The following is a 144,179-nucleotide window of genomic DNA, read 5'->3' as shown; positions in this document are numbered from 1 at the left end:
AATTAAGGGAATTTAAACACTGGCATATATAGCTGGCAGAAGCAGATTATTTGTTTGGAAGATGCATTCACAAAATCAATATGAATCCATTTGGGAAAGTGCAGTAATTTAGAGAAATGTTCACTTCACCCATTTGGTTCTGTCTACTGAAAGCATAGTGTGGAAAAAAACTGAAAAGGCAATGTACAGATAAACATATACAATTAAGAGCCTGTCAGACAAAAGGCTGTGTAGTTATTGTCAAGTAAATGTCTGCCTAGGTTCAACACTTTCCTTCCTTTTTAGCAGTAAATAATGCCAAGCAATCTAAGCAAGAACACCTTGGGTGGAATAATGTCATTAACTCTGTCATGAGCTAAAGATTATTCTTTAAATTTCTATTCTTCTAACTTTAACCTTTTATTTGTGGGACACCTGAAATCAAGTCTGATACCTAGTTCATTCCAGTTTTCAGAATACTGACATACATGAAAAAAATCTTTGCAAGTACCACGTCTACAAATTAGAACTGAGTAAAGCTTCAGTGAACATAAGGGCACATATTTGCAATCATAAACAACAGATCTGTGATTTGAGAAGCCTGTCACTAGGACAAACTCGAAAACATGAGGCATGAACACCCAGTTGAACTGTGAAATGAGCCTTATCCCACAATTCACAGAGTTGTCCTGCTCTGGCTGCAGGAAAACTGGCACTTAGTCTACTATAACAAAGCCTGCTAACTTATCAGTTAACTTATTAGATTTTTTTATTTTTTTATTTTTCTATTTTTTTGTTGAAGAGAATTAAATCAGCAGAATTACCTCAAATTAAACCAAGTGCTTTTCTGCATATGATCACTGTGTTTTGATGCTAGCTGGAAGTCCTCAGACGTACATGTAAAATAATGCCTTTATATAATGACCTGTCTTTGATAGCTCTGCCCTTTGCCTATTAGCTATCTTCCTTCCCTGATTGTCCTCCTTTGTAACTACATAGAGCAGCCGTCTTAAAATTGCAGGTAATGAGCTGATCTGATTTCTGAGCTAAAGCTAACCCATCCTGCTCAACTATTTTCAGTGACATCTCTGAGCCAGTTGACTTTGTGTACTTTAATAGCTATAGTGAGGTAACTTGGACCACAGAAGGACAGTTGGGGCAAATAAAGAACACATTTCTGACTTTGCCCAGATAAATCATTTAATCTTTTGACAGTCGCTCCCTATTTTTCTAGCACAATACAGCAATTAAGATCCACAATAATACTGCAGATTTCTGAAACTGTAGAAGGCTACTTTTCTTCATAGTTTTGGAAGTCGGCCATCTAACTGCACTTCTGTCAAATTTTTGCCATTGCAACCTGTTACTTGTTTGACTTTGTGGAGGGATCACACTACTGAGGTTCAGTCAGGAGAACAGGAATCTACTCAGGATAATGTAAAGGCCTAAGAACTCTCCAGTGCACAAGAAGACATCTTACCTTCTTCCGTTTAGTGGTATACTCCTCTCAATCTGCTTTTTTAGTACATACCTCATGTAGTATTGACTCAACCAAGTAGATGCTGAAGATACAGCTTCATTTTAGGTGTTTCCCACCACCCTTGTGTCGGAGGGTATCACCTAGTACAGAATTGTCTGGAGGGTTCATGATAGGGATCTTCAGCTGCTTTCTCAGCAGTTTAAACTAAACAATTGGAGCATGTTGTGAAAGAGCATAGGATTTAATGTTCACTTAGTTGTTTTGTATGAGCCCACATAAATATCTACAGCAGGCATGGAAACAGCAGTTTTTTTTTCTTTCAGGCTCAAAAATTGTTATTCAAAAGTTTTAGTCTACTTTGATGTGCACTGCTTCTGCTCTGGAAAGCATGAAGGCTCAGAGATAAGGATATATGAGGAAGATCCCCTTGGATCTCTCTTCCAACTACATAATGTTCTTTCAATTTTCATTGCTATAGTAAAGGAGATTATCATCTGCATTGAGTTTTCAAATAGAAACGTGGAAATAAACGTATCTGAACAGTAAAGAAATTGTCTTGGAGGGATTCAAATATATAGTCTGATTAACTAATGAATTAAATATCAAAATACGTACTTAGTTTGTAAGAAAAAATAATGTATCAAAATAGCTAAGACCTGATAATTAAAAATAAAAAATTGATTGGAAAGAGTTGATTCTAGTATCTATATGGATCTGCCATGTTTAATACAGCATTGACGATGTGTATCCTGAATCATTGTAATAAGCATAGTTTTGATCTAAAAAGTAAGGCTTGGCAATGGTTAATTATTTCACCTTGTAACTCTATAATTGATGCTTGTGGCTTACCTATGCATACCGAAAAATGCACACTGAGACTGCAAATTTAGTCCTTAGTTTCCAAACTCAGGTATCTATCACCAAACACAGAGCTAAGTGATCTTGAGAGTACTACTAGGTTTCTAAAGATGGATTGATATATGTAATTACAGTTGAACTTTTCCAAGCTGAATACCAGAAATTTTTAATGGAGAAAAGAAAGACAATGGACTTTATGATTCCAAAAGTAATAGAGGTTTCTTACTGAGCAAGGAAGATTTCACAGAACCCATTAAGTGCTATCAAATGGGAATGAGTGATTCATATTGCATAAGCTGATGCTATTCAGAGCTAATGTTTCCTTAAGCATACTGCTGCATTGCTATAGTCTTGAACTAACTTAGCAACTGTGGCTCAGAGGTATACAGACCCAAGTACACTCTTTCTGGCTCTGCTGCAGGATGGAAATGATCACACACCTCCTGACATTTTAATTTCTTGCAAATTGCTAGCCCCTTATTTAGTCTTTGAAATTGTTATCCTCTTCTTTGTCAAAAGATAATGAAAGTAGGGCTTGTGGGAATTAGTAGTATCATTTATAAAAAGCAGGATGCAGACGTTATTGTAGCTGAAACATGAGAAGATTCCCTGAAAACACAAGTAAATAATATAAAGGTATGGACCTATCTGTATTTGCCATACTTATGATGTATATAATTTATTCACCTGGGGATTCGGGATTATTATTTTTAAAATTCTGCTTTAAACATTAGTATTGCATAGAACATGCTATTCTAATCAGCTTTAGTAGAATGCAAATAAAATATGCAGTTTCCTATATTCTTTCTCATGTTCCACCAATGCCAATTTGCTAATTCACTCTAGTGGAATACCAGGTGTCCCATTGTGAAAAAATGCTTTTAGTCACAAGGTGAAAGAAAAGTTCGATTTCCCATTACTATTTTTCCCCATCTTTTTTTATAGTATCATATTTTCCTTTATGCTGTTCTTTCCCATAAATCGCTTATGCAACAGCCCATCTGCAATGCATAAGTACTGACATGGAAGGTGTTTCATTAGATTGTGTCTTAGTTATGATATCCTTACTTTTTTAAATAGAAAAGCTCTATATTCTCACCTGCCTTACTGATATGGATTGCTTCCTGACTAATTGCAAATTATAAATAGAAATAATATCATAGTATGTTTTGTGTTGGAACAAACCTCAAAAATCATTCAGTATGGGGGGCTGCCCCCACCAGCTCAGGCTGCCCATGGTCCCATCCAACCTGGTCTTGAGTGCCTCCAGGGATGGGCATTCACACCTTCTTTGGGCAACCTTTGCCAGAACCTCACCACTCCCTCCATGAAAAACTTCCCCCTGGCATCTAATCTAAATCCTCCTTTAGTTTAAAACTATTCTCCCTTGTTCTATCACGATCTATACATGTAAAAAATTGATTTCTCTCCTGTTTATAATCTCAGTTTAAATACTGGAAGCCATAATAGGTCTCACATGAGCCTTCTCTTCTTCAGGCTGAGCAAGTCTAGCTCCTTCATTCTGTCTCCATAGGAGAAGTGCTCCAGCCCTTTGATCCCCCTTGTGGCCCTTCTCTGAACCATCTCCAAAAGCTCCACATCTTTTCTTTCTCCCATTTCCTTTTTCCAGTGAATCACAGCACTAAAAGTTTACTAGATACAGTACAGTGAAAGTGATTATACTCCATTCCAAACTATTAAATAGAATTTATTTTTTTTTTCACAGTCTCACATAGTCTGTGGTTCTGAGTCTTGAAGCACCTCTGTATGAATCTTCTGTTCTTCTCCCATCTCCTCTCAAAACAGTTCCACAATTGTAGATAGCACTGTTACCAGCTGAAGAGATTTTTGTTCCTGCAGAGATTGGATGAAGAACATCAACAATTTTGTTTGACCTAGAGATGCCCAGGAGTTTAGTTAATATTTTTATTAATAGTTTTCCAGCCTGAATATTATGTAATGGAACCTCAAGTTGAACTCGACACATCTGCAGAAAGCAAACAAAGGATGTTAACCGCACAAAATTCACAAGAGTACCATTTAGCATTCTCTTTCCTATACTCTCTTCCCCTTCTACTGATATCCTAGGTATAGAAAATAGTCCAAAATCTCATTACAGTCTCAAATCTGACATAAAAAGTATGATTATCTAAGATATCTGCCACAGTCAATGGTTATATGCATAAAAAAACATAAAATTATTCAGTATCCCTAGGAAGTGAATCCTGATCTTTCATATCATGTGGGACAACAAAGCCTCAGATAACTTCTTTCCACTCTAACATTTGTGAAAACATCTCTTACAGTGAGTTCATGAATGAAGAACAGTGGAGAAAGAGTTGCTGAAGAAACTGACTGTGTCTATAGGACTGGCAAAATATTTGCATAGCTACAAGGAAATTCTATGGGGAGGAATCTGAGAAGACAGATTTCCATTAGAAGTGAATGCTGTGTGTCTAAGCAAGCTAACTGCAAACACAGGTTTCCTGAGATGCATGATTAGGGAAATAGGATGTCTGGCTGTTTTACGTACCTGTCCTAACATAAAAAAATTAGTCAACAATGTTCTGAATGTCTTCCAATGTACAATTTGGCCCTTCTTTTTCTCATCCCTCATAGGAGGAAAGAGTAAAAAAACTAGAAGAACTGTACTATCACTACTCTGTATCCAATGCTTTTTGTTTTTAGGCACTATTTGAAGATGTTCTTTCCATTTCTTTTCAATTTCTTAGAATCTGCGATTATTTTTAAAGAAGCGTTACTGATCTCTGGTCAGGCACTTCTAAGAATCTAGAAGTCAGCAGGGAAGAGTACAGTGGAAAATGGCATCACAGCAGTCATTTTGATCTTTCTTTCACTGTTGACCACTTATCTACTAAAAGAGAAGCTAGAGAGATAAGAGTTTGCAATCCCAACCTTGTACATCAATTCCACATCCTTCCTCCTCTGTTGTTTAACATGAAGCATTTTACAAAGCCTCACGAGAGAGGTTTTGTCAAGAGATCATAACCACACATCATCATCTTGCTCTGTGAATCTAACTTTTGCTTCTGTAGGAACAAATTGATGACTTTTCCAGCTGGATGGTACATTTTTCCCGTGGAAAGAAGACAAGGTACATTAGTAGGCTAAGGACATTAATAGCAATCTGCAAGCTGAGGAGTGATAATAAAGATGGCTTGGGTTAACAGTCACTTTCGTCTGTATCCTTCCCATAAACTATCATCAGACGATAAATAATATAAATGCATAAAAAATCCTTCGGATTTCTACTATTCAAGCAGTGGAATATTTTTTACACAGGAATAGGGGAAAGCTGTAGTCTTACAATGTGAGACATGATTATTAGCTCATTAGAACAATTCTTTAATAATAGAGAAACCTTTTCAAGTTTGCAGATTATTATTATTGTTCTTATTATTACTATCTTGTAATATTCTCTACCAAGCTTGGATTTCTCATCTCTAACAATTACCACAAAATGACTTCACTTCGGTTTCATAGAAATCAAATGCCAAAAAGCCATGACAATCAATTTCTGAAGTGCCTCAGTAGCAAAATTGCATTGCAAACCTATATTCTTAAATGGTGATGATTTGTAGGGCTTTGTAAATCAGTAGCTCCAGTAAGGGGAATTAAGGGTGGGGATGAATGGGAAAAGAAACTAGCATTTCATCAGTCTTTCCATCAGCTCAAGATAAGGAAATTAGATTTCACTTACAACATACTCAATTTACAGATTCTTCCTATAACTATATAAAATTTTGTAAACAATGTGATATATACATTCAGGTACAAGAGAATGCATGTTTTCTTATCTAATAACTTCATGGTGTCAGGGGCTGTCTTTCAGTTGAGAGGTCAAAGAAGTAAGATAATTATCTCAAGAAAATTTACTTAGTGAAAAGAGTTTGTAAATAACTGAGGTCATAGCTCATCTCACAACAACACTTTGCAGACATCATCAGTTGAAAGAAACTGGCCAAATAATTAAAAGCACTTAGAGTCCTTTGGGGTCAGTTAGAGTTCTTATATTTTATTTTAAATGTTACTTACTCTGTCATATTCAGCTATGCAAAATACTCCAGTAGCTTTAGAGTATGCTTTAACAATCTTAGTTCTAGTCTGACTACAAGGAAAATGATGGTATCACAAGTGATAATGCTCTTGACAGTCACACTGCTCTCTGTGGTTTACTTTAGTGCTGCAGCATATGAAAAGAACAAAAAACTTGTAAATGATCCTATCAGAGGCATATGTGCAGATGGAGACCTTACTAAGACACTGCATGTTCTGCAATCGTCATTATCCCTTAGGATTAATATATTATTGTGAATGTCATGTTACATGCCTTTGTTATGTCAATATGATGACGTGCTTTCTAGATAGACTTCATTCATTATTTTAGAAGCCTGAGGCTGAAAACACTTGTTGGATTGAGGCTAAGTTAATATCACTTGTGAAAAAAGTGGATTTTTAAGATGCTATCTACTTACATTAGGTCAAATTTTGCTCATCACTAAATATTTTTCCTGTATAAAAGAGAAAATACTCACTTGGATGAGCAAGCAATTCACTGTAGACAGCCAACTAAGATGTCAAAAAGGAGAAGTAGATGCTTGGGGCCATAATGTGTCAGTGAATTTCAGATAGTGTGAAACAAATGAGAAATTGCATACAACAGAGCAGAATGGAGGAATGGAGAGAAACAGGCATCCTTTTACCTCAGGAAACAGGTGGCTACTTAGAAAGAATTGGAAAATACATAACAGATTTTCAAGAAGGAAGAAATATAGTGAACAATTGTAACTGCAACAAAAAAAATACAGAATTGGATTTTACCTAAAGCAAAAGGTGTGAAAGACTCTGAACTGGGAGATAAATTCAGTTTTTAAATAAAGCCAGTAAGATTTCTGTAAAATAAATAGTTATTAACAGGAAAGATTTAGTGAAAGACAAATTAGTCAATGAGTTTAGATGGAGCACATGGAACAAATTCAGTGATTTCCACCATTACTTCTTGTTGAAGATTTCATAGGCTGGAAAAGAACTCCAAGGATAGTGATTTCAACCACCTCCTTGGACAGCCCATTCCAGTGTGTGGCCAATGGAGGGAAGGAGAAATTTTGGAGAAGGAATTTTTCCCAATATCCAACCTGACCCTCCCCTGGTGCAAGCTGAAACCACTTCCTCTCCTTTTTTAGCTAATTATGCAGGAGAAGAGGCCGACCCCCACTTCTCCAAAGCCTCCTTTCAGGTGGTTGTAGAGAATGATAAGGCCTCCCCTAAGCCTTCTCTTCTCAATGTTTCATTTTACATGAACAAATATACAAAAATCCTCCTGGTCAGATCTCAAACAAGGACATTTTAATACAATGCCTATATCAATACATGTTTATAATTGAAAATAATTGAAAATAATATTTAACACCTATTAGTTTGTCTGAGAAATTAATGTCATCACCACTTACAAAGGATCTATAACATTTATCACGGGACAAGGTAGAATTAAAAAGGCCCCTCCTTTTTCCGTAAAATTGGTGTTAACTCAGCATTACATGTTGATTCATTAAACTAAAGCTTAGGTAAAAAAAGAGAATCCCTTCATTTTAATTTCAATGGAAACAGAATTGAGGAAAAAAAAACTCATAAATGGAAAAAATAATATTTGTCAAGGAAAGAATTACTATCACAATGCTTTGGAATTATTATTGTAAACAAAGTATGTATAAAGAACAGAAGCCAAGTTATTCAGCTCTTGGAAGCTATGTTGATTTACAGCACCTGAGAATCTGGCACCAACCATAAGAGGACAATCAGGCTCTTTCTTCCAAGCACTGAATTGTTCTTACTACAGTACTGTTACATTATAATATGACTAGGAAATGCTGCAAATGGATCTAATTATTATTATAATCTTAACATTATAATCTTGAAGTCCTTGTCAAATGTTATTTCCAAGACATAGAGAGATGTCCTACAGGCAGGAGAATTAAAATAAATAGATTAAATAATTTCCTACTGGCGAGATATCCTAAAAAGCTAATAGGTTTACATTCCAGATTGGATTCTGTAGCAAAGATATTTGATTTACTTGTCAAAATTTAAAGATCTTACAGTGTTTCATCAATCATTTTCTATCAGAGAGGTTAATATGAAAAATCAAACTCAACAATTGCAATACGGAAAATATTTTGCATCCCTACTTCATACTAGGGATGAAGTAGGATTATGCTTTTAGTATAACATTTTCACTGTCTTGGATATATGTCTAGTTAGTCTAGTCCATGTGCTCTACTGTCTCAGATAATTAATAATATCTCTGTTGAAAAAAAATGGTAACCTGACAATTCTCTAAAATTTAGATGTCTAAATCTTATTTGTCATTACTTAATAAGGATTGAAAGCAAGACAAATAAGTGAATCAATATTTGCACCCAAAGGATTCTTCCAACCCCTTCAGCTTGCTCTCACTCAGTCCTTAGAAAACTGACCTGATAATTCTTGAAATATTAACTTCTTCTGAAAACAAATTTTCAGAATTTCTTCAACTCTGAAGAGACCTTATGGTTTGAAATATATCATACTGGAAATAAGACCAGTCATTTAGTTTGACTTTTGTGACATTTGAATGGTTTCCAGATGACTTCCAGATGACAACAGGCTCTCTTTCAAAGTAACTCTTGTCTGATTAAGGGAATTAAGTTCATTAAAAAAAAAAAAAAAAAAGCCTCCAGATCCATAAATATTATCATTCAGCTCAGTGGTGTTCCAGTATGAGCATTTGTCCCTTATCTTACATTAGTTTGATAGTATTGCCATCTGTTACACTTAATAGCTTTCAAACTGAAAAAGAAGGAATATTCTATTAGCAAATGCATTCTACTAGTAAACCTTCTGCACTTGTGTGCACTTGGTAGAAAGTCACCTTTGATAATCTTCATCATGTGATTCCTAGAGAATCTGCTTCCTTCACTGTAAGGGTGCCTTTCACTCTGAGGGGAAAAAAAAAAACAAACACTTGATTCTCTCTGTGCAGTCAGCAAAGAAATCTGGTGAAAGGATTAATGAAGAGTGATAGTGTCAGCTATGAAGTCATGCACAACTACCAGAGACCTTGTCAACATGAGGATTTTATGTATTTTTATCAACAGTTACTTAATGCTTCTGTTGATCCTAGATATTTTTTCACCTCCATAGTGCTACAAAAAAACTACCAAAGTTCAGTGCACAAAACATCCCTGTTTATGATAGGCAGATGATTATTTGGACATGAACCATCTCACATGTGGGGTTCTGAAGACAGATGCATTGTAGTTGTATTTGTAATTGACTATACAGACTGTGAACTTGAGCAATCAGCAATTCAAAAGGAACATCTTTTCAAGATCCACTCCTCCTCAAAAGTCCTGGCTGGTATTCTGATCATTAATACTGTTACTAATGCATACCCTTATCAATAAGCTTCTCTGTTAAGGACAGTACTGACCTGATGTTGAGCCTTACAGTATCAAGCTTTCATTTCCCCACACTGTTGCACAAACTACTAAACTACTGAAATTCCATGAACTCTTAAATCACATTCAAGCATTCCTACTAAACAACATGTGCATGCAAACACTGGAATTAACAGAAAGGAGAATTTGACAATCAGCTTCCATTTTACCAAAAAAGTAATATAATAATATTTTATATTAATAATATTTATGTAATAACATAATAATTTCACAGATTCTATGTTAGTAAGTAGTTTTCCTGTCTCTCAGACATATTCCAAGGGTATATGCTCTGGAGTCAGTGAGAAAGTCAAATATTTGTAATACAAAAAATTTATCTTGCTGCATTTCAAAGAATACATGGGAACATGCAGCAAGATATGTCTGAAGAGTCCTTACTCCATAACTTATCTGGTGGACAAGGCTGCTTTAACTGTTTAGTTGCACAAAGAGAGAATTATCACAATATATGCACTTTCTAAAATTGACGTTTAAATTTGCTAACAAATTAATGATTAGTTATACAAATTAGTGTAATGTAAATTAAATGTAGGGCCTGTAGTAAATACTCTTACATTCAAAATATCGTTATGGGCAAAGGAAATGTGTCATTCATTGCTTGCCTGATTAGCATTTTAGCTGTCAAATATCTCCAGCTATCCAATGCAGAAGGGCCTTGTTAATAACTCAGAGTTAATAATTCAGCTACACGTACTGAAATATCTTCCTGGTATTTACCCCTTCTGTCTACTGTTGTCAATCTTGTAGACCACTGAATGCCATTACGTACTATTCCATCCCCTTCTGCTGCCCTCTCTCTGCTTCCAGGCCAGGGTGATAGCTGCCCTGAACCCCTCTGCCCCTGGGACTTTGTCCCCCGCAAGGATGGTCTGGGGCTGTCAGCCTTTCCCCCTGTGGCACTCTCAGAGCTGAAGCTCAGCCAGGTTCTGCAGCGGACACTTGGCCATGGGGTGTCTGCAAAACCCAGCTCAACCCAGCTGCCCCTAGTACAGTCTACACCCTGCCCTCCAATGGCAAATATAGCCTCAGTGACTGGGTCACAATGTGACATCATTAATTAAAACAAAAGGAAGGGAAAATGAATAAGTCTACTCTGTATCTAATTCACACAGAAATACTGACAGAACTGATGGGAAATAATTTTCTTTAATAAGATAAATTCTATTTCAATAATTGACTTCCTTCTAATTCTTTCTTTGAGAAAATGAATGTTATGCATAGTCTCATAAGTATTTTGTAAATTATGAGTGATTCATGAAAGAGTTGCCTGTGATGAAGAATTAAAAACATGCAACCAAAGATTTGGATCTTAATTGAGTATTTTGTGTTTCCTAGTAATTTGATAATAAATCTTTCACTTTTTATGGTATATACAAACATTATCAGAAAAATAATTTCATTTTCAATAAAGAGGTCGGCTGTGCTTTTGATTTATTTCACCACTTTCTGTGTGATACAAGGAAGGTATGAAATACTTCTCACTTCTCTGCTGATCTCTAGCAACATAATCTAATACTAGGGCTCAGACTTGAGAAAGGACCTTACTTATGCCTGAAAGGAGTCCATCAAATAAACAATCCCTTTAGTATTAAAGATTTACATAAGTATATAATTATCTGGTCTGAAAAATATGATTTTCCTTATTTTACTTTAGGTCTAGGTCTTTTTTTTACCAGAGCAAGCCATGACCATTCACTTGGCAGCGAAGCACCTCTGAAAGTCAGATTAGCCCAAGGCAAATCCGAGTCCGGTGGCTTTCTGGTAGCAAAAGGAAAACCCTAGTTATTGGGCTACCAACTGCATGAATCTCTGTTAAAATAATAAATAATAAAGATAATCACTGTTGACCTTAGGTGTGCAACCCATGAGGTTTTGCCTTCACTCAGGCAAAGGAACATCATGCCACTGAAAACCAGCAGGTTGCAAGTTTCTACTGGGAGAGGCTGATAGGCCTGTTGCTGCAGTGATGCATGGCAGAGGGAATGTTGCAGGTACTCTCACAACCACAGAGTAAATTATGTTCTCCTTGTCAGACAATTTTCATGGCTTCTGTTAAAAGAAATAACTATGCTGTCTTAATATGTGCTCAGTGCTGAGTTTCCCAGTTTTTATTTCTAAAAGACCACAAATACAAACTCCACTCACTTCTGGTGAAATAGCAGAAAGGCTTTTCTCTCTGAATAAAAATCATTGCTGTTAGTTTGTTTGTCCTTTTTTGTTGTTAAATCTTTCAGGTGCTTTGCTTAGTCTATGACAGCTCAATAAACATTTGCGTGTCATTGATTTACTCCTAAAGCTAAATACGTTAGACCATTGGTTCAAGACCAATTTTGCCAAACCTAGATGGATGAAAATCACACCATAAATTTTAATGGATAGCTGGATTCCTGCTCCTAGATATTCTCCAGTTGTTGGATTGTTAAAATCAAATGCTGAATAAACCCTTATGTCTCATATCATTACGTTTATTGTTTAAAATTACTGGTCGATATTTGCTTGCACATTAACTAATAACACTGGCTATTTCACTGACCATACAATATCACAGTTAATAGCAATCATGATGCCTTACACCACAATAAAAATTGTCCTAAAAGAAATCAATAGATCCCTTCTTTTGTATCAGGGAGGACTGAAGAATAATAAATCATGTAATTTGAAATGATTGTTCAGTCTGACAGCATGCAACTCAGAATTGCTTTGAAAGATAGGTAGAGTCAAATTCTAATATGAAATGCATCTCCAAATTTATAGCTTCTGTGTAGGGGACAGGTTACTGCTACAGGGTCTTGATTAATTTTCTGAGCTTAAGTGCATAATGCAAGTTTGGAGTTCACACAACCAGTTTTGTCTGTTTGTGGGTTGTGCAAGTTACAGCAACAGAAGTTGTCTCCTGCTGCATCATGAATTTGATGACATCATATTGTGATTTGTGACAAATATACATACAGAAGAACAGAAAACTGATTCACCTAGGTGAAAATCCTTAGGTTTCATATATAAGAATCATAAGATTCTTTGAGAAAGAGGCATTCACCACCAAAAAGACAAACACTAATACAAATCAACGATCAGATACAGCATGCAGGCTATGACATTAATGATACACAAACACTTCAAAATGGATTGGCTTTCTGTTTATGGATTGGCAGCTGTTTATACAAAAACATTACTTCTTTTAAGAGAAGAGTTGTCTCAATTTTATCATAAGGATTCAAATACAGCTCTATGGAAGTTTAAACTGGAGGAGATATATTGAAGATATGCTATTAATGATGTTTTAGCATGACAAAATTTATATTAATTCGTACTCATGGTAGAAGAATCTCTTATCTTTTTTCATCAGGACAAATAATGGTTTGCTATGAGACTACAATGTTGTTATACTGTGCAATGATTTATTACCTCAGATATTCAGCATGGCTAATTGCTGAATGTTTTTGACAGGTAATCCTCTCAGCATCTTCTAGTCAAAGACAGTGTCTTTCCTGCCTGCGTATATTTTGGAGCGGCCAGTAGGGCGAGGCAGTCATTGCTCCCGTTACTGTCTTTGTGAGGCTTCATCTGGAATACTATGACTAGGCCCGGGGCCCACAGTATGAGAAAGACTTTGAGTTGTTGGAATGGGTCCAGAGGAGGGCCACAAAGATGATCAAAGGGCTGAAACATCTCTCCTATGAAGGCAGGCTGAGAGAACTGGGCTTGTTTAGCTTGGAGAAGACTCTATGGTGGTCTTCAAGTACATAAAGGGAGTATATAAGCAGGAAGGAGACTGAATTTGTATACAGTCCAGTAGAGGTAGGGCAACGGGGAATGGCTTTAAACTAATACAGAGGAGATTCAGATTAGCTGTCAGGAGGAAATTCTTTACTCAAGAAGGTGGTAAGGCACTGGCACAGGCTGTCCAGAGAAGCTGTGAGTGCTCCATCCCGTGAGGCATTCAAGGCCAAGTTGGATGGGGCACTGGGCAGCCTGATCTAGTTGGTGGCTGTCCACAATGTGAGGGTTGGAACTTGGAGCTTTATTTCAAATTCACTCCTTTTTATTCCACCATATGTTCTCCATAACACGACTAAAACTATTCTGGAATTTCTGGAGCACAAAATACCTGGAGAATAATTCTATGCATGAAGTATTCCTGTTTGTGCTTTGCTGCATGATGCTATGTTAGCTTTTCTACATGCCATTTTATTTACCTTCAATGCCCTTAAATGTGTGAGCTTTTTTATATATCACATTTGTAAAACTAAAACAATGCACAGACTGACAACAAAAAACCAAACTACAATGAAACAAAGCAAAAAAACTAATAGCTATTATATTGACTAGTTACATTATACAGCCTTTTACATTATTTTTCCTGACAGATAAAACAACATAAGCATTCTGACATCTCAATGTAGTTTAAAAGACATTATCCTACTTACAAAATGGCATTAAAAACCCATGTGCAATAAAAATTTCCAAAAATCAAATAATACAATTAAATTTGACCAGTGTAGATTAAAGGAGTATAATGCTTTTATTTTAGATTCTGAAGTGCTACTACAAGCATGATATTAGAATGCTGATAAGGAGAAGGAATTAAAAAAAAAAAAAGGTAATTTTGATGTAAAAATATGAAAATATGAGGATTTGCAGAAAAGAGAAATCAAGGTGACAATTACTGTGCAAGTGTCTTGGACAAGCTGGAGATTTGCAAGCAAAGAAAGGAGAATAGAGAAATGGACAAATGGAAGTAGAGATTGTGTGAAGGAAGAAATTATATATATATATATATATATATATATATATAGGAGAAGGAATTGTTAGGATACTGAGAAAGGGTGAAGAATCTGACAAATGAAAATGAACAGACTTGACAGGTCCCTTTTCTACCTATTGGATTTCTTGACAGTCAAAACACAGTGTGACTGAAGACTGAAGACTCAGCTGTGGGGCAACTATTGATTCTGGTTCAGTATGCACAGTTGATGAAGGCAATGGATTATGGATGTGGTGAAGCAGCTTCTAGAGAAGGCCATTTGCCACATCAGTTTCTAATTCTTTCTGTTTTCTTAGTCAATGTCACAAACATTTTGTCTTATCTTTATTTCTCTAATATCACTGTCACAGTCACTAACTAGTTGCTCTGAAAATGCTTTTATTCACTCGTGTCAATTTGTCATACATTTTCATTTTTCAATAGAACTGATGAAAATGAACAGAATTTTTGATCTTCACATTTTGCATTGTATGGCTTTTACACTGGTGTCAGTAACTTCATCAGCTGAAATTACAAAACAATGTAGTTGATGACTTGTCATTAATTTTCTTAACAAAAGTTATTGAATTGACAAATGAAATTGACTGAATTGCAATTAGATAAATATTTTTTCTGTTTTGATTTTTCATTCTATTAAAAAAATTAAACTGTGAAATTATTCTTCACCGCAGGAAATAAACTGAGGACCTCACATAATATTTGTTGCTAAACAGAATCCTGAAATCAGCCTACTACCCTGAAGATATTCTCCAAAATTTTTACTTTATCCCTGGAGTTCTGAATTTGGAACAACTAGGAAAACAGCTGTGCTATCAAAGCATTCTTGTCTCAAACATAAAAAATGCCAAAACGGAACTGAATGTTCTGAAAAGTATTCTGAGTATGTATACCTCAAGAGAAAGTTAAAAATGCAATTTTGTATAGAAATGGGGGGAAATTCCTATTTTAAAGGACGAGGTAATTTGCTGAGAAGACAACTTTGAATTGGAAGAGCTAGAGGGTAGTAGAAAGTCCCTAAGAAATGCTTACAGTAGCAACTGAACAAAAATGAAATAAAAATAAAAAAATAAGCAACTGTTCTGATTAATAAGAATGTTAATTCAATTTCCATGAACTTATTTTTTTTACGGTAGACTTCTATGAGGACAGAATGTCCTTTATTCTGATACAGGGAAACAGAATATAAGAAAATATGCACTGCTTTTTTTTTTTTTTTTTTAATCCTGGAAAGTAAATTGTAAAGAATCTGTCTTCAGTAACAAATAAAAAGATCTATTTTCCTAATCTGTGATGTCCAAAAAGTTAAATAATCAGAGAAAACGAGCAGAAATGGAATCAAATTTTTGAAATTGTATCAAAAATTTGCCACGTCTTTCTAGCCTCTTGTTATTCCTAATACATTCTGGGGAAGTACTCAATTTGCAACGAATAAAGCTATACCAAGATCAGAGAAATGCTGAATTTCATGGAATTCACCTATTAACAAACCAATCTACCTATGATTTCCTATGATTGAGTTTTCTAAACTCTGTCCTTTGGATCATAAGATAAATCAATTTTAAAGATACCACTGGAAGTTTGTTATCCAATCTCCAGCCCAAAGCAGGGTCAGATACAAGCTCATGCAGGCTGCTCAGGGTCCAGCTGGGTCTTGAAAACTTCGAACCATGTAGTCTACACAGTCTTTCCATGCAAAACTGCTCCACCAGCTGTCTGTTCTCACAAGGAAAATATTTCTTCTCACATCAGTCCAGTCTGAACCCTCATGAACACATGCCCATCGCTTCTTATTCTCCAGGCTCTGTGATGAGCCTGGATCTGCCTCCTGAGTGACCACTGTTTGGATATAGGCAGACAGTTGTTAAGTACAACACAGCTGTCTTTTCTCATTTTCAGTTTGCACAAGCCTTAGACCATCAGCCTCTCCTCACAGGTGAACGTGCCAGCTCTTGACTGTGTTGATGGCACTCTGTTGAACTTTCTGGAGTTTCTTGTATCAGACAGCTCCAAACTGGATGCAGTATTCTAGATATGATCAATCTAGTACAAGTGTACTAGATTGATTCCTTTATTTTGTCTATCATCAGTACTCCTGTTCACTCAATCCAGGATGCTGCTGGCTGTCTTTGCTGGCGGGGCAGGCTGCTGGCTCATCCTCAGCTCTCTCACAGCCCAGAGGTCTAGACCTTTTCCAGCAGAGCTGCTTTCCACCAGACTATCAGTCTCATGCCTGTATTTTAGGCAGTTTTTCATTTTAATGGACAAGATTTGTTCATCTGTGTTGATTTTTATAAGGTTTCTACTGGACCGGCCTTACTGACTGTTTATGTCTCTCTAGATGAAAGCCCTGTCCTCAAGAATATCAAATGCTTATCTCAATCTGGTGCCATCTACAAACTTGAGCATATTTCCTAAGAGCCACTGACTAAAATGTCAAATAGGACAGACCCCAGGATGAAACCCAGTGGTAATCCACTTGTTACTGGCCTCCAATTAGAGTTTGACTCATTAAATATCTCTCTGAGTCTAATCATCCACCTTCTTCCCAGTTGTTCAGACCATAATGTCCTAATTTGGGCAGAAACATTGCAGGAAACTGTCAAAAGTCCTCACTAATCTTTAGTAAGCTTTACTAAAGATAAATGACATCTGCTACTCTTAATTCACATGCTTAAGCTTTTTATCTTAGAAGGTAATCAGACTAGTTAGGAATGATTTTTACTTGGTAAATCCATAATGACTGTTCTCCATCAGTAGCTTCTTCTTTCTCTAGACAGAAACATGTATCTAAGGGAATTGTTCCATTGGACTGAAGTAAGGGTGACTGGGATGAAATTCTACTTGACTTTTTTTGAAGGCCAAGTAATCATCACCTTTGAATGCTCCCATGAACTTGTATTGTTCCAGTTATCTCTGGCTTGATCTATATCCAGAAGTAACTCTCCTCCTTGAGCCCTGGCACTAAGTGCAGTGGTCTGAGTTAACTTGTAATGTACTTGTAGAAACATTTTTTGTCCTGTGCCCCTCATGGGTCTTGGCTCTAGTTGAATTTGAATTTTCCTGACACCATCCCTTCACATCTTGGAGCTTTTCTAAGTTCCTCCCTTATAGCCTGTTTCTGCTTGCATCATCAGTATGTAGTCTGTGTGCAATGGAACTCTGCCATGAGTTCTCTGCTTTGTTTGAATTTGTAGGTGTGTGGTGCACCTACAGACCAACATTCTTTCCCTCTTGCACAATGAGATTATTACTGCATAGAAGTCGCCCTTTATTTCAATGGGACACATACAACAGTTCTTTCTCCAACACTTCTGTATTTCTTGTAGCATAATCAGCCATCTAAAGAGGTATCTCCCAAGTTGCTGGGACCAACTGGGTGGATAGTTTACCTTCACGATCTGTGAGAAGAGTGTTAACCTCTTCTACATAGTAGAATTCTGAAAAAAAAAAATGATAGAACATACTTCACAACTATTTGCTGCTTTAAAACAATGCATCCTAGTACCCCAAAGTACAAGCATTCCTACTAAACAACATGTGCATGCAAACACTAGAATTAACAGAAAAGTAGAGAAATAAAACCTTGCTGGCACTGCCGTTCCCTGACAGGGGGAACAATATGAGCCATTTAACACCAAATTAGCTAGTAGAAGAACCTAATAATTAATTTCTTAGATAGCAAACAGGAGGGGGGATGTGGCAATTATTCAATAGATTCATATTTAAATACATCTGAAAAGCATTACTAATGTCTCAATTTTTTTATTTATTTATTTATTTTTTTCATTTCTTGGGTAAAGAAATTTTGTGTAAGAAATTAGATTTCTCAGTTGAGAGATGTCATAGAGCCTTATGGAAAGAACCGAATAACAAGCTTTTTCTTCCACTAAGCTCAAGAACGCACCGAGTACAGGCTGGCATTCTTCAGAGCCCTGTGGCTGATATCACTTCTTCATACATATTAATCAAGCCAGGAAGATCCTTCTTCATTGTTCTGATGTCACAACAGTCTAAGTTTTGCATCTCTTCTTTGTTCATACTTTGCATGCATTCCTATCTAGAATAAAATTAAAAATATTGAAATTATACAATTGAAATGAAAAGAATTTGATTTCATGCCATGTTAAATTTGATACTTCTAGATTCTTCCTGATACTTATCTGCATGATTTATTGTAGTAGGGAAGACAAATTCAAAGAGATGGAAAGAAATATTAACAGCAAGTTCGTGCTAAATCTACTGTTATCATACAAAGAACAGTTTTTCTGCCTACATCTAGATAGGTTTAGCCTAAATTTTAATATCAGCTTTTACTACTGAAAGGGAAAGCTGAAATAAAACATGAGCATAAATGAAATAAATTATACAAAAATTACTATAATTATGAACATCAAAGTTACTTATCAAAACTCCATCTTCTTTATGCTAATTATTTTCCCAACAGATTATTCTGAATAGGATGAAGCCATTTTACTTATGAAAGAAAACTAGTGTTTTCCTGTTCCCTGATAATTAGTTATTCATATTTAGATAGTCTTCATTCACTGCTGCACAGGTGCCTCAACCTTTGCCATATAATGTTGAGCTGTATTTAAAGAAGTACTCTTTGAATACTTCTAAAGGAATAATAATAATAAAAAAAAAACTGTATTAACAGCTTAATCACCCTACATCTCTCCAAACAAGAGATCTGTCATGTGAAATTCATCTTTTTTTTTTTGTCAAAAGCACTCACGAAACAGTTCTGACAGACTAAAATACGACAACGTTGTATCAGCAAGCTTGCTTCAGCAGCCCTGATAATTTAGCATCCTATTCAGGAGATATTCAATTTCCATGGCTGCTGGCCATGAAGTTTCAGTGAACTACGGGTTGGCACCTGCAAGATTTAATTCCAATTCATATAATAAATTTCTGTCTTCCTCATTGCAAGTACATTAAATGCTGACTGCTGACTATGGCTACGATGCTCCAGCAGAAGCATGTGTTATTCACATATCTATATATAGAAGTCAAGGTTATATGTCCATCAAGTTTGCAAACCTATGTCTGGATAGACCACAACTGATTACACGTAAGAGGGAGAAAAGTCAATGAAGAATTATGTAAATTGAGAGGTGCTCAGAGATGTCAACAGGAAAAATGTATCTTGATTGATGCATTCCCATCTGTGTGGACTCTGAATATGTTATACACTTATTCCCATGCAAAGTTCTAGAAACAATCAACACAAATTAAAAATCTTCCCTGTATCTTCTGAGCTACCACTACGTGAAATCATGAGCAAGGTAATGGATGGTGCAACCTATTCATTTTCCTATGAGCCAAGATTTTCTAATAATGAGCCACTGCTAGTGTGCTATGCCGAATCAACCATAACGTACCATACCTTCCCAGTGATACAGTTTGGTTTATCAGATCTGATGTAGCCTAGACAGGAAGCTCATATAGGAATCAATAATGCAAGACTACTTTTAAACCTCTAGGTTATCTGCTTTTACCATTTCAGCCACAAAACCTATTCTAATTCTAAACAAAATACTTCATTGTTTCCAATGAAAACTGCCATGAAATTTCTGATCTATAAGATAAAGCTTCAATATTTTGGCAATTTCATCTGATTCACAATTAAATATCAATTCAGTAACCAGTGATGCAGTAGTCTGGTATTTCAGTTGGATACTGAGTTTAGTATCTGTTGGTGAAACATTCATCATTACTTTTAGTAAAAACAAACAAACAAACAAACACACACTCACACACACAGAATTGCAGAAAAACAGAAAAAGAACACCAATTATTTCCTCTGTGCATTTGATCTGATCAGCTGAAGAAAAGGATATAGTTTTTAATGTATTTATTTGTATTATTCCTGTAAACATAAGGAGCATTTGTATTTGATTCTAGTAGTTTATTCATTGTTACACATCAAAAGTCTATACTTCCTTCTTGTCCATCTCCTAAATGTCACTTGCCTGGCTACTGAAAGACAAATGACCAGCAAAGCAGAAGTAGAAACACTCACTTCCTTAGAAGCTGTCTGTCTATCTCTTTTAGTCAAGATATATTTGCTTTCCAACAGATATTTGTCCATTTGAAAACTTTCTTTGACTAGTTTGTATCATGGCAAACTAGAAATGAATAATAGGAAATCCCTGGAACAATAAGAATACAAGAAGGACTTAAGGATGAGAAGGGAGCTAGGAGATACTAAGGAAGCAGAATGACACCATAAAGTCACTCTTGAAGTGTAGAATGGTGACAGAAAATGGGGAGAAAGATTTGAGGAAAAAAAATCAGAAAGAAGAAAGTAAAGGAAGTCAGTATCTCATTCATCTCTAGCTGTTATCTGACATAGGCTTCTTTTCACTAATTTCTATTGACACAGCTGGACAGCTCTTCAACTTCTTGTTATGCATGCAAGGAGGATCTGGCTTCTGTCTCTATTAGTAAACTGAAGAAATTTAACTTGAAAAGCCATTTAGGCTGTGTGAAATATATCACTCAAAGCCACATCTATTGCATTTCTTTCAACCCTCCTACACAGTATGATGAACTCTTATGATGAATTAAGCATCTGTGTTCCTGAGAACTGCACACAAGAATATAGAACTGCAGCAAGCAGTGCAATGTGTTTTCCTTGGATGCAGGAGAAAGCCTCCCTTTTCTACAACGTAATAAAATATACTACTGCTTGCACTTCAGTGAAAAATTCCCCAAAATGCTTTCAGTCTTCCATTTTATTTTTAACGATTGGAAAATGAACAGCATGCTGAAGCTCCAGTGACTGCTTTTCTTCACTAATTTGGCCTTATTTCACAACTGTAGATTGCTTGTGCCTAGATTTTATATGCTGCTTTTTTTACCTTTCTCCACTGTGCCAATAAAAAATGTTTTTTCATCTGAAATCTTATATTTATCATTTTGGTGTCACTTAAATGAATAAATCTATCCTGGAGTAATGTGCAAGTCAATAAAGTAATGTACATACATCAAATAATCTTTTTACCAGCTAAGGTATTATGGTACAGGTAATAGAGTTCTTTGAAATATACTATAAGGCAATATTTTTAACTGTAACTGTTGATTTCTGCAGTAAGCCAATAAAACTGTGCTTTTATGCTCTAATAAAGGTCAGTTTTAAAATATTCTAGGGCTTCCTAGATTCTTTTAATCTCTGAATTAATTTCTTCTTTGAATTAAGTTTAAAAATACATATCTTTTTCCTTCAAAGATGATAGAAAAAAGTATCTATAGTTAGTACAGCTTCCACAGAAAATCAGTAATGAAGACCTCAACCTCCTAACAGACTCAGGTTTACTGAAACCTTATGATTACATTAAAAAAAATTTTGGAAGGTAGTAGTGGAGGTAAAATGGATACCCACAGATATTTATGCATTGCATCCTCTTGTTTATCTGGACGGCCTACCTTAAGTTAGGATAAGTTGCGTTCAAGCCAGAATCTTACATTATCAGAGTAATCTTTTGACTATCTAATGCAGTTGGCTGGAAGTTTTAATGTAGTTTTTTCAAATGCTTTATTGGGAAATTAAAAAGCTTGGACAGCAAAGATATGGTGGAGTTAGGTCTCAGTGCATGCGCTAGATGATTGGCTAGACAACATTCAGGCTGGCTTCTGTAAAAAATTTTGAAGGAATCTTCAAGTTATCCACTGGAACAAAATACCAAATGTAGTGGGCATTCAGTTGTATCAAAAATAGGCAGATGTATAGATATAGATGTGTTTCTGAAGTATTATCATGATAAGACAGATTCTCCTCAATTTTTTTCTATTGCCAAGTGGACGTTTTTATTTCATTTTTCATATAGAACTTCTTAGATTATTTTTTGTAATAGTACATAAGGAATTGAATGCCAGACTAGGGTACTGCAAACAGCTTGAAGCCATATGTCCATGCCACAGTGCACTGATTTCAGGCTTCTGAGTACGCTGTGAAGCAGTAACTTTCCAATCAAATTTGCTCGGTTCACATGCAAAATGGTGTTTTGTTTAGGTTTTATTACTACTAGTTCTGTCAGACCATCCTTAAATCTGAAAAGCAAGCTACTTTTTTTTCCAGTTCATGTATTTTTCTAGTTGCAATGAGATCTCTGATGGCCCAATTGCACCTCTTTTAGCACAGAACACATGGTACGGCGTTACCATTTCTGTTTCTTTTGAACCCTTCAGGTTGCTTAGACTGTGTTTACTTGGTCAAATGACATGCTGCACAAACTAGAGTATAAAACTTTAAAAAAGAAATTTTTTTCATTCAGGTGGTTAACGCTATGGTAAGAATGTCTGAATACAGAATGCTGAGGTTTTCTCAACATTAAAGACCATAGAAAAACAGAACAGTTTTAACTGCTTTGTCTATCCGCTGAGGAGTTTGCCAAGACTTCCAAGTGCCTGCTGATGTCCCAGTGACAGACATGTCAGAAGGCTAATTATCAGCCACCATCAGACACTTTCATTTTTCAGGAAAAAGGAGGCTGTTTATCTTGCAGATGAAATTTATCAAAGAGAGCATTTTATTCTAATGTTCTGCCTCAACTATGGCAGTGAAATACAATGCATTAGCAAAGACAAAGGACTCAAGATGCTAACGATAAAAAGAAGCAAAATCATCTTCATGCAAGCTAAATTACTCATCAGCTCTTCGCTGGAATGATTTGTGCATAGCTTTATTGTTTGTGTTGCTGAACTGCCCAGAAACTCCATCCATTATTGTTAGCACCTATGCTAGTATTTTCTAGAAGAAAATTCTGCCTGTCATGGAGAGAAGACTGCTGTAAAGAGAAAACACAGATAATCAGTGTAAGACAAGTACAGTTAAATTTATAGGTTAGAACTGAATACAGCTAGGTAAATTCCTCGGTGCTGAGAACCATCAGAAAGAAGTGAAGCATCTCCAAAAGCCTGTCCTTGGTGGCAAAATTATTGTTTCTTGTCAGCTTCACACCTTGCTGTTGATAGAACAAGATCAACAGCGGAAGCCTGGCTGGCAGCTGCCCTTCTGAATGCTAACAAAAGTTTTCAGCACCTTGGGGAGCTAGGTATCCAGTTGACTGATTTCAAGTTTCAATGGTCCCATAGGGAATTTTTATGTACTTGCAATACAGAACAGGGGGGGTTTGGTTATTGCTAAGGTTAGGCTTTTATTATCTATCAAAACAGACAAAAATGTGTGTCGTACTACCGACTTATCAGGATTGCACACACTACCTAAAAACTTCCATTATATGACACCAATTTAGAGATAAATATTAGCCATCTGACTTAGGGAAAAAGGCTTCTTTGGCAGAGGTAAGGATGTTTAAACTCAAAAATCATCAACAGATATTTGCCAGAATATCTGACATACATATTTTCCTGGATTAAAACCATAAATTCTAGTAACATTCATAGAATCTTAGAATCATAGAATGGCCTGGATAGAAAAGGATCATAATGATCATCTAGTTTCAACCCCCCTGCTATGTGCAGGGTCACCAACCACCAGACCAGGCTGCCCAGAGCCACATCCAGCCTGGCCTTGAATGCCCCTCCAAGGATGGGGCATCTGCAATCTCCTTGGCAACCTGTTCCAAACTGTCACCACCCTCTGTGTGAAAAACTTCCTTCTAATATATAAAAAAACCTCCCCTGTCTCAGTTTAAAACCATTCCCCCTTGTCCTATCACTATCCACCCTCATAAACAGCCATTCCCCCACCTGTTTATATGCTCCCTTCAAGTACTGGAAGGCCACAATGAAGTCTCCCTGGAGCCTTCTATTCTCCAAGCTAAACAATCCCAGTTCCCTCAACTTTTCCTCAGAGGAGAGGTGCTCCAGCCATCTGATCATCTTAGTGGTCTTCCACTGGACTTGTTCCAAGAGCTCTGCATCTTTCTTGTACTGGGGGCTCCAGGTATTCCAAGCATCCAAGCCTTCAGCTTTGTGAACTGTGTAAGTGAACTGCAGAGATAAGCAAGTGAGTAAAGGAGGAGGGCAAAGGGCAATAGAGATAAATAGTATCAGAAGGGGATAATCATAATAAAACCTGATTGTGGACAGTTTGTCAGTAATTATGGTGGCTTAAAATGAAATACACACTTTGGACATCCTAGGCAAATTTAAAACAGGGAAGAGAAGAGAAAGTCAGGACTATCTACTAATTGCAACACCGATGTGCAACAAACCTCTGTGACTTTCATGGTTTTCAGCAGTTCTAGGGTACACTTGGGAAGTAAACACCAATGAAAATTTGACCCAGCAACAGCAATTTTGCCTTGCAGGCTGGGATAGCACACTCCCAATCCTCAATTCCAAATTCTAGACTCTTTTTTCTTAAAATTCCATTTGAAACAAATCTGAAACTTAAAGTTTTATAAAAAGGGCTACATACATTGTATATCAATACCAAAGCAGTTTCAGTTTCCTACAGATTCTTCCTCTCCCTTGCAATTGTTGTCATCTTTGTTATGATATATATATATATGTATATATATATGTATAAATATGATATCTTTGTTATTATAATTCTGTCCCCTGAATTTGTCCATTGGCAAGAGTAGAAGCTCAAAAATGCTAAAAATTTTTAAAAAGTTCCTGAGACTATACTTCAGATTTTCTTAGCAGATGATTCAATTGTTCAATTTGAGGTTAAAGACTTCAGTAGTTTATTGCATTTTTTTTTTAATTAGAATTAGTGAAATGGACGAAAGGTATTATCGTTCAGTACTGAAGTGAAAACAAACCTTGAAGCTTTAAGTTATTATTTTTTTTTATTTGAATCTTCTCATTCAGGTTTCATTTTTGTACCTTCAGATGGAAAAATCACACTGTTCCCCCAATGAAAAATTATGCTTTCTGATCAAGCCTGTTTCAAACTATCAAAATTAAATCCCCAGCACACACAGAAGTTTGTGTTCCAGATAAGCACTTTCCCTAACCCATGTATATATTCTGATCTTTTAGTTCACCTTTGTTCTCTTCCTTTATTTCGCAAAGATGACGTGAGTAATTATTATTATGTTAGTTCTGGTACCATGAGTGCTACAACAGACCTGCAGCATAATTTTCTTCCTCTTTGGGGAATTTGTATTTTTATTCACAGTACAAGAAAACCAAGTTTGTGAACAGAATATTTTCCCCCGTTTCTGTTTCTTTATTTGGTGTTTGATGCAATAAATTGATTAGATAGACTAGACAGTAGTTTCATAATCCTGTTCTGAGCCTACCAGAATTAATTACAGTTCACATAATACTATTCAGGAAGTATGTTTTAAAAAGCAGAATACTCATTATGATATAATTTTCAAGAATGCCATCCACATGGTATAATTCTCAACAGTGATGGGGACTGGTTCCTTCATACTATAAAAGGGCGAGACAGTTAGCAGGTAAGGATTTATCCAGTTGATGTAATGTATGGTCCTGTGTGAGTCTGTCACAACACAGATCTTCCTTCCTCTTTATTTGATTAGATTTCACCTGCCTACAAGTACCAGTGTTATGCTAATGAATGCTGATGAGGTAAAATAGCAAAATTATAGCATTTTCACTGGTTTCAAGACACTTTGTGTCTAGTCTTCAGTATAGACCCTTGCACGAGGGATGTGAGAGTTTTGATCGCATTCCCTAGAAAGAAGATCAAAATAAAGGCACGTGAAATACATTTTACAGAAGAATTCTTTAGCAGTTCATTTACTGTTTCATAAACAACTTTCAGCATCCACAACTGAATTGACTTGATAGTTCCATATACAGACTGCAAAATTGTTGCTTTCTGTTCATCTTGGACAGCTTACTTTTGATACTATTCTTTATCTGGTGCGTCCCTCAATGAAATAAATAGAAAACCTTAGATCTTGTTAATGTAAAAACACAAATATCTTTCACAAAGGACTTATTAGCACACTTGAAAATTCTTTCTCATAGCTGAATTTATTTTTAGGTGAACACAGAAGATTTTTCTCTCACTAAACACTCCCTAAGGCCGAAAAGTTAGCCATTGTTGACTCCACTTCTATTGAAAAATTTTCACTAAACTTCTCAAGTTTATCAATTGAAAGAGTATTTAAGGCATGAAAGTAGAACAAAAATAATGAGTGTGGTAAAAAAAAAAAAAAAAAAGGCATAAAGTTAATTCCTTAGGATTATTCTTCTACAACAAATTAACTTAGTGAGTTCAGCCTTTTTGTAGTTCTAACAAAATCACAACATTTACATACTTGGCTACTTCTTATACAAACTAGTGATCATACTTACCCTTATATGGAACCTACTGTTGTCCTGACATTTTTGTGTTTCTGTTGGTTTTTTTTTTGAAAGCGCATCTATTGAACACCTGAAGAACTGCGCAGCTATTAAGGACTGAAACTTGTTAAAAGTGCTAGCAGGGATAGAGTACACAAGTCTCTACTGAAGGAGAAGTACATGTCTGAGTAGTGGTGTATAGCTAAATGTAACTAAGATTTTCATAAACTATTAGGTTGCTATTGTACCATATTGAACAGAGTAAAGTCATCCACTAATGGTTCATGTCCATTCCATTACAACTTCATAAATGGATACTGAAATTATATTGATTTGCATGGATATGCAAGTAAATATGAAATCTGAAAATTCAATGAAATATAAATTCTGGGGTATGAAGAACATCTGATGATCTCATAATAGGATAAAAAGTCCATTACTTAAAGAAAGTATGCTACACTTCAGAAGTTTATTTTAACACACTACCACAATGGGGATGTTGTCAAATATGGGTTACCAAATGTCCTTGTGCCATTAGGATTCACTGGAGCCTTGACTCTAAGCAAAGAAAATCCTAATGTGGAACATCCAATTTGTCACAAAGTGAAAAGTATCAACATTAAAGTAGTAATGCGAAATGGGAAACTCGGGTCAATACAAAAGAATGAAGAAATATAAAAGAAAGTATTTGCTGTTTTCAAAGGAGAACTTGACAATCAGCTTCCAGAGTCACTTTACCATTTTACCAAAAAAGTAAAATAATAATTACATAATAATTTCCTTGGAATTTGTGTTTTTTTTCCAACCACTGTCTCCACAGATCTATGTTTCTAATAATGATTTGCCTCTACAACATCATTTTGCTTTGATATAAAACAAAAGTAAAACCTCTCAAACTTATAACTCAAATAGTTCTTTTTAGTTTTTATTAAAAAGAGATCATTTTTCCAAAGTTACACTGGTCAGATTCTATAGTAACTACCAGAATGTATAAATAAAGGCCCGAAGATGCAAAAAGACTATTTTGGTTATTTGAATATATCTCATAGTCAGATTACAAAACTGAAGGATGGAAAAGCACTCAAACAACAGAGGTGTAAGTGAATGGGTTATTTAGAGGTCAAGAAGATGCAAAATGGAGTTCAAGAGTCTCCTTGTTTACTGAAATCTGCAAGCTGGTTTGAGAAGTCAATAAGGAGCTTTTGCAGCTTTTGAAAAGAGAGTTGCTTAAGCTTGACTTCCTTTCTTGCTTTTATTTATCTTCTCTTTATACCCCCAGAAGATGGCAGTATAAGACTCTTCAGGAAATAGCATGATGTTAACATTTTCATTCAATTTTCATAAAAAAATGTTTATTTTTTCCTTTTTATTTTACCTTTTATATGAAATCTATGTAATGAATTTATTTACATTCTCTACAGAGGAACTGATCTGCTTCCAGGAAGGTTCCTTCCATTCACCAGAACAAATCCACGCACATAATGTCTATTCACCTGGGAGCATCAGCAAAGATATTTGTGGAATACTTCTGGTACTTCACCACTCTGAGGTACTTATCTCATATTAAAGCAGTCTGCACAATTAAGTGTCAGCTTCCTTCCTTTACTTTTAATTCTGAACAGCTCACGTGGATCAGGGCAATTCTGGATATGGCTCCTGGGATCAAAGATATAGTGTTTATAGTGTTCATGTTAATTGTAGAAAGAAGATTCCCATGTCTTAGGAAGTCAAGTCAGCATCAAGCCTCTCACTGGCTTCAATGTAAGAAGGATAAGGTCTGCAATACACATGAGATCATTATAGGATGTTTGGAGAATTTTCAGTTTCTGTTCATAGCATTTAGATTAAAAACAAACAAACAAACAAGCATCACATCAACACACTGTCTATTTAAGTTGTTCAGATACTCAAATCTTTCTAAGTATAATTCCCTCTGCACAGAACCACTCATTTTTGAACTTTAGCTTTCAAGATGGAGAGTGAATGAACAACTGATATAGAATAATTAGGTAGAGAAAAGAAAAAATAAAAAGTCTATTTCCAGTCAGATATTGCTATGGCATTGTTTACAAACACTTGCAAGTTCTCACTGATTATAAAGATAGCTTGTTGTTATTATATTCTCCTTAACACGCTTAGCAACTTTTTAAAAATACAGTACGTCACCGTACATGAAATCTAGCTCATATATAGCTTTTATTGAAAATTTTTAACATTCATACCAAATCCAATCCTTTCCTGAGCTCAATAGGCACCAAAGCATAACTGTTGACAATTCTGCCAACTAAGACCACTTCTTCTAGGACAGTTCCAGCACAGACTCTTGGCTGCATTCCCTTTGTCTATCTCACTAAGAAACACTCTCATGTTTTCCATATCAGGCAGATGGAAGAGCCACAAGCACTAAGATATTTTCCATTTAATGCTTTCATCAATCTTTCTCCCTTCTCAGAAAATAAAAACATAAACTTTGTATATGGTAAATGATTTTCTTGTTTCATTTATGGCAAATATTCTCAAAATTTTCAATGCTTTTGTAAAGGAAGATGATGTAAAGATTTTCTCTTTACAAAGAGGAGAGAAGACCATGGGTAGAAAGCTCCATGCAACAAACATTGGTGGAATAAAAGCTGTTTAAATGGAAGAGGGTTAAAAAAAAAAGTATAAAGCAGTATCCAAAGGAAAAAGATTCAACTAGTAAAAGATTTATGATGTGTTGAAATAGAAATATTTTCCTTTGTGAAAAATCTAGTCCTAGCCCGAACAATAAATAGTTATAAAGATGTATGCAATAAATGAAGTATACGATATCTAAATCCCTGGATAAAATTGAATAGCTCTGTTGGGACTGATATTAACTTCAGTGAAAGACGGGAGAACAAACTGACCTTATGTTAAAGTCCTTGGAGAAGGAAAAGAGGAACCTTCAAATAAAGACGAAGAAAAGAGCCTGATGCACATGTTTCAGGAGAAATCATAACAGGTAGGAATAACAAAGCAGTAGTTATGCACTTAAGATGAATTGGATAGATATCTTTATTGAGTTTTCAGCTTCCTTGCCCCACCATAAAAAAAACAAACAAACAAACAACAAAAACAAAGAAACAAAAATATACCAAAAGCAAAAAAGAACACATGCCAAATTAACAAAGAAAAACTCTTAAAAGATACACAACTACCCACAATTAGCCACTTGGCTAAAGTTAAGATACAACAACCTAACATTCCTTATCATATCAAAAGCATTTCTAACTTTCTTTAGATTTCAGCACAAAGATGGATACATGCCCCAAATGAAACGGACAATTTTTTCATGTTTTATGTCTGCAGCATCTTACACAGAACACAAGAAACAATAGTTATATCCTTTGTTTTAGAATAGATAACTGATGTTTTCGGCACTTCATTTCTTTATAGCTATCATCACTCTACCTGGAGTATTATGCTATGGTATCTAACATATATATGTGTCCATACATACGTATGCATAGAATATGTGACAATATGTTGCTTTACCTTAGTACAAAATATGTGTCTGTGTATATATATATGCAACATATATTCTCTAACTCTTGATGCTGTTTGGGTCTTCCTGAAATGAAGTACAAAAATATTTTTTTTCCAAGATTTTTCTATCAGTGAAGGAACTTGTTGGAATTAAACAAAAACTCTAATGGAATATTTGGATCACAGTGATGTGATTTTTCAGAGATGATTGGCGAGGGTTTCTTTTGCTGCTTTCAGGTAAACTCCAAATATACTCCACAGTCTGATTTTATACTTTTAACAATTTTTGTTCTATTTTAATATCATTACTTGTCTAATTTTCTTTTATTGAGTTATGAAAAGTGCTTAATTTTTAGTGTCAGTTAAATAGTGTATTTACCTTATCCGCATGTGTGTTTGCAGGACTGTGGGAACTCCAAATGCATTCAGAGATTGATGAAGTGATTTTTTTTTTACAAGTTGATTACAATAGGTTAAGAGAAATCCTTAATTATCTTGCCCTGTGGCCTATCCACTTTGGCAGTGACACTATCTCTGCAGTTTCACCATATAAATTCCTTAATATTTGAGTTGTTCTACATGCTGTCTATAAAATTAAATAGTAAGAGTTTACACTGCATGTGGAAGTACAACCAGATGTCTTCAAGCAAACTTTAAAATAATTTTTCCACAGTAAGTTCTCTTGAGGAGAACATGGAATATTTTTCATTCCATCCACTCATGTATACTTTCTGTCATTTGGCATTCAATTCTATTTACCTGAAGGCATTCCATGTTAGGAAACCCATGATGCCAAACAAGGAGTTTGACAAGAATCATATTAACAAGCAGATGTCCTTAAGGTATTCCATATACTTTAAGTCAGTTAATGTATCATATAAGCTTCCTACATAGATCTTTCAGTGTAACAACTGTAACTGGCATTCTTGCTATACCACTATTTGTTTTTGCTTAATTTTAATCCAATTTTTTGGGGGGGAGGGGAGGGGGGAGCAGGGTGATATCCTGAGTGTTATGCCCTCTTGCCATAAAAAGAACCTTTGCCAAATGTTCTCTAGGAACATAATCATATCCTCTTTCCTTTTATAAAGCTATGGAAAGTTCTTTTAATCTATTACTAATCAATTTTCTCATACAGGAATTCTCATTACTTAAGTTTCTGGATTTATTTTTGTGCTGGTGATATTAGCAGATCTCTTGAACAAAACCTTCCGCTCCTAATACAATTGAGACTTTAAATCAATAACATAGCCTAATGGGATTATCCATTCTTTTCCTTAAAGATGAAACAAAACCTACTGATTAGACTTTCTAGAGGATGATTTTGTATTCCATGTATGCTATCTGTTAAATAAGTTGCTGCAGGGTATTGTGTGGATTGCTTTTAATTCTCTTCATTTATTTATTTATTTAAATGGTTCACTGCAGGGAAAAGGGGAAGATATGAAAGGAGGAGTAAAACAAATCTATTTAGAGAAAGCTGCATGATCAGATGGCATCACTGGCCAAAGCTCAGTTTTGGACAGGAGCATGAGAGCCAAACCTTCAGAGTTCCTGGCATCCCCAGTATCAATCAGATCTCATTGGGAATACAAGAACCGTAGTTATGCCTGGCATTCCTGCTTCTGCAACGTAGGGAGGATCACAGGATAGCTTAGCTAGTGAAAAGAAATATCAGTGTGTCTTGAAGAAAATGAATTCTGCTTCCTGCTGAATCAGCCACCTTATAGCTGCAGAGTTTAATTAGCAAAACACTTGACAACTGTAACTGAATTAATCCCAGCTCTCCAGGAATTAGAGTAATGAAACAGTGAGAAGTCACTGACACCTTATTACCAACATCTGAATTACAGAAAGTTATGAGGCCATGGTAGTTCTCCAAATTGAAGAGAGATCTATGACCACGCTATCCCTTATTAGAGAAGTAATTTTCCAAGATTTAGGTAGCCTTAACAGACATTTTGTCTGGAAAAGACTACCACCTGTAGTTCAAGAGAATAAATCCAGAGACATCAGTATTTTAGTGTCACATGTTAGGTTACAATAGTAATGTGACAATAGGCTTAGCCTCTTTCAGAGCTTTAGAATCACAGCTTATTTGATTCTAGTAAGAGAATTAGTTGACATCAATGAATGAAGAGGTTCTTCTTTGCAAGACTTCTAGCCTGAACAAATTCAGGGCAATGAAGGACAATTTTGCTCAGGAAACATGTGAGAGGAGTGGGGGATGAATGAAGGAGAAGACAGGGAACAAGGGTAGCAGCATGTAACTGTTAATCCTCAGTACTGAAGCGTTAGAACCCAGATGATGGGAGACTTCCCAGAGAGAGGAAGTAAAGATCTAAACCATGAGATGCGAAGTCCTTAATCATTATCCTTCAGTTTTCTGGGGCTTTTGTCTGCTATTAGACTGCAGAGTAGATTAAGAGTCAGCTACTTAGAGATTTTGGTCTGTCTCTACTCAAGGATGGATCAGAGAAACCATACTACAGAGTATCATCAAAATTATTCCTTCCTGGTCATAAGCAGAGCTCTTTATTAGTGGATGCACGGACTCAAATGACAGAAGATCAAATCAGTTGACTGCACATGAGGATGTCGTGAATTTAGAGGCAATGTAACATTTCAGGCTACCAGCCTTTGAAAGACCAACAAGAAATTGTACATTAGAAATTAAGCAAGTTCTTACTTCAGTTTCTGTCTTAAGCAGATAGGCCTTGCCAACCTATGTTCAAGCAAGATTGAGAAATACTAACAATATAATTTCATTGTAATAACCTTCCTGTGTGAGTCTTCTTCAAAGGAACTTTAAAGTGACCATTAAAGAAGGAATGCATTTTTGTCTCCAGAACAAGATTTTTATTTTGAAGTTTTTCCAAGTAATATTGTTACTGCTAGTGAGAGTGTTTGGATCAGAAATGAAGCAAGAAAAGCTTGAAATGTCATTTGCTGACAACCAAATGCAATATCATCTGGAGCAACTGAAGACAATTTATGCTCATCTGTGTTTCTGATGTCTCTTTTCCTTTGCTCATGCATTCCTGCTTTATTTGGTCATGACACTCCATTAATGTACAGTTCACACAGTTCAATCAGCAGAGATGTAAGAAATCATCTCTGCATGCACAGCCATGTCTTGCACAGTGAGTGTATTCAGCCTGACTTTGACCATATTTTGGTCTGTTTTAATGGAGTGTGCAAAGTCTCATCTTTCACTTTCTCTGTATCAGAGACAAACACATTAGGTATGCTGACTAAGAGATGTGACTGACTTGTCCAAGCTAGGAGGAACACACCAAAACACATACTTTTACAGGATAGATTTGGAATTACAAATTGTCATTTATTCTTCTGCTTGGAAGAGAGAGAAGAAGGTGCATAACGAACTTCATAATACAGCGCTACAATTTTTTTGAGAGTTCTCAGTAACAAATTGCACAACTTGCTCAGAATAAATTAAGACACAGAGCAAGGTTGTGAAACAAAGATTTTTTTTCCTTCTACTCAAGTGCATTAGTTACTTGGGTCATTAAAAAGCTGAGACATGAACAAAAGCAGACACTGAGCGATGGGCAAGACTCCTTGTTCTGCTATAGAAAAACTACGTCCCTCCCAGAGAAGGGGACAGAGATGACATCCCTGCTATTCATCGCTGTCTGAGTGCTCCTATTTCTTCTGTAACACATCAGACTTCAGGACTCAACATTAGGAGCCAGCAGCTCCTGAAAAGGAAAGCAGTCTTGTTGGTGAATTGGTGTGAACAAGAAAGGTGTGGCAGGGAACAGTGTTCTGCGCATGATCATATCATTGTTATTAGGAGATCAGCACTAAGAATTCCTTTCACAGCATTACAGGGTATATGGAGCTTAATTCAGATTTACCAGAAAGAGTGTAAACTGCAGTCCTTGGTATCAGTAGAATGAAAGAAAAGATACTCAAAGAACAGGTAGTGTTAGAGTGAGACTGAAGCGGGCTTACAATAACACTCTCAGAATTACTGCATTAGAATAACAGAATATGAAGCAGAGAAACAGAATAAGCATTGATAAAGGTGAAAAAAACTGAAAAATAGGTTTCAAGAAAGTGCTTAAAAGGCAACATCTCTATATAATCAAAACTAATTTGAAGTACTCATTTTTCCTCTTACAGCCTAGACAAAGCTTTTCATCTATGAGGTACAAATACCTCCATCAGTAAGAACATACAGCAAAGCTCAATCCAGCTCAGGTTCCACCAGTGAAATAAGGATCTGGAGACTGTCAGGCAATCTCTATTGCAGAGCAGCCATAATAGTCATCAACCTCCATTGGTGAGCAGATCTTCTTTGAACCACTTTTTCTTTTCAAATGCTTGAAAGCAGATGAGAAAGAAAGCATGAGTGTGTTGGCCTAGTAGTCATGTTTTAAGAAACAGGTGAAATTTTTAGGGGAAAAAACACTGTGGATAAAGAAGTCCAAGATAAAATCTGTCTTCCCTCTCATGTAATCACTGATTCACAGGATGTTTGATGGACACTCCTAGCAAGCCTGTCTTGCTCAGTCGTCAAAATAGGATTTCGGAATAAGCAGTAAAACCAAGGTCTGGAAATTTGAAGAGTGAGTCCTATGACAGTCCTGAACTTACCCAGGAAGTCTAGAAAATTCCAAGCTGCAGAGATCTAGATAAAATAGGAGCAAAATTATGATTGGATAGCCACAAAGGTCACAACAAAAAGGAAATGTGCAGTACAACTTTCATTCTGGGAATGCCTTATGTAAATAGTGCTGATATCTGTAATACATACAAACCATAACATCCAAATGAGGTCCTGTCTTTGTCTCCAATAACACAGGAAAAACAGGTTAATATAGAGAAAGAACAGTACTAATCTCAGTACTTCTACTGCCTCAATTTGCTACACTATACTTGATGAACATCAGTAATTAGGAATTAGGTTCTCATTCAGATAAATCAAATAAAGAAATAGAGAAGCTTGTGTTCAACCAAGGATACGTAACAGTCTCCTTATAGTTGAGGACACTGGGACTCTGAAGCTGGGTACTTGCTGTGCAATTGCTGTTTCCTTGTTGAAGAGGACAGGGAAATCAGTGGCTAAAAATTTGCCTCAGCGGCGAATTCTGAGGAATTACTATTTTTACCCACAAAGACAAATTTTTCTAACAATGCTTTTCAAATACTTCCTTGCCTTGAACACATTTCCAAAATAATTATTTTGGTATTGAAAACAGGACATTCTCTGATCTCAGTTTGGGACATAAATTATAGAATGGAATCATAGAATGGCCTGGGTTGAAAAGAACCTCGAAGATCATCTAGTTTCAACCTCCCTGCCATGTGCAGGGTCGCTAACAACTAGACCAGGCTGCCCAGAGCCACATCCAGCCTGGCCTGGAATGCCTCCAGGGATGGGGCATCCATAACCTCCTTGGGCAACTATTCTGCTGCTCAGAGTTACTATTTTGCATCTGATTTGAAAATCAGGCTTAATTAATTTTTATTCTACTGATTATTCTGATCTAAACCCAAGAAATATTAATAAGTTATGACAATAGCCATGAAGATTTTGCTGAATAGTTAGCTTTAATGAAATTTTAAGGAGAAAAAAAATGCTTTACTTTAATAGATACAAGATATCACAGTTTAAGAATGCTTAAAAATTCTGTGAGCTAGCAAGTTTTGTGCTAGCACATAGAAAATATCCTATGGCCTTTAAGAGAGCCTGTTTATCTAAAAGGTTTTTTTCATTTTTTTTTTTCTGCTATATGTTATATCTAAATGGATTATAATTGAAGGAAATTAAATTACTTTGATCCTTGTTGGCAGAGCTTGGTGTAACTGTCAGTTGTGCTGCATTGCATGTACAACCACGCTGGTATTTTACACAGTGCAATGCAGCACTATGCAGAAATACCTGAGTTAGCACCAAATTATCTGGCTTCAGAGCTGGGTAGATTAATTTGGGAACAGTGCCCCTCAAATTGGGCAAAGGGTACCATAGCTCAAGCTCCTCTCTGTCCCCGGCTGTGCAAAATGCTGTTTTTCAGGTATTCAGGAATTTCCAAGCGGCACTGCATTGTGAAAGATAGATAAATGTTTTTAGACTCTTGAATAGAAAATGAAGTACACATTCTTATTTCTCCTCTTTTCTGCTCCTGTTTTTCTTTTGACTCGCATCAACTTCAATGCAGGCTGGTACCTTACATGATACTGAAGGGGGGTGAACGAAACTTAAAATTTCTCAAATCCCTTCCCTCCTCTGGAACATATAACAATTTCTCAAATGTTTTTAGGACCTGTACTGAATACTTCTCCATAACATAAGGAATAATAATACTAAAAAAATAGCCATAAAAATATAATGCTATTATAGTACTAAGAGAACTGGCAGGAGAAGCTAAGTAGCTTAAACTGTTTTTGGAAGTCAGTGGGATATGAAATTGAAAGAGCTCTAGAAATGTTATTTAATAAATTATCTATATGCAGACTGTTGTATAAAACTCTTTTCTCCTCCTACTTCCAATGGTATGCTGGGCATCTATAGAAACTGCATCATCTAGGATTATGGGCAAATGACAGAAAAATTTTAGATATGAGTGGGAAAATTAGAAAGAAAATAATTACTGATGAGAAATGAACAGAGTATATAGCTGTAACTCATATTTTAACAGTACGTCAAGAAAATGAAATAGAGAACACTGCCTCTTTGGTATATTAGTACTATCTCTTAGTACTATCTCTCTGAAATAGAGAAAATCACAAGCCACCTCAAAGGATAACTATTTCAATATGTCTTCCTTTTTTTCCCCTTCTAGGTTTGTTTTAAAATTGATCAGTGCTACTACACAGTACACTTTTTAAAAGAATGGGTAAATCTATTCTTTAAAGTTTAAATTGAGTAAGCAGTAAAAGCACCATCACATAAAGATCATATTTATTCACAAATTCATAGAATGAATACCATCGCTAGCCAGTGATGTAACCAGTTTTTGGAATAAAAGCACACAAGCTTCCCCATCTTCTTCTGTGATAAGACATTTATTTATCTTCAGTCTAGTTTGTCTCAGACTCTTTATCTGTACTTTTAGTCTAAATTATCTTAGAGTAAAATTTACTTCAGAAAGATGCCTACCTCTGATTCAAAGATAGTAATATTTTGAAAGCTTTATCTTCAGCTAAGCTACCCTCTTTCTTATTTAGTTTTCCCTAGATTAGGAAATAAACCTTGCAATGCAGCAAAATAGTGACTCTGGACAAACAACAGTCTACCTGTTGTTTCCTGGATGAAAAGATGTTAGGATGTTGCAATAATATTTATAAATTTTATCCTAACATTTAATAAACTGGAATTACGTATGTCCTGGATACCAGGCTCTTGAAATACACATTGGTTTTGTTTTTTTTTTTGTTTTGTTTTGTTTTTGGTATGTGTGTGTGTGTGTGTGTGTGTGTGTTGCAATACAATTATCACAATCTGTTAAAATTGTAGGCTGGTCAAGTTGTGCACAGTTCTGAGATGGGATATATACTAAGGATGAAACCAGAGTATCAAGAGATTGAGTGTTTAATAAAGACCATAAACTTGGTCCCAGCAGAGAGCAACCAATTAGTTCCTCTTTTCCTCATTTAAAAGGCCCAGGTTAACAACTCCAAATTATACAGTTGCCAGGTCTGGGAATCAATTATTTTTAAGTGAAATTTGACTCATCCTGAAAAAAGAAATATACTTCAATTACAAAAGAGGTAGAAAGACAGATCAGTAGGTACCTCCTCAGCTGATGTGAGCTGTGGTACTGGAAAGAAAAATGCCTCTATGTCTTATATCAGTGCTCAGTGCTCTCTTTCTGCAGGAGAAAAAGGAGCAAGTGGCTGCAAGATGAAGAGACTGGAAAATTTCCACAAATAAAAACTACAAAAATGCAATTTCACAACACAACTGTCCATATTCTTATTTTACTTTTATTTTTCTTTTCTTTTTTTTTTCCCCAGGCGATCCATATGATGAAAAGTCCAGCAAAGATCAGAAGAATGCCAGGAACTGTCACTGCGTCTTGGCTAGTAAACCCACATAAAGCAAGACGAGAAAAATGCTGCGTAATTTGCTAAAGGGAGAATTTGTTTTATGCATGCTCTTAATTTCAATGGAAAATAGATGGTGGTGTGTGTGCCTGGAGAGTTTCTTTAGATGTGCAAATATATTTCATTTCAGCCTTGCTTTAAGAACTGATCATTAAACAAATTTTTGAAAAGGCCTAAGGAAAAGGAGGAAGATATTTCTGCTGCATATGGCAGGTATTCAATAGAAGATTTCCACCAATATAGGTGAGGAATTCATTTCTTACTACCTGAATGCCATTCCTGAGACAGTAGAGGGTCCTGCCACTTTGGAAAACTTTTAACATTTTTCTTATTTTCCCACTTCTTTTGGCTGGATGTTACTTGGGATTCAAACACATCAAAACTTGAACTCCCTCCTAAGTAAGACTGGAGTAGGTTACAAACATGTAAGACTAAAATGCTGTGACACACTTTCCCTCCCCAGCCTCACCCCCAATACTACTGTATTTATTACAGTTTTTTGGCCATGCTCTTCTCTTTCTGCATACCATCAACCTTATGTGAGGAAATGCTTGAATCTCAGATACCAGGGAGACCATAAAATCATTAAGGTTAGAAAAGACCTCCAAGACTATCTAGTCCAACCACCAATGCATCCCCACTGTGCCCACTAACCACGTCCCTCAGAGCCACATCTATATGTTTTTTTGAAAATCTCAGGGACGGTGACTCCATCACTTCCCTTCCCTGAGTGCCTCACCACTCTTTCTGAGAAGAAACGTTAACAAGAAATTTGTTAACCTGAACCTCCTCTGGTGCAAATTGAGGCCATTACCTGTTGTCCTGTGGCCGTTGCTGGGAGAAGAAGCCCACTCCCACCTCACCACAACCTTCTTTCAAGTTATTGTAGAGTGCTACAAGGTCCCCCCTGAGCCCCCTGTTCTCCAGACTAAACAATCCCAGCTCCCTCAGCCACTCCTCATAAGATTTGTATTCCATACCTCTCACAGTTTTGTTGCCCTTCTCTGGACACGCTCCAGGGCCTTAGTGTCTTTCTCATGTTGAAGAGCACACAACTGAAAACTACTGGAGGTATGGCCTCACCAGAGGTGAGGACAGGGTTCTAATCACCTCCCTGCTTCTGCTGGCTCCATTATTTCTCATCTGCTCTTAAGTAACTTTATTCCAAAACATTTTGTTCAGTATGACCATTTTGAGACTATTTCTCAATGTACTTATAGATTTAGAAAATAATAGTTATTGGCTTGGAACCCTAAAATCCACATGGAAGACCAAGTCTCATCACTCAAACAAATAAATAACTGTTATTAAGAAATAGAAAAAGTTTGTGGCAAAATACAACAGAACTGGAAATAATTTTCCATTACAGTTTATGTGGGTTTTTCAGTAGGAAACTGATCTCAGGTAGTTTTAAAACAACTAGGAAATCCATCAAGTATTTTAAAATCCATAGTAATCTGAGATGTATTGACTTCACAACCTGGCTATAAACATCCAGAAGGAAAATAACTTACAAATATGACACGTATATATATGGTCTCTAGCTGAGTTTTGAGAAAGATGAAGTTGACTGGCAAACCATCAAATAATTTGCATGCAAGATGTCCATTAAACTCGATGGTGATCTATCTAAGCCATTCTCTGGAATTCAAGTAAAAGATTGGTGCTTGGAAAGAGTGTCTGTCTTTAGAAATCTACAGATAGATATTTATAGAAGAAGCCCTTGACAACATGAGGTACTTGAAGGTCTTTGAAGCAGTCCTATGAACAGGTCCAGAAGAATTACCATGGCATGTTTTAAAAATGATGGTAATGTGAATTTGATGCCGATATCTTCTAGAGCAGTGAGAAAAGGGAACTTTGCAGCTTATACACCTGTACTTATATATGTAGATGTACACATTTAAGTGGGAAACAACCTATTTCTATCCTTGTCAGGGGAAACATAGATCAGAAGACCTACAAAGCCCGAAAATGCTGCAGAAAGCGCTCGGTCAGGCTCTCGCTCTCAGCATGGTCACCCGCCCTGAGCGCCCCTACGTCGAGGCATCCACGCACTACTGGAGTCGCTGGCACAGTGCGGCTCTCGGGGCCGGGGGGCGGCAGGGGACGGCGGGGGGCGGTGCTGGCCTTCCGCCCGGCCCGGCCCCCGCCTCTAAAGGTATATAGCGACGGGGAGGCGGCGGCGGGCAGCATTGCGAAGCGAGGAGCGAGCGGGCTGCTTTTCCCCGGCATGTGTGTGGGGCTTGTCCTGCCCTGAGCGGGGCTGCTGTACGCGGAGCCTTCGCCATGGGGCTGGGGCTGGGACTGGCCGCGGTGCTGGCGGCCGCCGCGCTGTGCGGGAGCGGAGCGCTCGGAGGGCGCGTCCTCAGCGGTAAGCAGCGGGAACAGGGGGAGCAGGCGGGAGTGGGAATCGACGGAGGGGAGAGGTGGGGGCAAAGCACTCAAGAAGTAATCCTGCGGGCCAGCGTTGCTGTGCTGACGCTCCGGAGCGACTTGGCGCACGTCTAAGTGCATCTGCGGGCGCTCTCACCGCAGCGTCGGAGTTGGCGAGCACTCGCCGTCCGGTGGAGGCTGTGCACAGCTCTGATTGCGGGTCCTGGGAGACGGAAAGTTCCACTGCCAAACTTCTGCGGTAGCCGTAAGGCAGTTCCTGCCACCGCGGTGTTTTCTTGTGCAGACAGAGTTTTTGAGCTGATTGAGTGCCTGCATAACTCTGGTCCGTTCTGTCTGCGGGACAAGAGAGCACGGACACGTTGCAGTGTCTCTGAACCTTGTGCCTTGAAATGTTTGTGGCCACGCGGGAGTGTTTCTTCTCTTTATAACACAGGTGGGAGGAAGAAGCAAACTATTAAGAACACGGCACAAGTAGTTTTGTGATGTGTGGGTGCATCCAGAGCTCTCTTAAGAGAGAAAACAGTACTTCAGAAACATGTATCCAAAGCATGAGATTAGTTTAAGTTAAAAGCCTAATGTGGGATCGCATTGTACATTCCCAGCACGCAGGTTCATTTGCAGAGAAGCTGCAAAGTGTAATGAAGAAAATGTTTTTAACTGGATTTGTGTCAGATCCTCCAAGCTAAAGCTAACAGGCTCCTGGAGGCATGCTGGGTGCACAACCAAATCCTTATGTCTATCTTGACGCAAAGATTTAGACACCTGATTACACTTGTTAATGAGTAGTGTGTAAGTCTCTGTATGTGCAGGTAAAAACGTGTCTTCATAAACCTACTGCAGAACAGTGCAAGTTATTTCTATGAGCTGTCACAGAGACTGCAATGGCAACTTGTCAAGGAAAGTTTGTTGCAGGGCTTTTGGTATTCAACATTACGTTTCTGATTCCAGACAGTTTTCTTTGTAGCTGCTCATGGAGTACAGTCACCCACCTTTCCAGTGATGTCTTGTTTGAAGCAAGCTCATGTGCACAACAGATGTACTGCATGTGTGTATGTGAAACTGTCTTTCAGGAAAAAAAATAGCTAAGTAGAAGTGCTGCAAGCATTTAGGAAAAGGTTGCCTGCCTAGCATTTACCCAGAAGTATTTAATCCACCTCTGTTATAGCATAAAATTTGTAGTCATTTACAATACAGCAGAGCTCTTAGTTTAACAATTTATGTTAATGCTGTAGTGCATTTTGTTATTGTAAGGAACAGTGAAGATTGCTCATTCATAAGATTGCATTTTGCATTAGCATTCTTGGTGTAAGAGTCCACGTGTGGCTGAGGAAAGCTCATCCCTTTGTCTTCTACCTGGATCTTCTGCACTTAAATGACATACACAGCAAACTGAATAGAAGCCATCTTATAAAAGAGTGCATATAACACAAGTACCACCTGTTCTAGTTGTGTATAAGACTTTAGGTTTTGGACAGAATACAGACTGCAGTATTCAAAGCGTGCAATCAGTCTCATGTCACTCTATTATTCTAGCTAATGCTTGGTTAATTTAATACAGGAGAGGATTTAAAGCCACTTACAGAAGGAACCATTTGTATCCTATTAGATATATTAGCTACATTTGTATTCATTAGGTAAAGAGGACCCATACTATACAGAAACAGTTGAAGATACTCAGTGTGCCTCTATCAGTGTGTCCTGCAATAAGTGGGGAGGACTCATTGTTTCTCACATGAACCCCACCCTCTCCTGCCACATGCACACGGGTGTACAATGATTAATATGCACTTTTCAAGAAAGAAGTGCTACTGCTGAACTACTGGACAGTGTGTGCTGCCTACCTCTCTCCAGTCTTGCTTGTCTTTTGGACTTAAGCAGGCTTACATTTAAAATTACAAACCTTCATTCTAAACAGACCTGTTTCTGAGAAAAATGTTAACTTATGCTTCAATCTTCATAATATGTAGGAAATGGAAATATCTCAGTTTTCCAAATATGTCTAAAAAAATAATCCCCATCACTCACATTAAAAAAAAAAAAAAAAAAAAAAAAAAAAGTTCATTACCTTAACCTGAGTGCTGGTTGAAGCTTCTGGAAAAATTCCCATTAATTGTGGCAATTTTGCAGCAGCCTGAGCAACAATTGCAAAAAATTGCAGCCATTTTGCTCTCAGCATCAAGAGGGCACAGAAGAAAGAGTCTACCTTTTGAAAATGCCACTTCTTTAGCTAAAAGTTTCCTGTTTCTTTTTCAAAGAATGTGCACTTTTTTTTTTTTTTTTTTTTTTTTTTTTCCCTAGGCAATTGCAAAGTTGATTATATGCATCAAGACATTCATATTTAGGTGTTATTCTGCCATCTCTAACTTGAAAGTTGTTAAAGAGAAGTAGTACAAGTGGTTTGCAGTGTTAATGCAGCTAGAGAGATGCTTTGCGAGGCGTGCTCACAGCCTCTGTGTCAGAGTATTTAGTATTGCCAAAGAATTGATGGTCAGAGAAAAGAATTAAAGCAGCTCTGGAGAAACTGCTGAGTCTGCCTTGCTACCCCATGACCTCATGAGGAATGTGAAGTGATGATAATGCATTTTGCAAAATGCAATTACTTTAAGTATCTATTGGGCAGGAAAGATGCAAACTAATCTTATTACTAGTCATTTAACAGCCTACATATTAATCATAGACATTATACCTTAATGGATGCTGTTTGCTGTATGTTTGTATTTCTATGGCTTTTAACATTTTTCTCTTCACTGTGGCAATGTATCAGTACCAGATTAAGTGATACGGTATTTTGGTATAAAAGTAACTGGCTATATGAAATCCCAAATAAAGTAAAACATTTTTTGGATCACAAAACAACAAGGGTGGCCACTAAACTATAGGCTTGTTTGCTTCACATCTAGGATGTAGATGTTTTAATTCACACAGCTCATAATCACATTTGAGAAAGTCATAAGTATTATGAAGTATTTTCCTGGGTATTGCATTGAATATCCATGAACTGATAAGAAATCCTTTTTCAAAAGGCAAAATTCAATTCAGGTCACTTGGCTTGGCCTACTTGTTACACCTGAGTTTTGTCTTTGTGGCTTTAAGTATTTTTGGCTGATGAAACTTTTTGATGTTCTTAGTAACATGGACTGTTATTTTTAAGCTACACTGGTAGCTCAAGCTTGAAGAAGTATTATTGAAAAGAACACTGCCATTCTTACCTGGAAAAGGTACATGTGTGATTGCTCTGTAATGAACACAGAATTGTGAGTGCTCAGCATTTGGTCCCGTAATAGAAAAGGTTTTAATGGAAATGCATATCTGTGTGGTACAGGATCTTTTTGTTGGGATGGTTTAAACATACTATTTTGGATAATTGCTGTTGCTGAGTCTTTGAGAACTGCAAGGAAAGTTGGGTACTTAATGCCCATAAACTCCTTTATTAATTCTTTCTTTACACATCTATTTTGACCAGTGTCTCCTTGGTGATTAGTCAGTGATCTAGGATCTTAAATGGAAATGAAATGATGAATCCTGGTTACAGATGCATGCTTCTGTTAAACACTTTTTGCTCCTAAGAAGGAAGTTACATAATATGAAATGACTGCATCTAGGCCTTGGGCTTCCAGCTCAAGAAAGATGCAGAGCTGTTGGAGAGAGTTCAGAGGAGAGCCACAAAGGTAGTCAGATGGCTGGAGCACGTCTGAAATGAAGAAAAGCTGAGGGAGTTGGGCTTGTTCAGCCTATAGAAGAGGAGGTTCCAGGAACACCTCACTGGCCTAGAGGAAAGATGGGGAGGGAGTCTTTATCATGCAGTGTTGTGATAGGGCAAGGAGTAATAGTTTTAAGCTAAAAGAGGTTAGATTTAGATTAGATATGAGCAATAAATCTTCACTAAGAGAGTGATGAGGTGCTGGAACAGCTTGTCAAGATAAGTTATTGATGCCCCATATCTGGAGGTTCTGAAACCAGGTTGGATGAGGCCATGGGCAGCCTGAAGTAAACTGCTATGAATGTGCTGAGAGCATAGTTTAGATGACTTGAGATGCATGATGGTGGAGGAGTTTTTCCATGGCAGAGTAGATATACAAGAGTACTTAGATCAGTTCCAGGAATTGGACTTCTATGTCAGAGTCTAAAATTCTAGCATTTTGTCTCAGGTGAGCATGCCATTTTTCCAGAAATAGTGATTCCCCACTTTAGTATGTTGTTCAAAAACAAATTAAGGCACTGATGCTCATGATTGCCAAGCTCCAGCATCCCACTTGATGAACAGGCTTAAGAGAACATACCACAGAGGGAGCTGTGGTACATAGACTGTGGGGCAGGATGGATGTTTTGCCTGTCATTCACAGCTTTTCTTGCTCCTGGTGAGACAAGGCCAATGTTTTGTACCTGTGCAGCAGCTTGGTGCAAAATAATCTCTTACCTTCTTGAAGTTGTTTTCTATATCTTGAGTTTACTTCTCTGTAGTTCAGATCTGATTGTGTGAAGGTGAAACTTTGGGTTTATAAGCTGTTTGCAGGAAAACATGCTTTGGTTCATAAGGTATTCTGTAAATTTACAGCACTATCTGAGTTTTAAGACTAATTCTCATAATGACTTTCTCTTCTCCAATCACTCATGAATCTGAAAAGGATGTACTCTATTATATATGAAATAAGAAATAACAATGACTTGATAGTCATGATATTCCCATGTCCATACTAGGGACTCACTAGTCCAAAATGATTGGAGCCTCTTCATGAAGAAGTCCCCATCACTGACAAAAGATAGGACTTTCAACTCCAAGCAGTCTAAAGAAATAATGAATCCTAACTAAAAAGTTAGCATTACTCTAATCAGCATATAAATGTAGCTGCAATATACAGTTAATAATTTTAGGATTGCTTCATAAACAGTGAAGGAAAAAAATATATATTTAGAGTGTGATTATATCATTTTAACAGTCTTGAAAATACTGCCAACACACCCTAGGAACACTTGTTATTTTCAGTTGTCTACACAGTGAGGTTAGTAAAGCAGCTCAGATACAGCTACGTTCTGAATTGGTAAAGACAAATTGCACTGGATGTATCAACAACTTATTTCCTTGTGGTGTTTCATACATGTGATGTGAAATAGCCAGTTATACTTTACCTCCATTTGGCTTTATAATAAGTGATATTTCACTCTAAAAAAACATTTGTTTTTTCCCCTCCTTAGGAAGCTCCTTTCTATCTTTGCCCAAAGTGAACTGTAATCACTAAGTTCTAAGTTCCCACATAGAAAGGTTTTTCCCATGCTTGTGATCAGAAGATGAATGAGCAAGAATTTGTCCATTGCTAACTCTTTTCATTGTGAGACTACTGTAGAAAAGTCAGCACACTATTGCACACATACAGAGATGATTGTAAGGTGATCCACCAAGGAAACTTTAAGTCTATGAAACAAGGAAATGAATATAATTTCACATTCATGTTTGAATTTTATGTACATAAATACAGGCCTCTTTGTAACAAATATATGAAAATACACTGACAGGAAAAAGAAAAAGAAATTTAGCTGAAAAAGAATAAGAGTGTAGAGATGCTTGCTGTGGATGCTGACTGATGAAGAGTAATTTCAATGATTTTAATGATTAAAGATTTATGAGCAATTCCTTTCTAGAGACTAAAATAAGAAATGAGCAATGAGCAGAAACTCTCAGAAGTGCTTAAATTTATGCTTGTGATAAATCTGGTTGAAGGAATCTACTGATGTATTTATGGAAATGTCTGCTGATTTGAGGTAAGGGAATCAGTATACTCTGCTCTCCTAGGCAGGCAGACATGAAGCTTGAGTTACTCAGACCTTACAGTTTCTATTGAGTCTACTTCAAAAAATGCTAAAAACAACTTACTAGCTGCCATGTTATGTCTGTCCTAATGTGATCTAGGAAATCTTTTCTGTTTTTTAGCCACACTGAAAACTATAGATGGAGAGACTTAATCTGCCAGTTTTCTTGCAAGACTGATTCTGTCAGTACTTCAGCCTTTTTGTTAAACTGCTGAAATGTCTGAAATAAATGGAGTTTTCTTGGTGTCTTTAGGCTGTGACATACACACCTCATTGCTCTCTACAACTACCTGAAAGTAGATTGCAGTGAGGAGGGTGTTAAGCCCTTTTTCTCAAATGATCTCTTTTGACAACTGGTTGAATGCCAGGAAATGTCTCAAATTGTGCCAGAGGAGGTTCTGATTGAACACTGGGAAGAATTGCTTCATGGAGAAGGTGACTGAGCATTGGCACACATTACCCAAGGAAATCCCCATCCCTGGAGCTGTTTTTATGGACATGGCACTAAGGGACATGAATTAGTGACAGGACTTGGTAGGTCGGATTAATGATTGGACTTGATGGAATCATGAAGTTCTTCTCCAACCTAGATGATTCTATGTAAAAATACATGTTTTGTGCATTTATGAAAGATCTCAGAAAAATAAAAATATCAAGCCAAAGCATTGCTAACAGTTTCAGCAGTGTTTTAAGTTTTGGCTAAATTAGATCCTGGAGAAGACTTGTAGACGTGTGGGTCTTTCTAACACCTTGTATTTCCTCTTAGTCTGAACAGGCTCAATCACCAACATATGTGTCATCACTGGTCTCCCTGTGTGAATCTGTGGAAGTTAGTATGGTTGATTAATACTTCTCATGCATTATATTTTGGCTAGCATTGCAGACTTTTTAACAAGCTTCTTCATTGAGACGATTCACATTGTGTCATGTTGAAATGCAAGCCTATCGTTGAATTTATGTGTGTGGATGCTGATGCTCCGTTGGCATTGTCCTCATGCATAGTGGGGCCAAGAAGCTGGTTGCTTGCTGTGATGATATTGCTAGACCTATCAAAGAAAGAAAGGGGGAAAATTTGATCTGATACCAGTCTCTTTCTTCTCAATATAGAAAAAGAGAAGTCAAGTTGAAACTTTTAGAGGGTTCACGTGGCAACTACATTGACAGTTTGCACACATGATGTATCCCTGAGTGCTGTTGTGCACTGGCTCCTTATACAAGCAAGTGGCTGTCTGCTATGATCAGTTCTATGATATATACTCGTTCACATGATCAGAAGAAAGAAAAAAATTATTACAGGAAAAGCTAAATACATAGGTTTTAATTTATGATGTGAAAGTGAATTGATGCCAAGAAGAGAGGGAAGCTTTCAGAGCTTCAGTGATTTGACTGGAGTGAAAAAAAAGTATTCAGGAAATAATTAACAAACATTTTTTTTTCAAAACTGACATATCATGCAAACCAGCAATTAATACTACTTGATTGTTCTATAAAAATGGATATTTATTTCCCAGTAGAACACACTTATGTTGTATTGATTCTGTCAACTGCATATTCCACATGGATAATTATGGATGGCAAAATGTTGATTAGCTTCTAATGAGATTTAGATATCAAACTACTTCTTTATGGCTCTATTAGCAGCATGCCATGTGTGCAGTGCTAAGAAGCTAACTATGAAAAATAACTGTTATTTTATCTGAAAGAAGTGAATAAGCCTGTTACTGCTTTGGGAAGATGGCAGCCTTTCATGAGGACAAATGTTCCAGTCCTGAGTACATCAGGAACAAGCTAGTGACTGATGCACCACATCCCCAGTTTTGAAAATCCAAGCTGACTTGTCTGCTCTGGGGAGTACAGATTCATCCAGCACTTTAACCAACACAGTGAAACCATCTTTTGCAGGACAAGAAACCTTTGCTTCCATCTTTCCATGACTAGAAATGTGCAAATTCTGAGGATAGAACTTCTGACTACTTGACTTTAATAAATCTCCCCATAATAATCCATTCAGATGAATACCTGTCATCAGTGTTTATATATAGACACTAACTTCCTATTTAACTTACCAACTATCTTTCTGCAACGTGCAGGGAGGCTATTGAAAATCATTTAATTTCTTTTTTGTTTGTTTGTTTATTTTTCAGCCAGATAGCAAAGTCCAGGCATAAGAGAGAATGGCTGTTACAAGTAATAGCCAAATGAGCTCTGGACAGTGTCACCTTACAAATAGATTTGTACTCTTTTTGGTTGCTCGGTTTTGTAAAAGTGTAGGTGTTATGGATCTGAGAGCATTCGTTATTCAGAAATAACCCAGAAAAATCCCTGTCTCCCAAAGCACTTGGCAACTCAACAGCATAAACAGTCAAGGCTGGCATATAGTTGAAAACTCCACTTCTCATGGCAAAATAAGAAAATAAAGAATCCCTGGACTGGACTAGGACAAATATGTCTTATGTTGCTTTGTATACTGTTCAGGTGCACTAAATCTCAGCATGAACAAACCGTACGATACAGTACTTTTAACCTTCAACTTCCATCTTCCCCATTTTCTTTCTGTGCAGGAGTTGCATTAATTTTAGAGATTGGTGTTTGGCAGGTGTCTGAGTGCCTCTGTCATCAACTTTTCTGATTCATGTGATATGGGATAGTTAGTAGCTGAAGATAGATTACTCGATCTATGTTTGAGAGAGAACAGAAAGCACGTATAAAAAGAGGTAAATTCTATTCTCTGCCTTTATTGGTTTTGTATGCTAATACCTGAGAATGTATCACTTATTATGAAAAGTATTCTAAAATTTCTGGCTCATAGACAAGCGTTGCTTAAGAGAGACTGTTCCTCTCAAGAAACTTTGTCTATGTGCTACAACAGTATGATAGGCACACAGACTATCTGCCTGTACAAAAACCCAAAGCACAGCTACTTAATAGACTCACATGACTCCCATATTTTATGTAAGCACTTAAAGAGAACTCAGAAAATTCATAAGTGGTGTTTTTTTTTCTTTCATATAAATCACTTTAGAGAAACTGTATTATGGCAGCTAGGTTTAAACCTTAATCCATAAAAAAGTTATAAATAAGTTATTCTTCTCTCTGCAGACTTTGATATTAAGAGACTGGGAGAAGAAGTACCAATCAAGGTACAAAAGACGAAGCAAAGAAAATGTTACTACAGAGAAAGCTGATCTTCATAGCAGTATGTAGGGCAAATTTGGTAGCAAACTCAATTCCCTAAACTGCTTTGGAGCTTGAGTTGGGCAACATATGTGAGCTGAGTACTGAGTAAACTGGAGAACAGTGTGTCTTCAGCATTACAAACCTTGTGAGAGAAGATAGTAATTTGCTCTTACAATAAATACAGACAGCATAATTATGAAATCTCATCACAGTAACAGTTCTTTAAGAAAACCAAAATGATGACTCTTCAAAAATATAAATTAAATTCAGTAGACTGGATGAACACAAGCATGATGCAGTAAAACATAAAGAACAGTGACATAAAATGTCAAAACATGACCAGCACCTGAGCTTTATTGAAATCTGACTAATGATACAAGGGTTAGTTGACACGATGCCCCATCTTTGAATCAAAATGTGATTAGGAAATTGTAATAACTTTAGACCACATTCTAAAGTGCATTTTTATGGCTTGTTGTGGAATAGCCTGTATCTTGCATTCTGGCTACACAGCTTCCGAAGTCAGTGTGCTCACATAAGTTCCGGACTGAAATCTGTTTTCATAATGCAAGCAGGAAAGTACTATTAAAGCAGTAGAATATTTTAATTAATTTACAGAGACTTCTGTCCCGCTATTATTTTTTTTTCATCTCTTTAAGTCTCCATGTCTTTATTACTATACTTTCAGAGGCCTCTGTTAGCCTCATTCTGGTCTTTGGGACTTTGGTTAGTATTGACTGTTCCGCATGTTCCTCTGTGTTTTCGGCTAAATTCATTATCTTATAAGTCACCATATGAAAACATAATGGACTTTCTAGAGCAGGCTTTGTATGTCCATTTTTTCTGTTTATGCTGTATGCATTTAGCTACTGTTACCACAAACAAGATGAGTGCTAACTGTAGCTGAACTGAGCCTTGGGTTGTAGCTTAGTCAACAATGTTCAAGAGGGAGATGGGATTTACAAGTAGGGAGCTTGTCTTTTATCTGGTATTTCCAAAACTTCAAGCTGAGTCATGTTCATGACACAGGATAAACCTTGTGCCTCTCATGGCCCATAGGGATGTAGTTGGCACTTACGGAGGTGGCTCTTTGAGATGGATACTATCAGTAACCTTTGTTGTCAGTGACATTGCTATAAATTCTATCATGATAAACCTAAAGGAACCTATTGTTTCTTTCAAATGAGGAACCACTATTAAAACATAGCAGAGATATTCCTGATTGAAGTACCTAGTATTTGTTCTCTACTCCTTTTCTTAAAGGAGATCTCCTTTCTTGCTTTATCTGCAGAAATGTTTTAACTAAGTATCAATATTTGAACTAAAGGCTAGATTTATTTCAATGTTGTTATCGAAGTATTTTATTAGGGAGGTGCTGAGACACCTAAGGATGAAAAAGTAACATGACGGTGCTTAATGTTTCTTAGCATAGATATTGTGCCCTTGCTTTCTTCAGCTGCAGGAAAGGTGAGACGAAGTGAAAGAAAGGGATTTTAAATCAACTTCTCTGCAGTAGGCAAATAGAACTGCTAAGGCAGAGAGGGCTGAGGGACCAGGGGTAGAGCTATGCTTTATGGCTGGTGTGTGCAGGACAAGGAGAAAATTATAAACTTCTCCAGGTTTGTTCCCTGATGAGAACATCTGGGAGTTCTAACCTTGTAGTTCTGCAGTGCAATAGTGGGAGAACAGTTTTTCTTTCTGTCAGTTCAATGCAGCACTCTAACCTCAACAGACTTTCTGGTGCTCTGGTGATGATGAAAAGGTAATGTGAGTGTTAATGGCAATAATTCAAGTGCCTGTCTCTATGCCTACTTCTGAGCAAGGTCTGAGGGCAGCTGCTTGGGTGAGGGGAGGTTAGTTAGGAGTTAAGGAGCCTACTGATTCCATGAAAAGAAGGATATAGGTATCTATAGGTATCTATAGGTAGTCAGATAGGGTTGGTTGAAATACCAATTTGAGCATTTGTAAAGGATAGCAGTGAGAATAAATTATTAAATTTTCTTTATTGCATTAGTTAGATCTTTGGTCTCATACTTGAGGGAGGACTAAATACATTTGCATCTTTTTTTTCTTTCTGGATGCGCTGTGATGAAACATTATTTTTCTTCAAGGTTTTTTCAACTAAAGCAGCCTAGGGTAGACTTTATGGAAAGGTTGCAAAGACCATACTTACCTGTGTTTATTCATGTTGAGCAGTATCCAAGCCTGATTAATTCCAACTCATAAAACTAGTTTCAATTCAGTTGCGATAGGAAAATTGGAATTAAACTTATAAAGTTGAAATAGCCAATGTTGTTTTAGAACTAACAGTAGGGTGTTGACAGCTATAAAGATGTTTGATAAAGATGTTTGAAAAACGCTATAGTTAATGTTTCCATACTTATCTGCTTTACAGTGTGGTCCATTCTCTCATTTTCACTAGTGAATTATTTTTGCTTTGTAGTTCATAAATTAGTAGGGAGACAAAGTTGTAAAAAATATTGCTTTAATGCTTGACATCTCAGCATGCTCTTAAAAGAACACTAAAATGTCAGCTGATTTGCCAGCTATTAAAGTACGACTGCAGATTTCCATTAACACATTGAACTAGATCTGCAATAGCAGATAAAAGTCCCCTTTGAAAGAAGAAAGAAAAAATTCAGAGGGTCATTGCCTAAACACAGGAACTAAATTAACTGGAACAAAAGAAAATTCAGAGCTTCTTCCAGAAAGCTTACTACACTGCTACACTTCATTCTTAAAGGATAAGTCTTAAACCCAGATATTTCTTGGTTGCTTGCTGTTTTCTCTATTTTTGTTTTGACACGTATTCTTGCACAAATGATCAGCCTGTAGGGAAGGAACATTTCTTTTGTATAGAGAGTAACAAATGTTAAGAGGCACTGGAGCAGAGCAGTGGTAGTAGCACTGGGCCTCCTGGAGTTCAAAAGTGTTTGAACTCTATTGTCAGACATGGGCTTGATTTTTAGGTGGTCCTGTGTGGAGCCGGGAGTTTGACTTGATGATCCTTCAAGGTTTTAATTCACTAACCATTTCAGATAAACACAAAGGGTACAGATTGGTCCTTTGTTTCTGTATTCTGGACCTCCCAAGAAAGCACCTTACTCAGAGTGCTTAACAGACTTACTGGGCTGCACAAAGCAGGTACATACCAAATGCTACAGTGGCACCAATTGCACAATTCTGTTGGCACTGTGCATCACAAATACCTGTCCTTTTCCTCACTCCATGCAGCCTTATGTGTTTTACTCAGCTTGGTGGGAGTAATGGAGATGTTCACACTAGTCCAGTATTGAAGTTGCATGAGCATACAGTGCAGCTTACAGCTTATGGATACAGGCTTTATAGCAGCTCAGAAACATCACATGCCATTTGGTAACTTGAGTCTCCTTGCAACATCTGACTGAGAATGACACATTTAACTGGAAGATCAGCACACTGAAGAAGCTTGGTCAGTTGACCAGCAAAGACTAATTTCTCCTGTTGGAAAGGTCCTTCAATTCAGTAACAGAAGAAGGGGAATGTGCATGAGAATGGAACATGAAAGAGCATTTCAGGCACACGAGAAACATGAGGAATAGGGTGGCTGGAAGTATGATGCTATGGAGGGAAAGGTGGTTATTTTCCCAGGAAAGGAAGAGCTGCAGCAGAGGCATTGACATCTGAAGTGGCCAACTAGTCATCCTGGTGGTCTACTTGAATGAAACCATGATAGAGATATTTTGTTATCTGAATTTGCTCATAACTTACTACTTGTTGTCAAAGAGAAATATATGCACAGAAGGAGAGGAGTTGTAAAAGATTTTTTTCTGAAAGCTGTCTGGGAAGTAAAACGAAGAAGACAATGGACCAAGGAATCTCCATAAATCTGTTTCTACTTTATGAATTAAAGCTTTGAATTCAATCTTCAGTTACAGGGAGAGTCCAATCTCCATTTAAATGATTATTTCTGTCTTACATAATTCAGTGCTAGCCTTTGGATGTTTGCACTCCTATGTACATATGTGTACTCTGGCAGTAAGCCGCAGTCACTCATTCACAGTGATGGGAGTCAGAATTCTCCTTTACTGTGCACTCCATCTTGTCAATGAGACAAAGGTCCTGAGGAAAATAAGAAGGTTTGTGATCACACCAGCAAAATTTGAATTACATTATATATGAAAGAGTTGAGCTGTTATTTCATATGCAGATTTCAGTCTTGCATTTCATACTTCTGTACATTCAGACATTGCTTTGTTATTTTGATAATAGGTGTCATTTTTTTTCTTCTTTTTTCTTTTTTTTTTCCAAAGAAGTGCTATAAAGAAGCCCCTTATTTTACATGCATCTCTAATGAAGTGTCTTCCCCTCAATTCTTCAGCAGCCTTGCCCAACTTTGGCTCTGTGTAGATTCACTGATATCAAGGCTCTTCACTTATTTGAATGAAGGAAAATATCAGTGAAGAAATAATGACAAATGTAGAGTTGTCAGGACATTATCAGAGAAAGTCCAAGGAGGTAGACTCTTCCTGGTCGCTGAACCTGATTCATTGCTCAAGTTTGTCCTTACATTAGATTTTTCTTGTTCCTACACTGTTTTGTCAAGATAACAGCTGATAAAAGACGACTCCAGAAATCTGTCTGCTAAGCCTAAGTAAAAGGCTTTTTTTTACTGATAGTGTTTCCTCTAGGTGAACTGTAATAGACTGTCATAAAGAAAAAGGTTTCAGATTTTTTGAGGAAGGTTCACAACAATCACAGAAAACATTAAAAAATTAAGTGTAGTATATAAAAAATAGAAGTTACTTTCAGATTTAGCTAAAAGTCATGAGGTGATCATGTCTTTATGTTCACTTTTTGAACCCTTCCACTGTCCGCCAAATAAACTTACTGCTTAGTGAGTCTGCTCATTCCACATTTTGTACATGTTGAATAAGCTCTAGAGAATCCCTTTAGTTGAAGATAATTGCTTTTCCTTTTCAGGAAAAGGGTGTCTTTCTCTGCCAAAGAACTAGAAGGAAAAAAACATTATTTTGTCATTGCCTTCTGATATTTTTCCACACTTCTAACTAAGAAGAGAAGGGAAACCCTCTGTGAATGCAGTAGATCCAGGGCTTTTTGAAAGCATCATGGGGATTATTCAGTATCTTGATAGCACTGAGATGTCTGCAAATGTCTGGAACTTCTCTTGCTGTGTTAAGGGACATTAGGATCATGGCTGCCATCTCCAGCACCTCTGGTTCATGGACTTCTGCCTGACTTGCTGGACTAGTAGAGTCCAGACTGGTGCTTGGGATGTCTGGACTTGGAGGACATGACTGCCATTTTCCTACTTGCATGTTCATTCAGTATGCAGCAAAACTGAGCATATGTCCCAGAGACATGCAGACAAGGCTGACCATACAAACAGCTGCAGACAAGGTGCTGCCTTCAACAGCATCCACCCATGGGATCCACTCTTCAGGCTGACGCATGCACGTCTGTGGGTCCCTTGAGTACTGGCAGGTGCCCACTGTCCACCCAGATCCCAGAATCCTTACCTACTTCATGAATCACCTACTCACAGGCTGAGCTTGAAGCTTGCTGCAACAAGATGGTGGCTATGTTGACAAATAGTGTTTTATAGCTGAGAATTTGCTGTATCAAATAGTGTCATTGTGCTCTTTGTCATTGCTCTGTTTCCATGCAAGCTACAATAGGAGCCATTACTTGTGGAGCAATTTACATATACATCTCATGCACACTGAGTTAAGTTACAGACACTCAGCCCCTTAGTAGCTGGCACCTGGGCTGGGTTCTATTGCTCAGCTCCAGCCACTGATATGGAGCCTGCCCTTGTCTCAAGCTGGTGCCTCCCTAGAACTGATTTTTAGGACTGGCATCACTCCTGCTGCTGGTGGTGAGAGAGGCCTAGCTGGGGTGGAAACTCTGCCTGCTTTAGGAGCTGATGCTAAGAGCATCCCTATATTTGCGGTGAAATGTGATAATACACAGATAAACAGTTACGAAAAAATTTAATAATAAGACAGGATAGACTGCAGTGACTACCTGCAGGGCTCAGTCAGCCGAGTGTACTGACCAGGCCCCATTTTACATGACTGTTTTTTATCCTTTTCCATCTTTTCCTCCCTGTTCCTCCCCATTTATTAACCCTGCACTGTCCATCATTGGTGTATACAGTTCCGCAAACCCCCAACTCCCTGAGCCCCCAGGTTTGCATCCTTGTCAGTTGCAAAGCCCTGTTTGCATGCATTTTCTTGATTGCCTTCCAGTTGGTGTCAGACAAATGTTTATCTCCTAGTTTTCTCCATGACATTTGCCTGTCAGATTTGTGTCTATATGTTTATTGCTTCCTCTTGCTTTTACTAACTCTTTTTAAAATGAAGAAGTCATTCACTTCTTTGACATTGACCCTTTAAGGAGCATTCTCCTTCTGCACGGACTTAGGGGTTGCATTTAGAGATGCCATAGCAGAGAGTAACTATGAAGTCCTTGTGAAAGCAGCCTCTCAAGGTCACATGGCAGAACAAAGAATGAGTTAGCTTCTTCCTGCCTCTAACACTGAGAAATTCAAACTTTTTTTTTTTTTTTTTTTTTTTTTTTTCCCCTGGTCAAATAGCTTTCCTTAGCAATGAGAAGTGGAGTTGGCCCATTAATTATGAAATACCCTCCAGATCCTAGCTTTAACAGTAGGACTTAACGGTACAGTCATTAAAAGCAGAGAAGCATTTCTAGAAGTAAGTGGTAATCTTCAGTGTCTCAGTAAGTTTAATGAGCGTGGGAAGAAAACACAGATTCCAATGAACTGTACATTATGAGCCATGTTAAATTCAAGCTAAGGTTTTCAGCAGTGCCACTGTTACTGTGAGTCCTTTCAGGAGGGGGCACAATAAGTGCCTACTCACCTACACCCCTTTATTCATGATATGCTCTATTTTTTATTTATTTTTTTCTTTTTTCACATTTGTCACATATCTACTTCTTTTTTTTCAGGTCAAAAGGTGTGCTATGGTAGCTTCAAGCGTTCCTGCTACAAGATAGCTTATTTCCAGGACTTATCTAGACGCGTGGGCTTTCAGGAGGCCCGCCAAGCTTGTGAAATGGATGGCGGGTCTTTACTGAGCTTGGAAAGTGAAGCTGAGCAGCAACTAATAGAAAACATGTTACAGAACCTCACTAAGTCAGGCTCTGGGATTTCTGATGGTGATTTCTGGATTGGATTGTGGAGAAGTGGTGATGGACTGACCACCTCCAGCGCTTGCCCTGACCTCTACCATTGGGCCGATGGAAGTATGTCACCCTTCAGGTAAGTCTCTAAAGCTGCTTATTGAGCAGGTATAATGGAAACAAATTAAGAGTGAAATGTCTGGTAAAAAAAAAAAAAAAATCACAGAATTGTAAAATCACAGAAGGGGTTGGGTTGGAAGGGACCCACTTGCTGCTCTATGAAGTTAATAGCATAACTCCTTAACTTCTCCAGCCAAGGGAGAGCTGGCAGCCAGGGTTTTGAACTTTAATCTGTGAAGGGATGGCATAGGAGATGGCAGCCTACAATTTTCCTTGCTTCCATTTCAAATAAATTCTGCAAGACTGGCCACCACAAGTCAGGCGGCTAGCCAGCAAATAAATTAATGCAGGTTGCTTAATGCAAACTGTTCTGTTTCTACACTGCCTTTTGAAAAAGCTTTAATTTCATGATTAAGCATAAGGCCAGAAAAACAGCAGCTCACAGGCCTCAGGACAAAGGGGATCTGTTAAGAGTCAAATAGGAATGAAAACGAGTAAAAGAGCAGTGTTATTTCTAACAGAATGTTATTTATACAGAGATGGTTTTGATCAGAACTTTAAGATCCAGAAATTTGCAGTCCAGGTTTTAAATGCCTTTTATAGAGGTGTTGTGGGAAATGCTGTTAATCATTGAAGAAGATGAAGTCACTTTTTTTTTTTTTATTGATATTAACTGTTCTCCTTGATATTCTGATTAATTTTATTGTCAAAATTTGAAAGTTTTTATTTATTTACTGCTAGAAATTGGTATACAGATGAGCCTTCCTGTGGAAGTGAAGCCTGTGTTGTCATGTATCATCAGCCAACTGCAAACCCTGGTCTGGGAGGGCCGTATCTTTATCAATGGAATGATGATAGATGCAACATGAAGCACAATTTTATCTGCAAGTATGGCCCAGGTAGGTGAAACTAAAGTCATCTCTCACAGATGGGGTGCTTCCTTAGAAAATCTATTGCCTCTTCTTTTGTGAAGGAAACTGCAAATGTTTTCTGGCCACACTGTTAGACTTGCCAATGTTACCGATTCCTTTGGAGAGTGAGTGACAGAGCTGACATTAATTGGAGTTGCAATTTATCAAAGCTAGTGATGTTTTAAGTAAAACTATCTGTGTTAAAGAAGAATGTTTTTTCAAGATTCACTGTCTTTCCTTCTCAGGATTACACTGATTTAATTTATTTACTAGTTTACTCTTCAAAAAATTATTCTAAACGGCCATTTTTTCCTTTCCCTACTTGCTCTCGTATAGGATGGTCAAACCATCTCTTGATCCTACCACAAAAATTTAAGCTGTTTTTGCAGTTTCATACCTCTGAAATTCTGTATCAACTTATATATGATAATTATTTCTAACAATATTGTTTTAATGAAAGAAAGAACAGTAGGAAAAAAAGTCTTCATCTGCAGATGGTGGCAGAAAAAAACCCAAGTCTTATGCGATGTACTTCAGGCATGATATAGGTTCAGCAGAGGAAATGTGAACTATGAACTAGAATACTGTACAATCAGTAAAAAGACATGAGAAATAAACTTTGAAGCTGAACCTGTAACAGGTTTTGCTTTTGATGGTACCTACAGAAAATCAAACCATGTTTTTCAGCAGAATCATGCACATTTCTTCAAATAATATATAGTGGTTTTGCTTTTCAAAAACTAAGCTCCAAGTGAGAATTAATATAAAATCCTACTTTTACCAGCTATTTAACCCACCAAATTCTGTGTAATTTCCTACCTGCTTTTTCTGTATTCATGATCTAGTAATGATCACAGTCATTGATCCAGGCTATTTTCTTCCACCAGCTTTCGTGCATGGACAGTTCTCTCATTGGCTATTGCCATAATGACATTATTAATGGCAATTAATATTGCAAGTAGATATTAAGTACTTGGAAGGCTAGATATATCCACATATTTCACAACTCTACCCTCCAAAATCTGTTACTGCTTCTAAAATTAGTAATGACTATTGTTGTCTTGTGGCGATCAGTGATCATCTCAGTCACATGAGCCATTCAAGGAATTGTGACATATAAAGCCTTACCACTTTTACAGCTGATCACAGCTGATTTGAAATAAGAGAATAAAACACATTTTGTTATTAAAATAACAATACTTTTTGTGTCAGAAAATGCAGGTTGGATTAAAATAGTGCAGTTTTGAGTATATTTCATGACTTTAAAATCTCAGAAATGTAAATGAAATCATCATTCCACAACAGCAAACTACTTATCATTCTAGCTACGGTGTGATAAAGATTTATTAACTTCTATTGCTTTCTCCATTAAAAAAAACAATGCTGGGTGTTTGGGGTTAGCAGAAAGCAAAAGGATAAAAGTAACAAAGAAAATGAATGTATATTTCTTTCACCATATAGAAATAGGTTACTCTTGTATAATAAGGAACATTGTATCAATAAGGCAAACAATATACACATAATTATTAAGATTGGCATTGTTATGTAGCTAAATACATTACTGCAAAATTGTAGCTATTTACCTTCCATGCTGCTGCAATTATGCTCGCTAGCAAAACAGACTATTCTCCAGAAATGTATTTTTTGTATCACATGGAGGAAAAGAATAGATGTATAAATGCATATAAATGGGTATATAACATTTCCTTCATTACCTAAAGGTAATACCATGGTGTAAGAAAACTACATATGCTACCTAAAACCCATACGTAAGACTTATGAAAAACCTTATTTTCCTCTCCAAATAGCTCTAATAACTTCAACTTCAGCTATTTACTGCAACACTGCCAGTTTACTAGTAGTATTACAGCGGCACACAAATATTGAATTTCACTTTATTATGTAAATGTATTGTTTTTCACAATATTATCATCTGTTTAGAATATATGGTGTAGGCCAAAATGGAAAGGTTGTAAGTGGCCATGACAAAATTGTGCCTAATTTTACCAGCAGTAGGTTCAGGGCAGTTCTTCATTAGGCATTCACACTCAAGCATGTTCAAGTCATACATTCATTTTTTAAACATATGCTGTTGCAGTGTTTGGTTTGCTTTTAAATGATATTGATCATTCGGTGATCTTGAATTTCATTATAGGTTGATAATAGCAACTGCATTTTTTCCCGTCCGTCTCCTGTATGTTTGATTATGCTATCACATTAAAAACTCATCTTCTTGTCTACTATCTAGAGTGAGCAATTCAATTTTCAGTGGTATTTTGATATCTTTCTTTACTTATGGCCAAATATAACCTTTTGCTCTAGTAGGTGTTTATGCCCCTTTGATTTCTCTCAGCATTTTGTGATAATGAGGACACTTGGAACTGCAGGCTAGTAGCACTATTATATAGACATATTGACATAACATTAATTATTTTATTCCATCAATCATGCAGATTCCACTCCTACGCTCATCCTTTTGGTATGAGATTATTATTTCCGTAATCTTCATAAAATTTTAGCTATAATGGTCACTATCAGTAAACTTGCAAATCTCCGCAGTGCAGCTCAAAGCCATGAATTGCTCCTCTGGTTTCTTACACATTACAAGGAATGTGATACTATCATTTGCCTTTTGGTAATTTCACTTCCCTATGTATAACATTAGAATTCACTACCTATTACTGTTTTTTTAAGTCTGAAATTCTTTAATTATTATATTTAAAAAATGAATAGATTTAAGTATTAATCAAGAACACTTCCTCTTATATTGCCTTAGTATCATCTATGTAACCGAAACTATCTATTTCTGTGATGCTGCATGCAAAATAATGAAAGTATCTGTTTTATTACACACATTCTTTCTTCAACGATTGATTTCAAATATTGATTTAACAGACAATGTCTTAGAAAAAGAATTAGGAGACAGAGCAGAGCCAGATTACGGTAAGAAATTTTGAAACATTTAATTGAATTGCAATAATAAATGTGTAATGATAAGAATAGCTTACAGGAACCTGCAAAATTACTTAAGTTTATCAGGTGTAGGCTAGTACTGGAACATATGAAAGATATATCTTGGAGACTAATTGTGAATATGGCTATCATTCATATACTTCTGGTCATAATTCCTGTTCCAGATGAAATTTTGCAACAAAATTTTGCAACAAAATCCTATTTACAGATTTACTTCTGTCAGTTTAATCCAGAAAAATTCTTTTTTCTAATAGAAATTAAAATGTAATTGTGGTTGAATTTTTAAACAGTGTAACAGCTCTATTTTGTGCATGTTGATTTCCTAACAGGTCTGATATTCTTTTTAGGAATTTTTCCAACGGTGCCAGCAGGAAATCCATATGACACAAACAAACCAGAAGATCAGTATCATGTTATAGCTACTGAAACAGGTAATAAGAATGTAATGGTATACTAAAAACATTTAACAGTAGACTCATTTAAATTATTAATAATTTCCACTATTGTCAGTGAGAAGGACAATCTATTGCCTCAGGAGATGCTCTGAAGAATACTTTGAATAACAGCTCAAGAGTTCTACTTTGTCCTGTTTGTAGCTCTGGAAATAAAATATTTCCACGTATCCCCAAATTTTGATCCAAACCTGCAGCTCAGCAGCCATTAAAACCTGCAGTGATGCTGTGACCCCAGTGATCTCTATGAAGATACAAGATTTCACTAGCTTTCATCCAGCTGTGGAGGATCTCCATCTAGAGCTACGATAGTGTTGGTTCTTTGTCTCCTATTCTCTTCTCCTACAAGTAACACAAGGTACATATCTGTTATACCTTATACCCAGGGATCACGAAGAAGGCACTAAGGAATCTTTCCTAACAGATAAGGCACAGAGTTCTCACTTATCTGTTGAATAAGCCCTGTGTCATGCATCTCCCAAGAACCTCATGTTTTAAGGAATGCTAAATGCTGAGTGGGAGCTTGCTGTAATGCTCTTGGATGCTCACTTAGCAAATTATGTCTTGAACAGAGTCCTGCTGTTCTTGAAGGGTTGTAGCATGGCCTTAATTCAAGGAACTGCACGTCTCCAGGGTGCAACTCAGGTTCTCACACAATACAGCATGGTATTATGGAAAGTTGGCACTCCCTTTCTGCACTTACTGGCTGGATTTGAGCCAGTTTCCTAACTGACTGTTTGCACCTCCAGGGGAATGGACATACTGATGAACTCTATTTTGAAAATGATACAAGTATTTTCTACAAACTGTACAAAGACTAATACAAATAAAGAAACCTAGCCTGAACATTCACATTTATTCTTGCACATACAAATATTTTCAAAAGAGCACAATGGATAAGAAAGTCTCCATAGTATGTACCTTAGGTGTATACTGTTATAAAACATTGGCATATAGTTACTGAGAAACATACACTTCCTGGAATCTGTAAGCCCCATGTTCTATTCTAGGAAGATAACAGAGTAATTTTGCTTTTGCAAAATTTGTTCAGGGATCTGCAGGGAAGCACTTTTAGCTTTTATCTGTCTTCATGTTAGCTGAGGACATTTTATGTATGCCTTTCAAGGGCAATTGGGAGAAAGAGCAGGGGTTGTTTCTTTAGTAGTCCTGTGCAGCTGGAATCCAATATATAAGAGTAACTAACTCAGAAGTTTATATGTATTGCAGAAATAATAGACTAGAAATGTACTCTTTTAAATACTTGAATTTTCAATCACAAGTTTGGAAATCTTGTACTGACATACAATGGAAATGTCAAAATTTAAAACCTTAAGGTATGTTTTACATTTCACTGGGGAAACTATTTTATTATTGATTTTATTGACTCATCTTTTCCTAGCTTTTCCTATAGAAGGAATGCATAAATATTCTGTGTAAGATAATGTATTTTTGATAGTTTATTCCAGACTTTTACTCACATTGTCAAGAGTATTTCAACATGAGAGGCATTAATGAGAACTTTTTGTCTTGTAGGTATAATTCCAAATCTAATTTATGTCGTAATACCCACTATACCACTACTACTGTTAATACTGGTGGCTTTTGGGACTTGCTGTTTCCAGATGCTTCATAAAAGGTAAAATACACTAATTGAAACTGCTCTAACAATGCAGAATTCATGTTTCCATTGGCAAGCTATTCATACTGAAGGACTGCTTACACCTCCAAGTATGCAAATAAGCATCTTATAATCTATTAAAATCCAAGTAGTTTACAGCTGCTAGAGCTGAACATTCACCTTCAGGCTTTTCCAGAATAAGCTGAAAGAATTCCAGGTCTCTCTAAGTATATTGCCCCTATGACTTCACTTGTTTTGAAGAAAATATCTTTGGTGACCATTTGATCTGCTGAGTCCCTGGCAGCAGTTTTACTTCACATTTTCCATCACGATTTACCTCCTATGTAGTTTCTGGACTTTAGGGAGTAATAGGGGGATCCTCACTGATACAGAGCAGACTCAAGGACTCACATCATTTTCTGACCAAAATGCTAGTTTGTTCTGAGAGGGACCAGGAGCTGCTTCAGTGCACATCCCATAAGATCAAGATGAAACATTGGTGCGGGCAGATTGAAAACAAACAAACAAAAAACTTGTTTTGAGCCACATGCCATTGCCACTTCTTTGTACATCATTTATCTGTCAAAGATGATAAAATGAAGGGATATGCATTGATAGAGATAGGGTCAAACAGCTGTTTCATTATGTAAATAGGAAATATTTCAGCCAATGGAAAAGGATATGTTTTGATTCACACTTTAAATACTTCTTGACATTTCTTCTTTCTCAAAAATATGGTATGCCAAGATATGAAAATATGCGAGTAATTTTTTTCTCAGCTAATCTTTCTGAAACTTTCAAGGACTTTTTTCATTCTGCATTATTTTCAGAAAGTGTTAATGTACTCTAGAGAAGTTTAAACTGAAGTATTTCAGACAGAACAAGGGGAAATGGTTTTAAACTGGAAGAGGGTAGATTTGGAGAGGGTAGATAGACTAGATACCAGGAAGAAATTTTTTATTATGAAGGTGGTATGACACTGCAACAAGTTGCCCAGAGAGTTTATGAATCTCCCTCCATGGAAGCTTTCAAGGCCAGGATGGATGGGGCTTTTAGCAACCTCGTCTAAAGGAAGGTGTCCTTGGCTATAGCAGGGGGGTTCGAACTAGATGATCTTAAGGGTCCCTTTCAACCCAAATCATTCTATGATTCTACTTTTTAATGGATAAAAATTATTTTGGTAAAGTAACAGGAAGAACAATGAACAGATTCACAGGTTCTGTTATCTCTCTTGAAGTGCAGCAACATGGACAAATTTGACATCATAGCTGTAAGAAATTAGAAATAAAAACAAAAAAATCCTCCTTACTTTTTCTTTCTTTCTTTCTTTCTTTCTTTCTTTCTTTCTTTCTTTCTTTCTTTCTTTCTTTCTTTCTTTCTTTCTTTCTTTCTTTCTTTCTTTCTTTCTTTCTTTCTTTCTTTCTTTCTTTCTTTCTTTCTTTCTTTCTTCCTTCCTTCCTTCCTTCCTTCCTTCCTTCCTTCCTTCCTTCCTTCCTTCCTTCCTTCCTTCCTTCCTTCCTTCCTTCCTTCCTTCCTTCCTTCCTTCCTTCCTTCCTTCCTTCCTTCCTTCCTTCCTTCCTTCCTTCCTTCCTTCCTTCCTTCCTTCCTTCCTTCCTTCCTTCCTTCCTTCCTTCCTTCCTTCCTTCCTTCCTTCCTTCCTTCCTTCCTTCCTTCCTTCCTTCCTTCCTTCCTTCCTTCCTTCCTTCCTTCCTTCCTTCCTTCCTTCCTTCCTTCCTTCCTTCCTTCCTTCCTTCCTTCCTTCCTTCCTTCCTTCCTTCCTTCCTTCCTTCCTTCCTTCCTTCCTTCCTTCCTTCCTTCCTTCCTTCCTTCCTTCCTTTCTCCTTCTCATTTAGTACTTCCTACAAATACATTATTTCAAATGAGAAAACACTCCAAATGTAAAAAGTCTGCTTGAATCTGTATTCATGTACACCAATGATCACACTGATCCTTATTAATAAATATGTCTTCTCGAGAGAAGTGAACATATAGAAAAAGTACTACAAGCTCTGCAATATAAAATAGATTATTACTAAAAATAAAATAGATAGCAACTCAAAGGAAAAAAAAGAACTTTGTGCGTAACAGTAGGAATTACACAGACAATTTAAATCTGGAACGTGTTATATAGTGGACCTGAATTGCTTGCTAAGTGTAATGATAAACATGCTCACATCTTTTCCAGCAGCAATTTCTCACTTTAAGATTAAAAAAAAGAAAAAAAAGGGGTTTAGAAGCTGAAGCTCTCAAATAATCCTAAGAGGACAATGAGAGATTTGTGGCCCACTGATATCAATAGACTGTAGTGTTGACTTCAGTGGGCTTTAATCAGGCCTTTGATGCTATAGAAGTTCATCCAGGAGTAATAAATTTGAACTTTCAAGAATTAAAAATCACATGACAAAGAAATAGGAAATCCAGCTTGAAAAATAAACAAATGTTTTTTTCCAAATGGGTTTGCACCAAAGTTTTTAAGGACAATAAAATCTTTTTTTCTTTTTTTTTCATTAAAGCACATCTAAATCAGAAGCAAATATTTTAGTATCACCAAAAAAATGAAGCAATTTAATTTGTATCAGTTGAAACAAGTCTTTAAAAAAAAAGTGTCTATTTTCTTTTTTTTTCCCCCACAAATGACTTACCTTGCAAATCATTTTGGTTCATCAAAAATACAGAGTTCTTGGGCAAAAGAAAATAAAAGAAAAAGTCAACCACTTAAACTAATCAGTTGGACAGTGTGGAGTTTTAGGAAAGGGACGCTATCCTGCTGGGGAAGGAGGGATCCCCAACTTTCCAAATGAACTTGACTTCTCATTCTTTTTTAGGCTTCCACAACATGGTGACCTTTCCTCTGAAAGCCACAATCCATGGCCAACCAGGACATGCCTAGCTTGAAAGGTCATGACTAATTTTGCCTGGTGTTGGGCTCTTAAAGGGTAGTAATAAAGGCAAAGCAAAACATCTTCCCTGTAGCCAGCAGAAATGATCAGCTTGTTCATGCTTAGATACTCTCCCTTTCATTTCTTCCAGGGAAGCAAGGAGAAACTGCTTCAAAGACCCATCTCCATTATCATCTGAATGCCTTGCAGAAAGTTTAAATTCCAACCTGGTATATTTCTCAATTTCTACAATTGCATTTGATGATCAAAACAGCAATGTGCTATTTATTGCACCTTCTGTACTAAAACCTGTTTCTTGAAATAGATGCGTAGCTTTTGAAAAACAATTTAGGTTAACTAAAGATTAGCTTGTATCTGGCCCAAGGTATTTAGAAATTCTTCCTGCTGTGTGGCAAAGATGCTGTTCAAAGCATTTCATCAGAAATTTACAAAATATGCTTGATTTTGCTCTATTAATCTGGAAATCAGTAGTGAATCAATTTCTTAAAGAAGAACTTAAAGTACTTGATTCATTGCAGTTGCTTTGTTTATAGCATTGTGGCCTGATCTAAAGTCCACTGAAATTATAGGAGGCTTTTCAATTACTCCAATGGGATCAGGTAAATAATGCATTACTTGTAGAGCATCAGAGGTAAGTCTGGAGGGACTGAAAACTACTATCCCATTCAGCTCCCTGAAAGTGTGTTTTAAATCATTCCAGACTTGCTTACATTTACACACCAGTAATAACTGAGTAAAACTGAATGTGTAGTACTGTTGGGATCTTGACTCTCAGGCTTCCAACATACAGAATTGCATGGTGCCACAAAGGCCACTTTCCCTTTCACTAAATCAGACAGTGTATCAGTATGAAATATTCTGGCCAGAGACTAAAATATTTTGATCACAATGCAGCTGCAGTGGCTCATGCCATTCCTGTTCTCTTCAGTAGACTGCAGTTACTTGACATCTAAATGAGGAATGATGGTGCATTGTGGCAGTCATACCTGAGAAGATGCTAGCCATGTGGAAAAACTGCCTTCAACCTGCAGGGTACCTCAGGGTTCCCTGTAAGTATTAGTGTGACTGGTTTTGCAGTGTTCCAGAGCAAGTGCTTTCAGATCAGTTTTATATTTTTACTGAAAAATCCTACAAAACCAAGCTCACAAAAACTACCGTCAATGGCACTGAATGAAAACTAGGCCTCAGGAAGCTTTCTACCAGACATTCATTCTAGGAGTCTGATTCATATCCCATTGCTTCATTAGATGTTAGCTCAAGCCCCAAAGGGAAGGGGCTTTCTGGCTAAGCTGGCACCTGTTAATGTGTCATGAGCACAGGTGTGCAGCCTCCATGTGCACATGGTCAGGATTGTGGTAGCCCTTTTGGTTGGGTGGGCTAGACCTTGAGCACACAGAAGTAGGCTTGGAGACATGTATGCTCCTGTCCCTTGTGTATCCTTCTATTCAAGGGAATTGCTCTGGTGAAACAGTGTCCACACATTCACTCACACCTGTTCATAGAGCATAGTCATCTTCTGAGAGGTTTTAGTCTGTGGCCAGAGATAGGAAAGGCTATGCTGTATGAGTAAGTGTGAATGGATGTGAACTGAAAAATGAAAAATAAATACTGTCCAAGTCAAGTCACTGCATGGAAGGAGCTCTCCTAAACAGGGTGGTCCAGTAACATTGGTAACAGTTGCTTACCTTGACCCACCACTGTGGCACTAAGTTTGGTCCAGCATGGGCATGGCTCTTATGTGGAGGGGACATCTATGCCAACAAAGACAGCCTTCAAATAGGGGCTGAAATATCCGGGTCTGATCACAAATCTGAATCAGAACTGTAAAGGTATGTGTACACTGAGAATAGTTTATATTTTTATTTTTCAGTAAAGGAAGAACAAAAACGAGTCCGAACCAGTCCACTCTTTGGATTTCAAAGACCCCTAGGAAGGACAGTAGCATGGAAGTATAATGATTTACTGACTGAAAGCAAAGCAAAAATAACATTTTGCAGTTGGGCTGTATTATAATGTCGTCTGAGAACATTAGCTTGGAATGGCTTGAAAATGCAAAGGATCTACAAGAATGAACTGTAAGCTCCCCCTTGAGGCAAATGTTCAGATCATTTTTATATAATGTTTGATTATTAATTCAGTAACAAAATATGCCATGCTAAATAAAGGGTATGTGTTTATTTTGCTAAGAGATGTAAGTCAGCTAGTTGTGAGTAATGAATTGAAAATGCATTTGAAATTTTTATGAGGACATATCTACAATGTATATCAATTTTAAGATAGATTGTTTGTAGTTAAACAAAACCTTCTTGTTTTCTTTAATCTCCTATGCATTGTAACCTAGTTGATGTACTGTACATGAAACTGACAATTTTGCAGTGTAACAATTATTTATCTTTGCATAAATGTTTGATACAAAATATTTGTTTAGTATTTATTTGCACACTTATGACAGTTTTTGATCCTCAGGCACAAATTACTTTTGTATACATAAATTATGCTTGCTGGCAGATACTTCTGCCATATTGCAACATTCATCAGCTATGACAAAATTCAAGGATTCAAAAGTGGTTTAATCTTATAGTGAATCCACTTTATCAGGGAGTGACCACCATATCTTCTTGATGTATTGGTCTAAGGTCAACATCAGTCACTTGGCAAATGATAAAACAATAATGAAGTACCTTTGAATACAGTTCTTTTTACACTGGTTAAGCAAAATATTTTTAACTTTTTCTGAGAGAAAATACAAATTTCAGTAACCCAGTGGGCAAGAGTTTAAGAATAGGATTAGTTGTTTCAGTAAATCTATGTAGAGAAGACTTTAAAGATTATTTAAATATGGTTAATAGTTTTTTAGGAATAATGGATCGAAAGGAAGACAAATGGCTTTTCTTGGAAACAGCACTAAGAGATTGATCCCAGCTTTAATGAGGCTTAGCTAGAAGAGTGTTAATTATGTTAATTGGTAGATCTAGAGGTAACACAGATGCATTTAAAATCCTTTATAGAAAAATATTACTAATATCATTAATGTTCATTCTCTTTGATGCCTTAAGAGCTTTCCGTGCTATTAGGATGACATCTCAGGGTGCTAGCAAAAGCACTCCAGCTGATTTGTTGGTGACAGTCTGGTGCTGTTTAAGAAAGGCTAACGGGTTTTACTGCAGTTTGCAGCAAGAGTTCAAAAGCACAAGTTCAAGTTTGTCAGGCTTTCCATTAATAGAAATGCTGGGTGGGAGCTGGGGAAGCTGGATAGAAGTGAGAGCATATTACAGTTTGTGAAGCCTGCGCTGTGATTGCTGATATTGACTATAGCTTCTGAAATTCATGGACAAATGTATATCATTTTTTCTGAGTAAAGAAAAAAAAATAATTTAAGTTCCAAAGCACTAATACTAGTTGTGCAATGCTATCATTGCAACTCTTTTGGAGGCATCTTAAATTTGAAGTTATGCCATGTTTTTATTTCCTCTTTGAAGAAGCTGCCTCCTGTAGTTCAGGTCAAGCATTGCCATTCTTTCTTGCACTATTCTGTAGATTTTGTTTATTCACAACTTCCTTTATAATGATTAAAAATAAAGCAAAAAATACTATGGTCCTGCATGATCATCAAGACCAGGGTTGTTTTTCTTTCCATGACCTAAATGATGCTTAACTCACCTGAGGGCAAGAGCTTCATCTTCCTTGGGAATGTTTGGGGTAATCATAACTGGATCTTTATGGATTAACTCCTTCAAGAAAATAGGGGATGAAAGAGTGATGTTTAACCTAAAACTACAGAGCTGCCATCTCTTCATACTTTGTACTTCCAAATGACACTTGGCAGTCAATACTGTGATTGGTGCAGCAGAAGTGACAGGAGTCATTTCCATGCTGCAGTCAGGAGAATGCAAACACCTTCAGATGTCTTTCCAAAGGGGCAAAGGTGATTGCTGGGCATTTATCAGTGTCGGCCAATCTTAAATTGTGTGAAGGAGGAATGGAAAATGGCATGCTATGGTTTAGTTATAATGAACTTAGATTTCACATATCAATAAGAAATACTGATTATTGGACAAAATATTTCTATATCATTTCACCAGTCTAAGAAGAAGGAATCTGTTTCCTTGCTTGTATTTTGTTTGCCTAGTATTGAGTTTCTAGATACCAGGTAAAATCAAAACAGTCTTAGAGTCCTCTGTAAAAGAGAGTGCAGACAATAAACTGTGCAGTCTTACATCAGTTAGTTCCACCTTTAAGGTGGTGTTTATTTTGCATGCATAACCAATAAATCCCATATGTACACAAATTATTTCATATTTATTTCCCTAGTTTTGCATTCCAAAGGGAGATAGGTGTAATAGTAAGAGAGGAAAGGAGGAAAAAAAAAAGTGTTTCACATTTGCAGATAGAACATGTAGAACTTTATGCAAAATTCCTTTGGATTTTTGGTGGGCTTAGATAATCCAGGAAAGCAGATTTTTATGTGACATAGTACATTAGTGAAAACAGATTTGCTATTAAAAAAAACCCACAAATAACAACAAACACAAAAAAAGCTAAAAACTTTGTCCTTCATATTCATGAAGGACATTAAATCCTACAAACATTAAATTCATGCTACATTAAGTTCTACAAACTGGTGGAAGGAACAATTTCAGGTGACAGATTTCATCAACTACAGCCACTTCAAAGCAGCTTGTCAACTACAGGCAGCTATGGGTCAGCTCATGCTGACCACATTCTTGCTACTACCCTTAATCTCACAAATTGACGCAGGAGGTGTGAGGCAAGGAACTGACGAAGAAGAGTAAAGGTATAACTAGGCCTCAAATGGACATCATGACTTCAATTTGGCATTCTAAAAAACATTGTACTTCTTGCCTCCATTCCCCGTTTTCCTCAAGAAATGTAATTTTTCTTTTTTTCCATAGTGATTCTGGCCTTTTGCAAGTGAATAGCATTGCAGATAGAAAGCTCTTGTTGCTTCCTTCAGTCCTTTAATCTTTTCAGGTGCAAGTGTAAATCAGCATCAAGTTCCCATACCCTATTTTAAAATATCTCAGACCATTAACTAAAATAAAAAATTATCCATGCTGCCCAAATGTATTAACGTATTAATGGCTGATTTCAACACAGGCTAATATGGGACAGGCATGCTAAAGTAATGGATGCTGAATGAAGGCTATAATGTGCTTGGCAAAGGTTATCCTGATATAAGTTGAAATATTTATTTTTAATTATACTATCTAGTGTATGTTACATATACGCTTCTGGATAGAAGTTTACAATCGGAAATTTTTGAGTCCAGTGTGATAGTTTATTAATGTATATCTCAAAATCTATGCTTTGCATTTTGGGAAGCAAAAAATACACATAAATGAAAGGATATTACTGTATTTCTGGGAACCAGATCTTCTAGTAACTGAATCTGCTTTGATTTGGCTTTTGTATTTCATTAGCAGAATGAAATGCCATTTACAACAGTGATGTATTGTAAATATTACTGAATTCATGTCACATTTTAATTAAGTATTTTAATGTAATTGCTTCATCCACATCAATTTATACTTGATAGCAGAATGCACTTTATTTTCATTGGCTTTTTTCCAATGAAAGAGATGAATAGGAGAAAAAAGACTACTACTGAAGATAAGGTTAGCAGCTCTGAAATGTTAATCAAATAGTTTAGAAAGGAATTCAGAATAAAATGAAATATCTTTAGTTAACTTGCAACAATGGCACTGTGTAGTTTGTATGAAAGAGTCTAAGACACTTTTGTCTGCTCTCTGGCTTAATTACATCTGTCTGACTTATGGACACAGATATATTGATGGAACTGCACATTTTGGTCTGGACCTAATTCCTTGACATTTATGATGACCAAAGGACATTTTTTTCTCAGTGACCATCAACCTGTGTTTGTAAGCTTGCCTTGTATTCTGAGCACTTCATATCTGCATTTAACATTGTGAATAACAAGTATGGAAGCTCCTTACAAAAATCATACATCTATGAGTACATGTGTAGATACATATGTGCAGTAAATTAAAATGCATTTTGTGTTTTCATGTATACTGTAGAATGAAAAAGACATTAAATTACTATACAATCTATAAGCAGAAATAAAGGATATATATCATATTACACTAACATTAAAACACCATTGAATTTAAGGTATTTCAAGAAGAATTATTATAATAGAACTGCTTTTCTTTTGTTTGTTTTTACATATTTTATACCATTTGGACTTCTGTTAATGGGCATCAGGATAGAATCTATACAAAACACAAAATCATTATAGAGAAAGCATAAAATATCAAATGAACCCTAATTACATTTTATTCACCATGAATGACCGATCCTCGTTATTGTCAGTTGTTAAACCATATATATGAGGGGAAGTGTAGTATTGCATGTTTCTACAAAGGTCCATGCAAGTATATATCTGTAATTATTTGAATAATTACCAGAAGGTTTGCATGAAAGAAAAACTGAAAAGCAAACAAATTACACCAGAGATAATTTTTATGATCCATTCAGTTTGCTTGTTATAAAGCAGCATGATACATGATCAACCATTATTCGCAATCTACAAACTTCATTTTAGAGCTTTTTGTAACAGTCAAGATAGGAGAACTCTCATGAGCCCAGTTTCAGATAACATATACCTTCATTTTGATATGTGGCAATTACTGAGAAGAATTGACTGTGCATTGAAATGAAAATGCACATTGGGAAATGTGCTGTAAAATCATAAAAATAATTCACATTTATCCTGAAATTAACAATTTTTCTGACAATTTATCCCCAAATTAACAATTTAGACCATTTTTCATAAAGCATCTGTGGCTTTAAAAATCCTTCCTCCTTCCCTCTCCTTCTTCTTTCCTTCTTTCTGCCCTTTTTCTTTCCTTCCTCCTTGCCACACTTTACAAAACCCTAACTACACATTTAATACAGTGAGGTTCATATAGACTGTTTTCCCATACCATGGACTGATGGCTGATTTACCTCTTACATAAAGCAAACAGTAAACTGCTAAAACTATTAACAAAAGCATAGAATCTATCTCATTTGAAATATTCCTCTCAATTGATAAGGAAAGGAATTTTTAGTTGTCAATGTTTTCCTTTCCTAAATTTGAAACCAGACTGCAATTTGAATCATTACTTTTTTTTTAGATTCCCTAATTATGAGTATTGAATGCCAGTCTGTACTGTATTGCTCTGCAATGGCTTAATTGCAGTCTTTAACTTCTATTTCTGTTGTTAAGGAAAATCAGGGTAGTAGATGATTTTTTGGATCCAGTCCACAAACATAGTGACACGAACGTACACTCCTGGTCGTTGGGCAACTGCACACTTATAGCCAAATGATGTCACACCTACCAAAACCCATTGATTACCATCTTCAGACATCAGAGGGCCTCCTGAATCTCCCTGCAATATGAAATTTATGAAAAAAAGTTAAAAGTGTACAATTGTTAATTGTTTATGGTATTTTTTGTAATTGATCCTTAATCATAAAAATTGCATCTTATCTTTTGGACATCAGAAACATAATCAGTGTGGAATCTTCTATATAGAAAAAAATCTTGAAATAATCAACTTACTTTCTTTTTCTTTCAAGACTGCAATTTTAAGCTCCCGTCAGTCTTCTAGATACAGGACTAAGTTTCAGAGGATTATTATATGAGGAATGCTCTGAAAGTATTGCCTGCTATTTTATTATGTTGGCCCAGGTTGACATCAGAAACAGATGTGGGTGATATGTCAATAAAGGCTGAACATTTCCACCAGTATTCTGTTACATTCTGTTGCATGTGACAGATGTCAGCAGAGCATTCTGACGGAATGGTGTCTTACGTGGAAGTGTGGATGAAGCAAAGGAGTGTCATGGAGTTACTCCATGCGGAAAAAATGCCACCCACTGACATGCATTGATGATTGCTGAGCATTTATGGAGACCAAAAAGGAGTCTTAGTACAGTGAAAGCTGGACTGTATGAGCAACATTTTCCTATCAGTGACACTATCATAGCTGCTGTGAAAAAGTGGGCCACCTCTGCTGATACAAATTTTAATGAGCATGGAGTGCAGACTCTTGTTCATCACTGGCAAAAATGCAGAGCAGATGGTGGTGACTGTGTTGAAAACAGTGTTTTGTAGCTGAAAATTTGCTCTATCAAATAGTTTAATTGTGTCTATTGTATTTTCTATGAAAATATATAGGAGGCATTACTTTCAGAATGTCCTAAGTACATTTAACCCTTCATTTTCACAACTCCTGGATAAATGTGCAGCATTATTTTTTAGCTGAATCTATTTAGCTAAGAAGCAGTTCTATTTTCTGTCCCTCCAGAATTTTGACAATTTCAAATTTAGAGGAAATGATGACAAGATTGCCAGAAGAGGAGGTGAGTTTTTCTGCCACCTCCTTCTCGGTAATTTAGGAGTTACAGAATTGTTGTAGTCTGCAGGCATGTCCAACAAGCAGTCTGTGGGCTGCACATGGTCTGGCACAGCTTGTAATGTGGCAGGTTCTTCTGCCATGCCATCATGGCAGTGCTTCTGCCCTGCTGAGTGGCCCAACCCAGCCCTGGGACTGCCGATGGAGGGCCCTGGCACTGCCGATGGAGGGCACAGCGCAGTGCTGACAAATAATATGGCATTATACTTAATTAGCAAAGAGATCATGTCAGCTTTCAAAGATTAGAATTTGAAAAGACATTATGGGCAAAAATGTGCTGCCAAATTCTGTGTATATCAAGGAATGGTTCATAAAGACTCAACAGTGAAACTGAAAAAAGATCTGTCATCTCAACAACCTGAAAAAAAATACCTGAAAGCTCAAATGAATTCTGTTATAAAAGCTAGCAAATCTGATTGCAAAAAAATCAAAAGTTTTTATTGATGGTGAGTTTATTAAGCAATGTATGGAATGCATGGCTGATATAATGTGTCCTGATAAAAAAACAGATTTGTCTAAAATCAGTTTATGTCAGTTTATGTCAGTATTATCAGTTTATCAGACCATAGTCAGGCAATCTGAAGAAACATAAATATCTACTGAACAAAATTTGCTAATTTCACTTTTTTTTTTCCTTTGGCTATAGACGGAAGTAGCGCTGCTACAGATATGGCTCAACTTGCAATTTTCATTAGAGATACTGATAATAAACATGATGTCACTGAAGCAATTGCTTCTTTGGTGTCATTGAAAGACACAGCTAAATCTCTTTATTTGTGTGAAGCAGTAAAAAAACACATTAAAGCAATTTTCTTTAATTTTTGTCAACCTATCTGGTATATCTACTGATGGTGCCCCAGTAATTGTTGATAAAAAAAATAAACTTATAAAATTATTAGAAGATCATGCAGTTTCCACTGGCAACTCACTTTTGATGAAATATCACTGCATTGGACATCAAAAAATTTTATGTGTGAAAGCTTTACAAATGGACAGTCTTATGCAAATCATCATCAAAGCTGTGAATTTCATGAAGTCCAAGGGATGGAATCATTGCTAATTCTAGGAATTCCTTAGAAGTAGGGATGTTGACTTACGGGTATCACTTTTCTAAAGGAAGGTGGCTAAGTTTGGGTAAAATACTAAAAAGACTTCATGATTTTCAAAGTGAAGTCAAGTCCTTCATGGAATCAGAAGGAAGAGTTATGCCAGAACACAAAGACTAAAAATGGCTCACAGATTTAGCATTTTTGGTGGATTTTGGTGCTCATTTAAATTAGTCAAACATGTGTCTTCAAGACGTATATCAACATATCTGTGCTGCATTTCAAACCATAATAGCATTTGAAATGGAAGTTATGACAAGCTCAAATTACGGCAAATTATTTCTTGCATTTCGATACACTGGCTAAACACAGTCCTGTGAACAGTGAAAAATATGTGGATGTGCTTTCCATTTTGAGAGAGTTTTAGGAATAGGTTTCCAGATTTCCAAAAAAAATGATTTTTTTTTTTTTTTTGTATATTGTGACTCTACTTTGAGTTTACATAAGTACGTTACCTGCAAATTTTCAATGAAATATACAGAGTTACAATCAGACCTTCAACTCAAAGTGAAATGTGGTCATGTCTCTTTATCAGGCTTTTATAAGGCCCGTTTTATCCAATAAAAATAGATCTCACTTCACAGTCATGCCTTGTTCATGTCATCGCTTTTTGGCAGTAAGTACAGTTGTGAACAATTATTGTCAAGGATGAAGCACAGGAAGGGTAACATTTCGTAAAAAATCTCTGATGAGCACCTTGAGAACTCACTAGGAATGCCAGTCACTGCTCTTGAACTAGACTGATGCATTAATTTCACAAAAACAAGGGCAAACATCCTATTAGTTTTGTTTTATGTTTTTGTAGTGTATTTTAACATTTTAATAAAAAATACATTAAAAATATTTCTTGTTACTTATTTATGTTAACTTTATTATATATTTTACATGTGGCCCATTACATTCCTTTCTGCTTATTGCAGGCCAGGCAAGTCAGAAGGTTGGATACCCATGCAATAGAGTGTGGGGACCAAATTTTATTCATTCTACTGCCTGAGTAGCTATGAATGTCTTGCTTTGATGAGAAAGAAAACAATGATTATTTTTTATTGTTTGGTTTGAAGCAAGTTAATTCAATTAGCATTATTGTTGTCTTTTCATGGCCCTATGAAGAGAGTTTTAGGGGAGACTTCTGTGGGAACTCAGTCATTAAAATACTTCAGTCTATAACTCTAGGGCATCCACAAAAGTTCAAAGGCTGTGACAGCAGCCTAGAGGACAAAGTAGTATCAGGACTCGCTTGCTCCTCTTTGCTTATGGTTGAATGGTCATTGATCACAGTGCTGGTCACTTGTGCTCTGTATCAACTTATAGTGCTACAATTTTTATTTTTTTTTTTTTTCAGTTTGAGGGACGAAAAACAAAAAGAGATGAGGAATCACAGACATTGAGAAAAAGGCAAATCAAATAGGCTTGCATACATTCCTGCTTGACTAACATAGCCAAACTCACTGTGCATGATAAAGATTTAGAGTTGTGATAATAAAGTAAGAGGAGTTATGTGAGGATGCTCCTTATCAGATCTGAGGAGAACCAGTCTCCATGCCATGGACTCCACATTGCTGGAAGAAAGATTAAGTGTTGACCAACACTTAATGCTCTTAAAGAATGCTTAAAAGTGCTCTTAAAGTACTCTTAAAGAGTACTTAAAAGTGCTCTTAAAGAGAAGTGTTACATAATGAGCAGAGATAGAATGGACAGACATGAGAAACAGCCCCAGGAAGTAGCCTGTAAGATAAGTGCAGAAAGGCAGCTTCTCCAAAATACTGTGGTGTCCACTTATGAAATGTTTCTAAAGCCTACATATTCTGGGGAAATACATCATTGCTCTACCCCTTTCACCGTGAGAAGCATTTTTGAGATTTTTTTGACCTATTTGTTATGCATTTCTCTGTACCTTACTTTTTGCTAAAAGTCTTCCTCCTTCCTCAGCAGTAATTATTCAAAGCTCAGTGCATAAAACATCCAGTCCACATATTTATCTCCTTCCATTGTTGTTTGCATTAAGATCATACAAAATCGACTTTTATCTTTACAACATGTATTCTGATAAAGAGCTAAATATTGAGCATAAAAATAATATTCATAGACAGTGACCATCTGGTCTTAATGACTGGAGTATCAAAGAGCACTTTACTCCATAATTAGATGTGCTATGTGCTAGCAGTGAGAATTAGCCATTTATTCTTACCTGACAGGAATCTACACCTCCCATGTCATAGCCTGCACAGATCATATTCTCAGTAATAGTATATTCTGGCAACCATTCCTGGCATTTTTCATTTAAAATGAGAGGAACCTCTGCTTCTTGCAATATATTTGAAGTGGGACCTGATGAAAATACAGAGTACATTTACGTGCTGCATTAAATATGTATAACATGTTCAGAACAGTGATAGCTTTGTTCTTGTTCCAACATGTAGGCATGTTACTGAACAGCAGGAAGCCCTGCCAGACTACTGTATTATTCAGGTTTATGCCCCTGTAACACAATCACTGATTAAATGGTGCTCATTAACTGAATCCTGTCTTTCATTTGCGTAATGGGACTGAATTTGGTTGTAATTAAATGAAAGTTACTAAAATCAATGACTATGAACTTACTGTAGAGAGATCTAAGAGCTTATTAAAGGCTTAGAAGCTTGGATTTTCCAGTGTTTCCACGCTATTCGTTGCATATCTTTGATTGCATATATCTAGTTTTTATAAGCATTTCTATTACAAGTTCTTACTTAAAACTTTAAATACAATTCTACTCTGAAAATATGGATACAAATATGTACAAGCAACCATGAAAGTGAATTTGCATGTTTATTATTTTATAGAGACTCCAAATTTGGAGCATGTGATATAGAAACAGAATGTACATTTCACACTACACTCAGTATTCTTGGCTTCTGGGGAAAATAATTTGAACACTGTCAGAAACATGAATCTTTGTTCTTTCTGATCCCTTCATCTCCCCAGTTATCTGGAAATAAGATGTTCATATTCTGTAAATTGAGAAAAGTAGTCCTCATAACTACTAAGGAGATGCAATAAGTTCTTTTATTAATTTAATGATTGGAGATGTATATATTTTTTCTAATAAATATGTTGTAACTTTATTTCTTTAGAAAAGAAATGGTGGGGGAGTGGAATAGTAGAAAACTTTTTTCTAGAAGGGCATATCTCTAACCTGTTTGACCTAAGCAGCTTCTGTGGAATCAGGAGCAAATTTTCCCAGCATAATTTACCCACCTTCATATCTAATAGCACCCCAGCCAGCAATGGAACAGTTAATTCCTGGTAGAAACTGTTGATTTTCTTGCGGTAAGCAGATAGGTTGTATGTAATCTGTGAATGCAAAATAAGCAATCAATTTCAGTCTCTTTTCTTTATTTTGTTTTTTTTTTTTTTTTTATGAAGTCACAAAAGAAAGTATTCATTAGTTCAAATTCATTTTTGGGACACAATAACCAGGAAGTAGTGGATGAACTCAAGAATAATTAGACTATACAAAATGTACAGCCATTCATTCTATCATGGTTAGCATATTTAGGGTTTAAGCAATATATACGTTTTGTGGAAAAATACAAACTCACTTACTTACCTGTATATTGAACTTTGTTCTGAAGATGCATCAGAGCAATATCACTGTCTTTTGTAAGTTTGTTATAGTGAGGATTTATAACTATTTGATCAATGTTTTGAACTACCGTTAAAGTGTCTGTCATATTCGACTGGTCATATAAGCCAAGAACTGCTTTCCATGTAGATGGTTGTAATTGCCTCCTGGAAGTTGCAAGGAATATTCATAATTATGAATGATTAATGAACATTCTGAAAAATATGTTAGATAAAGTGCTAATCTTTAACCTCATTATAATAAGTAGCATGCTCTCAATTTCCCCTCAATTAATAGGATAATGTAGTAGATGTCCATACAATTTTGTGGTAGTTATATTATCTTAAACATTCATACTGTAGTATGTGATTGACTTTTGATTTTAAGCTTATATGCATTATTTAGAAGAATTAATCATGCAGCAGTGCAGTGGAATAAGATACATTAATTAAATCACTATGTCTTTTTTAGCACTGGAAAGAATACTGCTGACTGCCCACAATGCAATTAGCATTGGTCCTAGTTAGAAAACTATGGAACTATCTGAAGAATAATAGATTACAATGTTGTAGTAGAAAGTACTTCAGCTCATTGACTCAGAAAATTGGTCCCTTAGTTTTTTATCTAAATTGAAAAAAATACGTTCAGACAGCTATGGCATAAATCTACATGCTTGTTTTTTTGTTTTTGTTTTTGTTTTTGTTTTTGCTGAGCCTGCATCTATGCTGGTTTGAAACTAAGCTTTCTGAGGTTTCTCAGCTAGTGAATGCATGCATTTGCTAGTTTTTTAATCAAGTTCATTTTTATTCTAAAACATTATTTCAGTCTGCTTGATGTATGGAATTGGTTTCTGTTTATCTTTTTGACTGACATCTGGAGGCTACCTTGTTCTAAATCAGCATTTCAGTTAAATATTCAGAATTAAGAGCTAAAAATATAAACTGTTGCTTAAAGGAAAAACTCCAGCAAATTCAACACAATAAAATGATATCTAAGTGAAAATAGAAAAGTGAAATAGGTGAAAAGGAAGCACCAATGTAAGTGTGGATTTATCATGTGCAAACTAACATGGCTTGATCCCCCTCATTTCAAGGGCTTTGTGTGGAATATACTCCTGTAATGGAATGAGGAGTCATTCTTATACTGGCATAGCCTCCCCAGCATTATTATTTAGATATTCATAATGAAAAATCTACTATAGTTTTGAATAATAACGTTTGTCTTTTGCTATTGCGGTTTCTGAGTGTCTTCTTCAGTACTAGTTTCTATTACAGACGTTATGGAAGCAAATCTTAGAAAATATTTATATGCATCACTTCTTTGTGGTACAAACAATGCTATCTGGAGGACACTGCAATATTGCCTGATCAGTATTTATGAATCAAGGTTCATTCCAATTATGCACAGTAAATCTTGATCAATCTGTGATACTTAACAGGTGGAATGGGAAAAAATGAATTTACCTTTCTTAGATACTTAATCCTTTAACCACTACATACCATCCTCTAACCACTAACAGAGATTCCTGTGAGTAATGGAGGCCCACACTGCTTATAGGTAAAGTAAAAATGCTCAGTATTAATACCATGTATTTTAAATGTTCACTGTTCAGAAAATGGCTCTTGGTTTCTATGACTGTCTGCTTTAAAATAAGGACTGAGGATTTACTTGTATGTTGCAGAGCTTTACGTGATTCAAACATAGTAATTTAACAGTGAAGTAGTTATTAAGTTTTTATATTAGAATCACAAATTATTCATTATCTGATACATCCTTAGTCAATCTGCACATAAAGCAAATGTTTCACATGCTTTCTTAAAATGAAAAAGACATGGTATGGATGTCATCTGGCCATCTCAACAAGTCAGCGGGATGCCCTGCAGTCAGTGGAGACAAAAATGCATTTGTGAATCTGTAATAATTTCATTTCAAACACCTAAAAAGTACCTCCTACCAATGGTTTCAATATGATCCTTTGAAAGTGTGATTTGCTCTGTGATTGACCAATGACTCAAGATTATACTTCAGCCCAACTTTACTGACAGATATCCACCATTTAGGTACTTGCATGTTGTGGGAGCATCAGAATGCATTAACTTATGAGTACAGTGAAAGTTACCCATATACACAGTGTGCTGCTGTCACCAGCCATTCCTCATTGACAAGGGAGGCTCCACAAACGGGTCTGGAATTAAAACGGAGTGAGACAATCCAAGGCCAAGCCTCTCTTCTGGCATCACTTCCACCTACAATCCTTGTTCCTTTGTTCTCAATTTCCAGGCGTTTTCCACAAGCTAAAATAAATGCATATATGTATTTTAAATAAATAAATGCAAATTTGTAGAAGAACATGGTATGCTTTATTTGAGTAGTTAAATTCTTGGAAAAATAGTCTTGGTACTACCTGACCTGCTATTCAAAAATATTATTACTGTGGAGAAAAGTTTGCCATTTTATAGCTGAAATCAAGATGCAACTTGGATTTAGATGTTTTATATCCTCAGATCTTAAATTTTTGTATATATTTGCTTTCAGTATCGACCCGTCTCCAGTGTATACTTAACTCTGAAAACAAGCGAAGATTGTAAATTTTGCTGTGTTTATATCATTACAAGCATGGCTTTTATAGTCCATTTCCTAACCTTTCAATTCAAACTATAAACATTAGGCTTTATGGACTGAACAATCTGATTTCTGTGTGAAACATTCCCAGGGTAAATGTACTTACGTTTAATGTTACACTGCAGATGAATCACCAGGTTGTTTAAACAAAGTTCTCTAGAAGGAAAGTATAATTAAATCACAAGTATCTGCATACCAAGTAACTCTTTCATATATATAAATGTACATTAGCTTCATTCATGACAGATTCTAAATAAAACTGTAACTGCATACTGCATTTATTTTACCTTTTGAGAAGTTTTAATAACTTACCACTAGAGATCAGTGTAACCAAAGAATTTTGAAATGGTTAGTTCGATATCACTGTATCTTTTTTACTAAGATTATAGTGCACAATAAAATATATAGCTGCATATAGAGGGGAAGGAATTATTTAGCAGAGATATAAAGCCAGAGCCTGAAGAGCATGAAACCACAGATCAAAACTACTCAAGCATTTCTGATACCTAGAGGTTTTAAGATTATCTTCATAGCTTGTAATGAATCTGAACACTTGGGACAGTGTGTGTGCTAGCAATTTAAATTGGATACACAGAAATATATCAGAAAGAAAAAAAAGTCAGCTAAGGGCTAGGTCACAGTATGCATTTCCACTTCATTTTTTCAAAGAGATAAAAGGAAGCATTCTTTAAGCAGAATATAGCATTATGCATCCCTCACTATGGTTGCACTAAAATTTGGCATTTTTTGTGAGAGAAATAATGAGTGACAGCCCAGCAAGTGAGAACATGTAACCTTCCCCTCCATCCCTGTCTAATTAAATCTTCATTATGGTGAGTGTAAGAGGGTGAAATATGCCTCCAGCTCTGTATTGTATCATACAAACTAGCCAATCTAATACTCAGCTTGTCAGATTTGTCCCTATTTTTATGTGGAAATTGGGGTCTATCTCCCACCATCGGTACCTACTGATTGCTTAGTAGAAGGTACTTTATGGGAGTCCACTTTTTTGTCTATTTGGAGTAAGTTTCCAGTATGAAAACCATTTCCTTGCCTGCATTTCAATTTATCAGTCCTCAGTTACCCCTTGGTTAGCTCAGAGTCCAAAAGGCAGTAGAGTCACACTACATGTGCTAAATACCCATCCTATGTAACTCTGTGAGCGTTATCTGTGAAGGAGCATGCTGGGAAGAAATCTTAAATCTATGAGTATGGTCTCACTTAGGAATGGCAAAAAAAAAAAATGCCTGTAGCATCTGCTCATGTGTATCTTCAAAGCAGAATTTTGGCCCATACAAAGCAATTCTGCCAAGAAATCCATTACCTAATGGCATCAGAGAACAGTTATGCCGTTTCCGTACTACAGCTTTCAGGTATCTGTATGACCCTTTACATTCATGGCAGTTACTCTTGAAACTAAGACCAAAGGCAATGTGAGAAGTAGCTTTTTAAAATTTGATTATCAATTTGATTTTTTAATTATCAATTCTATGTGATCATTCTAACATGCACACAACAAAAGCATGTGAGACTTTAATGGTGTTACCCTGTAAAATGATTCCTATCAGTTTTCTAGATGAAGAATATCTATCTAGATACCCATTTCATCAACAGAAATACAACTAAGATTAATGAACTTATTCCATTCACTCCTGCATCAATTATCTTTAAGTGTTTAAGAGATATTAACAGAAGACATCTTTAAATTACTGCTGTTGTTTAAGATCTCTTGTGGTTATCCTTATTTAGACATGTAGTCAAGAAAAACATGAAAAGTAACTTGCAGTATCTCAATTGTAAAATATCCTTTCGATACCAGTAAAAATGATAAATGTTGGGATTAACAGAGTATAACTGGAACAAACAATGGATTTTTTTTTAATATAGAAATAATACAGCATATCAAATTAAGAATTCTACCCGCTTTGCTACCATGTGGTGTGCTCATAAAGGAAACCTGAAAGAACATGGACTCTTGACATCATCCACATCATTTCATCATTTTAGCAATTATACAGTAATTTTCTGCGTCCATGCTTGTAGTAGGATTCCAGGATAATGTTTGTTACAAACCTTCTTATAAGCAGAAACTCAGTAACTGAAGTCATTATATAATGTTTTATTTGATGGTGGCAATCCTTTCTACTTTGTAGAGGTGTACTTAAACCCGGTATTTCCTGAGAAAGTAATCCTGGGCAAACATTATATTTTCATTTAATCTACAAGAAACACTGACTGACAGTTTGTATGACTTTTCAGAATCACTTCAGGTGTTATTTGGACTGAGGAAGATAAGGATGTAATGCATTCCAAGGATCATTTCATCTAATGATAAATATGGAGACACGACATGAGAATGACACATGGAAACATTTTTTGAACTAAATTAATTTGTCTAAACATAGATACAGCTGTTGTCCTAAGTGTCTTATCAATAAACTCAATGGATTACAAAATGTGATTCACCTTATTCCAGAAAAGATAGCTAGACAAATTAGAATTTGGAAATACTTTTTTTCTCTGTTGATTTTAGGGAGAACCAAGAGTGAAATTGATATATTCATAGTTTAGAGATCTCTAGATAAAAAACATTTTATAAATAGCATTTTCAAAAAAAATGTGCATGTAAAAAGAAATGTAAAAGTAACAGTATTAATAATTTTCACAATAAATATATAAAAATATTGCATAAAATTATATCGAATGCTAAAAATAAATCAAGCATCTCTCTTATTTAAAATTTGCAATAGACAAACAAGAATGGAAGGTGGAAAAGTGAACTGCACAATGATACATACAATTCAGCAGTAGACACAGAATAAAACCTATTTCTATGGTCCAGACCTCATACAGAATCACATTAGTCTTCAGATAAACTTAAGCTGGAAATTATTGTATAAATCATAGTCACCGCACTTGCATTTTTCCTTAGTATGAGGAAGCAACCTCACTCTACTCACTTTTTTGTAAATATTAGGCTCTGATTAGCTACTTCAGTGATGTCGACAAATGGACCATCTCCAGTGAATAATACAGTTGATGACATATTTGAATTCCTGGAAGGAAAAGACACACATAGGTATTTTTAGAAATTTATCCTGTTTTATTGGTGGAGGACTGTCTGGGAAATGATGATGTTTGTGGAATTATCTGGAGATGTGTGATTAAAACTTTCACAGATTAAAATGTGACTTGCCTAACTTCATTCACCTTATCCTAAGAACTCCAGTGCTACAATGGAGAGAAAACAATTATTTTAATGAAAGTAAATTATGAGTTTATCCTCTTTTGTGCCACAGTGAATGGTTTGCAATACTGATTCTTAAATATATGGAGACAGATTGTGGTGGTATGGCAATAAAGACTGAAGCTTCTTGACAGTATCCCATTATATGTTGTTGCCATGTGACAGTTGGCAGTAGAGGGGCAGTCTGACAAAATGGTGTCTGGCATGGAAGTGTGGATGATGTGAAGGTGTGTCATTAAATTTCTCTATGTGGAAAAAAATGCCATCCATTGATATTTGTTGACTCTTGCTGAACGTTTATGGAAACCAAACATCGGATGTGAGCACGGTGAGGTGCTGGGTGGTACATTTCAGAAGTGGTGATAGCAACAGTGGATTGATACTGCTGGTGCAGATTTTTTATGAGTGCAGCATGCAGGTTCTTGTTCATCGATGACAAAAATGCACAGCTAATAGTGGTGACTGTGTTGAAAGTTAGTATTTTGTAGCTGTGAATTTGCTCTATCAAGTAGTGCTATTGTGCTCTTTAGTTTCTTTAGCTGTTATAGTTTCTGTGGAAATAAATAGAAGGTATTATTTTTGCAGCAACCTACTTAAATGCTGAAATTTCTGGATTACGGGCTGGATCTTCTCTGATCTTTCCTTTAACAATAGGGACTTTATTTAGCTTCCTCATCTTTCTGAAATAAAATCTAAAGTGCTTTTTTGAGAAAACCTTTGGTAATTTCGTTTGATTTATTTGTATTCTTTGAATTCCTGAGATACACAGAGCTGGAGATTCCTAAATGTTATCAGTGATTGCAAAACCAAGCTGCTCTTCTTTCAATTAATGTATTGATAAATGGTGAGTGTTTCTGTAAGTATAAGAAATCATATACTTTTCCTGGAGCAATGCAGTTTAGTAGCAGCAATGTATTATTATGTATTATTATGCAGCAATTCCAAGTCACAGCTCTTAAATATTCCTTGATTCAAGGCATTATCCAACACATACATATGGTGTACTCAAGACAAAGTGTTCTAATAAGATTGCTTTGCTAGAACTGATTAGCATTCAAAATATAGTTAGTTTTTAATTAGAGGGAATGATAATGGAATATTATGATAGATTTTAGCTCTAGTAATCTAGCTTCTTATCATTTCAAAAGGAAGAAAAATTAACACCATGGGCCAGACCCTAAAGGTGATGCGTAATTTGAGTTTTCACTGGGGATCTACTGTTAATGAAAATGATTTATTAGAAGTATTGAAGGCTATGACAAAAATGGCCTTAAGGAGGCTAACCTACGAATTAAGTAGCCAGAATTTACAGAATAATTTTGGATAAGTTTCTTACACACAGATCTACAGAGGTATTTACGGTTTCAGTCTCTATCCATGTCCCTGATATGATCAGTAACAATAAGCAGTACCAAATGTTAGAAAAGATTCAAATGAAGTGGTACATTTCTGAATAATTATTCTGAATAATAATGCCATTTGTTCAATAACTACAATTTTTTCTCTTATCTAAAAAATAAAAATCCACATGCTTATTTGAAGAAAATATATTTACAGATTTTTCATTCTATTGTTTAATTTTCAGGCTGCAGGATATTTGTAATTTGTTTTACTTATGCTTAAGTCACAGGGTAGTGCTTTGTCCACTGATTTTATGACAAACAGGAAAACAATACTAAAGAATTGCAGCAAATTTTCAATAGTGAACACTTTCTTTAGTATAAAAGAAAGGCTTTGTTCACATGTGGATTCATATGAAGAACAACTATTTCCTAACTGCTGATGTGCACACAATATTTTTATAAGAAATCATGCAAATAGAAAATAAAAATAACCTCTCTAGGCTTTCTTGATTTGAAAAGAAGCATCTTATAAGAGCAGTTAAACAAAGGTTGCTCACAGTTTCTGAACGTGAGTGGACCTGAAAATCTCCAAAAAACCTGAACATGAAACTTCTCTTGTGGCTTCCAGGTGACAACTGACATGACATTAAGTCTATCACCAAGCAATCAGGACTGTTCTCATTCTGGCTGCAAACACGGCCTCAATACACTGAGGAACAGGTTCTTTTCTACATCCAGTCAATGAATTTTATAGCATTTTGCCACACTGGAAAGCCTGAGTCTGGCAGTCAGAAGTCAAAATGATTTTATCTGGTATTTCTAGTAGCTAGGCATAGTAGCTAGCTACTACTACTGACCGTTTACTAGTGGAGTAAATGAAAATGTAAGTGACCTGGGCATCTCAAACATGACATTTTATTTCAGTTAGTTAATTTTCAAGAATTTTATGAGTTCATGAATAAAACAGGCTGCAGGTCTGCTAACACTGGTCCTAAAGAAACAAATGTATTTGAAACCAAACAAAGGAAATGGTGGAAGGTTCAGTGTCTGAACTGATGGCTTGAAGAAAATCAATGCTAATAATGACAACAATAATCAGGCATGGCAGTGTCGTGCACACGGTCACAAAGCACATACTGAACAAAGGATCCTTCTTTAGGTTTCTCAGTTCCACCACTCCATGCACCTTTTTCTCTGGACTCACTTTTGTGTATTTGTGTATTTGTGAATTATTTCCCTAACCTATATTTTCGTAGATGCACACATGGGCATCGCTCTAGATTTGCTTGTTTGGTACATATCACAAATACAACAGAGAGGCAATGACAGGCAGGGAGGGAGAAAGAGGGAGAGGAAGAAGGCTAATGGCCATTGTAAATGGATGAGGCATCTGACTCAAAGAACACTTAGTCATACTTCCTGTATCCTTATATACATGCATAAAAAAGATAACTGCATACCAATATTACAAATAGGATTTGTGCATCTGATATGTACACAAAAGCAGTACTTAACCAAAAGAAATAAGAATAAAACAGTACATATTCATTGGATGATTGAAAATGCTTTCAAATAACATTTCGTCTTTTTTCCTAGCCCTCTTTACTTTGCCATTTCTACAGTTAATTTATGAGACAGGCATTTGCAGGCATCTTACTTTTATTGGAGAGCAACATAATAAACTGCAAGCTAAGAATTTTATTTGATTATTACTTGAGTAAATTACATTCTCTAAAAACCTCAGCACTGTAGGAAAGACATTTATTATTCATTGGATGGCAGTGAAATTTCATACAGTGTAAGTGGGGCCAGAATTCGGGCCATAAATTTCTGTAAAAATACAACACTTCTGCACTAAACTCTCCTCGCCTCTTCCCTGGAAATTCCGCTGAATAGCAGCAACTGAAGACAAATCTGCTTTTTCAATCATATGCTTCCCTCCTTCCTCCAGCCGCAAACACACCTCAAGTGAAATAGTTTCCTACCCCAACAACTCATGTTTAATGATAGGTATGAAATGTATTGGGAGCCCAGTTACAGGATACTCAAGTGGTTATCTTGAATTTACTTGAAATGAACATCAGCATGACAGTAAAGTAGCCAAGGATCCTGTTTTCTCAAGATTTGATTTTGTGCTGTTCTCGCAAAAATGAAGACATAAATGATGACACAGTGATAAAAGACTAATCCTTTCACATGAGACTCACAGTGTTCTCCAATATGTGTACTCATATTTAATCTGCTGTTTTCAGAGTTAGCAATACAGTGATGAATGATGAAAAAATAAGCATTGTGACACGTACAAATTTGTTCACTGATTTGGAGCTTCGTTTACTACAGAAAAGTATATTTGTTTCGGTTTTTATGGGTGGTAACAATACCACTAAAATGATGAGAAAAACACAAATTCACAAACTCAGCAAAACTTCAAACAAGTTACAAGAGCATTTAATATTTTCACTCACCCTAATCCCAGCTGCTGGCAAACACTGTCTGAAATCTTTTCATTCCAATCAGCTGCACATGCCAGGTGCCACACCTTCCCGATCCTGACCTGTACCAGTCCTTCAGTGCTTGCAGAACCATTAAGCAATCTCACTGTAGACCAAAATGGACAGAAGCATTTTAGATAGGTGATTAAAATACAAAGGAAAACCACCCCGAATGAAAAACAAGGCAGTATGCACAGATTTATTATTGCTGGCAAAGAACAAAAGAAGTAAAGATGTTAAGATGCACTACAGCAGTAATAAACCCAGCATGTTCAGGATATTGCATTCCTATGGGGAGGAAACATTATCTTCTTCTATATTTCTGCCACAGGACAGTTTCATAGCTTGTATTTTGCAAGTGTCTTGTGAAAAGACAGCAAATAGTACATTTTCCATCTACTCTAAACAATATTTATTCTTAGCCAGTACTATGTAATTTCCAACTGCTTGTGAAGTTTTAGCTAGACAGTGGTCAGTAATGATAACTGGAAATAAAGTTTTAAAACAGAGCTAACTGAAAAATAGGATTATCCAGCTTCAGTTGCTATGAGAACTTTTGCTTTCACTGCAGCTTAAGTTAAAATAATAGTAATAGCAATACATTTCTCTGAAAAACCAGTATTTCCATCAAAAGTTTTCCAAAAGAGAGTATTCAGACGAAAAATTTGTAAAACCATCAATAATGTGGTGAAAAATTTTATGCTATTGGCATGGTGACTGAGGAAGTTGGAGTGGAAGGTCAACAGAATCCTGTCTATAGCACGAGCTAAAAATGCATTTGAAACAAGTAATGGTTATTGCCAGCATGAAGTAAGGAAGAAAAAAACACAAGGTATTTGTAATTGACTGGTTACTGATTTTTTAAAATAATACTAGCTCTCCAGAAAACGATTTTCCACTACCTTTTCCCTAATGATTGAAGATTTCCTATAAACAAACAAAAAACAAACAAACAAACAAGCAAACAAACAAACAAATATTAAGGAATGCCTCTTTGAAACTCAGAGCACATGAAGTGATATATGGGAGTAGATTAATGGTAAACTTCAATCATGCTAGATTTTGGAGTACTATTAAAAATCTCAGAATTGCATGCAGTTTGAGATTTCTCCAAAATATTTTTGACACCCTTCCTCTCTCCTACTTGAACTATAATTCTTCTTCCTTTCTCCTCATCACTTCTACATTCATCTCCAAACACACTTCTGTTAAGCCATAAAAGACTTACTGAGCACTCAAAAGTATTTAATTCAAAAGTTCATATATTTTACTACTTTCCATATGAAGACGTGTTATGTTTTCCCTTTGCTGCCCATGGGGAGTTCCAAAAGTTGGGAGTATTTGAAAATGCCAGTTTGTCAAGTTTAAAATGGCAGGTATGATAAAAAATTGAAATTCAGGAAAAGGAGCAAGTATTTTGGACACTGAAAAGACTCAATGTGATGGTGTCTAATTAAATTTTCATTTTATTTTAAAGATTAGATTGATTCAGCCAACTTTTGGATTAAATGGGTTTTTGGAAACAATTCTGCCAATCCTTTAATGTGAGGTAATTTGTTAAGAAGGAATAGACAACCTATGGCAAAATAAATCTTTGGGAAAACGTACAAAATGTTAAAGTAGGTGATAGTAACTTCTCCAGATCTTTAACAAGCTCTGGAACAAACTTTCCGGTCCTCTTTGCTTAAGAAAAAGCTGAAGTGAATTTTATTTTGTTCATTTTAAAAGGCAGGATATTATTGCAACAAAATAGTTAAAGCATTAATATGAAGGCTGAATTTGGGCTTTCATACACACACACATATATAAAAGATGTTGAAATCAATAAGAACTGTCAGCATACATCTAAGGACATATCTCAAGCACAGAAGTCCTCCTTAAAACAAGGCAGATGATGATGTACAGAGCTTAAAAGCCTGCTTTTAACTTTCCCATTAGTGCTCCATAATACAGTGTCGGAAAAGCACTTTGTCAGGAACTGAAATTTGGTTTTTGCTGTAGGCCCAACATGATTTTAACATCAGTTTTACATTTAAGTTGTTGTTTAGGGAATATTATTTCCATGTTACATGAAATGAAGCCATATGTAGTAAACCTAAATTTTGGAAATGGCCATTTTATTAGAAGAATAAGCAACAGTAGCTGTTGCTTTTCCTGTTGTAGGAATCTGCACATTCGCAGTGAACAACAGATGCCACTTTTGCAGCTGTGCCATGTCTTCACCCTGTGGCAATGCCTACATAAGATGGAGTCCAAGCAGTCTGGAGGGTGCCACATGACGCAGTTTGACTTCCCACTCACAGAAGTATTTGAGAGTTTCTGTCAAGAAGATTTAACCCTTACCCCACACTGCAGCATTTATACTGCTATTAATCTCAAATTACTTGCAGGAAATAGTGATAAAATTTGGAAATCTGAAACGGATGTAGGGGATAGCATGTAATGAGTTTTCATTATATTTTGGGGTCATTATAAGCAGTCACTGGTTTAAGCATAGAGCAACTTTCTACCTTTAACAGAAATTTCCACCAGATTACATACATTGACTCAGAAATGTGATTTTGCTTTTCTATCCCTGACAAAGCCAACAGATATTGATGTGTAAATTTGCATGTCTTGCATGCAGTTGCAGTAGTTCACACAAGCTGTGTTATTGTGCCTGTTTGCCTAGGTAACACCTACTAAATATACATGCATCCTTTTTCTATGTATGAAGGGAAACTCACTGCATTTTTCTTCATCAGAGCCATCTTCACACTGAGGTAGCTTATCACAAAGGTTATCCAATGGTATGCACTCTCCACTACGACACTGATATTCTTCAGGTGCACAAGCTCCTAAAGGAGAACAGAAAAGGAGAAGGAAATTATAATTACTAGGTTATATTGATATTCAATGCAGATCATCCAGTTTACCATAAAATAAAATTGATTGAATAATACAGAGGACCTTTTCCTAATGCCCTTCTGCTCTAATTCTGTTTTCTATTTCCTTGCTTCCCCTTTCCTTTCATCTCTTTTTCAGAATAAAGACTATTTTTAGATAAATAGAAGGGAATATATATCACATATAGAGTAAATATAAAGCTATGATTATTTCTGTGTACAAAGTGTATTTTTAATGGTGCAGTTTATTTTGTGGAAGTCTTATTTAAGGCAAGACAACTGATCAGCATCTAAATTTTTGATATCCATATAAAATTATTCTTTTGACAGCATAGACTGCTGTGTAACATACATGGAAAAGAATATGATTTCTAAACACATTAACTGGCAACAGCTGATGTCAGATTTTCCACAGAAATCATTTTGCATGGCTAGATGAGAACAAGATTTTCCAAATCCGCCTTTAAAAAAATATATATTTTATACCATAAAAAGTATTAATTGTCAAATTATGCTCCCATATCAGAATCTCAATATTTCATGGAAAAATAACGTGAAGAAAAATCTGCTTTTCTTCTAAAATTCACTTAATGGCAATGCTTTTATCTTTTTATTTTTATAGACCTGTAGGCTAATGAAATTAATACGTGTCCTTTGGCTGCAAAGATCATGAATAAGCATAATTCTTTTGGAAATGAAAACCTTTCGATATATTTAAGAAGAACTGGCCATGGCCACTTTGAGAACTCTGTCTCACTAAGCTTAATTCTTATTTTACAGCCAAATGTGGGGAAAAGTTCATTTTTGCTGAACCAGCTGAAAGAAGTCTTAGCATTGTTGGACTTAATAAATGTGATAGAGAAGGAAGAAAGAGAAAAAGTAAAATGGGCTTATGCCAGTAAAAATCTGCATCTCAGTCTTGTACAATGGGAGTTGATTTTGCAACAATAAATCAATGGTTCAGATTTTTGAGATATTAAGAAAATTAATATAAGTGCTACTACTAATCTGTAAAAGAGTTGCAGCTATTTAACATGCCTGAAGATACTTGTCTTTATGATATTTAAAGAAAAAAAAGTTTAGGTTCTTGTTTTCCTTCTCTACATGCAAGTGAATGGTACTGTATGCATCTCTGAACACACTGCTTTTCCATTCTCTTACTTCCGTTGTCAGACTTCCACAAAAGTAACACAAAGACTTTACTTCAGTTTCCATAAGACTTGTTCTAGAGACAGTGATAGCGCAAGTTTATCCTTGTAAGCATGTTGCTCTTGCATATACTTTTGTATTTGGCTCAATTTTGTATGTTTTTGGAGAGACAATCACTGAATTTTGCAAATGACAGGTCTAATTGCAATCAAGAAAAACAGAACTATTTCATCAGGGGACAGACTAGAACCAGAAACACACTGCTGTCCAAATATGTAAAAGTCCCTTTTCCCAGATTTTTCACATATTAAGTGCACTGCTGGCAAGTTTACAGAGGACACAAGCTAAGTGGTGCAGTTGATACAACAGAAGGAAGGGATGACATCCAATGGGACTTGGTGAAGCTTGAGAAGTTGGCTTACGTAAGCTTAATGGGATTCAACATTGCTCTTGAGTTGGGGGCAATCCCAGATATGTGTACAGACTGAAAGAACTCATGGAGAGTAGACTTGCGGAGCATGATATGGGGGTCCTCCTTGTGGAGGACCTCCCTGTGGGCAAAAAGCTGGCCATGAGCTAGTAGTATGCATTCATATCTCAGAAGACCAATTGTCAGACATTAATGACATCATCAAATGTGTAAAAAAGTGATCTAATGACAGAGCTTTAATAAACAATCATTAATATTTGCCCTCTTATATTTCAAATGTTTATCAGCCAAAATAACGAGTCACTTTTTCACATACAATTGCAGAGAATTGGAGATGGTACAGATACTGACCAATAGGTCATTTTGTAAAGTATCAAAAATGTCACTTTTTGTTCTAGAAAACATACAGTGCAGATGGGTAACTGCTAATCTTTTTAACTTTTTGGTATTTCTGTTGACTAAGGACAGAGAGACACCCTCTAAGTGCACTTCAATTTTATTTCAGCTCTGGTATAAGCTCTTAAAGACAGGAGATCATATACTTACCTAGATTGTAGCCAGTAGTAAAGTTTGCAAGAAATCCCTTCCCTGTTGCAGCCTCGTCCGTAAAAAGAGTTACTGTCATCTCGTTTGTTGTAGAGAAGATATCAGGCAATGGGTCGTTTCCTGTATAGACAGCTATTCTCCAGGAGAACATGAAGATATTTATGTTATTTTGTTCTTATTAATTTCAAAATGTTTTAGGATTCAGTGCAAACACTGCTACTGCATGAATGCAGCTATTTCTCAAAACTAGATGCAATAAGATTGCAATGTCCAAAGCCCAACCCCTAATTTGACACATCAGAACAGAAAATAATGACACTGTTTGTCCAGGAGCATGAACAGTATTATTTACTAAGTTGTTTTCTCTTGGATGTATGACAAGCTAAGTGTTTACAAACACTTTGGAAATGCAGTGTCACATATGGTATGTTATCTCAAGTTCTTCTCCTACTTTCCAAGACAAATGAATATGAAGAAACAAAGAAGAAAGAGAGAATTAATTTCCTTTACATTTGATCCACCAATTTGCTTGAGTGGCCTGATTGCATTCATTTTACTACACATCAGTGTTACTTGCCCAAAAGTAAGGAATCTTGTCCTCTGCCATCTCTGACTTCAACAACATCATAAATATTTTCCAGATCAAAAACCTGAAAATGAAGTTGAATGTTTTTTCCTTTTTCAGCATTTAAGTACCATACACCTAGAAAATAGTAACACAAACACAAAAATCACCTTATTGTTTTTTAGAGTTTACTGTGCAATTTTCATGGAAAAAAAAAAAAAAGATGTAGAGGTTTAAATCTTAACGTTAAAAGGAACTAATGCTGTCAAGACCTAAAATTTTGTTGACTCTGGCTCTCTAAAATACCTTTGAAAATTGCATTTAAGCTTCTAAGACATACACACATGTATTTATTACCATTCATGGCATCTGCAGTTTTCTCTGACTATAAAAAGGGTAATTATTTTGTACATATGAAAACATGACAAATAGTTTTGTCAATTAATCCTTATGCTATTTGATAGTAAAATATTTTCTATCATTGTACACAGAAAACTGCCTTTAAAGTTATTTACAGAAGAAGTATTTGCCTCTGTTTAACTTTACCATATTTATTCTGTGTAAGTGAGGATACTATGGAAATCTTGCAAAGTTAAAAATAAACAACATAAAACACTTTTCTCACTTCATAGAGGGAAAAATATTTTCTCACTAGTCACAATCTCATCTGGGAACGTGTGAAATTAACACTTGGCAATGAGAACCATATCTCAAATGGGACAAAAACACAGAATAACGTTTTCTGTGATTAGCATCACAACACAATTCTACAGTTGAAGATGAAGTAATAAATAATTGAAATTTAATTGAGAAGAAACAGCAAAGTTTTCTTCCTTGCTTCATCCATCAACCGCACTTAGCAAATCACCTTGAAACATTGTATGTCTAATTTTCTTATTAATTTTGCCAACTGTAGCTTAATATATATCAAGTAACATTAGTAGAATAGTGCCGTCTTTTCACCAATATGTTAAGAAACATTCTATAGAGAAGTTGCAAAATGCATACATTCTTTCACCTTAAAAAAGTTAGCAATTTAATAGAAGTGATGACCAGGCTACTAACCTGGCAAATACATTGAGGTGAAATGTTAAAATGCAAACGTTCAGCACTTTGTCTGTTGTACTGACATAAAAATATTTGATATGAAAGATGTGATGCAACTGGCCAGTCTGAAACATAATAGTGTGAACTCATTATAATATTTTTTTAATCAACTGGCACAAGATTCCTTAGCTTCTGCTAAGTGCCATACACATACACTTTAGTTAAAAGAGCCCGCTGTATTTAGCTAAAAACTTTTCAGCTTGACAGTAGGAAAACACATTTAGAACTATTATTCAACTAAACTTTTCCTGAAGACTTGGAGAAGAATAACTTACAAGAAGCTTGATTAGGATAATTGTTTGGAAAGTTTTTAGAGCTGAATGTATTGTTTGGCTCCCAGAGTTCAACTGGACCCCCACAGTCAGCTGAAAAAGAGAACATTACAAAAAAATAAATAATCTATTTCCTTACTGTTGCAGTCAGTTGTCTTCAAAGATAATTTGGAAACAGTAATTTTATGAAGAAGTTATTTAACATTACCAGTATGAGGACCCAGCTATGCTGCTACTGTTATAAAGCTTGAACAATTAATTATGAGAAGTCACCATCCCAGTAAGGATCATTGGAGAATGTGTGAGAGCTTCACTATCCCTCTCAGTTGTAGTGCCTAAGTCAGACTTGCTGACCCATATAATTCATGACATTTTGTTACTTACAGCTAGAGGTCAGTGAAGTGCTAATGGCAAGGTGTTCAACTGCAGTCCTGATGATGTTATGAAAAGTCATTCCCTATGTAGGCAGTGGAATAACGATTTCCTTCATATGGTGATTACTGGTCTGCAAACTGTACACGTGACAGCAAATTGGTCGAAAACTTTATAATTTAACCGTCAATTAATTTAAAAGCTTGAAAACAAGTATGTAAGACCATTATGAACAAAAAAGCGTTAAACTGGATTTCGTTATGAAATATTAGTGGTGATACAAAGAGACACAGAACTACTGTGAAGCTGCATAAAGAATCTAAGATGCATAGCCAGTAGCATCTGATGACAATCTTGCTTCTTTCAGTGGGCATAATGCAGGATTTTCTCAACACTGTAGAAAATGATGACTTTTCCAGAGGGGGAAAAAAATCCTCTGTGCTTTTGCCAAAACATTAATTTATATTGACAAACACATTAAAAGTGTGGAATCTACTCTGTAATTTTCACACTGTGGTTTGTATTAGAAGACAGGTTATAAATGAATATGAAGATTAAAGCAATCCTTGCTTTAGATGAAAGTGTAAGGTAACAGTCTTGTGTAAATGACAAAAGGAAATCCAGCTTTCCTACCACACACAATGGCAAAAAAAAAAAAAATTGACTTTTCAGTGAACTTTTGTGGCACTGCAAATTATGCCAATGTATCTCACTGAAACTCTAAATCTATCAAAGAGAATTGGCACAATGCAAATTCTTTCATCTCTCATTTATATATGTGACATTTGTAGTGAAACCATCAGCGTTAGTAAAGTTGCACCACATCCATCAAAATAATGTCATGCTTCTTTGAAGATGATTGATAATATTGACGTTTTTCAGCAGGTTACAGGCAGCATATGTATAGCATGCTTCAATAAAGTCAGAATGCAAACCAAGTTAGTTTTTCCTCAGGAACTGCTGATATAACACTTTTGCGTCATATTGAAGGACAATATGGATCCTCTTATTCATTTTATATGGAGTCAGTTATACACCACACAAATACTTCATTCTTAAATATTCAGGTCTCAACGCTATACTTTGCATTGAGATCCATAGTTTGAAAACCATTTCTGTGACATTTTGACAGCAGAACTCAGTGACATCCTATTACAGAGACTTTCCATCATTAATCATTTGATTGAAGTTAACTTATAAGGAGGTGGCATATATCAGCATCTCCTAACAGTTTAATGAAAATTGCAATCAAATTCCTAAACTTACCTTGCTCACCTGACTGAAATTACTAGTGTTAATAACAATTTATTTTACTAACAGATATGTCTTGTTGGACTTTATGTCCCTTTTTTGTTACAGTGCTCTAGAATTTAATTTTGCTCTCAATTTGGAAGAATTGGTTCCTTCCCTGTTCTAATGCAGTAGATTTAGAGGTGATAGATTTGATAGAATCACAATATTAGTACATAGAGCACCGGTATAAATATAGTGCATATAGTTTTTTTTCTATCATTTTAATTTTAGACTTCTATTAGCTGTATGTTTTGAAGGGAGCAACTAGCTGTGTCTTTTAAGGGACAGTAAATATAACAGGAGGCAGTTCTGGAACATATTTTCTGATTTAATGATTTCAAGCCTTCTGAGAATAAATCTGGAAGTCTTTATTTTCCCCAATAAAGTTCATGTCCACATTATGTTACAAAGTCTCATCAAATATTTTATTTTGCCACAATATCTTTTCAGATTTGTATCTGGTTTTGAATGTATTTTGAGTGTATTTATGTCAGTTTTTGAATGTATGTGGAACTGTTTACATCATATGGAATTATTCTTCATTGTTTTATGTGCATTTCTTACACTTAAAATGATGCCAATAGGTATTTTTACATACTTTTTCTCAGTGAGATTCTGGCTCTGTGACCTGGCTCTGAGAAATTTTAATTTACGTGGAATCTTAAATCTCTGTTTTCCTTTAAAAGACTCCACAATGTGGTGTGTCTAAAGCAAGATGAATTAATATATGTAGAAACGTAATTCTTACTATTTCATTAATTTTCAGTTGATGTGGAGAAAATACACAAGTAAAATCAACTCCTCCTCCTGTTTCCAAGATTCAGAAAGGAGGCCAAGAAGACAGTTTTGTGAGTTGAAATGAAATTCCTCATAGCAGGGGAAACACTCCATCCATTGTAGAGCCAGTAGCTATTCCTCACAGGGAGACAATTTAGCAAAGCAAGGTCATGTTCAATAGGAATCTGAATGAGATGCTACAACATATGGTTTAGTAGCTTAGTGGTAGTAATGGTGATAGGAGGATGGTTGGACTAGATGATCTTATAGGTCCTTTCCAACCTTGTGATTCTATGATTCAGTGATTCTGTGAAGACTGATAAAGTCAGGAGTTGGTTTTGGCACATTTGTTATTTATGCAAATATTGAAATCACTCATTAGATCAGACAGACAAACCCTTTGATTGTTGTGTTGTTATTGTTTTGTTTTTTTTTTTTCCTGCCATCAGAACTCCTCACTCTGTCTTTTCTGTTTTCCTACTAAGATTTTTTACAAACCAAATACTGCTCTATTTTTCCTTTTTAATGTAATGGTATCTAGAATGAATAACAATGTGGCCAAATGCAAATTGGAAGATCTCATTCACTGTGAGCCTTGATCCAGATAAATACTCCCATTTTGGGTATTAAATGGTCATATAGATAATTCTTAAATTGTTCTGGCACTATTATTCTTTCATTCCCCTTAAGCATTGGAATTTTCATTGTGCATGTGTTCTCAGTGTTTGGTGAACATATGCTGTCGAGACGTATGGAGATATCATGATGTGATTTTGCAAACTCTTTTCTCACTATTAATCATTTATAATTTCAAATACAGAAGTTACTATCCTCATCTCTCTTTGTTCTCTCCACCTTACTGTTGTACTGGAAGTTTTACTAGTTGAAGATTTGAGATATAAATACTAAATTCTTTACTAATGTACTGAGCCTGGCTGGGATGAAGTTTATTTTTTCCAAAGCAGCCCATATAATGTTGTGTTCTGCACTTGTAGGTAGAACAGAATTGATATTGCACCAATATTTTGGCTAGTGCTGAGCTGTGCTGGCAATCATAAAGGCAATCTCCATCCCCCTCCAACACCAGTAAGCTGGCAGTTGACAAGAGATGGGGAGGGGACATTTCCAGGGCAGCTGAGGTAAACTAACCAAAAATATATTCCATTCTGCTGGTGTCATACTCAGTAACAAAAACTGGAAAAGGGGTCGTGGGACTCTTGTTATGAACGCATCTTTCCTTCAGAACAAATACTATGCAATGAGACCCGGCTTGCCAAGATGTGGTTTCCTTGTGGCCAAGATGTGGCTTTCTCTGCTCATTTGAAGGGGAGTGAAACAGCAGCTTAGTGGACTTTAGCAAGCCATCAGTGTGAAACCACCACAACTTGTCTTTCACTCTTCAAGTTTGGAAGATAATGTACTGATAGCTTAAGCCATGAACCTATCAGTTATATTGCTATGAATGGAGTCATGAGCAGCAAACCTAATTCCTAACAACTATTTTGAAGTTAATTTTATAATGTTGGAGAATTTTGTAAAGCTGAAGTGAGTTTTTGAATCACTGAAACACAAATGCAGGAAAGAACTGATAATCACCAATCATGTTTACTTACTGGGAACTGAAGCAGTGGTAGTGGCAATTGGAAGTGCAGTTGGCTCTACGTAATTGCTTTCATTACACTTTCCCTCTGTCAGGTTAATATCATCCAAGGCAATTTCACTTGGAGCAGTCTTTGTAATGGCATCAAATATAACCTGAAATTCATCAGAAAAAAAAAAAAAAATATATATATATATATATATAAAATGAATGAATGAATGAAACACATTTTATCTTTCCGACATTTCATTTCCATTATAATCTGAGCTGGTGCTACACTCAGAGGTGGGTATCAGAGATGAGACAAGATTCCCAGCAACACAAATTCCTACCATGCAAACAGAATGAATCATTCTAAGGAATGCAGGAACTTTATATAAGTGATGAACATAATTTAGAACTATTCCATAATTTACGTATAAATTAATGTAATTTTTGATACACAGCATTCTGTATCACTTACCAGTCCAAACCTTGTGATATAATGGCTTATCTACATAAAAAAACCCTGCAATTTATCTGATGTTCATTACTGTGTTTTACTATATACGCATTTAAAGAGATCCTGCTATCAAGGCATTTATGCAAAAGACATTTTTATGTCTTTAAAATATATGGTATAGGTATATAGTATATATAAGTAAAGTACTGTAACTGTTCTTGAGGTCCCAGAACACACATTTGCTAGAAATGTGATGCAGCCAGGTCACAGACATATTCATTTCCTCAGGCAGTGGATGCATCTTTCTGATAGTGTTTTTGCATTGATAAAATCTACTATAGCAAGATAAGCCATCAAAAAACCTACGGAATAAATTTGGAGCTGTGGATCATTCGGTTCATTCGGAACAAAATTGACATCAGTTAAAAAAAAAAACTAAATAAATAAAAGTCTAAATGTTAAACAAACCTTAAAATCAGATGTTTCATTTAAAGTTACTTGTCCATAAATCCAGTTTTTTCCATAGTTTCCTTCTTTCTGGAAAATTATCTTTTCAAGACCATATTCACTTCTTATGTTAACGCATAAACGGTAAATGTTAGGACTGTACATGTAATACCTACAGGGGTAAAAGCAAAGTTTTCTATTTTTAGAACAAAATGAAACTTTGTGGAGTAATATCTAACTTTTTAATGTTAAGAGTTCCATTTTTCTTGATTAAAACTGAAAGTTTTATCTCATTTTTTTGCCGCATTATCCATGGATACTTAAGCTTTGTGACAAAAACATTTCAGGGATTCTTAATATTTCTGTGTGGAAATAAATGCTGGGTATGGGGTGAAAAAGAGAATACATCAAAGCTAATTGCAAGACTCAAACCTATAATGGAGTAAAAGTTTCAGAAGTTAAGATTGGTCATAGCAGTCTAAAGAGATATAGGCTATTACACTGACTTGAACTAATATATATGAAAGTAATTATTTGTTTTTATTCTTAAATGAATGATATGTATAGGATCCACATGTAATATACAGAGGTTACATAGCACTACCAAAAACTTAGACAAGATGGATCTGAGGGGATCAAAGGCAAACTTTGAAGTCGAACTCTTCCTCCTGCAACTCCAAGTCCTGAGGGTGTTGAAATATAGAATCCTGCAATATAATGAGCACATTTTAGAGAATACAGAACTTTCATTTTCCAAATGAGAGCAAGGTGTTGTTTTTATTTCTTTTTTCTGTTTAAAAATAGTATTAATAATATCAAGCACAAATATTTCTAATAGATTGAAATATCCCTGACACAGTAGAAGTGAACAGTCAACATTAAAATGAGCTTTTAAGCTTGATGGATGGTCCTCAGAACTAAACATGAAATGAGAAACTAACCCTTCTGAACTCTGCATTTTCTTCAGTAAAGTCAGGTATTAATTTATTTCTGCTTAGTTTATAACAGGATGCCATCCTGTTTGGCACTGTGGCTTTATAGAATTTCCTGAAGTGCCATAGCTTTTATCTACATAATAGTGTGAGATACAAGGTGTGTGTTGAGGAGTGAGGGAGTGACTACATGAACACTGTGTAGCATGAGGAAACATCATAAAAAAGAAAGATATCTTATTTGGAGATTTTTTTTTAACCTTTCTGAATTTATTCTTTGCAGCTGGGAATTTGAACTTTCTGCTGCAATATGGAAATATAATACGAGGCCAGGGTACAGAAGCATTGTGTTTTATCACAGAAAAGTGAAAAAGTGGACGGAGAAAAAGTCCTAAGATAAGACTTTTGCCTTATTGAAATCTTGGCTGTAATTTCAGATTTTATTCTCTCTATCTGCATATCTAGCTAATTCCTATATATGCAAATATTACATAGAATTTAAAAATAATTATAATTAATGTACATTATACCACATTTTTATTTATACCTTCAGATTAGCTAGAAGATTCAAGTACACAAGCACACAAAATAGTGTGAAATATCAAGAAATTCCTGAGTTGCTTTAGAAAATCATATATCAAAAAATAAATGATATCCAGATTTAGAAAATAAGACTGGCATTCTTATTTAGAAAATGTCTTTATATAGCCAAAACGACAGTCCTCTGTCTTTATATCATCAATTTTCTGAGCATTCTGATTCAATTTAGGAAAACTTGTCCAGTAATGAATGATGTTTTCCATTAGCACTTCTGCTGTTAGAATGTTCGTTACATTGGATATATAATTTTTAATGAATATACTGACGTGTAACACAATCAGATGTAAACAAAAAGTGAAATGAGGCTTAAGCATAATCTAACCAAAATAAATAATTTCTAATGGAGGTCAGAAGTATTACAATGGTTTGGTTTTGAGGCTTGTTAATATGTTTTAATTCTTCTGCTTGCAGCAAAAGAAATAGAGCAGCAAAACAAACGTACACTGTCTACATAATATCTAGATGTTAACACTATAGTTTATGCTTTTATTTCAATTAGAAATATTAGAAATATTAACATTCAAAATAAAAATAACATTACATATAGTAACATTCTATACATCAGCTTAGACCTATGAAAGTGAAAGAGAAAACATCTAGAATATGTTAGCATTTTCAAGACAGCTGGAAATTATTGTCAAGTGTCTCAGGAAGTAAATATTACATTCTCTCATTTGATATGTACTATAGAAGTTGAGCAGGAAAACAGTGAATTATTTAGAAAATGTTCATTTACTCAGAAAGAGGAACAATTTGTATACAATAACATGCTGAATTATATTTTTCTTATCCTCTGAGTAACTTTTGCCAGAGTAATCTGCAATTTTTCCAGATACTTGCCACTGTATAATTTATTTGTCACTGTATAATTTATTTATCATGAATAGCACACGTACGGTCATTGTGAAATGCAAATTACATTAATTACTTTTAATTGGGCTGATCAATCAGCTGATACAGATTGTTTGGTTTTCCTTCTGAACTAGAAAAACTTCTGGATTCAGTTTCAGAAAAGCACCCATTGTATGCATTCAAACTCTGATTCCTAACAGTATTGTCTCCGTAATTAAAATCCATACATGATACGATCACTCTTCTGATCAAGTTATTTTCCTATAGATGTTCCTGGAGTTTATCATGCATGTGTGTGTTGAAAATTAGTGCGTCTGATGTGATATTATAACTAGGAAAACAGAAGACCTATATACCACTCAGGTCAACATTTTAAAATAAAAGTTATTCTATGACTGTCATGATGTAGACACAGATGAAAAAGAAGTAGTTTTGGAAAAAAAAAACAATAGTATTTTTTCTTTCCTTTAAGGTAAAGAAGGAATTTTTTTTTTTACCTAATACGCTATTGTATAATATATCTTCCTTAGACTTTGAACCGTGTTAAAATTCCTTGATACCTCATATCTTAATCACTTCATATATTCCATTTATTTCTAGTTTTGGTATACTTACACAAGATGAAAATGAGTTTTGTCTGATAGCTCTGAATAATTTTTATGGCAGAATAAAATTGCATCCTCTCTAAAGAAAACAGCTTAGACTTATACAGCATAAGCTAAAATAAGCTTTTCCTTTATGAAGGCAATTTGTATGTGACCTTACCTGACTCATTGCCAAATGTATGATCAAAATCAGGACCACTCAAAAAGGGAAAGGTAGGGCCCTGATATCTTTCCCAGTCTAAATCATCATCTAAATCTTGTATCCAGTAACAAAAGCCATCTTCAAAAGTGCAACTGACTCTCTCAAAATCTGTTAACAAGAACATCTAGTAAATAAAAATGACAAATAGATTAAATATTTTCTCAGATTTACAAAAATGACAAAGTTTAAATTTTCAAATGCATTTGAAAATTGAAGCCTATGGTGACTCTCTTCTAAGAAACATGATTACTCACTGAAATGTGTATTTTTTTATTGTCAACAATTCATTGTTGCTGAAGGTGGCCTGAAGGTTGCACTCCTTTACCAAACTTCTTTCCTGATCATTTGCCAATAAGTGGTGGATGAACAAGAAAGGAGACCTGCATAGCAGACCCTAAGGACTAGCCTTCCTCTTAGCCACAGTTCAGGCTGCTCCAGCTGAAAGGGCTTCCTATCAGAGCCACCAACTATAAGCTCAATATATAAATGCTGTGCTTCATGCACCAGGAATGTTCCTTTCTTTGTTCTCTTCTCCTTCTTTGATCATACAGATTCCCTGAGACATCGCTTTTCTTCCCACAATTTGTCCTATGTTTTTTAGTCGTGTCTTGAATTTCAAATTAGCCCACATGACAAGAATTTAGTGACCTTTTGGATGTTTCTTCTGCAGCATACCTCTTTCTAGTCACATTCCCTATTCATTTCTGCTCAAAATTTAGAGCTGAAGCAATCTTCACTTGCAAAATCTGCATCTAAGTTTTTTAACAAGTGCTAAGGTACATGAGTTGGAGCATGAGTTGTATTGCTGCATTTTATTACTGAAGACTTGTTACATCTGGATTTTGTTTTTCCTGATATCTATTCACTGAAGCAGTGTTTTCCTTAATGGTTGTTTTACCACTTGGAACTGCTATTTGTGGCAATGAGATAGGACATGAGAAACTCTGGAGAACAGGTATTGCCTAGAGATAACAAAGTAATGATTAGCGGCAGGGATTATACTGTGTTTGTTAGTGAACAAACTTGCTGAAAAGAATCTCAAGGAAATACAGCCATTGTTTTATTCTTTTATTTTAACAGCACAAGCACTGTAAGTCAACTCCCTATTGCTAGATCGAGCCTGTATGACTGTAGACAGGCATTTTGAAATCAATGATATGGTCTGTAAAAAAAGATGAAATTTCCCAGTGTGGGCCAAGGTAGAGGATTGAGGCTAGAAAATACTGCTTCTCTTTCCATTTCCATTTTATAAAATGAAACATATGGTCTCATCAAGCATTGCAGACTACCACAACTACAACAATAGCAAAAAAGAACACTTACTTTTTAGTTCACTTGCATTAAAAGCAGTGTATGTTGCATTAAAGCCATTGTAGTTTACAGAATAATCAGATGTAAACCTGGCTGTAACCTCATGAGAAAAAATGTTAACTGTCTCAGGATTAGACCCTGAGAGAGAAGCTGAAAACAAACAGAGAGTAAATTAATCAGTAAAAAAAAAAAATCCCATGTATAATGAAATCCCCAGCACTGTTATAAGAAATAATATATAAAAAAGTTCTTTTGAATTTTAAATAATACTCTCTCTTGCATTGTGATCTGTCTATAAGACCTTCAAAATCCTGAAGCCATTTAGTCATTTGGCTAAATATAATTATTCTGCGTTTCCCATCTCACATATCTCCCAATATGGATATCATCAGCTAGTGCAGAATCATTGTCTATATTACAGTGTGATTATACTTTTATTTTGTTATACAATATCCATATATTAAAATCTAAAATCTTCACATACATGCTTCTTATGCTGCAGATTTTTTCAATGTACAGATATGCACTCTGAAACTCTGTAATAACAATACTGAATATATATATTTGTTATATAAACTTTCTCTCATGGTTTAATAATCAGTACATATGCTTACAGACATTTGAGGAGAAATTTTGAAATTAATGTAAAATTATTTTATTTATTTAAATGTAGAGTCTACTGGAGATGTACCTTTTAACTGCAATGTTTTACAAAACCAACTGAAGGACAATCTTTAAGTTTATATCATTGCACTATTACCAGACACGCTCACAGCAGCCTTAAAAAATGTGCAAGTTAATGGTTGCTGCAAACTGTACTACTGAAGCAATCTCTCTCACAGAAATTTAAATCCCAAAGTGGATTTATATTCAGAGCAGTAGAAGGAGTGGAGTTTCTGTACTCTGTATTCCACGTCTTTCACTACTTTACAGTCCCATTCCCTCCCTGCTTCCAAAAATATAAATACATATTAAAGACCTTTCTGACTTAGAAAGATTTCGGATCTAGATATTTATCTTCACGTACATGTATTCCATCTATGATGGAATTCATCTGGATAAACTGAGTCTAGTGAAAAATGGGCAGAAACCTATTTTTTTAAAACAGAATATAGAGAGAAATTAGTTATCTGTCTTCAGTATCTTCACTATTTCCAGGTCTGAGTCAATAATGCCACACATATAATAATTTGCAGAGTACCAAGTACTCATCCTATCAGCTTCAGTTTAGATCACTTATTTTAATGTCACTATGGATGACACTAAAGGATCATGGCAATAGTCAAGGTATTTACATTGCTCAGATAAGGCCTTTAAAAAATTGTGTTTTCTTACATGTTAGGCCAACATTTACCTGTCCACTGCATAAGAATGGTTGAGTATATTGATATGACCTTCAAAAGGAAAACTCTACACAGATTCATTTTTTCAACATACTTTAAATATACAAATGCATTCTTTTTCAGTTTAAAATTTTTTTATTACATGAATTCAATTAATGGGAAAGTAATATTAGCTGAAAAATAACTTTACCTCTTAAAGTCTTGTTTTGTCCTATACCTTCAAAAATGTTTAAATTGTCCATAAACTCCTCTGTATCAAAAGAAGTGAAGTTCACCTTAATGGATAATCCTTGAGGCACTCTAAGATGAAAACAGAAATGTAAAGCAGAAAAGATAAAAATTAAAAAAAAATACTGTAACAAATTTATTGTATGCTTGCATAACAATCAGTTCAGAACCCAAGTGAAATAACGTCAAATAAGATGATTAATTAACATTAGCAATTTGGCTAACTCCTAGTTTGTAGAATTGCAGATGTAATAGGGCATTGACCTTTTGTAAAAGTAGAGGTATTCCTGAACTCACTGGAGCCAAGAATATTTTAGGAACTGAATCTTTTAAAAATTGAGAATATGATATTCAGTTGGAGAGCCATTTTTTCTCTGTGGTTCATTAATTCTAAATCACTTTTGAATACATTACTGATAAATAGTATCTAGCTGCTCAGGCAGAATTCTCTAAGTCAGAAAAGTAGTGTGATGCTATCAATATGAATAGCAGGACATCAAAATCTTTCAAAAGAGACAGATGTCAATCCTTCTTGAAAATCCTCTTTTATTATGAGGTCTTTTATTAAAATGCCTCTTTAAATTTACATGAAGAGTTGAGACCTCAAAAACATTGTTTGAGAATATGTTATCAAATCTAATAATCACCCAGTAATTTTAATAGTATTTATAATACTAGTAATTTAATAGTATTTATTTCAATAAAAGTGTAAAAATTGCTGTATTTTGTTTTTACTGAAATTATATTCATTTAGTAACCTATAATTAGATATATTTGTGGTAGTACAAATTCCAAAGCAGTGCTATCATGCTATCACAACCAGCTTCTTATGTCATCATTTGTTTTTGGAATTGAAAGAGCCAATAAATTTTTTTTTTTTTCTTTTTAACAGCAATCTGCTGAACTTATCAATACTGCTTAGTAGAGAAGTATGATCATTTTTTTTAAATTTTTTTTTTAAATGTTTATCCACTGGTAAACAATTATCATTTGTTTTAAAACGGTAAAACATTTTGTTGAAAGTTCAAGAGGAGCTAATCTTTTAGGTAAATATTGAACATACTGTTCTTACTTTTGAAAGGAGAAGAAATTGCTTCTTCATGGAAAGATTAGAGGGGTGGAACTGTAAAATCAACACAATCTTTTGCTTTTCTTATGACACACTATATATTAAAATCTCTGTGGTGTAAGTATTGGTGAATGGAAGGAGCAACTGTATCAAACAAGAAAAATGACGACTTATTCCAGAAGTGTAAAGGTGAAGATTCTGAATGAACTCAAAGAGTAGAGCTCTCAAAGGAGTCTTTGGAAGGAAGAATTTCAAATCTTATTCAATTTTCAAAATATTTCCTTAATCTGTTTTAAAACTTTTTTTTTACAAAACTAATACTTCTCAATATCAAAGAATGGTTGTTATTGTAAAGCCATCATCATAATCACTGCCTCTCAATTCAGTAACTTCTGAACTGACAATCATTCTGTGGATTTTAGAAGCTTCAAACTTCTAATCACCTGTCTTATTTTAGGTGTATACTTTAGGATGAGATTTGTCACGTACTATAGCTATCTTTGTCCTTCCTGGGCAATAAAGAGAACCTAGAGTATCAAAGTCAAGTAGCTGCCCATCCCTATAGGTGTGTATGCTTGGTTAAACAAATTTTACCTCCTTTGCTGAGAACTTCTGTTATGATGCTATTCAGTCATATGTGTAATTTTAAAATATTTCTAAATGAATTAGGACCTTAAATACAAATAATTTCAAATTGAACTTTGTATCCCTAAATGATGGGAATTCTTGAATTCTCCACTTTTTAAAAATAGTGATGTCTTATAAAGTTAGTAACTAAAGGCTACTGTATACTATATGTATTGCAATTATTTTGAGTTGTATGATTTATTGTAAGCTTACAAATACATTCTTGTACATACATGCAGCACATCTGATTTATCAAAATCATACACCACAACTATCATTATTAGTGTCAGTTTGGGGTCTGCAAGTTTTTAAAGAAATACAAAGGAGAAAATGCTATTTCGTATTTTCCATGCTATGATATTTGAGAATACAAACAAATGACAGAGGGTTGATGTACAGGAAACAATATCACCTCATAATTGAACAAATGTTAAGTAGAAAATCATCAGAAAATGCCTTACAGTATAATCCACTGGCAAACAATATTTGCATTATATGGTTTTGGATAATTCATAGAGTGAAAAGACCCAGAGGAATCAGTCAGCATGAATTTTCCATCACAAATCGCAGCTGTAAAAATATAATGAAGAACATTTGTCAAAATGCCATTTGAAAAATGGAAGCAGTGTCAAAGTGATAGCGACCTTAAATATTAGTTTGCAACTATTACCTAGGAAATACCTTGTAAGCAAGAATGGAATGATAAACTAAAACACATTACCATCCCACTCCCATTTCAAATTCCTGTGATTATTTAATCTCAAAATAGTACAGTATTATAGACAATTTAATTTTTACGTTAGAGACAATGCAACTAATCCAAACTAGTCTAAATCAATCAGTCTAATTAAAAATCTGATTAATTCAACTGTCTTTCATTTTACTTTTTACATTATTAAAGAATTTTCTCTTAGTATTTCTTATCTACTGCTATTTTAAATGAGGAAAACGTGTCTGGAAACAATCTGATATCATGTTAATGATGTCAAGAAGGGATATGGTTGACATTGTTTTCTCTACTTTTACGAGCTCCCTGGTTCCTTACCTTACATTTTACTAATTACTCAAAGAGCTAAGTGGATATTCTGTATCCTTTCAGCTATCAAGTCTAAGCCAAACCTCCTTCATTATGATGTAATTTTCAAGATATTTGTATTAGTTTTATTTTCTTGGTCTTGCAATTTCATTTTATGCATGCTCAGTTTAAAAATCAATTAGTTAAAAAAAAATCATATTTTTAAGCTTCCACAAGACTAAAAATATTAATTCATGTAGAGTTTTTTTTTTATTTCTGAAGACATTTGAAGCACTGTTGAAACCTTTGTTGCATCTCATTGAACGTGATGCAAAGATTCCGAGGATGGTTTTCCTTCAGTTTTTAAGAAAGCATCATATTTTCAAATAATGCTATAATCAATACATGATTAGCTGAAGAGGTAAATGACAAGTTCATCAGTTTGAGACTGATAACCAGAATTAGATACAGCTTTTCATTAACGTCAGAAGTGAAATCATACCTATAATGACTATTCAAATTATGAATGATCAATCATATTGAAAATTAAATGGAAATTTTATTGACCATAGTTCTCCTCTGGGAAATGATTACATAAAATGATAAATCAGTACTCCTTGCCTGTTCATTTGATAAGTGTAAAATTCTTTCTGACTATCACTGCAAACATAACATAAAAATCAGGCTTTTCTTCTGTCAGGTTCAGTCATACTGTGTTAATAAAGGTTGTGTAGAATGAATTTCTTTAACAATTACAGGACTCAAGAATAAGCTGGAATAGAAACTTGTTAGCATGTTCCATTTTGCAACTCTCATGGTCTATGGGAGGAAGCCAGACCATGTATGGTTTTAAATACATGGAGAAAGTAGGTCTATGAAAGAGACTTACTATTCTATACAATCTTCTAATCAGATTAGACTAAAGTTTTGGAGCAGGCATAGAGTGACTTTTTCTGTCCCTTTGAATATGTATATTCCCTGTTTTCACTAATGTGTTAAAATTTACAACTATTTTTTTTTACTTAATGGACAGAGAAAATACTATGGATATCTTTCCAAAGTCAGTATTAATAAAATATTCAGAAATAGTAGAGGAAAAGAAGAAATCATTAACAAAGATATTTAATGGAGACATTTAAAAACATAAATCCGCAACTTAGTTTTCAGTTATAGCAGAATGAAAGTTTGGCTGTACTTGTGGGATGAATTTCAGGTTTCAACACACTTAATTGCACATGCAGTCACCAAATGGAAACCAACAGGTATGAGGAACACAGGAAAAGGACTGGAAAAAATAACAGATACCATGAATGAAGAAAGGGAAAGGCAGTGCAAGATAGTAGATATAAGTAATAACAAATAATGTGATATAGAATTCCCTATTTGATTCCATTATTACTGTAAGAAGAGTAAAATTAGTGTAAGAAGAGGAAGAAATGTGCCTAGCTCTGAGGTGTGAAGTGTGAAAAACAGCAGTACTGCTAACAAATGGCTAGCAAGACGCATGCTAACCTAAAAAGGGTTTTTTAGTACCTGCAATAATAATTAAAACCTCTAACATACTGTTTTTATAAAAATAGTGACTATTTTGCTCTTTTCAACAATTACTTGCTGTTCTTGTTTTCTTTTCCTTTCTTCTTACCTCCTAAGAGATATTGAGTAACCTGAAACAGGACAAAGAGATAAAGACAAAAGCTCTTAAGTTGCTCTCCACTGTCTAGGAATAGTAAATGCTTGATATCTTAGGAATGACCTGGAAGGTGGCAGAAAGCCATCAGTATGCTCCTAGCAGTTCCACATCGCAGGGTAGAGACTGGCAGAGTAACAAAGAAGTTCACTTTTTCTTTTTCCTGGAGCTCTCAGAGAAGCCTCAGCTGTTTTCCTAACGAGACAGGAGACATCTCTTATAGGCATCACTTGCACTGCTTCCCAACATGTCTCTGTCCATTTTTGTTTATTCATGTGGTATACAGGGAGTATTAAGAAGGCTTAATCCTGTTATTCCTGCATTCCATGGAGAAGCTCCCTGAACTGGTCAGATCAAGTCCACAAATTTCATTTGATAGGCTCTTTTTCTGCCAAGGGCAGCATATTTCTTCCTGGCTTTCGTATGATTGATCACTCTCAGTACTCTAGTAATGTTGTGAGGTAGGTAATCACAAAATGTTACCCTAGACATATAATAATTGAGATGAGAGTCTGCAAAGTGAAACAGCTCCTGGGCTCAGGCTCCAATCTCCTTTTCCTTATACTCATGTGCTACATGGCTGCTTTTCATCATTGCAAGCTATTATTAATAGATGCTGTTCAGACTTTTGCATTTCTCTAGAGACCCTTTCACTGAAATTGCTAACTGTACTTTTGCAATGGCCTTTTGTTACTGCACTGCATTGCAGAATCAGAGAGAAACCTTTCAAGATAATTTTCATCAATAAAAGCAAACAATGAAGGTGTTCATTTTCTGAGAATGTTAGACTTTCCTGAATTCTGTTTAATGCACAAAAAGACTATTAAATATTCCACACATATCCTATATTTTAATACTACAAATGTACTATAAACTCACAAGCACTTGACAAAGCTAATCACCATAGAAAAACAAACTGAGTTGTTTAAAGGGTGGCAACTCCATTGTGTGAAAGAACAAGAAGAATTACCTTCCAGCTATAAAGCTCACTGTAAGACACTGACATATTTCTGAAAATCTAGACAATTTTACCACATTGCAGCCTTCAGGACACTACTGAATCATGTATACATAACTTTGACTGCAAGTGGATGAATATCAATGTATGAGTATCAATTAAATTCTCATCTATAACAGGTAGGGTTGTAATAACTTTCATAAAATATAAGTAAAACTTATAAATTTGAATCTAATTATTCAAAGTAGCAAAAAAGATTTTTATGAGATATATATTGCTAATTATTAACTATTATAAGGACCTTCACTTTTTTATTTAGCTGTGTCCACAATAAAAACATAATTCACCAAAACCAAAATCCCACATCTTAGAACAACAGTGAAAAAATAGAAATGAATTACTGAATAACTCTTTGGTGTTGTGCTGCCCCAAACCCTGCAGTAGCTACTTTAGGATCTTCAGCTTTCCTCAATGTAGAGTGATCTTGCATCTGATCATGCAGCTGTGGATGCAGCTATTAAGATAAATAGAGATTTTGATGTTTTTCAATGGATATGCTAAGTATATTGAAAGATAGTTCCCCCAAAGTTTTGACTAGATCTCCCTTCTCAGCTGGCTGCAGTCAAAAAAAAATGTAAGTAACAAGCAGGTCTGCAATTAGCATTTTGGTGTGAAGAAGATTCCACTTCTGACAGGAGTCATATAAAAGTTATTAAAAATATCAATCTTTTGTTCACTTCTTTGTTTTTAAACCAGAGTTCAGCAATTCACATATTTCTGAATATTTAGGCCAGACTGACTTCATCACCCAGGAGAGCTCAGAAATATGTTTACACAACAGAATTGAAATAAGTTTTCCTGACTCCTCTAGTACAAAATTATATTTTCTAAAAAACACCTCAGGGAGCTAATTGCTCCAGCATCTCTCAGAACATTAAAAAGTTTTCTTTGCAAGAAAATACTAGAGGTAAGACTGTGAAAAGCAACACAGACATTAGCAAGTGTACCTCCCCATCAAAAAGCTGCATTTTGGTACACAGTAACAGACTCCTTGGTACAATTTGACAGTATTCACTGCTAAATGGAGCATTGCCAATTCTGCAGCAAAAAAAAAAAAAAAAAAAAAAAAAAAAAAAAAAAAAAAAAAAAAAGGGCTCAGGGAAATTAGGTAAGGGTGAAGGATGTAATTTTTTTGGCTGTAAGATTTTCACAGAATCATAGATCAGTTGAGATTGGATGGATGAACCTTGTCCAACATCATGCTCATGCAGCGTCACCTAGAGCTGTCTGCTGAAATGTTCACATTATAGAATCATAGAATCACCAAAGCTGGAAAAGACCTCTAAGATTATGTAGCTCAAATGTCTGCCTACCACCATTATTGCCCACTAAACCATGTCCCTCAGTACTATATCTACATGGTTCTTGAGCACCTCAGGGACAGTGATTCCACCACCTCCCTGGGCAGCCTCTTCCAATGCACTACCACTCTTTTAGAGAAGAAATTTTTCTTAATGCCCAACCTGAACATCCCCTGGCACAACTTGAGGCCTGTTGTCTTATTGCTATCATCTAGTAGAAGAGTCCAACTCCCACCTTGATACAATCTCCTTTTATTGAGTTTTAGCGACTCATAAGGTCTCCCCTGAGTCTCCTCTTCTCCAGGCTAAACAATCCCAGATCCCTCAGCAGCTCCCCATAAGAATTGTGCTCCAAACCCTTCACCAGCTTTGTTGCCTTTCTATGGACATGCTACAAATCATCATCGTGCATTTCTAATTGTGGTTAGCAACTTAATATTTTTCTAGTCCCATTTCCTAGCACTCAATGTAACAAGATGGAAATAGATTGCCAACAAAGGGTGCCATGATGTGAGTCACTCTCAACCATTCTGCCCACAAAATGTTGCCACAGGACACCCCTATCACACCAACTAAGCCTGAGAATGCGGAGGCAGGAGGGAGGTGGTGTCACTTCATGTGAGATACAGACTCACAGAATACAACTTTTCTGATAGAGCAGTAGCCAGACTTTCAAGGAGGTGGCCAATTGATCTAAATTTCTTACCACTAAAATGAAAAAAATTCCTCTCCATTCAGTATGAATGGTTTTAAGCTCTATGAATCCTTAGCTGTGTATAATCATTTCACAGAGGGCAAATTTCAACTGTTTTAATTTACTTTATAATTTTACCAAAAATACATTAGAATAATAAAAACAAATCTAAATAAAAAGTAAATTCAAGATATTCTTAGTTTAGTACACTTTTAGTTGAAGCATAGGAGATTTTACCAGGAAAAGCCAAACAGATATTTTATAGCCAGTGTTACTGTAGAAACTTTACAATGGGATCGGGCATATCAGCTTAGTTCTTGCCTCATTTTTCTATGCACAAAGCCAAAACCAATTATCTGGTGACATAGAGAAGATTAGCAAGGAGAATACATTGTTTTTAATGAAAAGCATAGTGAAATAAAATATCACTGAACCAGAGCGTATCTAGTATATTATGAAAATCTGTTTATAGTATTTTTTATGATGATATTTTTAATGATGGAATCAAAAGATAAACCTGTCTTCTAACGCTAAATATGACAGTAAGTAACTTCTGATACTGGATAATGTGATTTAACATTTGTTTTTGGAAAGAACATATTTGGTATTACTAGTACACAACTTCACATGAGATTTTGACATTGTTTTATATTTTCTATTATATTTATTTCTATTTCTATTAATTTATTTATAGTTATTAATACATATATTAAACATCATCTTCTATATCATTTTGTATTAATGTAGATGCCTTGTGTTATTTTCTTCTTATATACTGAGCACATTATTCATCAATTAAAATTTTAAATGAAATTGCATTTACAAGATAAGGGTTATAACACTTAGATATTGTTGCTAGTATTTTTAGCAGAGTTAATGAAGCTAATTGCTTATGAAGTACTTAAAAAATACTGACAGTTTTAAGTACACTCAGAAATACTGCTTTAAATAGATTTACATTCTTACCACATCTTTTTTCAGATTCATCTGAACCATCTGGGCAGTCCAAGATTCCATCACAAAATAAATCCTTTCCAATGCAGGTTACTCCATCATCACAAATTTCAGCAGGCGGCAAGCACTCAACTGAAATAGAAAGCAAAACAGCAATAACAATAAAGCAGCAATGCAGTTTTACTACAATGGAAAATTGACTTACTTTTGGCTACTCTAGCACAAATCAAACCAACCACTCTATTGTGTTTCACAAAACGGCATTTTTAGAAGCCAGGAATGAAATATTGCATACTAAAAAGGAATGTTTAGCACAGAGTAGAGAATGGTATGAGAAGTGGTGTATTTTTAAAAATTATGTTTGAAGCAGGGCTAGAAGAAAATTTCCGTGAATTCGCATCTCCTTCGTCTACTTAAATAAACTATTTCATGCAATATACAGAATACATTTCCAAATTCCTTAATTCTTTGTAATTTGATTAAGTAAATGCATTTTTTATATAAATGTATGTAAAAGTAACAAGGACTGGAAATTTTTTTTGATGCATGGTAATGTTTCAGACTGATTTACAAATAAAAACTTTCAGTGTTAGCAGCAAAAAGCAAAAGAGCTGCCATTTTGAATCCAATCGGTAACCAAAACTACATCAGTCAAGTGATGGAGGTGTTAGTGTCAATAAATTAATTGCCATGGATGAGTGAAGATGAGACTGCATTCTAGACAGAAAAACAAAACCTTATCAATAATCTAGGAATATGCTTTGCCCGATACAGAAGAAAACACTGTTTACATATGACATAATCCACTCTAGATTAGTTCTTCAAATCATAAAACTAAACAGCATTGCCATCTACTGGATATAAATAAATTAACATTTTCTAATGAAACATTTTGGCTTCTTTTGGAAACAGTAAATTATCCTTAATTGTAATATGACTGCTGAAGTCAACTTAGAAATGGCAGTAAATAAATAAGACCTCTTTAAAAATGCTTATAAATGTCATATATATTTCACCATTTTATGAGACTAGGGGAAGTTTTCAACAATTCAAACAGGTTTGGCTTTCCATCCATCAGAATTACTGTGAGAGTTTGTTACCAGTTAAGAATTTCCTTTAAACCCTAAGAAATAATATGCATCAAAAATGAACAGTCAGTATGCATATCAATATACATATATCAGCATTTGTATAACTCGTGAAGCATTTGTGTAGAATGTACAGTCTCTTTGAAGAGGCCTCTCTTGTCAAATCAAAGGTAAATCTACATATTGTGTACTTGCAGAAATGAAATGCAAGAAATAATATGAAAACAAGATATACAAAAACAGTGTAACCCTAAGATCCCAGACTATTTCATGTAATTGCCCTGCTTCTTCCCATACAGAGTTACCTACCTGAAGTTATAGCAGCCTTGCTTGTTGTGAGTTGTTCTGAACCTGCATAAACACAACCCTGCGTAGAACTTTACTTCTTAGTCTCTGAAAGTACCCCTACAGTTGTTTGGGCATTACTAAGAAGCTACTGATCTGCTGTTATGAGATCTGCATTATTCACTGCATCTTGAAACCCCAGCTCAGGTAATGGTATTGTAACTCCAGTTTAAGTGATTTGAATCTGATTGTCAAATGTCAAAATAAATTTAAGAGAAATACATTGAAACCAAAATTATTGTAAATTACATTCTTTTATACTTAGTCTCGTGCATTTTCAATAACTTCAAAATGCTTTTTAAAAATTTATTAAAAGAATCATAGAACATAGAACAATAATGATTTCTTGTCTTCTCTTTCCCTTCCCTATTCTGATTGGGGTTGATGCCAGAGAACAGACAGACTCACAGGATTTGTTGAATAAAAGAGAAGTTATGAGAATTTCAAATTACTACTAAACATATAAGTACTTCTTCATATAAATAACATTGCCTAACAAATTAGTGGTCACAGTATAAGGAGACTCAAATCTGTGTAGTTGCATATTTACATACTGGCATATTTACATATATGTGTTTTTACATATTTACAAATAGTCAAATGCCTAGGTACTTGAGTAGACTTACATTAGTGATAGTAAATTGGAAAAAAATCTGTTTCATATTTTCTTAGGATTGTTCCACATACCTTTCCACAAGAGATTTTTTTAATAACAATCTTCATCTTATTGAGGATGTCTCTGGACATTCTCAGTTCCTACTTTCTCCTTTTTTCCTCTTTAAATTTGTATTAGCATGCCTCTGTACTTTTTTACTTATATCAACACTTAAATATGTGTCATTACAGTCAATGACCCTTTCAGTTTATGAGATGACAGACTAGAAGGAATAAAGTGGGAAATGTAGTAAAGTCTTCTTTATAGTTTATCATCTATCACTTTTGCTGTTAGTAGTTGCTGATCACTAGAGTCAGAGACAGTTAACTTTTGTTAGGTGTTCTTACTCAAACTTACTGGTGCACAAACTTGCATGAGGATTTGCTAATAATTTTCTATCAAATCATGTTGATTTGGCAAACACTATTAAGCTAAGCTAAGTCATTTTGTAGTAAATGGACCATTCAGGTCCATTATATGCAGCAAATCTGAGGACAGAGTTCAAAGACAGAGGAGAGAGCAGAGAAAGTGCAGGGAGTGTGCAGCTGGATGGACTGTTTTCTCACAGCTCACTCAGCAGAGGACATTACTCATAGCTTCACAGTAGTTTGTGAAGTATTACATGCATACGTATCTACCTAATTTACTTCTTGTTGTCTCATTTAATGGATCATTATTTTGGGAGGAAATAACTGTTTAATAGATGCATGCATGAGCAGGCTGTTCTAATAAAACAAATCTTGAAGGTTGTAAAAATAGGGTTATTACAGGTGTTACTCCCAAATATGCACATATAAGTTGATGACAAAAGCCACAAAAGCAAAGGCATAGGACAGTGGCAGAGGCATTAGTAGTATAAATACAAATCATACATGCTCAGTTACTGAGCAGTTTCACTAACAGAATATGTGAGGTGGATAAAGTAGGCTTTAGGGTTAACAGAGAGAGTAAGCTCAAGTTCCAACAGATATACCATACTGCATATGGTAAAATGTGGACTTGGGACTAAGAAAGAACAAGGAAGCTAGTAGTATTAGCAAGCATATAAAAATAACTGGATTTGGGAGTTGTAATCAGTGAGCCTTATGGGTCTCTTCCAACTCAAGGTATTCTATGATTCTGCGATCTCACGGAGACCCAAAAAAAGAGGGAAGAAATCCATCCATGCTAGAAATACTATTGCAATTCCAGTTTAGGATGCCAGCATCTCCTTGCTCCCTTCCCCCTTCCTCCCCCTCACTCTCATTTTCTTCTTGCTATGGACTAGCAACACTGACCTTAGGACTCAAAGTGACGTTCAGATAGCAGGCCAGAGAAAGTGATAGCTAGGAGAAAATCTGTGTATTATCAGTTTTTAATGGTATCATTGGGAATAAAGAGTAGCAACTGTATACTTTGGACTATGTGCGTTAATAGGCCTATAAAAGGACTAACATTTATTTATTTATTTATTTATTTATTTATTTATTTATGAGTGTAATTAGGCTACTGATAAATAGTTGGCTCCTATATTTATAAGTCTATACGTAACATATGTATCTTGACTTCATACTAATTGCACAATGTGCCTGATTTGGTACCACGATTCTGCCCTGGATAATTTATATGTGGCAACTTGTATGTATTATGTGTATCTGTATCTTGTGCTAAAAAGGACATGTTATACTACTCATCTCTCTGGCTTACTTTTGGTGGGTTTCTACTATGCAAGCTTGAGAGACAGAGATGTGTCTGCCCTGTTCCCTATACTCACAAGTCTTCCAGTGATAGCAGAATTAAAATCTACTAACATTACTCAGTGTACTAGGAACCGTAGTATGTGAATCTATCTGTCTGAATCTATGAAAATGTCAGCATGTGGCTCAGATGGTTGACCGATTCAACTTTTGTTTTGATCCTCAGAATAAGCTCTTACAGCTTTTGTACAAATTCAGATTACTGGTGTCTCGTATGGTCAAAAATGATGAAGGGCAGCTATCACTGAATGAACACTGACAATTCCCAAGTATAATCAAGGCGGCTTTCTTAAACTAGACCAGCTGAACAGTAAGCCTATGTTTCTTCTGCTGTACGGATGCAAAAAATAGCTTCTGTTTTATGAAGGATACTGACCTGATGAAGTTAAAGGCAGTATTGTAGTAGCAGGATTTTCAGCAACAACTGAAAGAAATCAAGTTCATTATGAACTCCTTTTATAGTGCAATATCTATTTTTATACAAAATAGAAAGAAAACACAGTCAAAAATCCTCAAAAGCTGTGGCTTTTTCTCTTTGTATCACTAACAGTATCCTGCTTCTCTATTTTTGACCATTTCTCATTTTCTCAGACACTGACCTTCCAAAGGAGGAAAAGTCTCGTAATTCCCTTCTATCCTGAGTCTCTGTTTATTATCTCACATATAAAATGTCTTTATCTTGGAAATCTCTTGACTCTTTTATACCATGGAGCTTTTCAGAGCATCTGCATCATAAAGCAGTATTTATATCAGATAAATTAGTTAAAATTAATCTGGAATTGTTTGCAAGATAGAAAGTTACTCTTAGTCACTATGGAAATTTATTTGGAGCAAGTCACAGATAAGTGTTATAGTTCATTCCCTCTATGATATGAAATAGAAACAAAGTTTGTCTTGAAGAACATACTGAGACATTGAAAGCAAAAGTGCTATGTATACGTAGGATCGTTAGTTACAGTTGTTACTTTATTGCAGCACTCCTGATAGAATAGACAGATGACATCTCATGTGAAAAGAGACATTTTAATGATGCACATCAAGAAAAGTTTTACTGCTTTAAAATTCATCAACAGATATGTAATCTTTTAAAAAGCTCTTCATAATTTCGTTTGGAGGCATTTTTCAAGTATAATAAGCAATTGCTTTCCACAGTGACATGCAGCTATTTAGAACAAGTTGTTAAATGTGGTGCAGATAGTAAAAAGAAGTAAGGATGTCAGGACTCTAAATTTAGCCTTTGAATAGCGGAAGTACTTTGCAAGAAATGCACCTTTTAGAACAGAGTAAGAAATGTTGCATAACAAATGTTTTACTCCTCTTAAGGCAATCAGTAGCTACTTGATAGTAGCTCCATCAGGACTTCAAATGTCAGCTAATCAACTTCTACTTCAAAGGATTCAAATTGTTTTTTATTATTATACTTAGTGAAGGCCTATTTTGAGTCTTACTGAAATTAAAAAAAAAGATTCTCATTGATTTTGCTGGGCTTTTTCTTAGGTTTTGCCCAGTTTTCTAGTACTTGCTTAAAATCACTATATTTGAGTATTTCCAAAATTTGAAAACATCTAGTTTTTAAAGCCACATCATTTGTTTCCCATTTACACTTTACCTAAGTATCAGAGGAATTTGATACTAAGGTATCCTTCTCCAGAAGTCACAGACTGTATTAGCTTGCTATTCTTTTTGACATCTTTTCAATAAATAAGTCCTCAGTCACTGTGAAGCTGAACCACTTTCCTTATTCTTGAGCAAAACAAATTGATAGTTGCATTTACTTATGAAATACAGTCCAGGCTTAATTGCATTAATCTGAGGGACAATGAAATTACAAGTGTTATGCTGCATAAAATAGATGCAGTTGGGTGCTTTTGACTGGGAAATCCCTACTTTTACCTTTATTTCTTCCACAGGGGACATACACTAAACTGATTCATACTTTCTGTTTGACAAAGTTCTTTCACCTGCTGATGGAGATGGAGTAATGGAGAACACCCATAAGCATAACAATCCTTCTGATGGTTGGGATCCAAAGTTTTTGCTCATATTAATAGCAGTTTTCAAGGATTTATATTAGCATTACCTGTGATTTGTATGCTGTTCACATCAATTTTCAAGGTCTGAGAAAGATCAGTTGCATTTGAGTTGATACCTGAAAGTAACTCATTCTTTATTTTCTCAGCTGTTATTCCCTGGGTAAGATAGAGGCCGAAGATCACAACAACACTAGCAATATAAAACAGAAAGTTAAGCAAGATAATGGAATCTATGATTTGAATTACTGATATTTTGACTACATTTAATTATAATAGGGGTTTCACTTGTAAACTTGTAGTATCATAAAGTGATGGCTGGTTAATATAAGGAAGGAAAAACTCTTAATTTTAGCTTAGAACATTAGAACATTGGAGAAACTGTTTTTATCTCCCTTGCAACTCTTAGATCCATTGTAGGAGAGAAAAAGCAATAGCACTATTATTAATGCAATGAAAATGAATTGGAATAAACTGAAGAAGTAGGTTTACTCAATACTTAACAGGTCTTCTAGTTTAATCTCAAAAATATTGATGGTGAACCTGAAGTTTTCACGATATAAAAATATAACACAAACTGGTCAATGCTGGATAGCAAACATCCTCTATGGATTATGCTTTCGCAAGGATCTGCTGTGTGATTACCTATATTTCCATAAGTAAACAATAATGGATATAACCATAGATATTTTGAAATCAGTGGTTGTACTTTATTTAACTTCTATGAGGCCTGAATTTTATCCAGAATTTTGTTTCTTTGCAGTTTCTTACTCCATCATTATATACAATATTTGTAGCTAGATTGAAGTATCTGATTGAAGTCAAAGTATGATGTGTGCTGAAGATATATATTTTTTCCATTTACTTAGATTTAAGTGTGGTTGTTTATTTTTATTCCTAAGTGTTTATAGTATCAAATTGAAACAGACTCAGCAGTGTTTTTTGATATGGCCTGCAGCTGTACTGCAGGATTGAGCAGTTTGCAGTGTAAGGAAAAACTCTCCTCTTTAATTTCTTGTTTCTCATAACCTCTAGGCTGTGCTGAGTAAACAAAAGCTTTTATTGCTTTCATTGTGACTCAAAAGAGTTTTAAAGGTCAAATAATAACAAGGTTGCCCAAAGGGATAAACACCTTTTTAATGGCAAGAGTCAACGTGAAAATCATTTTTGAAATAAACAGATGTTATTTCAAAGCAGAAATGAAGACAAATGTCTAGATTTCTATTGCATTTGATGGAAGGAAACAAGCTGTTCTTTGGCATAATTGATCTTCTCCTGAAAAGGCATCCAAATATAATAGATGTGAAAACCTTAAAAGTAACTTTTTTTTTTGCCTTTATTTATAATCAGAGTTTTGAGCAACTAGCTCAGACATGCTTCTATCTTCAGTGAACAATTTTGATAAGTCTAATTCTACATGCAGAAACAAAAGTTTGCTACTTGGATCCATCTTCACAGAGACAAAAGCCTGTATGTAGTGCCTACTTCTTTTCCCTTAGTATTATAAAATAGTATTATAAAATCCTTCATAAGGTTATCATAGTCCATCTTTCCATGTAATTTGTTTTATAACGTCACTATTGATTCAAATCTGCTTCTGATTTTCAGCATAGATGTATTCATAGCTGGCAAATATCCTTATCCTATTAGTAAAATCCCTGTCTCCTGCTCATATCTAACTGAAAATTGTTGTATGCAATTACCCTGTTTCAGATGTCTTCAAGATTTCATTACCTTCTTCAGGGTTCCTATAGGAAAAAAAAAAAAAAGCATATTATTCTCCTTGAGCTTATAATGTTTAATGCTGTGGATAGGATGCAAGTGTGTTCTGGAACTGTATAAAAGTGGATTATAGTGTTATATTTGCTGTTTACACTCAAGACCATGTGAAGAGCAGTGCAGGTTGAATTAGTACCACAGAGTTCACTGCATTTACTGAACTGTTTTGCCAGATAGCCTTCCGTAGGACAACAGAGATAACAGGATATTGAGAAGTGAAATTAAGCTACTCTTACTCTGCCTATACTATGGATTCTTTAGGACACACAGGATGCAGCTTTAAATGGTGCCAAGTGACAGCTTCACTTGCAAATTCCTTAAGTGATACGATTTAAATGGACCTGAGTCCATAGAGACATATTAGTATATTTCCATTCATCTCAGGTTATGCCAACAGAAAATCTCTGTTCTGAACTTTATTCTAGATAGGAAGAACAGCAAACCTGCAAATTTACTTACTTGAACTGGAAAATTTCACATCTCTCAAATTTATTTCTCAGATCACTTGCTTGAAAGATTTCTTGTATCTATACAAAAAAGATAAATTTTTAACCAATAAAATAATGAAAAATACATGTACTTGCACACTGCATTCATGGTTTTAATATATTTTCCCTCCTCACACCTCATATCAGCAAACTTTATTTGATGCTTCACTGATTTTCACAAAGAAAGAATATAATGGACATGAGGATGTTGGTCGACACTTGTCTAAACATGAGACAGCAGTGTGCCCAAGTTGCCAAGAAGGCCAACGGCAGTCTGGCTTGTATCTGAAGTAGTGTTGTCAGCTGGAGCAGGGAGATGATTGTCCCTTTGTATTCAGCTCTGGTGAGACCACACTTTGAGTATGCGATCAGTTTCGTGCTCCTCATTACAAAAAGACATTGAGGCCCTGAAGTGTATTCAGAGAAGGGCAATCAAAGCTGTGAGGGGTCTGGAGCACAAGTCTTGTAAGAAGCAGCCGAGGGAGCTGGGACTGTCTAGTCTGGAGAAGAAGACACTCATAGAAGACCTTATCACTAAAATCTCCCTGGAGATTGCGGTGAGGTGACAGTTTGCCTCTTTTCCCATGCAACTAGAAATAGAACAAGAGGGAATGCCTCAAGTTGTGTCAGGGGAGGTTCACACTGGATATTTAGAAAAATTTCTTCTCAGAAGGAGTGGTCAGGATTTCGAACAGGCTGTCAGGGAGGCGGTGGAGTCACCATCCTTGGGAGTATTCAAGAAATATTTAGATGTGGTACTAAGGGACATGATTTAGTGGAGGAATATTGATGGTAGGTGGATGGTTGGACTGAATGATCTTGAGTGTCTTTTCCAATCTTGGTGATTCTATGATTCTATGATGACTTCTGATTAAGCTTAAGATACTAAATGTCACAGTCTGGGGAAAGTAAAAATGCATCATCAACAGGTTATGTTAGGAAATTAATGTAGCTACCGCATACTCTTGGTTTAACCAGAGATAAATAGGTTCTTACCAAGTGTTCAACATCAAAGGCAAGGACTTTGAAGTCCCCTGATGATTTATCTTGCAAAGCAGGAGAGAATGATGTCCCAGAAATTATTTTAAATGTTCCTGTGTAGCCTTGGCTATTTCCAGCAGTTTGAGCTAGATAATTAAAAATATAATTAAATATTTATAAATAATATAATAATTATAATAATATAAACAAATGTATTATATTTTATTCTATGCAGATCATAAAGATTATTTTTTTAACCTGTTTTGCTTTGTATAAAGAGATTTTGCCAAGTGCTGATTTTTCATAAGTTTCAGATCATTTTTGACAAAAGTAATAACTGTAAACATATGAATACAATTTGTCCTTGCTTCTCATTACTTTCAGTTTCATACTAAATGCTGAACTTTCCAACAGCAGTTTGAACAGTTAAAGGAGACAGTAGTATTACTGTGGGGGTGCATGAGCACTAGAACAGATTGTCTGGAGAGGTTGTGGAATCTCTATCCCTGAAGATATTGAAAAGCCATCCGCACATGGCTCTGGACAGACATCTCTAGGCAGCCCTGCTTGAGCAGGGTGTTGGACTAGAGTGTCTCCAGAGATCCCTTTGAAGCTAAATCATTCCCTGATTCTGTGAATCTCTATAACATGTGAAACTATGTCTAATATAAGGAACAAAACCTGGAAATTCTCAGATAAGAGCTGAATTAATGTGACTGATAGAAAATACCTTTTGTTTATCAGCTATATTACCAGGGGCATTTTTAGAATGGGATTAAAGGCATTAACATCCAAGAATGAATTTAAATAAAAGAGAATCTGACTAAGAAGTACTGTAACAGACAATTCGTGATGGAGGGACGTAAGCTAGTGACATATTTCCTAATATCAACCAGTAATTATATTACCTTAAGCTTCTATTTGTCCTTATAACTGCATATCTATTTAAACAAATGTTTCTAAGTAGTAGTTTTTTTTTCCTTTCTAAGTAAATCATGTCATATATAATTTAAAAAATGTCTTAGAAATATTATTTATACATGATGAAACTAATGCTAGTGCATCTGCTGTAAGAAAGACACCTGGGAAGTTCAACATCTCCCTTGTACTGGGGAGACCAGAAATGAACACAGCATTCCTGGTGAAGTGCACAGTTAATATAAATCTAAAAAAAAATCTTTAAACTAAAATTTCAATTCCTTTTAAAAGTCATTCTGTGTAGATTTCTTAAATTTACTTTACTTCAAACATCAGTTGTGTGATTTCCTCACATTATGAGCATCAAGTAGATACTGAGAATTACTTTGTATAAACCTTATATAATTCTAGGAGCTGACTGTCTACTACAGAATCTCTCTCCTAACTGTATAGATCAACAACAACAACAAAAAGATATTTTTTCTTTTTCCCTTTTTTTAAGAAAAGAAGATTCAAAGGATTCTAGGGCACTTTAAAATTCTCCAGAGACTCCAATGGATTATGTATGTCTTCATGTGTCAAACAATACACATAGTGAAAAAGCAAACAGTCATAGTTTGCAATATTATGTTCACTATTTGATGAATATGACTGAATAAACAAAGCTTTACAGTTTGGATTAAATTCCAAGGACTTCTCTTAAATTATTAGATGTGAAAATTCTCTCATTTCATCAGGCTTCAAGGCATGTGTCAGTGCTTTTATCTTGGCTTATTTTGTCTAGATCAATATCCAGAGAGGGAAGTGTAAAATAAGCAAACAAAAAACCAAGCCAAAAGCATTAGAATTATAGGAAGAAATACGAAATATAATTACAGTGACAATGATACTGTCCTCAAAATCTGAAGTTTTACTGAGGATCTCCTGAATAAGTTGAATGTTGGTACTTACCTTGTTTTAACTCCTTGATTGTTACCCATGAAAGTGCAATCAGCCCCACACAAACACACATCAAAAGTGCAAGCAGAGAAACAAACAAAATTTCATAGTAACTAAGAGGAACGTATTTCTCACGAGATGATTTTCTCAGCTTCATTTCTGTCCTGAAAGCTTGTACCAACAGAGGACTGACATGAGAAAGAAATAACCTGAAAATGAGGGTAATAATTCACATGAATCACAGAACCACAGAAGTGCAGGGGTTGGAAGGAATATTTATTTATTTACAGGAGACGCCTATCAATTAATTACACCATAAAACTTAATAGACAAGTTTTTTTTGCAACATTTCTGAGCGTTCATATTCATTAACAAGATACAAGATATGCAAAAATGAAGAAATCTCTTCAGAAAGGAAATATTAAAATTTCTGTCCCAGATTTAAAAAAAAAAAAAAAAAAAAAAAAAGCAAGAAGCAAAGAAATGCAAAATTTGTCATTATGACCCATCACAAACAATTCCAGCAGGCTCCAATGGTCCCAGCAGGGCAGGGCAGGGCAGAGAAGCCACCCTAGTGTGCTTGGAGAAAGCCTGGGTAGGGAAAGGCACACAGCACATGGCTACGAGGGGTGAGGGGAGCAGGATAAGGAGTGGCCCTACAGCACCCTGTGGAGAGCAGACTACGGAGATCCCACAGTGGAGCAGATTTCCACACTACAGCCATGGAGGAATTCACAGTGGAGCAAGTGCATGTCATCTGAAGGAAGCTGCAGAGGAAAGAGATCCCATGCTGGAGCAGGATCCAGGACTAAACAGCAGCATATGGGGAGGATCCCACACAGAAGCAGGTTGCTGGGAGGAACTGCAGCCTGCACAGGACCTGCACTGGAGCAGGGAAAAAGTGTGAGGAGAAAAGAGGCAGAAAGTAACTCTGAGAGGATGAAAACAGGCCCGATTCCCATTTCTCCTGTGCCACCGAGGGAGATGGGAGTTAGGAATGAAGGAGATGAGCCTAGGATGAAGTGGATTGGGAAAAAGGTGTTCTAGTTTTGTCTTTGTTTCTCACTATCCAAAAGAATTTTTAAGTGAAAATAAATTAATTTTCCCCATTTTCCTGTTTTACACATGATGAAAGTCCTGGAGAAAATACAAAATGGTGAGGGATTTTCTTGTTTTAATCTCAGCCCACAAGATCTACAATTGGACTAGATGATTTTGTAGGTCCTTTCTATTATTCTATGATCTTCTGTCTTATTTTCACACAGTATCCTGTTGAGGAGAGGAGTTGGGATAGGGAATGATTAGAGTCTGCCTGCTGTATGATGTCAACCCACCAAAATATCCCATGTTGTATGAAACAATACTAGAACTGGTCTTGCTCATCACCAGACATTTTCTTTCACAAATCTGAGGAGCTGAGTTCAAATTGACTTTGGATTCCTCTGTAGTATTTTGCATGCTTTGACTTTGTATCATTGACACTGTACATCATTAGTAAAAGCTAAACATCACCACCTGTAAATGTTATTACAATTTAAATTTGGAATTGATGCCCAAAGGAGATGGGTCAAAGGAGAAGTAAATGAAGTCATGGTCACTTAGAATTCAGTGTTTCACTAGCACCTTGCACGTGGTGATCGTCAAGATGCATATATACTCATATTTGTTCCACCCTAGCCAAGGACAAAACTTATCATGGGTAGTCTCCAATTGCAGTTGTGACTGCTACAAAGGATCTAATTTGCTAAGCAATTCTAGCTGGCAACAAGGTCCTGGCAGCAATAATTAACAGGCAAGCCCTGGAAGCTGAGCTGATAGTAATTAAGTGAGCTCTCGTTCATCAACTGTAACATCTTACAGTCTGTACTGCTGTAAGCTGATGAAAAAATAATATAACACTTTATGATTTCTCATAGTCATTTGTGAATCTTAAAAATTAGATGGGAGGACTTCAGCACAGTGTTAACACTAGCTTAGCATTAGTCTTGAATCATATTAGCAGCGCTTATGCTGAAAGGGATCTCTGAAAGTCATCTGGTTTAACTTCCTGCTCAAGCAAGGGCTAACTGGAATTTGATTCGTTTGTTCAGGGCTATATCCAGACAAGTTCTGAATATCACCAAGATGGAGGACCTCAGAACCTCTTTCGAAAACCACCTGTGCCAGCACTTGATTGCCTGCAGAGCGATTTTCTTTCCTAATGTCTTACTAGAACTTTCGTCACTTCAATTTATGCCTACTGCTTCTCAGCCTTTCACTATGACCCTCTGAAAAGAGATGGCTCCTTCTCTGAAATTACCACTTAAATGGCTGAAGACAGCAATTAGACATCCCTACCAACTGATTGGCTCCCAGCCTCTATTGGCACCTAGGATTATTATAGAATTTGCTCTTGTTGAGCTCTGTTGAACCTCATGAGTCTTCTGTCAGCCTATATCTGTTTTTTAATGACAAGGAAGCCTAGTGACTTCACTCCTATTCTCTTATCCCTGATTAAATTATTAGTCTTCCTGCTCCTTCCCCGTCTGAAATATTAGGTGTATATTTTTTCTCCTGATATAATTTTAAAGTTTATTTTTTCACTTTCATTTCTTTTACAGATTGATAGGACTCTTGAAAATTAGATTTGGTTATTTGCTACATAACTAAACTGATGAAATTGTGTGATCCATTCAGGAACAGAGGGGGCAGTGTTACTACAAAATCAGAGAGACTTTTTTCTACCGTATTGCAAGTTGTGAATAGTTGCAAGCCATGAGCTGCCTGCAGCACAGAAATTAATCACTAAAGCAATTAATACAAAAATAATAAACTACAATATTCAATTATATTGGCAAAAATTTGCAAACAGAAAACTAATGAAATTAGTCACATGCCATTTTCTAAGCTCTTGTTTTGCCATGCCTGTTGTGAACTCTATGGTAATCAATTATAGTATGGTTTAAAAAAAAGTTAAAAAGTTATAAAGGCAAATATTCTATGAGCAGTGTTCAAAATTAGAGAAAGATATTTACGTATTGATAATCAATAATTTTTCAGAAGTACTAGTATTGACATGCTAGTGATGTTTCAGCTTAGGCCATTTTCAAAGAAATAGACCTTCACTGGGGAAGGAGCCTAACAGATTCACAATTTAGTTGGTTTATATTGCATCTACATCTGCAGCTCCACAGGATTTATGGCCTTACTGGGCTCTGTTTATTTTCTTATTTAATCATTCTTCAGCACAGACTGAAAAGTCTGCTGACATAGAAAGGAGGGAATGTTGTGTTCTGATAACACCTCTAATATCCACAAATGTACTTAATGCCTGACATTCTATTAATTGCTAGCAATCTGCACAAAACTATTTTGGTTACCTACGCAGACTTGCCCTCCACTATCTAAATGAAATGGAAATTGACTTTCTTACGGCAGCTGTTTTCAGATGTCAAGATGATTTGTACCTTTTGCTGTGTAGAATTCCACATACAAACGCAGGACTGAATCTATAGACCTGCAGTGAAAGTGCAGAAACAGACTATGGGCTTGTTTTTACATCATAAACAAAATTATGAAAGGGAGTTCTAGGAAAGCACAACTTCCAGCAAAGCTATATTTCAAAATAAAATCCTTACATATTGCTTACCTTTAACTCTTCCAACTGTTTGTATTGATGAGGAGAAAGATATATGGTGGTGGTCTGTCACGTGCAAAACTTTGTATGAAATGAAAAATATAGATTTAATTTACTAGTTAGCAGTATTTTTAGCAGTTGAAAATGTAAGATTCATTCTGCAATCAATTATTTAAAACTAAAAGTGGCATAAATATCTTCTAAAACTTATTTGGCTCAGCAAGACTTATCTTTGCAGAAGAATTGTGACTTGTCAGAGGATCACACATTGTTTATATACACACTATTTTCATCCACTTCCAGGAAAACTGAGACTGGAGAACTTGTTCAATACTCAGTTGTCTGGGATGCTATTTCTTATCTAGAGAGGTCCTTAGACAAGTTTATGAGATTTTAAAATCTCATACAGTATTAAAGACATCATCTTAAAAAAATTGGACTATAATTGGACTATAATTGGACTAAAATTACTATGCTGCAGGACATAAAAATATTCAACAAATGATTTACCTGATTCTGTGATCAGAAACAGTAGCAGTTTAGGAAAGACATATGTTTTAGTCAAGTGAAAGGTATGAGAGAACAATGTCTCTATTTTCACACTGAAACTGTTAGTTTGAACTATTAATAAATAAATAAATAAGCAATCTGATTTCAGAGTCATGGAACAAGTACAACTGCTCATAGGCCTAGGTAATGTAGAACTTCTTTAGGTTAAAATATGTCCAAGGCATGAAGATAGGGAAGGTAGCTGGACACTGTTCTCCCTTCAGTCCTTAAGCGCTGCCCAAAATGGGGCTCTGAGTATACAGTGAAATAATAGTTGTTGAAAGCTTGGTTGAGTTTTTCTAGTTTTCCTCACACTGGAGGATTTATTGGCAGTATGAAGATCTTACGGAGTTATCTCAGAACAGTATTTGCTCTGAGACAGTACCTGAGAACTTTCATATACACAGCTGACAAGAAATAGAATTTTGCAAGGATGATCAATGAACAGATGGGGTACACATGGACTGCTCCAAAAGTGATGCCTCCAATTTTTTTCCCACTGGAAACTGTAAAAGATGCAATAAACACAATAACACTACTGGGTAGAGCAAATTCTCAGCTAGAAAAAATATTTTTCAACATAGACATCACCATTAGTCATGCACTTTCTGTACTTGTAAATTCTGCACTTGTGAAGGTGACCTACTGCTTCACAGCTGCTATGATGCTGCTGCTGCTAGGAAAATATTGCCCACACAGTCCACTTATCATCAGCTTGAGCAGGTGGAAATCAAAAGACACCAAATCCTGAGTATACAATGGGTGTGGTAAGATTGTCCAGCCGAGACTGGCAATGTATTCCACAGTCTTTAAGTTTCTGTGGGGTCTGGTGTTTTCATGTTGCAAAAGAAAGGTTGTCTTCTTCTCTTGGCTGACTTTGGGAGTTTGAGCCTTTAGCTTAGACAGTGTCATGATGTAGCAGTTGATGGTTTGCCTGGGTCCCAAGAAATTCAGAAGGATTAGACTTTTCCTAACTCAGAAGACAGTGCACACCACTACTTATTTAGGACTGCATCTTCAACTTTTTATTTGATGAAGAAAGTCATGTCATGAGTCCATGATCCTATGTTTTGACTACAACTCATGGTGGTGGCACCATGTCTTGTTACCAGTAATGAGGTGATCCAGGAAACTGTCACCTTCAGCCTCATAGTGTTTAAGTAGGCCCTGACAAATGTGCATACAATGTTCTTTTTTTTCCTGTGTGAGCATTTGTGGGCCCTACCTGGAATGAAATTGTAATATTCCAGTCTTACCACCATTTTTTCCAACACATTGAAGACGCAATTCCCTAGTCGTAAGCCACCAATTCATGTGGATGAGCTGTAGAGATACTCTTCATTTTGAGATGTAATAGCTGTGCATGGCTGTCAGGAATGTGGTCATTCACATCACTGTTGCAACTGCTGAAGCGCACCACCCACCACCTCATTGTGCTACCATCCGCTGTTTGATCTCCATAAACATTCAGCAAGCATTGATGAATATCAATGGGTACAATTTTTTCCACATAGAGGAATTCAGTTTTACACCATTGTTTCATCTACACTTCCATGTCAGATGCCATTCTGTCATACTGCCCCTCTGCTGCCATCTGTCACAAAATGTAATGGAATATTGGTGGGAAGGTTCAGCCTCTACTGCTGTACCGCCAACAACCACTTCTGACCTTGTGGGCCAGCATAATGAAGTAGGAGGCATTCCTTTCAGAGCAGCCTTTTTATGCTGCGCAAAGTAATTAGGTAACTGAATGCAGTTATACATTTGCTTTATCTGAAGATCATACTGAGACTCTGGCAAAATAGTTCTAAGGGGTTTTACATTACTATTACGTTAGATTATTTTTATGCTGGTTTGTGTATTCATAATTTATTTAAATTCCGAAATGGGCCACCAACTGAGTAATGAAAAGAACATGCCAATGCCAATTTCTTTATAAGAACTAAACAGACACAGATATGCCACACAGGAGAAGGAATCAGTCAAAACTTGTCTGAAAATGCTGATTGGCAGAAGCAGGTAAAAAACAAGGGATCAAGAGGTAGTAACAATACTATTGTTCCTTTGATTAAATTAATGTAAAAGCCAGGGTATTAATAATGGAGTGATAGCTGAAAACAGCAGTAAATTTGTCACAGTTTAATAGTTCCCATGAATAAAACCAATTACAGCAACATTAATGTGCACATAGTTTTGTGCCTTGTAGGCCAATATGGAAATCTTGAAAGGAAAATAAAATTGGCAGAGGAATGGTTCTCTGTCTTTCTTAGCTTCTATTCAGAATGCCAGAATAAATACAGTCTCCTTTTTGTATACTAGGCACACAGCTTTTTGTCAGCATGCATTTGTTTCCTTAGAAGCACTGGAATAAAAACGTGCTTGCATGTCAAAAAGGTCTGAAGCAAAGGCTTAGGTATGGGCTACTTTAACTTCTTTTCATTCTACGTAAACCATTTGAAGATATATAAATAATCCATATGGGAAAAAAATGCTTGTTTTAATACGGTATACGTTGTACAATGAGAAGCTGTCCTTAAAAATGCACCCTCCTCTTTTTGTGCAGCCTCCAGCAATCTTTCCCGGGGTTGTAAAAGCTAGCTAGTTGTAGTTCTTGATATGTATTTAGAAATATGTATCATTCAAAATAAGAATACGAGAAATGGGAAATTCCATGTCCAAATAAAAATTAAAGCATCAACGTCAGTATATCATAATAATGATTTTAACCATTGAGCATTTTATTGACCACAGATTGTAGTATCAGCTGTTTTGCTGTTTCATAGATCAGCTACCTAAAGATACTTAGAAGGTCATTAACTATGAAAAATGGGAGTAAATCCTTTTTCTCTTCAATTCAAACACTTTAGAAGGTCCTAGTCTTAAGATAATTTTCTCAAATCTCTGGCTTTCTTAGGCAAAAATTGATCTTTTCTTTTACAACTTTGGAAGAAGTAATAAATATTTCTAACCAATATAATAAATACTACAAGAACTAAAATATCTTGTCCAGAAGTCTTTGGAGTGATTAGGAAAACCTGTGTAAAGTCCACTTTTGTTTTTATGAAATATTTGTACTCCTGTGTAGCAATATTATGGATATGACAGCACTTTCAGCTGACTGAGATTCTATGAAAGAAAAACAATTAAAAAAACAAAACCAAAAACAAATAAACCTTCTGAATATCTTTATTATTATGCCATGTTACCATCTCACAGATGTTTTTTTCTTCTTGATCACATTATCCAAAGCAAAAGGAAACTGATATGCAAGTCAGAGGGAGTACATATGACTTCAAAGAGAAGAAGAGGAAATCTGAAATCCTTGCAGTTCACTCATCTAAATAGTGCAAAAAATGAGAAGAAAACTGAGGCCAGATAAACTGTAAGAGCACTAATAAAAAATTACTTAATGCTCAATATTTCAAGAGTAACCATGTCTAGTCTTTCTAAATATACCTGTTATGAAATGAATTTAAAATTTTTTAAAATACTTTTGACGTTAACAATATCCAAAAATTCCAAAAACAGTTGGCCTTCATTTTGTTCCTTTTCTTTTGAAATCTATGGTAAACTTTTCAGTAAAAGCTGAGCTTGATTGGTAGAAGAACTACTTCAGTGCAGAACACTTAGAAATAATCACACATTACACCTAATACATCAGAAAGGCAGCAATTATTGGATTGTTTTAATGTTTTTCAAATTGCTTGTTTTGGAGGAAAGGAATAATAAAAAGCAACTGTAATGCATCTTTCAAATGCTCCCAATCAAGATAAAACAGAGCAAAAGTTCAATCGCTAAATTATTTGATCACTCTTATTTTCTTGTCCTCTATAATTGACCCATGATATGACTACTGAACAGAGATAATTTATATGCTTTTAAATACATGTGAAAATGTATCTGGGTTAGCCCTCTCTGGTAATCTATTTATCTTACATCAAATTAACTTTCCACATTGGATATTTGACAAGATAATGGAGAAATAAGATAAAGAATGTACAGTGCGCTTTTTTTTGGTGGTAATTATTTTAACAGGAATTTACAGAAAGCAGAAGGATGAAGAAGATGCTCTTGGATTTCAAAAATGGGGTCAACTAAGCATGTAATTACTTTCTCAAAGGTTCATAAAACTGTGCTGAACTATCTGACCAGGAGTTCAAATTTTGGTCACTATGTTGATATTGTTAATCATCATACACTGTAAGTGCTGCGAAAATAAGACTATCTCTTTTGAAATAATTTAAATGCTCCCAAGACACTGAATAGGCAAAAAACATTAAAACTTGTAAAAACTTAGAAGTATTAATGAGTTTTTTATATTAATATCTATACAAAGTGGGGAAAAAATACCAAATATCAGATACAAAATACTATCAATTGTATTTTAAATTGCATAGCTTTTATCAATGGCAGGCTTTCAGTCTCATTTCTTCTTCCTTAGAAATCAGAATTAGCACAGAAAAAATGATGAAAACCTGTCAACTGAGACGCAGAACTACTCCACACGAAAGGATTTACATACAAATATAAATTGACTTTGACAGACTTGATATGTTGTGTAGGAAAACAGAAATGTGAAATGAGAAATACAACTGTTTTATTAGGTCTTTCTGAAACACAGTGAAAGGTAAAAAACTGGCTACAAACTGATCAAATGCAGCCAATACAGATTTCACATGATATTTCAGATTGCACAAGATTTTTACATAGGAGTAACATGAAAACTGGATGCATGACCATAATTCCACAAGATAGAAATTTAAGGTTTGCAAACATTGGGCATTCTAGTTAGCATTTGTCTCTCTTACGTTGCTTAAAATATAATTATATATGTTTCAGCATTTCCAGCTAGGAAATATTTCAATTCAATTCAATAAAAATATCAACGTTGTCTATGTTCCTTCCTATCCCCAGCATCTGGGGTATTAAGAAAAGAGTAAATCTTCATTGATACTGCGCAAGCTCTTATGAGCAGCATTATCAGTGAATTACCGAACCTGGGCTAGCCAGAAATACAAAGCACAGAATACTATGAAGTAAGTTAACTCCAGCCCAAGCAGACTTGCAGTAAACAAAACAAATATTACTTAATTTAATGATGTAATGCACTGAGTAAATAAGTAACAATGCAGTAGATATGATAAGCATCATATCTAATACAGTGATATGAAGCATGCAAATTGGTGAGAGTCAGTGACATTGCAAAGAGGAAAGATTTTTTAAACAACTACTTTAACAAGCAGGGCAATGGGGAATTTTAAACTGCTGAGGCAAAAGGTTTCCAATAATAGCTCAGTTCTGAAATGGTTCAAGACATGAACGTTAACAAATTACAAGGTCAAAGTAACACTTTATCATGCCAGACCTTCCTTTTATTGTCTTAAGCACTAATATAGAATTAATCTAAATCTACACAGGGAATCGCATAAGTTTATAGGCTATAAATTATCAGCTACTTTGCATCTAGGCTGTTCAGCCTTACCTTTTTACTTGGGAGAGACCCATTTCACTTATTCCTAATGTATATAATACTTCCTGGTCACCTTTCTTCCAGTTAGCTCTTGACATATTACCTGCTGTGTACTTAATGTTGCGGGTTTATGTGTGCAGACCTGCTATTAATCTACTTTTTTATTCTTTCCTGTTGTATAAGGTTATTTGTATACGATACTGTATATATATGAGAAACGGTATAAGAAATTGTATCAAATAACACTAATAGTCAAAGGATATTGTTATCCATCACTCAAAAATGATTGCATAGTACAATTTTCTAAGTTCTCCTATACTACAGTCTGCAAGTAAAAGTGGTGATCCAGATCCATATAATGGTTAATATAAATCCTTTCATTTTGTTATTCTCAAAGTATGAGATTTGGTTTGGTCTGGAAATGAAACATGATTTACTTTAAATTAACTTTCACTTTTTTGTTGCTTTCCTGTAAAGACTCAGAATCATCGTGATCATGTGTAACAAAAGGTAATGCAGAGAAAACAACCAAACATTATCAAATATCACAAAATTCTGAAAGGCAGATGTTTGAAATGCTTCAGATATCCCTTATTTGCAAAATGTATTTTACTGTGCAATATTTGTTCTTAATTTATGGAAACTGACAGAGTTGACAATGATGTTTTGTGGAAGATTATAACTGTGGTACTAGAAATTAATTCTTCCAAAAAGCTCTAACGTTTACAAATTTTAATATTTAGAATAATTAACTGAAAATTACTTGTTTCTTAAGTATTGGCACAATACCCCTCCCCCTTTTTATTTGCCTTTCTTTTTCTACTCTGTCACAATGGACACTAACCCCGATGTGGGAAAAAGAAAATCAAATCACTGAAATCATCCTATCATACTTACCTAAAAATACATTATAATATTTCTATATGTTTATATATAGAAGAAAATTTAAAAAGGGTTGTTATCCTGGTACATCATTTCCCATTGTCCTATGGAATCAGATTTAATGTTTTTGCATTAATGAAATGTGTTGTCCAGTTCAAGAGACCAAAAAGCTCATGCACATCATTTTCACATACTCAAACATATTATTCAATAAAAAGTTTTGTATTTTTTTATTTAATAGCATACTACTACTGTGGAGATTAATACAGTGTATTATAACTGACTATGGTATGTAATGGCCAAACACTGCATTTAGCTGAGAATAAAATCAGATTTTTCTGAGCTGCTGTTCAGCAAAGAAAGGCAGTTTTGTTAGGTCCCGCACACCAAAAATATGCAGGTTTTGGTAGTAACTGGTAATTAGTTGCATTTAACTTCACTTTCCATGTTATCACAGACTGTTTGGAGGCTGAGCAAAGGGTTACAGGTGGTACATTAGCACAGAAAGGAAGTTTTCAGCCCCTGAGGACAAGTGGACTAAACTGAAGATCATATGCTCCTACTGTGGCCATTCTGGAAAATGAAGTACAGAAAACAGATTTAAAAAATATAATATTTATCTTAATCTTTTAAATATCTCATTGCAATAGAGTGAAGCCAAATATTTCCCCTTTGTCTTATCTAGAAGTGTCAAATTTATAATCTGAAGAAATACATATTGTTTCAATATTTTAACACTTCCTGATTACTTTTCATAATGTAAAATCTATGTACGTCAAATTGTTATCACTAAGTTCAAAATACAAGAGCTGCTCCAAAGTACTGCATTGTATGTTATTGTTATGACATCAGAAGCAAATGTTGGTGATATGTCAGTAGAAGTTTAGCCTTCCTACCAACATTCCATTACATTTTGTTTTTGTGTGATAGATGGCAGCAGAGGGGCAGTCTGACAGAATGGCATCTGACATGGAAGTGCACATGAAACAAAATTGTCACTGAATTCCTCCAAGTGGCACCCACTGATATTCATTGACACTTGCTGAACGTTTACGGAGACCAAAAAGTGAATGTGAGTACAGTGAGGTGGTGGATGGTTTGTTTCAGCACTGACGATAGTGACAGTGGGTCACCTCCACTAGTCTAAATTTCTACAAAGAGATATACTGGCTCTTGTCCATTGCTATTGAAAATGCATAACTAATGGTGGTGACTATGTTGAAAAAGATTATTTTGTAGCTGAGCATTTGCTCTATCAACTAGTTTTATTGTGCTTTTTGTATCAGTTGTATCTTCCATGGAAATAAATAGGAGACACTATTTTTAGAGGGTGACCTATGCATATTGTCTAGAAAATCATGGGCTAAAATGTTTATTCCACCAATATTAAAAATAATAATAATAAAAAGAGCAAAAGAAGCCACTACACAAAACACACACACAAAAAATAACCCATAACTATATAAGAAAATGCTCTAACAGAAGCAGAAGTGGTTAATTAAAAATCTCTCACACAGGTCACTATGTGCTACTGAGAGAGTGTGGAAGAGGTTACTATAGCTGTGGGTAGCTGAGAGAAGTATTTGTAACTAGAAGCATTTTTATTTAGAACAGCTTGTGAAAACCAAAAAGCTTTTTCATTCTTTCTGTTAGCACAGTGGTGTAGTAGCAACAGTGGGCAAACAGGCACTGGAGAGCTATAGGCAAATAGTTAATGACATTATTATAGCGGTTCCTGTAAGTTCCTATGTTTGAGACTTTCTTCTGTGCTGTTTTTATCAAAGGGCCATGCTTGGTCCATCTAAAATAAAAAAGCTATTACAACTCTGAATTCAGGACTGTATCCCCATTACTGCACTTAATGAAGGATCATATCCCCTCTCTTACTAAATCAGAGTAAAAAGAGTAAACCCATAATGAGAAGACCACAGTTCTAGCAATCTTTCTTATTGTTTGTTTTTGTTTAGCACTATGACTTTCCTTTTGGTTGTCTTGTCTTGACACCCTCATTCTCCAGGGTGTAATCTGCATTCATCAGCTGTGAAAAGAACATCTGTCTGTTAAGGTAGATTTAAATGGATCTAAGTTAGAGTTGCTTTTACCATTATTTTTTTTCTATATTCCCACATAAACCCTAAATTTGATGTAGAATTTGAAATCACCTTCAAGCAATTTCAAACCACAACTAAGAAAACATTTCTCAGCAAACATGGAATGACAGACTAGAGGAACTTCTGAATTTTAGTGCATACTGGAGAGAGAGGGCAGGGGAGGCTACAGCTCCATTATTTTCACACAATCTACTGTAGGATAGAATTCTCTTCCATCACTGAATATCTTCTTAACAGTTGCACTGCTGCACAGTAAAACACTTCTCAAAGGTTATGCGGGGACAGTTTTCTGTATGTGCATATATGTATAATATACATACAAATAATTAAAACTGTGTATCTTTAGAAAATGAATAGAGTATATATTAGAAATATTTTTTAAAAATCCCTTTAAACATATTTCTGACTTAGCAAGTGAGTATATATTCATTACACAAAGTTTTCACTTAAACTATTCACTATAGCTCCAAAGATATACCTCTTTTTCTGAGCCTATACATAGCATTTCTAATGAATTGAGAACAACTCTTATCTGCTTACAGAAGTGCACATTGTATCTTGGAATCATTTTTCAGCAAGAATTTCATGTTTAATCACAGTTTCTGTGAGTAGAGAGAACCATGTGCCCATGGCAATGACACTAAACATTTGCATAGATCTGATTGCTGAAGCAGAGCCTAAGACCTTAATTTAGAAGAGCGCATAAGTTTATGCCTATCTGTAAGTATACCCTTGAGCCTGACTGGCACTGAAACAAAAATGATGAAAATGTGACCTTCAATATCACAATTCACACAGCAAGATAACGCCTTAATCATAAGATCAATAACAAAAGCAAGCAACACTGACTTCAGACAGTAGTTACCAATTGCTTAGCTACAGCTTAACTTTCTTTATCGGAATGTAATTTGGTCCTCAAGTGTGCAAAAACCAAATGTAGGAACATAAAAGCAAGCTTTCTACACCTTCAGTCAAGAGACTCATTACTGAACATTTCTTCTTGAGGATTTTACTTTTTTTAAATTACACAGCATATTGTGAATATGGGCAATGCTGAATACGGTAATTGTAGTGAGAAAGATAACAATGAAAAACAAGTATCTAATAAAACAGAAATATACATTTTGCTAGTAAAAACAGCCAAAACAAGGAACAGAAAAGTCAAGGTCAAGCGATCCATAATTTCACAGAAAAAATTGGACAGATCAGAACTTGCATTGGAAGAAATATCATTAACTGTAGAAGAAAGAGAAATGCTAGACAAAGGCTATTGAATAGCTTCACACGAGAAGACAGCAAATGCATGATTTAAATCTATCTAGTTACTTGGGATTGGTTTTGATATCATCAACCAAAGGAAAGAAGACTATCAATAGCAAGAGTTATATACATTTGCAGTGAAAAGGTCATAAAAGTTGCATGCTATACATTTTCTTTTTTAAATGTTTCCAAGTAAATTTTTAATATAAAGGAGAAAAACGTATAACCAAAGCTTCAGTATGTAAAGAACTTGAAAGGTTAGTTTTAATGTAGCCAATCACTGAGCACTGATGCATTTTAGTATACAATTCTTGAACAAATTTAATAAAAAATGCAAGATATATGCCACGTCTCTTGAAAAATAAGTTAGTTCTATATGACATGTTGGTTATCTGATTTTATGCATTAGCAACTGTGCACACAGATGAGTCAGTTTGATCCTCTGCTGGAATTGCAGTGAATTATTTTTAAGTGCGTGTTAGGAAAAAGGCATTTCTGTTTATCTTTTGAAAGCTTGTTAATAGTAATACATGGCTTTATTATGGATTAGTAATTCAAGAAATGAAAATAATGTATCTATTTTCTCAAATATCTACTACCAAACTCAAAACTTTAAATCTTTCTACTATTCTTCCTGAATTTCTAAGTTAGTGCAGAGATGCTCACCTCAAGAGGGTCACAGAGCTAACAGTTACATACCAGAGGACATAGTTCAGCTTTGAACGTCTCCTTGGGGAGGCAACTAGGATCTCATGAGAAGAGCTTATAGTTGGTGCTTTTACACTCTCAGGATAAGCAAGAGGTCCTACTATGAGCAGGATGATGCAAATAGATGATTGGACTGAATGATCTTGGAGGTCTTTTTCAACCTTGGTGATTCTATGATTCTATGACTCTATGATTCTTTGCACTTGCTTTTTTAAAGAATTTTTAATCAGGATATTCCTTTAGCCTTTGAAAAAGAGGAGGAAAATGATTTTTTTCCATAGGCAGATCAAATTTGACTAAGTTTTTTAGTTCATAGAAATTGACTAAATTTTAGAATTAAGGTTAAAGTAAGAGCCTGCTTAAAGCACAACCAACCTGTTGTAAAATGCAATCTGTTAGTGGCTTTATAGGTAAAAATAACACCAAAAACCACCAAAACCAAACCGTGAACAAAACTGAACACAGGCAAAATCTCTTCTCCTTATGAATTTACAGCCCATATTACTGATCTAAGTCAATAGATAATAGCACGTTCCTTAGCTCTAAATCATCACAAAAAGTATGGATTTGGATTCTGACAAACAGCCAAAGAGAGTAGAAATGTGTTGTGTAGGGTACAAATGAGGAGAGATTACTTGGCTGGCAGTTGGCTGTGCTCCAGTCATCCTCTGACAGGCTGGAATCTCCTCAGAACTCAAACAGCAGGTTACGGCTGTATTAATCTAATGACATAAACTGCTTTCAAACATCACAAAGGACATAGCAGGTTAAATTCACATTTAAAGTACTGTGCTCTTTTGAGAATGTAGTCCTGTGCTTTGAAGTGTGTTCCTCTGAAAATGCTAGGTGAGAATTCAGGGCAACAAACCTTGTGTCAGAGAAAAGCTGAAGGTACTGTAAAACATGCAATTTTACTGGAAGCTTTGCGTTTGCCAAGAATACTCTTATATAACAAATTTGGAATGAAAAAAGGCAGAGTGTAGTCATTCCTATAAGTTCAAGGAAATAATCTCCTAGATCCGTACTTGCTAGATATCCCTGACAATTTTCAGACAAGCCATTTTTGATTGGCAGGTGTTTGGTAGTACTCTACATTAGTTCTAACAAATGGTAGAACTTAAGGGGACTGATTTTTCTATCAGTGTGCTTATGCATACATATACCAAATTCTGCGGTGCAAACTGCCACTAAGGAAACTGGAATTGATTGTTGACTACTGTGTGAACTTTACCTTCTAAGATGGACAAGTTTGGACTTTGTGCAGATTTTATTTCCTCTAATATTCAGTTATAGCCCTTATCTGTTTCATTACGTGTGAGATTTAATTGTATTGAAACATGATCAGCAATGTTTCATAAATTATTGCAATGCCTGTGATGGAAAGTAATGTATCACTGAAAATTGTATTTATTTATTCAGAGGAACCAGTAAAGTATTGATGCTTCTTAATTTCAGATATACAACTCTAAATTACAGGAAAATTCATTGAGAAAAATTCACTGAGATATTTTTTTTCTCAATTGTATTTCTTTGTAACTTCTTATAAAAAGCTAATTTTTTTTCCCTTAAGTTTGTGAGAAACATGTTCAAAATCAAAAATTTGTAGTCAAGTAAAGATCTTCATAAACAGTAGTTTATTTATTATTGCAATAGTGGGCACACACTCCCTACTGACAAGAGAGAAATTGCACGTCTAGTTAATGAAATCCATTCCATTGAATACCCTGGGTCTGACATAGGTAATATTTCTCCTGGCACTTATTGTTGAGCGTCTCAGGCTTACAATCTTCCTGATGCTGTTGCTACAATACAAGGTCTGTTACCAGCTACTACTTTTAGGTATGTTTTTACTTTTCTATTTACTTTTCTATGGAGAAAGGAGGGCAATGTTTCCAAAAGTTAGTGCATTCGTTCTGTCCTGTACTAGGCTCTCCCTACCATGAGTCTTTACCTTACCTTGTGCCTGTGCCAATTCTACCCAGGTCAGAATGCCCCAGTCTCAACTTCACTCTGTTCAACAGCTTTCTTTGTGGAAAACAACTTATCCAACACTACATACAGAAATACTGGAAACTTCCACTGCAAAAACACAATCTGCCTCTCATAATTTCCCCTCTTTTTCTTTGCACCCTTCTTGTGTTTTTGTCCCAAAGTATAAAACACTTCTTATATAAGGAAACTATCTTTCTAATCAGGCATGACAATTGACAATAATAATTTATCAAAACTAATAATCTTGCTATTCTCCATACTCTAATATATATATGCTTATTTTTAAAAATAACAATTTTTTTACCACTGTACGATTCATCCTGATAAGAACAGGTAGTAAGTCTTGAATTAATGCATAACCAGACTGTAGTACTAAGGAATGTGGGGAAGACCGGGAAATTTAGCGATAGTAAAGAAAGAAGGTCCAGCAAAAGTCTTACAGAGTGCAGATAGTTACCACTAAAGGATCCAGCAACATTTTGTTGGTCTGTGGGGAGGCATCAGATTGGTCAGCAACATCTCGATAACTAACAGTTGCAGTTTGGCAGAGAGGAACCTGTTCTTCCTTGGGACACTAGGGGCCTGCCTACCCCAACTATCAGGGACATCATGTCCTGTCCATCGTGGTGATGGTAGCTGTCAGGGTACCCACAGTTTGTTCATCATGAGGAACAGCACATCTGTCCTCTTACCACTGTGCTCATTGTAGCCAACCACTAACTTCAAAAACTTGTTGGTCAGGTCATTTCTTAGATGGGTGCCATTGAACAGGCTTTGAGTCAAGCATTCTGCAGCTTTCATATCTCGGATGGGTGCCACTGAACAAGCTTTGAGACAAGCATTGTTCCTGCTTCTCACACCACTCGGTGCCTTGTTATCACTGTCCCATGATGGTATTAAGAAAAAAGGCATTGAGGGGATCGAGGGGAGAAGGGAAAGATACATATGTTGAAATGGCATAAAGCAAAGGACCAAAATGTGAGTGCCACCAATGTGCACAACAGAACTTGCCTTACCCATGGATCACCAGGAGGCTAGAAAAAGTAATCTACTACCTAGACTAACTTACAAATTCCTTGGGTAATTCAAGCCAGGCCAGTCACCTCAACATGTGCCAGATTTTCACATATAATATGATTACAAGCAATAAACACATCAATGTTAGGATTAATAAGATCACAACTGGGTGAAGCACAGAGTTAAAAACTCCCCTTGCTGTTGGTGACCATCCAAGAAGCATACCCTACTAATGGTGTTCTCCATACTTCTTCACCCTTTCTAGGATACAGTGTATCTCTTTTGCATCATGGTGAAGACTAATTAGAGCTTTTTTGTCCATTACCTCGGATGTTTTCTAGCAGTTGGTATAGATAATTATGTTGCAGTAATTTCTTCAATAAAGCAAGATTCCACTTGATTCAGATAGCAAATTCCGGATTAATGTGTAATTGGATTGTAACAACTGATATGATGTAACTGGAACTGAATAATTAGAGTCACATTCCATGATGTTGGTAAAGT

At 35.6% G+C, this 144,179-nt stretch overlaps 2 protein-coding genes across 2 annotated transcripts; one reads left to right on the top strand and one right to left on the bottom strand.

Moving 5' to 3' along the window:
- Nucleotides 1-40,714: 40,714 nt before the first annotated feature.
- Nucleotides 40,715-67,879, top strand: CHODL (chondrolectin; the record flags this gene model as incomplete). Its single annotated transcript, XM_079542691.1, has 7 exons — nucleotides 40,715-40,799; nucleotides 56,777-57,089; nucleotides 57,812-57,969; nucleotides 60,877-60,924; nucleotides 61,302-61,385; nucleotides 62,940-63,042; nucleotides 67,795-67,879. 7 exons carry the CDS (start codon nucleotides 40,715-40,717, stop codon nucleotides 67,877-67,879), a joined length of 876 nt encoding a protein of 291 aa, XP_079398817.1.
- Nucleotides 67,880-73,174: 5,295 nt separating this feature from the next.
- On the bottom strand, nucleotides 73,175-126,227 carry TMPRSS15 (transmembrane serine protease 15; the record flags this gene model as incomplete). The annotated part of the gene is given in 29 exon segments (XM_079539461.1): nucleotides 73,175-73,345; nucleotides 77,669-77,808; nucleotides 78,718-78,813; nucleotides 79,070-79,251; nucleotides 81,204-81,378; nucleotides 81,813-81,862; nucleotides 84,667-84,762; nucleotides 88,762-88,894; nucleotides 91,515-91,625; nucleotides 93,799-93,930; nucleotides 94,376-94,501; nucleotides 95,746-95,835; nucleotides 99,798-99,939; nucleotides 100,695-100,845; nucleotides 101,278-101,380; nucleotides 103,823-103,972; nucleotides 105,188-105,325; nucleotides 106,709-106,818; nucleotides 108,904-109,012; nucleotides 115,124-115,243; nucleotides 116,509-116,574; nucleotides 116,577-116,604; nucleotides 119,308-119,312; nucleotides 119,315-119,359; nucleotides 121,016-121,158; nucleotides 122,669-122,713; nucleotides 123,204-123,271; nucleotides 124,229-124,359; nucleotides 126,083-126,227. Coding segments are annotated over 29 exon segments (3,201 nt in total).
- Nucleotides 126,228-144,179: the final 17,952 nt, after the last annotated feature.

Source organism: Tetrao urogallus (assembly GCF_951394365.1).
Source record: "Tetrao urogallus genome assembly, chromosome: 1".
In the NCBI taxonomy this organism is placed as follows: Eukaryota; Metazoa; Chordata; class Aves; order Galliformes; family Phasianidae; genus Tetrao; species Tetrao urogallus.
Note: the sequence above shows the minus strand (reverse complement) of the source record. Positions and strands in the feature narration are given on the sequence as shown.